A 144,179-nucleotide genomic window follows, 5' to 3' on the forward strand; every position below is an offset into this window, starting at 1 on the left:
GGTGCTCAATGTACAAATATTAAGACCTGCTCCTCCATCTATCAGGACTCGTTTTATTCGGTGTTTATGTATGAAGGCTTCAATATGTAGTGGTGCATTATGAGGCTGACTTATAGAGGCGTCGTCGGCTTCTGTAAATGTGAGGGAGTGTGGAACGGATAGGTATCCCACCATGGCTTGAAACTGGTCCACTTTCAGATCAGTAGGGACAGCAGTATCTCTCAAGGTTTTATCAAGGATAGCTTTATGTGCTGGAGATATACGTAAGAGCTCAAGAATAGAGATGAGTGCGGGTGTTTTCCCTAATTGCTCTACAAGGTCGTACTCAGGCTTGGTAGATGAAAGATTGGTATTCTTAGTAGAGGCACCTGGCAATATGATCTTACCTCGACGGGTTGTAACATGACATTCAGAGGTAGATGCGGACGAAGATCCCGCACCTTTTAGGACAATTTTAGGCCTTTGAGAAGGATTCTCAGGATTTTTGTTTTTGATAGTAATGGTAGAAATATGATTGTCCATTGAGATATGATTAATAGTGGAATCATAATTGTAAGATGCTCTGGTGTAATTGGCTTGGTCATCTGTGACTTTGCCTTTTCCCTTGTCATGTTTTGGGAATGGTTCCTTAAACACCTCATGCTCTTGGTTAGATGAATGTCCCTCAATCTCAATATCTCCTCTGTCAATGAGATCTTGTACAATGTTTTTCAATCGATGGCAATTACTTGTCTTGTGACCCTTGCTCTTATGAAATTCGCAAAATTCATCATCATTCCACCAATTCGGTTTTACCTTTGGTTCATATGGAGGAAAATCTGGGACCGTGATCACTTTGTTTGCTACAAGCTTTTTGAATACTGATTCAAGTGGTTCTCCCAATGGAGTGTACTTCCTTCATGGTTTAGCAGCTGTTTGATTATTCACTTGATTGTCGGTAGAACTTGATCCAGAAAAGACGAACTTTGGTCTTACTGTGTTGGTATCAACAACACCATCATTAACCGTGTTCTTGTTCTTGTTCCAAAATTTTGGTTTGTCCTTTCCTTTGAAGTCCTCTTTGTTTTCTTTGAATAATTTGATAACTCCTTGTTCAATCAAGACCTTTTCTGTTGCTAGGCCCTTTTCAATGACATCCTTGAATGTAGACAAACAAGCTTTTCTGAGATCATAGCCAATAGCCTTGTTAACGTTTTGTGTGAACATCTCCACCATTTGTTTTTGCGGAATTTCGCAAGAGCATCTGCTAGCTAGGTTTCTCCATCTCTGTAAGAATGTTGCGAAAGATTCTCCTTCCTTTTGTTTCGTGTTGCACAAGGTAGTAACTGAGACATCTGTTTCAATGTTGTAAGAGAAATGTTGAATGAATGCCTCTGCTAAGTCGCCCCATGACTTAATACCGGGAGGTAATTGAGAAAACCATTCCATAGCTTGGTCACCTAAGCTCTGTGGGAACAACCTCATCAAGTATGTTTCTTCTGCCGCTACCTCAATGCAAGCTGTGAAGAATTGTCTTATGTGTGCCTTGGGGTCTCCTCTCTCTCTATATTTGTTGAATTTTGGTGTTACAAAGTGCGGAGGAAACGGAGGCATTGGAATGCTCTTATCAAATGGATAAGGGCATATATCTCTCATAGTATATGTGGGTTTTGATGTGCCCATGTCTTCCACTTTCTTTTGTAGATCTCTAATTTGTTGCTCCAAATTATTTTTGGGAGGAGATGGATTTCTTGTAGCATATCCCATGTTTGAAACACCCATTTGAGGAGGAGCTTGCTGCATATATGGATGATACTGATCGTAGACATGTCCATATGGAGGTCTATATTGTTGCGACATATATGGAGCACTTGGCATAACTTCTTGTTGAGGGACCCCATATCTGTTTTGTGTGTATAAACCATAGTCAATAGGCCTTTCATTTTCCATTGTGTTGCCCCCAATTTTGACATGAGGTCTCCTTGTGTCAAAATTTTGAGGATGTCCTTGTGTATCCATTTGTCTTGGTTGACCCATATCTTGAGCATGTGTTTGAGCATAAGGCCTCCATGATGGTCTTTGAGTGTAAGTATCATACATTTGAGCTTGTGTATGTGGGATTGCTAGTTTTTGAAGCAAAACTGATGGTGACTCAGGCATCATATTATTTGGTCCTCCACTATTGGGTCTCCTTTGATCCATGTTAGGTTGAGTTTGTTGTGAAGGTCTACTTTCCATAAGTTGAGATAAGTCAAAATCATGTGGTATTTTAGCTCCACTTTGTGCCATCATGTTTAGGAAGTATTGACGGTCTCTCCTCATTATCTCTTCAACCAATCTATTGAATTGAGGATCCATTATAGATTCTTGTATGTCTGTTGATAGTATTGAAGAATTGTCCACTGTGTCATTGTGTGTAGCGTTGTGTATAGTGTTTGCGCTTTCCACATTTGGATTGTGTCTATAAACATTCATGTCTGGTAATGTAGTGTGCTCAGGATTGTAGAAGACATCATTGTCATACTCATAAGAACTCATGTTTACGGATTCTTGAGCTTCTTTAGTTATTCTCCTAGACTTTTGAAGGCGGGTTTCAACCATGAACTAGGTGTTTGACCAATATGTGAGAGACTAGACGAAAAATGACAAGAGTATGGAAGACCAAGAGTTGTATGGAGTGTAAATGAATCTTGAGGCGTACTTGCAATGTCCAAAGTGTAAGACCAAGTATGTAAGTAGTAGAGTAGGTGTGACTTCCAAAGAGAGGATAGTTTCTCTTGATGAGGTAAGCTGACCTTGACTCTAAGTAAGACCAAATGAGACCCAAAGGTAAGAAACCTTGATGAGGGACCACTTAGCAAAGTGTAGTAGTATGTAGTGTGTTGACAAAGTATGATGAGGACAAGCAAGTGACCTTTTGACTCAAGTTTAGACAAGTATGAATGTAAAATGAGATGTGAAGCAATGATGGACTATGTGAGACCTTAGAACAGGCTGAATGCTAGATGAAATCTGAAGAGACAACCTAGGAAGCTCAAGTATGTCGAAACTGATTTCTTTGTTTGCTTGACTGTTATAGTTTTTCCAATCCTGACACAGACGCCTCTGTATACTTCACAGACGCGGTTTTAAGACACAGACGCTACTCTGTTTGACGCAGACGCAGTTAAAAACACATACGCTATTCTGTACTTCATAGACGCATTTATCCGACACAGACGCGGTTTTAACAAACACAGACGCATTTCTGTAACCTTAGTGCAATTTTTCCTATCTGTGAAATTGTTTTGTAGTGACCCAATCTGATTGTTCGACTGTTTTTTGTGACAAGAGGACACAATTTGATGACTCAATGTTTGCAGACTGTTTAGACTCCAAAAAGTGTGTTGTTTGATGTAAAAAGTTTTTGCATACACTTGAAGACACAAAAGACACAATGTTTTGCTGTTTTGTCTTGAATGTTTGAGTGTTTTAGCATAAGACAAGCACAAATCTTAGGGCTGGCCAGGACAATAGTTGTTGATCCCACATGGGGTTTTACCCCCGAGGCTACGCTATTCAGAGCGGATACTTAGATGCTTGACCTCACTGGCTCCACCCTCGGCACTCACTTCTCGGGTCAGCCAAGCATCAGTCCCCATGAAAACTCCCCATGGCGAACTTTGTATCTCTACTAAGAACCGTATGTGTGTGGGCCGCTACCAGAGGTCCGACCTCCTGCCTCAACAACTAGAAGGATTTGGGCATCTAAAACAAAGAGGTGCTAGTAAGGGCATCTGCTCGTGTGGCCATACATGCGGCACTTTCAGCTCTGTAAATATAGAAGGCTCCCAGCCGGTAGGGGTTACGCCCTACAAATGATCAAATAAATTTGATCAAACGGGTTTATGGGGAGACATAGTGTCGGTATGAACTAATCAGCACACGTTATCCATAGTTTTCACCATGAATACATTTGATTATAGTGGTTTGGATGAGGTGGGTTTTCCTCGCTACCACTTGGGTCGTTCTCTTCTCACTAGTAGTCCTAATGACCACACGGGAAGACAGGCCCTCTAAAGAATAAACAAAAAGAGCCTATTGCTTAAGACACAAAAGACAATGATTCAATTTTAGTGCACCAATTGAAGTGTTTGCTAAGCTATGAAAACAAGACACACAATAAAAAAATACAAAACCCTAGAAAAGGCCCTGCAACAAAATTGTTAGTAGTTTGGGTTGTTTCAAATGATAACCCCTTCCTGCAAGCACACAAGTTAGGTAAATTTTAGAAAACCCAAAAAGACTTTGTGAAAAGGGGCCTTCAACAAAACGTTTTTGTCTTCCAAGCAAGCTGCACAAAACTAGGTTAGCTAGATCTGCAAGGGTTAGCCGAAAATAAACCAGATCTGAAACCCTAAGTACAAAACCCGAAAACCTGAATCGAAGGAACTAAAAAAAATTTGCAAAACAGAATGCACAGACGCTGTTATACCAGACACAGACGCGTCTGCCCGACTCAGACGCGGTTCTGTGAGACACAGACGTGTCACAGAACACAGACATGACTGCAGAACTCAGACACGATGATATCCGGCACAGACGCGGTTCAGAATCACAGACGCGGTTCGGAATCTCAGACGCGACTTTCGGAAACCTGCAAAAATTTTTAAAAAAAGCAGAAACACAGACGCGATTCCAGAAACCTGCAAAAAGAAATAAAATCTGGCAAAAACACAGACGTGATTTCCGGTATCACAGACGCTTCTGAAACACAAAAAACGCGACCCGAACAATCGCAAACGCGAAAGAAACCTAAAATATTGCCGAAAACTGTCCGATCTGCAACTTCAAAAATGCAAAATCTGCAACAAAAATGTTAAATGCAAAGGGACAAGAGTCCCACCGGGCGTGCCAAAATGTATATGGTGAAAATGGATAACAATAATAACAACAATATTGAAAGACTAAAATGGATTCAACCACTAAACCCTAGCCTAACAATCAACAAAGATCCACCATAACATATGAAGATAACCTAAGACAATGCAAAATAACTCAAAATCACAAAGATTATACCATCACATGTCCAATAGGGTTTTGATCTCCATTCTTCCTATCTCCATTGATCTTGTTTGATATGCTTGCTCTCAGATTTTTGTATGCACAAGAGCTCAACAAAGAACGGAATGTGGTTGCAAGTAGGATCGTAGTGTAGCCAAGTTGCATGAAAGACCATTAGCATGTGTTATTAGGCATTAGGGTTTGACAATGAAGAAAACATCTCCTTAAATAGAAGACACAATATGAAATGGAGGGTTAAGATTGAGAGGTGTAAAAAGAGAGGTCGGCTAGGATTAGAGGGTAGGTATAAGAAATACCAAAATAATGAAAGAGGTAAGTAGTGTAGGAATTAAGAGATGAATGACATGTGTCATGTGTAGAAAAAGATAATGAATTAATTAAATAAATAAAGATTTATTTAATTAATAGAAGAAGTGGGACAATTAAATAAATAAAATATTTATTTAATTTAAGAAAGGGATAATTTAAATAAATAAATGTATTTATTTAAATGAGAAATAAGGCTAGAAGAGGATAAATGAATTAATTAAATAAATAAAAATTTATTTAATTAATAGAAGAAGTAGGCTTAGATAATTAAATAAATAAAATATTTATTTAATTAGACATGACAATTTTGAGTGTCTACACTATGCAAACCAAAAGATGACAAAAACTCAAGTGTTCTAAGGATAGAAATATGACAGTGTCTCAACTCATCAGGCATGACATTACAACAAGTTCCCCAAGGACAAGTGAAAGTAGTCTTATCTTGATCCTCTGGTGCTATCTTGATCTGGTTGTATCCAAGCAATCCATGCATTAGTGAACGCCTTTGATAATGAGTGGTAAGGTCCACAATCATATTAATGTTTGGTAGGGGAAAATTATCCTTTGGACAAACCTTGTTCATATCCCTAAAGTCAGTACAATTTTTTATGCCCCTAGTTGGATCGATGATAGGTAGTAGATTGAATATCCATTATACATAATCGATGGGTCTGATGAAACCCACAAATATCAATTTTTTTAGCTTTACTGTGACCAACAAGATGACTTGAGGATGAATTTTCCTTAACTTTTGCTTTATTGGCTTAGACCTAAGAATGCGAGGTAAATGATGAAGAACTAGTTTGTGATCTAACCTTGGCATAGCATTGTAAGACCATGCAAAGTTTATTTGTCCTCTTTAAAGAACTTGATGATTTTATTTTTTTTAAAGATTTTTCTTGCATATTTTTTGTCACTCAGGTTCAATTCTTGTGTTTTTTCCACAAATAATGATGATCTTTCTTGATCAAGGGGGAGAGGGTCAAACCTTCCATCCTCCAACACCTCTAAGAGGTTTTCACTATCGAATATGCCTTTTCTTTTTATATTTTGTGGTCAGAAGGTGCCTTTTTGTTTTCACCTAAAGACCGAGTGTTTTCAATTTTATTTTCACTTTCTTGGCTAGAAGGACTTGACTATTCAAAGCAAGTGACATAGTCGAGATCTATAGGAAATCCAACTTTATGGTCCCTAGGAGGTATTCCTTCTCAAATAACCAAAAAATCAACAATTGCTTCCTCATTTTCAAACATTTCCAAATGTGGTGGATTTTGTTGGACCAAATCAATAAGGTTTCGGTACACCATACAAATGTTATCATCACGATTTGCATAGGTTACGGGAGAAACGATTAAGGTATAGGCAGTGGTGTCAAAGTAATATCTCCAGGAATTGGGATTGATTCCCATGTCTTTGAAAATTGTGTCATCATCATTAATGTCAAGGCTACAATATCATAATTTGTCAAGGGTTTGGGTGCTAAAACTACTAAGTGAGTCCCACTCGTATTCATTGGAATCAGTCTCAATGTAGCTCTCCTCTTCTGAATTGTGATTGTTAGTAGCACTGACATTTTCATTCAAAGGCAACTAAGTACTCAAGGAACCCATAACCAGTTGTCCATCCTTGGGTTCTTGATTTGTAGAGTTTTCAACTTGTTGTTGGTTCTCTTTTCCTTGATTGGAATAATTCTCAATTGATTGTCCATACCCTAGCCCTTGGTTCTTAGGTTTCCTTTTAGGGAGAACTAGTTTTACCACACCCTATCCTTGTGCATCTAATTCTCTATGACCATCATAACCATATTTTTGCAACATAGCAAACCCTTTTCTATATTGTTCTAAGGGTAATTGAACATGTACTTTTTCTCCCTCGTCTCTATAAATCTATTTGGATATATCTTCTTCAAGGGTTTCTTCATTAAGATCACCCCATCTAGTGAAGGTGGTAGGGGGTTGATATTGGATGATGACCTTCTCTCGATGTTGTATTGATTGTGGTTTCCCATAAGATCTAGGTGATATTAACAATTTACCTATATATAAAGCTTCCACACATGCGTACTCTCCAAATCCCTTATCATTGACTTGGATCTTGACCTTGGACCTACAAGTGGATGGAATGGATGATTTTAATGAGGATGAGGGGATTTGGATGCGATGAGGTAGAAAAGGAGGTTTCTCAATTAATAGGGACTTGATTTATAGTGGTTTCTCTCAAGTTATTGTAATATTGGAATGTGTTTGGATCACCTGGTATTGTGATTTTCATACCTCTACATGAGAATTTAACACACTGGTGGTATATGGATGAGACATCTTCCATGGTGTGGATCCATGGTTGGTCGAGGAGTATGTTACACCCAAGGTCAAGGTCCAAAACTCAACATATAGTATCTTGAGTAGCAAGACTAACTTTTATGGGGAGAGTGATGATCCCTTTAGAGAGGCGCTCCACATCATCATATACTTTGATGTTTATGCGCTTTGACATATCAACACTATGCGTAGAGAATCCCAAGACTTTTACTAGTTTTAAGGTGCACATATTCAAGCTAGCTCCACCATCCACCAGGACTCTTTTGATCTTATGTTTATGAATGCACACTTCAAGATGGAGGGGATCATTATGGAGAGTTTTATGTGTTGGTATGTCTTTTTTGGTGAATTTGACTTGAGGTGTGGTGGAAAGGTGAGTCACCATGGTTCGAAATTAATCAAAATTTATATCATCAGGCAGTATTGACTCTTGCAAGGCTTTGTCTATGACAACTTTATGATTCGATGATATACACAGGAACTGGAAGATGAATATCTGGGTATGAGTCTTCTTGAGATGATCCAAGAGGTTATACTAACACATGAGTAAGGTTGGTGTTGCGCCTTACATGGTTACCTTGGACTAACATGTATCTATGAAATAATCAAGACTTTTGCCTTTGACAGTTATGGTGGCAACTCTTTCATCGACATGACCAATGTGGTTAATGGTGTACTCATGAGATACATTTGCATAATTGGCCTTATTATTTTAACTTCCTGAACTATAGGCCTTAGCTTTATTGTGGTTCTAAAACAGATTCTTGAAAATAGTGTGATTAGTTTTAGAATTTTCCTTGGGATTTTCAATGGTCATCTCACATTGGTTGATTAAATCCTAAATAAGGTTCTTTAGTTTAAAAAATATTGAGGTCTTATGACCTTTAATTATGTGATAGTCACATAAGTCATTATCATTTCACCAAGTCAATTTAAAGGGTCCTAGTTCATAAGGCTTAACTTCTGGTAACATGATAACATGAGATTTGACCAAATTAAGGGCTAACTCAATCGATTCTTTGAGGGGGGTGTAATTATGCCTCATATTATTATTCCTAGGACAACGTTGTGGATTGGGTTGAGCAGCATTAACTGAATTATCATTATTGCATGGTTGATTATTATTAGGAGGTGGTGTGTTTGCATTAGTTGGGCCTTGAAGATGAATTGTGGGTTCGAACCTATTGACTACCCTTACATCAATTACTTTGCCATTCATATCATTCTTGTTCCTCGACCACAATTTTGTTTTCTCATTAGATGCATTATTCGTTTGGTTACCTTCCTTAAAGGTTTTTAGGAGACCCTGTGCGATAAGGCCTCTTTCGCATCTTAACCCTTTCTCTATTACTTGGTGGAATGCATCCAGACATTGCATTTGCAGTGGGTATTTCTTTTGTAGAACTAAGTTCTCCATAAATATATCTACTCACTCTTTCTCTAGTATGTGACACGCACTCTTTCTTGCAAGTGATTGCCAACATTGCAAGAAAATAACATTTAAAGGACTCCCCATCTTTTTGTTCAGTGGCATGTATATCCATTAGTGTTACATGGTTTTCCATGCTATGCAAGAAATATGACACAAATTTTTCTCTTTCTCGCTCCATGTGCAAATTCTAGGTGGTAGGTGAGAGAACCATTCCATAGCTTGTCCTCCTAGACTTCGAATGAAGAGACACATAGGGTAACTGTTATTTTTGCAACCTCTATGCAAGAAGTAAAAAACTCATGAATTTGATCTTGGGGGTCTCCCTTTCCCTTATATTTTTAAAATTTAGGAACTTCAAAGTTTGGGGGGAAAGGTGGCATGTACAACATTTGGTCGAAGGGGTAAGGACATAAGTCCTCCATAGTATAACTTTTCTTAGTGCCCCCGGCTTGAACGTTAGTCATTTGGTGTTGTAAGCTTTGCACTTGTTACATGAGTATATCAGTTTGTGAAAATGAAACTTGGATGTTGAGGTTCAGGTCAACGAAAGGGTTGGTATTGGTATAGACCGATGGTTGGTGGAAGGTAGAATTGTGAAAGATATGGGAATCGATTGAAGCACTTGGTGGAGTGAAGTACCTATATTGGGTACTAATTTTTTGGTGTGCTCCAACGAAGGGGTTTTGCAATTGTTGGTTGGGTGGTGGAGCATTTTGGCTACTAAATGTAGATCCCAATCAAACAAAAGTGGAGACTTGAGATGCTCCTATCATTGCTTGAGATGAGGCATTGCTATTCACTTAAGGGTTTGAGGATGACACACTTTGAGTTGAGCTCTGACTTTGGGTTTTGACATTAGAAGATATGAGAGCATGGGGTATAAGCGACATTGATTTGGCTAAGGTAGATGTGGTGCTCTGCGTAGCACTTTAGGTGGTGCTAACCAAAAGGAAGACCAGTGGGCACTTTTTGTGAACATGACCCTTGTGAGGATCCCATACTTTGTAAATTTTGGGCTCCAAGTTGCATTATTTTTGAAATGTCGAAATTAGGAGGTAATTTGGCACCATTTTCGTCCAACAATAGGAAGTATCTATTGGGGTCACAATGGAGGAGTGTGTCTATGGCTGCAAGAACTTGGGGATCTTGATGTGCTTGTTCAAGTTCCTCAATAGTTAACCCCTTTTGAATATTTTATATGGAGAATGGATCATTGAGATTGGACGTGGTAGCGTGATCCACTAAGGTAGCCCGTTTTTAGCTTATTTACATGAATATGATGCCAGGTCCATAGTACTAGTGGGTTTGCAATTCGGATCATTTGGGATTCATTGAAATTTTTACTCTTTGTGATTGGGTATAGGTAACTGAGGAATCCTAAGAATGCACTAAGGAATACAAAGATAAAGACTATGTTTTTGGTATTTTTTAGATTTTTTGTGATGACTATGCAACCCAAGGCAATCACTTGTGCAAACATATGTCCTAGGGATTTTAGGAATAATGCTTAATGACACTAAACAATTTTGAATGATTCTATCCTAGTTTTGAGATGTTTGAACCTTGATAAGGCCTGACAACCCAACCTATGAGAGATACCTAAGGTAAATGAAGAGATAATTCAAACCTTTAAGAAGGTTGATAATAGATGAATGTGATACAAGTTCTTACCCTCACTAGACTAATGTATGGAAGAGTTCAACTTGCTAATGGGGAGATAAGACAAATTTGGGAGGTCAAAATAATCTAATCCACACTATAGTATGATAATCAAAGATGGATTTCTCTGTTCCCAAAATTGGTCTCAATACTATGACAAATGACGTTATCTAAGGGAATCTAATTACTACTAAGATATGTTAGGAACTCCCTTATGGAGACTTATGCCTAATGATTACTTTAAAGGCCTTGATGATCATAGTGGTAGGTGATTTTAGATTCCAGATTTGACTTAGGAATGGTTCAGTCAGTTTGAAAATTTGATCAAGCAAATTTGTTATAGGACTAAGCAAATGCGGTACAACATCTAAGCAACTGCATGATATATTTTGGGCAAATGTGACACGAATTAAAGCACGTGTGACAGAGTATTCAAATGCATAGAAGATTAGGCGAAGGTGTGACTCTAGTTTTTATTGAGTATTATGGTTTAGTTTTGGTCAAATTTGTAGATAATTAGAAAATAAATAAAGACGTATCATTGTTAACTCAGACTTGGATTAGCGTGCATGTGTATGTTCTAGGCCAAATTCAACTCAAATTTTCATTGGTCTTAACACAATTGAAGACAATTTAAACAATCTTTACAACCTAAGAACAAGGCTTAATGCAATGAGATCGGGCCTGTAGTTGTAATGCTTTATCAACCCAAATGCATAACACCTAAAAAGGATTTTTTACAATTGTAAGTCTTTGATTGAGAAAGATAGATAAGGGGCTCCATGAATGGAAGCATGACCCAATCACCCTCTTCCTAGAATATGTAATTATCTTATACAATCTAAGAATTCCTATCTCGACTCAAGGGAGGTATATGGTAAGTAACTTCAGGGTACAATGCTACACCCTTGCACTAAAATCAATGCAATATTCGATCAATCAGAAAAGGTGGGTCTCTAAATACAAAATTGTCTAGCCATTATTCAGGAGACTTGTGTTCCTATAGTCGGTGGTAAGCCAGTTAGGGATTTAGTCAGCCCTATGTGGCTCTGAGTCCACCCCCAAATTGACACTAGCAACGTACAACACAAAGTTAGGCTCTATTTTTCACCTTTACCACTTATATAGTGGGCCAAAGGAAAAATTGCTTTGGGTTGTTCCCCTTAGAGTCTAAACACCACTCCAAAGGTAGGCCCTCTAAACACAGAGTAGATATTGTGATTTCTCTTGCAACCGAGCTCCTTGGAGGCAAGGGGAGAGGATAACTTCACAACACTTTGGGTTCTAATCTATACATAAGTGTGAATTCGTACAAAACACAACAAACAAGATTAATCCCCTTTACGAAATGAAGTATTTTGTATACTACTAGACACATGAAAATCTGAAAACAAATGAAATGAAAGGAAACTCTAGGACCCTACAATTAAATTGTTAGTAGTTTAACGATGGATTTTTGGTCCCATAATTTTCATATGCTAAAAAAAATGAATATTAGTAACACAAAACCCTATCCTATGAACATAAAATTGCAATAACTAAAAATAAAGAACCACAAAAACATAGAAAGAAAAGTACAAAAACTAGAATGTTACCTTCAATATTTCATTAGATGAATGATGTGCCAATTATAACACATGCGGTACGCAAATACGTGCTTGCAGTAAATTGTCAAATGAATGCAGTAGTTGTTATTATGTATGCATTGTTCTACATTGCAAATGCATCACTCAAATTTGTGAATGTGTTGTTGTGCAACATAGATGCATTATTTTGGGAAACATGTGCATGAAAGATTTAGAAGATGCAACATACGCTCTTCAAATGTGTAATTTGTGATCTATAACCTATACATGACCAAACTCACAACAAACAAACAACTTTTCTTCACGTTAGGTTCACCATTTATATGTACTGAAAAATTTGAGGGAAAACATTATGTAATAGACTAATTAGGTAACCACTAAAACCCAATTCTATCACAAAATTATCAATTGCAAATAAATAAAGGAATGCATAAATAAATTGATAATCCAATGATAATAACCAAATCAAACCAAACTCCATTGCCAATTCTATGCATATAGCCTCCATTGTCCTTCTTCTTGCTTTTGGTATTTTGATGATGGCTCTCAGAGTTGCATAAATACTGGTTGAGTATAAGCATAAGAATTTGAAGTTTGTGGTTATGAAGATTAAGGATTGATGTTAATTTTATAAATTTTGAGAATTTGATTCAACAGTTGAGATTGATTCGAGAATAAAGATGATCAATGGTTGGGATTTGATAAGACAAGGTGGTTGGAGACAATTCCTCATTGTAATTGACTTTGATTGATCATTTCACTCACCTGTTTGAATTAATAAGTGGATAGATGAGTTAGTCAGGAAAAAGTGATTTTGAAAAGAAGGGAAGTGAATAACTAATTAAAAAAGTGATTGTTGACTCACTAGTCAGAACTGAGTTCAACATGACAACTACGATTTTCAGCATGTGATGTAGGATTTTAAGATGAAATTTCATTTAGAGGAAATAAGGGTTTTTGAAACATCAAATTGAAATTAGAATGAGAGGTAAATGAAGTTAATTTTTACTTTGGAGGGAAATGAAATTTATTAAAAATGAGGGATAAATGAAATTAAATAAATTTATGGAGTTTATTTAATTAAAAGGACTTCATTAGATAATTAAACGATTTGAATAAACTATTTAGTTATGAGAATATAGTAGAAATTTGTTTAGTTTTTATTGCTTTAGTAGGGAAGGGGCCCTGAACCCACACAAAACAACAAAACTAGAGAGCAACAAACAATCTCAGGCATCACACAACCAGGCAACCAACAAGCAACATAAGCAATCCCTCGTAATTAATAAAAAACTAACATACGAATGTATCTATGCTTAATATGCCTACCATAATGCCTCCTACCAATTATGTAAAAACTAGCTAATAATTGATGAAAGTCAATAGTCATAGCAATGTCCATAATCAAACTAAAAACTAACATACTAAGATGGCATGCAAGCCCGGTTAACCATAAGTCCAGAGTGATAAAATAAAGCATAATTAACAAGGAAGGCATATCTTTAATACTAACCAAGCTAAAAATCAAATTTAAAAGTATCTAGGAAAATCACTGATCCATCAATAGTCTAATCATCCTTGATGAGATTCCTATTCTTGACCAGTCACTTCATCTGCTCCTGCTAGGTTTCAGGGCATGACACATCCTCCTACTATTCGTCCTCGTCCATGTTTTCTTTGCCCTTTAGTTTTTTGGCTTTCTTCTTCACATGAATCTATCTCAAAATGAACCCCATGGCCAATTTTTGCATAACCCCATTAGTGATGGTACAAAGAGAATGCAAGGCATCCCCCAGAAGCCTATAACCTTGCTTGTACTCCTCCACCTTCACCTCCAGGTTCATGACCTTGACCTGAAGGTCAATAATCTAACTTGTCAGCTATTTAGCAATGATCTCTTCAATTTCAACTGAGGAATTTTGGGAATAGGGCACCATTTCATCATCATCATAAGCCATCAAAGATAGGGAATTATGTTCAAAATTATCTTTTTCTTCCTAAGAGTCACTTAGACACTCTGAATCCTTCCTACTACCATCCACTTGTTCCTCCCCAACCTCCTGAAATTCCTCATCCTCTGAATCATCATTTGAGGAGCCATCAACTTCCTTAGGGTAAAAACCTTCGGAGGTTCAAGGGAAGCCTCTTTAGTTTCCAATTTCTCTTTTTTGTCCTTGGCAAGGAGGTGAACCGAGCACCTTTCCCTGGAGATCCCTTCATGTTTCTCCTTTTCATACAAATTTTCCACCTCTTCCTTAGAATCATGCAAGTCCAAATCAGTAGTTATATTATTTCTTGCTAGAGTCTTTCTCACTTTTCCTAGCTTGAGCTGGGCTATTTTTACAAGTCGCGACTTTTCATTTTTTAGGGGTCGTTTTCAGCAGGGCAATCTTAAGGGCTTCAAAAGTAGGCACATCTTTAGATATTTTACCCTTAGTTTTGGACAAGGTTTTTCTCATTCAATAATAAATGATTAGTTTCGATGAGCTTAGTTCAAATAGAAGAGCGAGGGGCTTCATCTCTAGACTCTGAATGCCTAGGTAAGGTTAGCAAGCAATTGTGGTGAGGACAACTGTCAAACACATACTTGTAAAGGGAATAAATAAGCCCTTGATGGAGCAAAGGAGTGACCCCTTTTAGGATACTTGAAAACACATAAGTAAATAAGTAAGAAGGTAGATTAATTCTTTCACTGTGCCTAATATGATTAAAAATAGGGAAATGATAACCATGCATAGTAGTATAACGCCCTTCTAGTGTGAAATATTTCATGACAAAGTAGCTAACCATGGAATAGGGTTTAGGAAGGATAGAGCGATCATACCCATTTTGCACCACCATCAAATTTTAACCTTTCTCAAACTATTTCGTTAGGTAGCTCTTGTAGTCTCCAGAGCTTCTCTTTTTGACCTTCTTCCCCTCATTGTTTAAGCTAGTCAACTTCATAATGAAGTTAGGCATGATCACAAAGGATATACTGCCAATAGTGACTTTCCCTTTCTACCAAGAGTTGCAAAATCTTGACGAAAGTGCTTTGTTATAGCTCTTCATGGTGAAAAAGAAAGGTGTCATCTGAGCTTTGTGAAATTGGTCCCACACTTCCTCATTTTTCTGAAGTTCCTTACAATTATTTGGCTTTGACCTTTTCAATGGTCCCCCATGTCATAAATCTGAATCACAGTAGACTGGTAATAATTCTAGAAACTCCACAAAAAATACCCACCAAACTTTTCGTTAACCCCACCAAATGAGAATCTGTAGCAAAAAAAAGAGTTTTTAAAATGTTCATTCAACCTTTTTCACATAATTGAAAGGACATATCACATCATAATTAATCCTACCAAGAAGCAAAATAAAATCGTTGCCTCTCCATCTAATAATTGCATCATACTTGGCAATAAAAACCAAGTGGCGATAAGATTGCTTCGTAATTCTCAAAATATTAATAACATTTATTTCACCCATGCCAGGTTAAGTCCTAAAAGGACTCCAACTCATCACACCTCGTAAGAGCCAGATCAACAACCAACTCACTATCCAAATTTGAATTTGAAAAAAAATGGCGCCCTTTTGCCTAATCAACAAAGCATGTTTAATTTTTTCTTTATCATTATTACCAACATAGGAGGTTGTGTCATTCAAAATGAACTTACTCCTTTTACTAGATAGAGTCTTTTTAGTCCAATAGGACTTTGCAAAAAGTTGAAGAAAAATCATTCATTATAATTTACCCCATAGTTGGCCACTTCATCGGCCGCTCTATTTCCCTCCCTAAAAATATGCTAGATTTTAATTTTAGGAAAGTAGACCACCATCCCTCTGCTCTCTTCCACTATGTTTTTTATTTCCCACGAGGTATTGACCTTATCATTTAGGTAGTCCACTATTAATTTTTAATAGCCTTCAAGAATAACACCTTCGCAATTTAGCTGACAAAGACGCTTAAGCCCTTGTCAGGTAGCAATAGCCTCCACCTTGTTATTAGAACCTCTGCCCAAATTAATACAATATCCTTCTATCAGATTCCCTCTGTAATCTTTGATAATGCCACCCACTCCAGATAACCCAGGGGTGCCTTTAGAGCAGCCATCGAAGTTGTATTTGATCGATCCTGTATGCAGGGGTACCAAGTACACACTTTCTTTAAAATGTTTTTGTTCCAATTCAAATTCATAAGATTATGTGTTATTCCCCAATATTTTTTAATTTTGAGATTTAGCGGGCTAGGTAGGACTTTGGACGAACCAAAGGGAGCAACATTCACATTCTCCTTTATTTGTTATTTTATAATATGAAATAGTGTCTTACTGTTTCTTGCCTCCTCTGTAAAGATTCCATTGTTTCGTTCCTTCCATATATTCCACGCAATAAATGGGGGAATTTGGAACCGTAAATTTCTAATAATAGAATGGGTAAAAGGGCTATGACTCCATTGTTCCATCAGACTTCTAATATTACTCGGGATGGTCCATGCTATCCCAATATCAACTAGCATCTCCTCCCAAACATCTCTAGCAAATTGACAATGTAGAAAAATGTGACTAATACTCTCAAGATCGTTGCAACATAGGATACACCTGTTAACAATATAGAAGCCTCTTTTGTTCAAGTTATCAATAGTCAGAATATTACCATGGACTGTAACCCACCAGAAACAAGCAATTTTGGGAATTAAGCCTTTTACCCAAATGAGATTCCAGTTAAAATATTTCATTGTATCAGCCTCAATAGCTCTATAAGCAGATTTAACCAAGAAGGCATCTGAGGGTTGATGTTGCCAAATCCACTCATCCTCTTTGTTGGGTGAAAGGAAGGAGTAGTCTCCCAAGATGAAGAACAATTGCTCAGCCTCCATTGCCATTTTTCTTCTTTTATAGTTTGAGATACCAACACTATTCCTCAATTGATATTTGAAATTGGTTTAGTTAAAGAGTAAATATCATTAAATTAAAGTGAATAATGAGAATTAATTAAATAATAAAATTATTTAATTAATATTAAAAGGGAATGATTAAAGATTAATTTATTGAGAATTGGAGGGAGATATGAATTATAAGTTGTGAAGTGGATGAATAATATTGATTTGGAATAATAAAGTTATATTAATTAAATAATTAAAATTATTTAATTAATGAACGATAATAATTAGTAAAATTAGAGTTTGTATGCGCAAGACAATTTCAGGTGTCTATAGTATGCATGATATTTATGCTTATTTCTATATAGTTTTTGTAATTGTTGTAAAGATCTAAAAAGTTTTTGCATATCCCTCTTCTCGAGATTAGTGATTCCACTACCTCGGTGTCCTTACAATTATACCCACCCAAATTTGGCCTTATCTGCCAAAATTCTCCAATTCAATCTTACTTATATTTACACTAATTGATGAAATCTAAAAAGATGGTGAAAATAGATCAAAGCAAAAAAATACAAGAAATGCAAGGAAATCAAATGTATACCTCAACTATCTCAATCCCCGTAGATGAGCTTGAGATAGAACACACCCTGGTTCTATTTAATTTGATTTTGGCGTTGATAAGTGGATTGCTCAATAAGCCAACAAAATCTTGCTACAATGGTGATAAGATGATCAAAATAGTAGCATACTTTTGATGGCGAGAGATTAGATGACGATGGATAACATAAAAAATTGACTAGATCATATAAGACATAGATTAGCATTTGATGAAGAATGATGACCTAAATATATAAAATCCTTAAGAGGCAAAATCAATGGCTATGATAAAGAGGTTAAATGAAATGCTAAGATTGATTAAGGATTAGGATTAGGTGCAATTCACCTAACAAGTATCACATGATGGACAAGGTTTAGGGATCAGGATAAGGTTAGGGTAACATCATTATAGGAATGTCTAAGATTAAGAGGTTTGACTTGGTACGTATGGATAGAATATAAAGTTGGGTTGACCTTTAGAAAGGTGTCTAGGTTCAATGAATGAGGACAATGATAAAGGGAAGTGGAGAATTTATGAAATATTAATTAAATAAATAATAAATTATTATTTATTTTAGGATACTAGGATACAAATGGGATTAACCAAGTACATAATAAATTTATTCATCTAATTAATGGGTCAAGGTAAGCTAAAATTAGGTGTGCTTAGGTAAGGGACGATTTTAGTGTCTACATAGTCAATTTTATGAAAGTTAAATATTTCCATCTTCCCCTCTACATTCACCTATCCACACTCTTTGAATTCCTCGTCTCCTTTCATTCTAACAATGTCATTTGTATGTGAATCAATGTTATCTTTATCATCAAAAAAATCTACCACTACAATAGTTTCTTCATTACCATCTACTACAACTTTGTCCTCTTCATTATTCTCCACTACAAACTCTTTATTTTCTTCCTCTACCTTCTCATTTCCCAAAAGACATAAAACTAATTTTATAATATCACTCTCCTCTTCAACTTCCGTTGCAACTTCTTTCATCACATGTTTCATGCCTTCCCAAATAAATGCTCCTATCGTTGCAATTTCCTCTTTTTCTTCTTCATTTTTTTGCATAAGAATTTATTCTTTGTATTATTTTGCACGTACATTATTGTTTACAAATAAATCATAATCAATATAATAATAGAACTCAATCTTACTCATATTTCTTTCTTTTCTATTTCCTTTCTTTCTCTCCCCTTTTTTTCTATTCTAATCCAATATATCTAATCACCTTGATATATCTACACACTTAGTTTTAGTCTTGGCCCAACTTTCTTCACTTCTCTCTTTTAAATAAAATAATTTTTTAAATCCCTACCCAAGGCCAAACTCATACTCTTCCTCTTTTTTGATATCTTTACAAATAATTTGGAATAACTTTAATGTCTCCCTCGACCTTTTGCAATTACAAGACTCGTTATGACACTAGCAACAAATTTATAGATCCTTTGAGACATCCTTTGTTACTCTTCAACTTGGAATCAACAAGCAAGGGAACAAAGATATTAATCAAATTTTGATTAATTCTGATGAAGAGGCAGAGGAGAATAAAAATGATGATGGGCAGGATAAGGAGGGGGAAGAGATGTCGGTTGTGGGCAACAATGAGGATTTGAACACTCAAGGTCTGCAGGATCAAGAGGACAAAAGGGGTAAATCTAGGGATTGTGTTGGAGAAAATGAGAGTATTAAGGGTTTATGTGATATCGTCAACACAATGGCGAAAGACATTAGCAGCCTAAAGAAAGATATGAATGTTGTCAAAAGAGCCACGATAGGCGACAAACATTGACTGAAAATGTTAAAGAGTTGGTAGTAGCAATTAATAATACTGAAGCCATTGAAAGCATGGTGAGTAAAACTATTGAAACTGAAAATAAGGTTAAGGAGACGGCAGAAAATAAGGAGGTGAAAGGGATGGAAATTGATATGAACAATCCGGGCAGCATAATTGACAGGATGGAACTCACTGTAAAGAAGATAGCTGAACAAAACTTCGAGATTCTCAAAGCCTCGATGAACAACATGAACATTTTGATTAACAGATTTGATAACATCAAAGAGAAAGAAGGCGACAAGGATCAACTGGACAAAAAAGGTCACGAGAAGAGGACCAGAGCCAATACCAGGAATAAGGGCGACATCAAAGGTTGAGAGCTGGATGATTTAAAGACCTCTGCAAACAACATGAAGCAGATGGTGGTCCACGTTGAAGATATCATGAAAAATATCTAGTTGTCTCAGTCTCTGTCTTTACGCTATCTTTTTTTTTTCCCTTTGCTGTCTTTTTTCTGGTTCTTCGTGTTATGTGTGTTGAGATCCCTTTTTTATTCGGATGGGATCAGTTTTTGTTTCTAAAGTGATCAGGCACGGTTTTTTCTAAGTTCTTTGACTCCCTTGCTATGTAAAAGGTTCGGGTTCCTTTCAAAAACTTGTTTTTACTTAATCAAAACACATCCCCAATGAGAAAATCTTGCTTTGATACGATTTAATGTAGACAAGATCAGGGGTCTTATTAAGCTACCAAAATTTGTAGCCTTAACATGTCATTTGATTTAAATTAACATATACAATACAAAAATTATGAAACATATATTTATTATTAAATTCACATGCACATTAATAGAACACAAATTTCTCAATAACAATTACATATAGTGAGGATTTCAACAGAAAAACAAATTTCAAAAATAATTCTTGGGTTTCTAGGAACCTCTTGCCTTCAAGTCTTAAATACTCATGCCTTCACACCTTCTTGACTTCAATATTCTTTTTGAAAATTGATCTTTACCTTCATTCTATATCTCTCTTGGATTCTATATCTTTATTACTTCATTCTTCTTCTATTCCTCTTCTCCTAGCAAGTTGATTTACTACACTCTTCTCGTGCAATCCTCTAGAGCAACTTGCAAACCCTTTCTTCAACCTTTTTGTTGTTTATTGTTTCTTATTAACACCATTAAAAAATATAATTTATAGAGGTTAAACCCCTTGTAAGGAACTAGAAACATGGCACCCAAATTTTCTCTTTTATTTCCATCAACTTGACCTCTAAAATTCTTTCAAAAAAACAAAACAAAACATAGTTTTGCTTCTAAAATGTGGCATCAATTTTTTCTGCACCTTATCCAATTCCTTTCCAATGCATATGTATTTTAAAGACAAATAAAATCATAAACCAAGTCTTTCTCAATCTCCCAAATCAAAAGAATAAGACGAAAATGAAATGCAAAATGTTACTTACCTTATTCATACTTGTCTAGGCATATAAATTGACAAAAAATATTATTTTTTCTTTATAAGTCCCCTCTGACATGACAATGGACCTCTCCAACTCTCCAAACCTTTAAATTATGCTTAATATAAATTTTGAAAATCGCATCAAACAACATGATTACCTCTAATTTTTGAAATAGAGGCCAAGTGTTGATAAATGGAGATTTTTATCCTTACATCACTCCACAATATTTTCTTGAAGCTTGAATCTACACAAAAAAATACAAAAATTAAACATGAAAAAGAAAATATTATTTTAGTGATGTAGGATTGATTGATTCTCCTACATCAAATGAAAAACATAATTTTAAAATTCACCTGGATAAAAAGGATAAACATTCCTTTTTAAAAAGAAAATGAAAAAAACAAATGTTTTTCTTTTTTTTGAATAAGTGATGGATGGCAAGTCACCCCGTTTCTATGCAGAATTAGTTATGGAAGACTGATTTGAATATTAAGCTTATCCAATAACCCTCTTTAGTGGTTTTTTTAGCACTGTCATACTTTATGTTTCTGGAATTTCTGTGTGACTAACATTTTGAGATTTTATGATATAACAGGGGGATCATCCTGGTAGGTATGATCAGTTGTGAAGTCTAGTTAAGCAGTTTGATCTCTGATCGTTTTTTCTAACATCATGTTGAAAGATGTCATGAGTATTTTGTGCAGCTTAGGGGTTAGGGCCTACTCTACTCAATCATTGCAGGTAAAAGATAGGGTTGTCGCTCACCAGAGAGAGGGTCACTCACAGAGAAGGGTAGTTTGCTGCTCAAATTATTTGTGGTGGACTTTCACATGCCCTCTTCAAGACCATCCAGGTCATGGGTCCAATGAGACTTTCATCATCTTCACTTAAATATTGTATATTTTCTGATCCATTGATGGATCTGGGCTAGACCGGAGGTTTTTTTTCCTCCATTCTTTCCTACCGGTGCCCACACTTAATGGAGGTGTAAATGTAAATGCAATTACCTTTTAATTAATAAAAATTCTTTGGCTTCGGCCTTTTATCGATCCAAAAATAAAATTAAAAAATGAAAAAATAATGAAAAAGAAAAAATACTTATTTGAAAAGAGGAATGAAAAATATATCTAAGGAGGGCTTGGAAAAATGTTTGATATTCCATTGTTCGTTATCAAAATTTATTTCCTTGAAATATTTAACTTTGTTCATCTTCCATGCATAGAACAAGAACCCTAAGGTGAGAATGGTTTTGAGGATGAAAACCCTCTTAGTGATTTGAGAGTGATTTCATCCAAAAGTCACATATGTGCTAAAGATATTGGGTTGGGGATGAAACCGTCAAAATTCATTAGCAAAATTTCATACAAAGTTTGCTAGTGTGTTGAATGTTATGAGATTCGAGGAGATTACATTGAATAATCAAGACATTGAAGTATTATTCTAAGTTTTGAATATTGGTGGTATTATTTGGCGTAGTATCATAAATTGCAACCCCTTACAATTTCACACTCCTCTCTAGGCCCTCGCTTCAACATACCTTCTCTTGTGTCATTTAAAGTTTATTTAGAGTTTTATCTTATATTAATTTTCAAGGCACTTTATTCTACACTTAGATGTCATAATCCAAATTTTAATTTCAATTCCAGTATTAGGACCCTATTATATTGCTTTCCTAGAAACAAGGGCCTATTTTGTTGGGTCACTATGGCTTAGCCACGATGACCAACACTTTTTTGTCAAAATTTTGGGAGAGTGATGTGTTGACCTTAACATTGTCGAATATGTTCTTGAAATTTGGGTACGACTATTGCAAGTCGACAAAAATACCTTAAGAACTATATAAAACATAATCTCTAATAAATTTTATCATCTAGCAAATTCATTCCAGGAGAAACTATTTCTTCATTCAAGAGCATATTTGAGTACAAGGAGCATCAAGCTACTATGAGTTGTCTTCAAGTATGCTTGTATGATGGGTTTTGCTATGATTTATCGTGTTATCGCATCAACGCTTGGGAGGACTTATCTAAAGAGCATTGCATCATCAATCAAAGGAACAACCATTTCATTTAAGCATTTCAATTCAACATTTCTTTTCAATTTTAGCGGCTTCCCTACAAGGGAAAGGTATCTTTCTAATCATTATTGTTGTAGTGGAGGTTAACACCTACTCAAGGTTTGACTTGGAAAAACCCCCTATAAGGGGGTGTTGGAGTAATTAGGACATTTTTCTTATTAATTCTATAATTAGGTCCTTGTTAAGTTAAGATAAAGTTAAGTTCTTTTTACCCTTTATTAGATTAAGCTGATAATATATTAAGTTGTTTCATTCATTGTGATTATGACACTTGGCACTAGCTAATTTAATAATACTTTAGGGTTTGCATCTTCTATTTCATTCATCCTTTGATTCATTTGTATTTATTTTTAAGATATATTGTGTGCATTGATATACAATTCTTAGATTGTTCAACAAATTATTCTTGCTTGATCTCCATTTGTGATAGGTGTTGTGCTTGTAGGTGTTTCATGGGCTTGTGGGGTTGAACAAATAACTCCAACATGGTTGAAGGTGAAACACAAGCATATTGATCGATATGATCAACCCAATTACTAACATTGATAACATTACCATTTTGTGTAGTACTAGCCATGACAAAGGATATGTGTTCGTATTTTGGTGTGGTTTTGTCATCGATGTCAACACCTACTAAAACACTAGCACTTTGGAGATCCAGCAGCATTCACCGGCAAGCAAGTAACTATTGTATAGTTACTGGTTTATGGTTCATCGGCAGGATATAATGATCACTGCCACTTGGAATGATATGGAAGACACCTGGTAATGTCGAAGACATCATGTGGACACTTTGTTTTGAAGAATTAATCATTGGTATATTCATATTTGCATATTTGCTTTTACCGACAAATAGGTCTAGGGTTACCTAGGGTTACACCGACAGGTTTATCTTTTCCAAATTAGCATGACATGCTATGGAGATGACTAATTATTGTTGTAAATGCATTAAGCCGACATGTTTAATCGTTTATTGCATCGGATATTATATTGTTTGTAAAATGTTTTTATTGTAATATCTTGTAGAGCCGACCTACTAAAATTGGTCTTAGGTTATGGTATAAGTGTAAGATCTTATTTGTAAGATCGAGTGTGGAATGCGAAAAAGAATTGTGTGAAGGTATATGTGAGATTAAGCAGAGCTATACACGAAGACATCATTTGAAGGTGAATCTAGGTTTTTGTGAAAGCATATTAGCATTACACCGGTATTGAATCCAGCATACGAAGATGCTATCTTGTGCAGTACATTCTTATTGGATTTAACCATCCAACTGTAGTAAGTGTGACTCCCTTTTTGTGATTGAGAAGTGAGCTCTAGGCCGTTGGCCTTTCTGCATGTGCAGACCCCATTTATGTACGCTTACTATCTGTAGTAGTATCATCTGATCGTGGGTAAGGTTTCCCACTATGGTTTTTTCCCTTGCAGGGTTTCCATGTACAAATATTGGTGTTATGTGTTGTGGATGACTTTGCATTTATGTTTCATGCATTAATCTTTACCGGTATAGCAATTAACTGTTAACACTGTCTACCGACATACTTAACTGGTTTACCGGTATTAAGCATTAAGTTGATTAAGTTGTTTTTGCTTTGAATTTATTTGACAACTGATTCACCCCCCCCTCCCAGTTGTCTCCGGGACCTAACAATATGTAGGTAGGAACATTGGATATTGTTGTAGGCATAGGTATTGGTATCTCAACATGGATTGAATGGCTGGAATGTCCAATCACTTATGTACAACTAGCTAACTTCATAGTGATTTCATCCAATATGTGAGCTATACCATGCACAACTTCCAAACCATGTTTATAACTTTGAATCAACTTCCTTCTACACTCTTAATTAAGGGGTCTGCCTCTACAACCAAGTGTTCTTAACTCACAAATTGTTGAATATTTTCTAATTGTTTGTCTATATTTGCAAATTGTTCACTAGAAACTTGTGTTAAAGGGTTGTCCTCATCATGAGAAGCATGAGGGGAAGGATTCATAACAATGTTAGGCAAGGTAGGTGCTAGACTAAGAGAAGACCATTCACCCAAATTCTTAGGTGAGAATAAGTTAACACTCAAGTTGGGCTCAATACTGTTATAATTAAAACCATTGGAAGCCATGAGTCTATAAATTCTTCTCACTGGGATATCGAATTTAGAACAAAAGGTTATGAAACTCATAAACAATTACAAGCTTCAACAACATATAATTTTTCCTAGTTAATAAAAAACGAAAGCTAGAGGCACATGGAAAATAATTGTTTTATGCTTTCAATGCCTTTAATGCAACTGCAAATAATGATAATGCAACTAATTAACAAAGGACATGCAATTATAGTAATGATGCAACTGATTAAACAAGAGATTAAACTATGTGATATAACAATGAAATGAGCAATTAACCACTTATTTAAGCAATATGATATAACCAAATGATGACTAAACAATGAATGCAAGCACATAAAAGTTTAATTTTAATAATTAATGTCTCTAAATTTGAAATTTTTATCAAGTGAAACTCATATATGAACATCCAAGTCAGAAAAAATGCAAGCTATGTCGGTTCACCGAAATGAAATGGGTTGAAAATGGTTGTCTTTAGCTTGAGAATGCAAACTATGAACTATTTTCAAATCTTTCATTGGGTAACATCAATTAGGCTCAACTTAAATCCTATAGGAGAGTTGAGTATTGTGATCAATTATTCCCTTTCTCTGTGATTGGATATGATTAGGTACAACTGAGTTAAAGATGCAAGAACAATGTAAAATAATGCAAAATTAACAAGATTCAACATAAACATACACATACAAAACAAAAAGTCAACACAAAAGTATAGATCTAGAAATAAGATACAAAGAGGAGCCTATCACTAAAATTTGGAGTTGAAAGTGCTAGTCAAGTGTGTTATGCATCCTAGATCTGGAGGTGCTTCTATCAACTAAATTTTCAAATTTCATATCAAGATGCTATGCAGATTATTCTCTCTAAAATTTAGCCAAAAATCATTGGTCACATGTATAAATCAGAATAGACCTAGGGTCTTTACCTGTTCAAAATTTGGAACTGTATGTCTTAGTCTGCTTTGTGCAATTTTGTAACTTTTAGCTATCAAATATGTAACTTGCATATATAAAAGAAGGGAAAATGTTGTGTTGTATATAGTGGCTTGCCTAAGTCAACCCCTAGGTAAGTATTTTCACTCCCACAATAGCTACGATGGATGAAAGGGAGCTTACACTTGGTAGGGAAGAGGTTGAAAACCTTAATGAAATACTTAATTGACAAATACTACCTTGACATGCAACTCCTTTCCTTGAAGCCTCACAAAAAGCTTGATGTTGCTTGGTAGGTGTTTATGCATTGCCTTTAGTCATGGAGGAACACATGACTTGATCATGATTGTTGAACTTGAATGCTTGACTTCAAATTTATCCTTAATTGCATTGAAGATGCCTAACTAAAATGCTCAATTGGAGTGATAGGAAAATGATTGCTTAGAGATAGATGTTTAAATGAGGGAGGGGGTTGTATTTATACATAACTTACACCTTTTTAGGTTGAAATTTTGAAGAAGGCCAATATGAGGGAGCACTTTCTTGCTCCTTATTTTTTCAATTGTTAAGAGTTCAAATTTGGGCCCAAAATAACTGGACCATGATGCTAGACTCCATAATCCTGGATTTTTGAGTTGGGATAAAGGCTAGCGAGCATGGAATTTCGACGAACTTCAAAAAATGGCCATGGATTGAGCACAATCAAACATGAATCAGGGGCATGAGGTGCAACCACTAAAGTGAGTCCAAAATGTGCGTGAAATTGTAGGGGTACAATTTACGATACTAAAGTAATGTACCTAGATATATCCAGTATTATAGTGTTCTAAGTAGTATTAAATAAATATTATAGTAATCAATAAGAGCGTGGGTGCATATACTTTACAAAGCCATCACATTAATTAATGGGGAGAAAAGTATTAATCTTGCATGTATGGAATAGTAGTAGTCATTAACATGACTTTATTTGTTGCAAGGTCTTACCAAATGCAAACCATCAATCTCGAGTATTGTAATTGAAGATTATGTTTTATATGAAGTTTATCCACTCAAATTGACTATTGCATGGTGTTTCCCTATCCAAGGGATTTGATCATTTATGAGTATATTGCAATATTCTTCTTATTTTATGTGAGATTCATAACATCTTTGTCTAGAGTGTATTTTTGTCATTTCAATAAATTATCTTGTAAGATCAAGAGGGCGCTCTTCCACTCGTGGAGTTTAAGTTATAGAAGATATGTATCCTCTTGCCATTTGGTCTAGATTACTTTTAATTTGATTATAAAGTTTTGTTAATTATTTAACTAGACATATTTCTTGGGTTTAAGCTTTTAGTGTGTATTCTTAAAAAAAGAAGAAGAAATAATTAGGAGCACTAATGGGTGCACACTGGTTTTGAGTTAATGAAACTAAATAACCATTGAAGACAACCCAAAAATATGCAATGATGTCTAAATTTTGATGTAACTAGATGATACTTTATGATGTGCTCTTTGCATGATGACGCAATTTGGAAGCAAGATCTATTGAATTTTCTAAATGCTTAAATGCATAATAATGAATTAGGGTTTATCCTCAAATTCTACACCTTAGCACACAAGTTAATTTTTTTTGGGCTTTGGTTATCTCATAATAGTTAGTTGAAATAATTATGAAAGATAAAAATTAAATTTAAATTTAAAAAGTATTTGGGCCATTTTTACACTCGCAAAACAAACTACTCCATCACCCACATATTTGACATTAAGATTACAAATGAATATTATAAGTATCAAGAACAATCCACAAAGATATTTGTGAATGAAATCAAACCAAATTTAAGTTACTTACCAACTTCCATACTAAAACATTATATTTGTCTTCTCAACTAATATAATTTTTTTTTTATATTTGTAATACAATTATCATACCTCTTGATTACTATGATGATTTAAACATAATTATTCTATTTTCTCTATGAATTTATCTCTTGACCACAAAAATTTAATCATGATATTTGATAACATCATTATCCACTCAAACTACTCACAAAAAGTTTGTTTCCCCTTTCTTATTTGTTTCCTAATCTCTAGAACTAGACTCCACTTTTGTAGTTTTCTATATATGTTTTTGACCTTGCCTTTGTTTTAGGATGTGTTGTGGGTATTCCTCTTAAATCTTTCTTTTTATAATATAAAAAAAAAATAAAAAAATAAAATTATTCTTGATCTTTCAATTTTTTAAACTTTTTTTTCTTTCTATTCTTAGAAGTAGGTGAAGGCTAATTTTGCGTAAATATATATGTATATATATATATATTCATCGCTCCCAAATGGACCAGTTAAAGTAAGTGGAGGAACGAAGTGGAAAAAATGCAAGTTAACATCGTATTAATAAAAAAAAAATTAACCCCCTAAAATTGATTTAAACACGGCAATTATAATAAAACTTTTTGCTTAATTCTGATTCATTTATCTTCCACGGCTTCCATTTTTTCCCACGAAACCCTCGACGCTTCTGTGCGTCAATCTTCAATGTCTTCGTTTTAACCTAATTATATTCTACGAGGTCGCTGGGTCCAGTTTCGAAGCACCTCATCTGATCTCAAAATATCGTTTTTGCTCCCCGATTTCGCAGTTTTGAGTCCCGAAACCATGTGGCATGAAGCCAGGAGATCAGAAAGAAAAGTCCATGACATGATGGACGCTGCCCGCAGGCGCGCGCAGCGCCGCGCGGTTTTTCTGGCGAAACGGCGAGGAGACCCCCAGCAAAGCCTCCAAATCACAGGCAGCCGCTGCCGTCTGCATCACGACGCGGCTCTCTACCAGGCCGCTCAAGATCAGCAGGGCCTGTAAGATTTTTTCACTTCAATTCTTGTAATTTTTATATTTTAAGACTTGTTTCAGCAGGTAGTATTTCTTCACTTCAATTGTTTTAGTTTTTTCTTAAAACAATACTTTCAGCAGCTCCTGTAAGCTTTTGCACTTTAGTTCTTTTAATTTTTGTTTTAAGATTGATTTCAGGTCGGGTCTGTAATATTTATTCACTTCAAATTTTTTAAAATTTTTATTTTTAGACCAGTTTTGAGCATTTTTTATACAAAATATCACGTAATAAAAACTCAAAATTTATAAATTACAATAAATTTTTATTTGATTCCATCCTTTTAATCTGCTGAAAAACAATTGCGTTGTATGTAAATTTGTGTTTTTGATTAAATGCCATTTTGTATGGAGAATAGCCACTGCCCAATATTTCTTCACATTGATTTTCTAAGTTTTTTTGAAAGAGTAGTTTTGAGCAGGGCCTGCAATATGTCTTCACTTCAATTCATGTAATTTCAACGTAGTTTGTTTTCGCACTGTTCTTCTCGAAACAACTGCGTAGATTTTTTAGGATCAATCGTGTACGTTATTTAGGTTTGCAATGTTGATTTCTAGTGTTTATGATTTAATTTTTTGTGTCCTATTTGCCTTACAGTTAATTTTGTAATTTAGTTGTGTCAAAATCCCCTGGAGTGGAAGGATATTTATTTTTTAGACTTCCAGTGTTGATTTCTAGCATTTTTTAATTTTACTTATGCATCATATTTGACGCAATTTAACAGTTTAGTTAACGTTAGGTTTTTAATTTGTGTGTGTCAAAGTCTAATAAAGCTTGCCTAGATTATCTGCTTAGATATGCCTTGAGGATGGAGGATTTTTTTTTTCTTTTCTGAGGTCTGCAAGATTTTTATTTTATTTTTGCCTGCAAGACATTCTTTTCTTTTTCCATTCTTTCAGTTTTATATTTTAATGGTAGAGACACTTACAATGTTGCTCTGGGTTATCTGTGGGAGTTGTTTAGATTCATTGTGTTTGGGTTGCATCATTTATAATTGTACTTTTGTGTTCCATTTGATGCAGTTTTAGCAGTTTATTTTATTTGGATGTATCAAAATTTGATAACTTTTTCCTAGAGATCTTCTGTTTAGACGCTACTAGGATGGAGGGATATCTATTCTTAAACTAAGTCTTTCTTTTCATTATTTTCACACACTTTTAGCCATTTGACATTAAGTTTTTTTTAAAAAGATTTTCTGCATAAAACTGTGCAAAACTATTTTTGTATCAATGTTTTGGATCATACCCCATTATCGCTCAATAGGATAAGAAATGAGTAATGTTGGAAAAACGGAAAGATTTAGCAAGTATATCGCAACATCTTTTCAGTAAACCTAAATCTGCAATTTTCCTTGACATGTTATGTTTGTCATTTAGGTGTGCTAAAATCTGGTAAGTTCAATTTCCTCCTTGCATAGAAATTTTTTATTGAGATGCTTTCAGGATGGAGGGGTATCTATTCATTATTTCAATTTTTTATCTATTTAATTTGGTGCAAATATTTAACTTCCTCCCTGTATGGGATTTGTTGTTAATAGGACGTAGGGATACCTTTCTATCATTTTCCCCTTCCATTTCATGTAAATTTTACAGTCTCATATGTCATTATTTATTTTAATATTTTGAATAGAATGGAATTAATGAATCTGGAGAGAGGTGGAAGCTAGAATCAACTACTATACTTTGCATTACAATTTGCACTATATTCAAGTGCTTCTCCTCATTTTTCCAACAATCTGGGTGTGATGGGCACCCATGGGGTTTGAACCTGGAACTTCATTCTTATGGACAGCATTTACCACTGCATTCCAGGTCCAAAATACATTATATTTGTTATTTACGTGTATTGAAATCTATTGTTTTGGTTTGATAAACTCAATTTCCTAGTGTAGAAATATTTCACTTAGATGCCATCAAAAGGGAGAAATATCCATGCATATGCGTCAACTAAAAAAAAACTAGTCCGAGCAATGTTATCAGTTTCTTGCATTATGCTTGTCATTTAGGTGTATCAAAAACCATAATTCTTTGTATGGTAAATTTAATTTTCTCCTTCCATTGAAATCTTCTGCTTAGATGATGTGTAAATTAAGATAGACGTTCTAAGAATTTAAGTACTGAAGCATTTTAAGGATTCAAACAAGCAACTGAACATGAATGAACAAAAGTAAGCAAATAAAAGAATGGAAGACACAAGGAGTAATTCTGGAGAAACCTAGATTCCGAGAGGAAAACTTCTAGTAAGAGCAAGGTCCGTTGGCCTCCTTGTCTGCTATCTGTAAACAATTATAACTTAGGTTCTTTGGGCATATAACTAGCAATAAATTTCAGTGTACTACTCTTAAGATCAGATATTGATTCTCACACTTCCCATCGATTTCCCCTTCATGGGAAATATGACACGCCCCTTTGAGACATGTTCTGGGCTTGAATTGGAAGCCTAACTGATGAGAATTTGAAGACAAAATGCTTTCCTGTCACTTCCTCTTCTTGCATGTTTAAACCGGATGAAACTGCCTTTTTAATCAGATTGGCAGTTGTGAAACCACCCTGTCGATTATAAAATCACACCCTGATGAAACCAGTGTTTGTGAAATGCTATTCTTGTCCTCCATCTTCCAAAAGCCATAACTTTTGCATATAGACTTAACATGAGGTGCTGTCTTTTTGAAAGTGCATATCTTTTTGAGAGGAACCTGACTATGTAAATATATTCAACTTTGGGTGCCATTAAAGTACAGATTTTAACCCTGTAAGACAATTGCATTTATGAGGTCAAAACTGTGTCCATCCAAAACAGTCACTGAATTCGAACAACTGACCTTGGTGATGAAACAGATTCATTTTTGGATCATTAGATGCTAATATGATGGAGAAACTTGATATGGTTTCTTTAATTAAAAACTTTTTTAATTGTATAACTCACAATTTTAGTAGTTTACTTTTGAGGTGTACAGTGTACCAATAGGTTTGTGTTCTTTGGAGAAATTAATAATCTTCTTGCATAGAAGTCTTTTGTTGACTTGCCACTTGCATTGAGATACATTGATTTTGTCAAAATCATCGAGGAATTGCAACTAGCCTTGGTTTAGACAGGTATGCATTCAAGATTTGGATGGATATCACTTGAATGCTCATCTCTCCTTGAAGCTCGTGGGACTTTAGATGCTCAAACGGTATGTCAAGATTCTCAAAAGGCGAAGTCAATTGATGTTCATGCACAGCCATTGGGAGAGAGCTAACTAGCCTTGGTTTAGACACGTATGCATCTTCAAGATTTGGATGGATATCAATTGAATGCTCTCGTGGGACCTGAGATGCTCAAATGGTATGTCAAGATTCTCAAAATGAGAAGTCATTAATGTTCATGCACAGCCATTGGAAGAGAGCTCAAACAGTAGGGTTGACAACTTATCTCTCGATATTGGAATGACATTTATGCAGTTGACCTTAGGTTCAGAAGTCCTTTCCCTATTGGGAGAAGTCTAGTGGTCTTATGTTTTTCTTGTCTTCCTCTCCTTGCACTTTTGGATGAGAGCCTCAATCTACTAAACCTATCTTTTGTTTACCTAAATGTTCTTGGCCGAGCACCTAAAGGGCATAACATCAAACAAGTACCCAAACAACCACTTTTGTCAAGAGAGGGAAGTCCTTGATCAATTGACTAAGGTCCCCAATCTCCTTATAATGGCACAAGGGCCCAAAAGCATTTGATTGATAGCTTGAGGGAAATTGTCTCTCTTTGGTTGGGTGGTTTGCTATGCTCAACCACGCTCTTTGAACGTTGCAAACTCTTCTCCTTCAATGGTGTAAATTAATCAACTGAATGCTGTCGCCTTGATTCTTGCTTGCGAAAATATTATCTCCCTTGTTTGTTGAGCACCTTTTAATTGAAGGAGAGAAAGTCAAAGAGGTCAAGGGGGTAAGAAACCTTAAATTGGTTGAAGCCATATAGCTGAGTGTTTTTTGGACCCTCATCTCCTTTCCTTATAGGAAAAGGTATATGATTCCATTTTCCAGGTGTGTATATCTTTCGAGAGTTTGAACATGGGTCTTTGCTATGAAAGCCCCATTGTTAGACCCTGATCGTTGGTTGAAATGTCCCCTTTTAAGAGATTGAGACTGTAGGCATGCATGGAGGTATGCCTCCATTTGACTTGGATATGCTATATTACTCAATTCATATATGAGCATAGTTTTGGGGATTTTAAGCAGCACCATCAGTGTGAAGGTCCCATTGGCTTACCTCCATTTGAGCCCATCCCATTGAATTGATTTGTCAAACCATATTTTCATTTGAAATGTTGATGTCGTTTTTTACATCTAGTAAAATTATCCATTGTGGTTAACAATGGGCTTAGTGGCAACCATGACCAAGTATTGTGTATGCTGTCAAATTCTCTTAGGAATTGAAACTGGCCTAGTTTGTTTTCTACACATGAATGCATTTTATGAAGATTTAAACCTGCGGCCCTGCAATGAAAGCCCCATTGTTTTACCGCTTGAGCCTATCTCATTTACTTGCCAAAGCAGTGTTTTGATTTTAAAGTTTTCAGTGGTGTGATTTTTAGATAAAATATGCAGGAAGACATTTGCCAAAGCTTTTTGATAAAATACTTTTACAGGAAGACATTTGCCAAAGCTTTTCTGGATATAATGCACATGGAAGCTTTTGTCTGAGGTTGCGAAGAAGTCTTATTGTACATGAGGGTAGTGTTACAAAGTTGAATTTGAGGTCTTCTTGGGTTTCCTCAATGGAATAGTATTTCTATTTAGGAATATCAGCGGTTTAGACTGTTGATTGTTGGTTTAAATGGTCCCTCTTAGAGATTCATGTTATCAGGGTGTGAAGGACAGATTTCATAATTTAGATTCAGTCTATTTTGGTTACTGGACTGCAACATGGGCTACTACTCAGTCTGTCAAAACTTAAAATAGCTTATCTAAGTGAAGTATAGTTGGTAGAACAAATGAGATTTTCAAGTAGTCTTCAGTAGACAATAGAACAAATAACCAATAATTATAACTAAATTACTAAAATAAACTACGGATTTTGCTCTCACTTGCCTCATTTTCTACACAAAGGAAATATTATTAGCTTGCATGAGGATGCCATTAAAATTACCACTAGTTAACTTCTGCACTGCAGAGCTGTAACAATCACATTTAATTCCTTAAAAGTCAAATGTGAGATGCATATAAAGGACACAGAATCTACAACTTGTACTTAAAGATAAAGTGCCTCCCATAGGCTGTTAACTATAGGTGTTTTAAGTTGGCGAGGTGCACATACCAAATGCAAGCCTGAGCTTATTATGCACTAGAGTTTGAAGCTTAGCTGCAGAGAGATTTTACAACAGAGGACACATGCTTCTTGCTAGAAGCTAAGTGGACTAGCTGACCCAATGACGGCACCTAATTGTAGGAGGAAATGGTAAAAGTCCAACTTTGTCACCTCTGCATACCTTGCAAATGGTATGCCCTTTCTGATTGAGTCAGCGCATATAAAAAATTAAAGTAGCTTGGAGGATGAATAAATAATCTGTAGTTAGTGTGGAAAGTCCACTAGATAATACACAAAAAAAGAAGCCTTGTTCAACCTTAATATATATTGACTAGATAGAGTTGCTGTTCTATATGTGGATAATGGAAAGATAGCCCGTATGTGTTAAGTCTAATGTTGTTACGTGCAATTTAACAATGAAAGGAAGCATGTACTAACAATCAAAGAGCATAAAACACACATGAGAATGAAAAAGATGACATGACATGACTTGGAGAAACCCAAAATGGGAGAAAATTCCAGAAGTGTGAGGGATTTTCCTGCAATGCTGTTATCTTATGAGCTGTTACAATGGTATACTGCCTTATAGAGGCCTTCATGGACTTACCTTGTCCAACCAGCAATGTTGAAATGCCAAGCAAGCCTTGCTATCATTCTCACACTTTCTTAATCACACAATCACTTCTCTAAGATTCATAGGCCAAAAGCAACAAAGCTCAACTTGATCAATTTGGTAAGTAACATCAAGAGAGATCTTATTATTGTTTACAATGACATCTTTTGCAGGTAAATATTGAACAAGAGTAGCAAGGTAGTGTTGGAGGGGAGCTCAAAGGTCATTTATAACTGAAGCCGAGGAATTTGATGTGTTTCAGCTTCTCAAACCGTGTAGGTTCTCTCTTTTTGTTCCGTCTGCGACAGTTTTGATCAGGGCCAAATCCGTCTCTGATGACTGCCTCTGCACAGGATGAGTTTTACTGGGGTTGGTCTTGTTGGATGTATTGTTTGAAGTCAATTCTGTGACCAATTCTGGGTATCTGTGTGATTTCAGTACCCTGAGTATCTGGATCACTCAGTGCACCTCTATCTTTGTTATGCCAGGATTAATTGTCTCTGTAACTCTGTTCAATCACGTTTCTTGAGAACAAGTTAGTAAGAGTGTGAAGTGCAAGGAAAGTCTTCATGATAACATTAATGGACCAAGTTAACCAATTTCGCTAACCTAACTGATCCAGTTTTGGATCAGTAAATGAATTTTATAAAACTGTAACCTATTGTAAGTTTGAATAACACAAAGAGACTAATTTTCCCCACTTTCTCACGAAATAATCTATTAGCTGAAGTTGTGTTTAAACAGTATATAGAAAGCTGTGACATTTGGGTAAAGATAAGGCTGCTTTGCATAATCATTTTAATATGAGCTACTTTTGAAAAATTTATCAAACCAAAATTAAACTTCTTATATTAGAATCACAAGAAATTTTCTTAATTTATTTTGCAACTTGCAAGTTGTGTTAATATATTATGTGAAAATTTGACATTATGTTTAAGATAAGATGTTTCAGTTAATCTATCAGATATATTCGTCTCTGTTGTTAGATTTTGAAGTTTGCACAACCTTCATTTTCCACCTGTGACATTAATATAATGCTTGGAGATTAGTCCATGTGTCCAAACTGGCATTTTTCAAAGATGAGCATCGTTATATATTTGTATCCTGCACTTGACTCTAATAGGTTGGTACTTTGTGTATTTTGGTATTTACTTTTTTGTGCCTTTGTTTGGCCAATGTATATGTGGCTTATTATTATCTGTTGAGTGATGATTGTGTCTTCTTCTTGATGGTGATGATTGACTTTTAGGATAGATAATTGCTTCTCTTTATTTCAATATCAATTAACAAATTCTTGTTCTTGCAGGATTCCATGGAATGGAAAACAGAATATTCTAATTGACAGGTAACTGTTGGATGATGTTGGCCACTTTAAGTCTCTGAAGTATCATTTAGTATCGCTTCATGAGAAGATACTTCTGCTAATGTGTTATTTGCTGTATTGTAGATTTGATGGTCGAGCACTCCTAGATTTTATCCGTGAGCATGACCCCAAACTGTATCGGTCTCGAGAGAAAACCGAGGATGAAGAAGAACTTGAGGAGTTTGTGAATTTTGAGCGTTATCGGGATTTAATTAAGCATCGACATAGAGGATGTCGGTAGTTTTTGATTCATCCACTATTTTTGTCATCATTGCCTTTTGCGCTGAACTTCTCGGTCAATGTTTTCATGTCCGCACTATATGAGATTATCTATTTTTCAGTGTAAAACTATGGGTAGTAATTGGTTCATGCTGTAGCTTTTGTCAGCATGAATTTTCATCTGTGGCTTTTCTCATGCTCATGCCTCATAGTATTTCTTCCAGTCAATGATGAAGAGGGATTGGAGAGTGTTGATCAGGAGCTAGAGGCAAAAGCTGTTGCACCTCTTGCATTAGATAGGTTAGTGCTTATCTTTTTGTTATTTTTCATTTTGGTCATGTTGGAATAATGTGAAGGTGTTTCCACTTTGTTTTGTTTCAAAATTCTAAATGATCTGCTGCTGATTCACAAAATAATGGCTGATAGTAATTGTGAAAAAATACTACCCATTATTTTTCAATTGATGTACAAAATAATGTTTTACATTAGGTGAAAAAAATGATTTAAAGGTTTCATGAAACATTGATGTTACACTTATCTGCTTACTTGAGTACAACCAAATTTAATTTCCAATTTCATTGTCAAAATTATCTTTTTTGGAAATTCCTTGGAATAATTGATGTTATGCTCGTCTTCTTACTTTAGTGGCTGTCAAGCTTTCAAGATTGTGATATTTCACTAATGCACCTCCATGGCACTCTCCAGTCTACAATTTAACTAAGTTTCTCTCAATCTGTGGAAGGGTGTTCGATTTTATTTTCTGACCATTTTACACATTTCTAGCAAGGTTCCATGGGATGCATCTCCTACTTGGAAACCATTTTCCCTGTCCCCAGTGATATTTCTAAGAATGGGAGGAGACATCCCTTGGCAAAAACCATAATATTGAGAAATCGTAGAATGTCCCTGGGATGTTGCAGAAATCTGCAAAATGCCTGCAGGGCATTTGGCTATCCCTGGAGCGGCCAGGGATGTCTGGCCAGGGATGTTTGAGACATCCCTGATGTCCCAGGGACATGCAGTTGTCCTTGGCAGAAAAAATATTCATCTGTCATACTCTAATTTTTTCCTGCTATAATCACGATATATTTAAATGTTGGGTAAAATGACAAAATTTCTATTCTATTTTAATTTTTTATTGCTGGTATACCGCTATAAAGCCTATCACTGATATATTCAGCCATGTCTATTACATTTTGAATCTTTTATTTAGTTTTTGTTTTTGATCAGTAAAGTGTGGATAAGGGCTCACTTCCATTTTTATAAATTTCAAAATTGAATGAAATAATTATGCTTTAGACCCAAAAACTGGGTGCAAACAAGTTACAAGACAGAAGTGGACTCGACCAGATGTTGTGGAGCTGATGAAGAGAAACCAAGTTATGAAGTGATTTCATGAGGCTGATGAAGAGACTGCAAGATGCTGACAAAGATGCTAGAGACTGCAGAAGTGACTGCAAGTGGTTGATGAAGAGAAAACAAGTTGCTGCAGAAGATACTGCTTAAGGATGCTAAGCTTTAATTGAATTCAATAGGTTATATAAATGTCTAAACTTAAATTTTAATGTCGTTATAGTTAAACTTGTAGAAATTTGATTATATATTTATTTATTTTCTCCTAATATATGCTACCGTTGCCCCTTGCCATTCCCCAAAATGGCCCCCTTGCCTGTGAAATGTGTCCCACCATTCTCATCCCTGAAATGCTATGGAACATTAGTTGATATCCAATATGCTATTGTCCTGTGTACGTATTCTTTTCAGATTAAAAAAATGTAGTAAAAAGTTTCTTATACTGAACTCTAAATATATTAAATAACAACTCAATACCACTTTTTCGTAGCAATAAAAAGAAATTTTTTAATCTATGGTCTGTGAGCAGCATGATTTTTCTATAGTGTCTAGGTATTTTAGAAAGAAATAAATAAAGAGAGAAATTATACTAATGTCCATGGATAACCTAAATAGGTCTGTGGGACTCTAGTACAGCAGTTTATGTTAGAAATTTCTAGGAAAGAAGCCTACAAAGGCCTCACAAAGGGGAAGAACAAATCAAAAGCAAAGGCATAGAAATATGAAACAACAAAGAACCGCCCACACAAGTGGTTAAGAAACTAGAAAATATAGCCAATAAAGGGCAACAAGAGCCCCAAAAAGCAAACACTTAGGAAAATTGGAGATTATCAAGCACCAACGTCTATACTAGAAATGGTGAAGTCAATGGTGCCATCATTGACCGGTATGAAGGGATTGATGCAAGATTTGATAATGCTCATCGGGGATTGCAATGGGTTGGTAGGGTCAAGCAAGGTACTTCCGGAGGAGCCCATCTAACATCCAAAGCCAGAGTAACCTTTGTATTAGGGAAAAAGCATGTAATGTGTAACCGCCCCTGCAGTTGGGTGGGTGAGTGTGGCTAGAGAAAGGAACAAGCTGAATGGTGTTGTGAGGAAGAAACAATACCATAAAGCCGGGGAGGAAAATGTTGAGGAATTAGACCCGAGAAACACTATCTCATATGTCTGAGTTGATAAGAGAAATAGTGGTATACAAAGGTTGTTTAGATCTACTAGTCTCCGGGATGTGTTGGAAGGAGGAGGTGATCAATGTGGGGGTTCTAGAATCCCGAGAGATCTCATATAAGGATTTGTGTCAAAGGCTAATGTCCTCCCAAAGATAAGGGGCCAAACATCCTTGGTTTGGATATTTGAAGTTACAAGCACTTGGATTGTTGGTCACCATACTTGGCTTGTGGTTTGTGCTTGTGTAACCACACTACTGTACTGATTAATTTTTGTAAGATAAACCAGATTATTTATCAAGTTTTATAATTTGGGGATTGTTTTCCTGTTGTTGGAACTGGAGTTAAAGTTCTAGGCAGCTTGGGAGATGACAACAAGTTTTGTGAGTCCATTGGGCTCTTGTCGTGCTTGCAAGGTAAATGCTTTTATTGAGTGAATAGGAATGCTTTTAAATTTTAGAGATTTAAGATTTCCAATGAAAACATTTTTTTTTCAAAACTTTTATCTTGAAATGCTTTTGTTAATTCCCTTTTTTCAAAATCTGCAGTATGAAAGTGGGGTCTATAAGTCAGACACAAATGCCGAAAAAGAATAAAAAGGGAGTTTACCTGTGTTTGGATAAATTAACCAAAGTAGGAATGCTTCCATTTCAAGCTAAATGTTGTTTGCAGATTTTAATATCTTCTCTCATGATTTTTCATAATTTTCATGATTCACGACTTCCATATCTCCTAACCTTTGGAATCTTGCAGCTTTTTTCACCTTGTTAATCTTTCTATCTAATGAATTCATAATTCAAAAACCTTTTCTGCTCTCCCTTAAGACCTTTCATATCTCATGTCCTTACATAACTTACACCTTTTAGTATCTTGAGGCAAGCATATGCCAAGAGGTTGCACAAATAATAAATAAAAAATCATACAAGGAGATTAATATGCTTATCATCAAATACATAACGTATCTCAAGTGTTAAATGGGCATGTCCTCGGACCTCTTGGCGGCATTTGGCACCAATCTAGATGTTCTCTGCATTTCATAGACCTGGGGAAGAGGACAAAGCATCCTTGACTACCTATCCATTGACATTGACACCCTGCTTTTAAGACTTTTAGGGATATCTAGCCATCCCTCAATCCTCCAAGTGATGACTAAACATCGAGATAGAAACATAAATAATCAGAAATCAAAAGAAATGCAAATTAGTATTTTATATTCTCTTAGATATGGTTGTTATATTTACTGATTTCATTTTTGTTAGTCTTTTCCTATGTTACTGGGTTCTTCTAAATCTCCCCTGTGCTTGTGTGGGTACAGAATCTGGGGTGCTTGAGATCGACCCTGGGTGAACTTGGGCTGAATCCGGGTGAACCAAAGGGCTGCCCAAAAAAAACAGAAAAAAAGATATTTTTTAGAACTTTTTATAAACAAAAAAATGCCTGCATACAAAATTTCGCCCTTAAGTGATAAAATTGTGAAAATGGCATGCATCATGAAGGTTTGTCACATAAGAAACTTGATCATCCTTGAAATATGTACCCATTCAACTGATGTTCAATTGGAAAATTCTATGCCTGATATTTGTGTCTTAAATGGAAAACTGGCTGTACGTCTGACAATGAATGACAGGTCCAAGTTTACTGTACATCAAGTGGCCATATGGCCGGTTTCTATATATTGTATGTCTGTTGCTGCTGAGTTCAGTCTTACTAGTTGTTGCTGTAGTTTTTTAATGCTGATGTTGGCCATAGGGTGGAGGTTGTTATTACTTATGCTGGCATAGGTTGGGTTGTGTGCATCCTTTTGTTATTGTAAATTTTTGGCTGGTGATTTTTTCTGCAAGTCTTTGCCATACATGTTGTCATATATATATATATATATACCCAATGAAATTTTAAAGCGTACTGCTGAACCAGTTTCCAGTACCCGTACACCTACCCGCGCCCTTACTGGAACTCAATTTTCAATTATACTCCTTGACATTCAAGAATAGAATAGAATATTTATAATGTCCACAAGGCCAAATATAGCCTATGAGACAGTAGACCCTGCTATTTTCGCTTTGTGAAATGCTGATCTTCTGCCGTTTGAAGTTGCTGCTAAATTACTTTTTGACCTGGACGTCTTTGTAAATTTTACAATCCAAAATAAAGTGTTTTTTTTGTTTAAACTGTCCCATTTGTGCAAAAGATACATACCCTCTCTTCCCATATCTCTTTTGGCCTTTTCCATTTACTAGTTTCACACTGAAGATGAACTGTCAATGTTTCATCTCCAACGGATATTGTTTAAATTATGTTTATTTATGAAAACAGAACCTTAGAAGCAATGGAAATTTGCATATAATTTCTTGTACTTTTTAATTATATGTTCTTCCCTACTTCATATGTCTCTTCCTGAATTCCAGCTACATCTGTTGTACAAAACCATCCCTTTATATATTATATCAACATAGCTTATATCAACTAAATATTATGCAAAAGTAAATTTTACTTCCAATAATTTTTTTTTATTAATAACGCCCTTTTCCACTAGTCTCCACTCTCCTTTGCCTTCCCGATAGTCACTAACTCAGCTTCTTCCCTCATCTTCCTTTTCCCTTTTCCTTTCAAATCACCTCTCTTTGTGCCCAGCATTTTTACTACTCGTTGAAAAATAAATTGAATGAATGATTCAATAATTGGATAATTACATTGAACGATATACACACGTATATATAGAGGTTACAAGACGATGTTCTATAATTAGAACATAACGTTAAAGTAAAAAACTAAAGAGCTAAATGCTAAATTAAGCATGAAAGCTAAATTAAGCTTGAAAGCTAAATTAAGCTTAAAAGCTAATTACATAAAAAAATGTAAATGACCATTAACCAAGGAACTAAAAATAGGTGACTAACATAGAATTAAATATTCTAATACCCTCCCTTAATGGTCATGCTATCTATCCCACCAAGCTGCCCTCTAAATTTGAGAAACTTTGTCGGGCTCAAGGACTTGGTGAGGATATCTGCAGTCTGATCTTCTGTAGGATTGTACTGCAGTATCACTGATCCATCTTCAACATGCTGGCGGATGAAATGACAATGAAGCTCCACATGCTTTGTCCGCTCTTGAGAGACTCACGCCCCCCAAATTTTAAATTTTTTTTATTTTAATAATAAAAAAAAAATTCTTTTCGGCTAGCCAAGGAGGGGAAATTTTCTCTCCGAAGAAAACGGTGTTCGATCTGAACGAATGAATAGGCGATCATGGGGTTTTTGGAAGTTCTGAGTCCAATGGTGATGTCGGTTTGATCCCAAAGTGCTCCGAATGTTGGAAATCACAAATATCTCCTAAAAAGGCGAACAGGGTCTTTAGATCTGAGCTCTGATACCATGAAAAATAAATTGAATGAATGATTCAATAATCGGATAATTACATTGAACGATATACACACGCATATATAGAGGTTACAAGACGATGTTCTATAATTAGAACATAACGTTAAAGTAAAAAACTAAAGAGCTAAATGCTAAATTAAGCGTGAAAGCTACATTAAGCTTAAAAGCTAATTACATAAAAAAATGTAAACGACCATTAACCAAGAACTAAAAATAGGTCACTAACATAGAATTAAATATTCTAATACTCGTGCCTTCCTTTTTCCTTACCTCCCTTAACCTTTCCTTTTAACCTATATTACTATTGCTTCTCCATTTCAACTTATGTTCAAATCTTGAAGAAGGGAAGTGTATGTGCAATTAATAGTCTAAACACCCTCAGGTGCATGGGTCGTCTCTTGAACCTTAAGCCACTCTACACATGATAAATGGTGAAAAATATTTTTACAGATTCTAAAAGGGGAAAAATATTTCTACACATGCTAAAAGGTGAAAAGTGTTTTTATAATAGTGCAGTTTAGTTTTTGTAGCGTCGTAAATTGTACGCACTTGCTAGGGTGGTACAATTTCACACCTAGTTTAGCACCCGCCTTGGCGCATTTTGCATTTTGCATTGCATTTCCCCTTTAGCACTTAATTAATTAAATTAATTAGATCTAAGGTCCTATTTTATCATCTCCCATATCATAAAGTTGGGCCCTTTCATTAAAGTGTGCCCCTTTCATTTTATTCTTCCAATACATCATTTAATCAAAAACCCTAATTAGGTCCTATTTTGAACTTGGGGGCTTGGTTTCGGGGGTCAAAACATCTCGAAATCACCTGTAACTTCGGGATTCTCTCTAAAATCATCATATCTGACGGCCCTGAAAATTTGGTGAAAAGTTGTCGGGACCATGGCGCCCGTGCAACATGGTCCCGGACATTTTTCCCGAAATTTTGGGAGCACGATCCAATCATAAAATAAAGCTTAACCCCAAGAAATTGGCGGGATATTCAATCTCTAGGTCGGCCAAAATACGAATTTACAACCTAGGGTTTCATACATAAGAGCTCTCTTTTTTCATTTGGAAGGATCGGATTTTTGTTTCCAGGAACTTCATATGCAGCGAAAGAGCAAATCTTTGAGGACTTCAACAACATTCAACATCATTCTATCAAGCATCTATCAAATTCATTCATCCACTTAGGGCTTGGAAGACATTGAAGAACAATAGGAGATTACCGACTGAAGATTGGCTTGTACTCCTCCCTTGAGGGTTGGGTATGATTTCGTATTGTTTTCATGTCTTTGCATAAGCTTTGATACATCATTTATTCATGCTTTAGATCACATTGCATCTTGATTTAGAGCATTTACATTATCATTTACAAGCAATTAGGGTTTACTTTCTAGGTTGCTCTAGTTTGCTTTCTTGCATTTTGGACCTTGCACACACACTAGGTTTGCACACACAATACATTTTACAAAACAACTTGGCTATTCGTGGAGGTGGAAATCACCAAAGCGGGGGTTTGACTAAGGCAAAACCCTATATAGCCGCCCTTCCCCTTTTCAGATATTATTGCAGGTTTCGGGACTCGGATGACGCCGCAGGTTGCAGATCCGGAAGAAGCAGACTAAGACCGGCCTTCCCACCAAATTTCAGAACAAAAGACCAGGACAGGGGCGTGGGGCGCCCTGGTCCTGCCAGGACAGGGGCGCTGGGCGCCCTGGTCCGACAGCATTTTCAGCATTTTTGACAGCTTTTTCCAAAGTGCAAAAACAACAGTTTCCGGAGCAGTTTCAGGGGCAGAATCAGGACAGTGGCGCCTGCGCCCCCGTCCCGAACATTTTCAGTCAGATTTTAACTCCGGGTACGCATTTTCATTCTTGTCTTATCCTTGTGTTTACAGCTTTCCATCATTTAAGTTCAATTCTGCAATCTTGTCATTAGTTCCTACTTGCATTTTGAGGTTAGGGATTGAACTTGCATCATTTTATCTTTCAATTTCAACAAGGGAATAGAAATCCTAATAGATATCCCGTGGCTCTCTCTTTCACAAAAAGAAGTAGCCAATTGTGCGATATCTCTAGGCTCTTTCGTATTCCGTAATGTGTGTCAAAAGGTAGGATTAGGGCATGTTAACCTAGTCTCGCTTTTTCCCCTACACAGTTTTATCTTTTTATCTTTTATGCTAAAACGTGAAAAATATTTTAAAATTTTTTCCTTGTTTGAGATTCTTATATTTTTTTAGACACATCAAGGCATTAATCATTTATCAAATTTTCTTTTCCAGCCTTATAAGGCATAGATGGGTTAGGCAAGATTGTTGGTGTAAAAACCAAAATCAAAACTATATGCATACTAGACAAAGCATACCTAGAAATATTCCTGCAACAAATTGTTTTTTATATTTTTTCTGGATTTGATTCAAATTCACAAAGCATTGAACTACATACTGATACAACTCACTGGGTGTGCCCAGCATGCAAATCTGATCTGAAAACCTAAATGATTCTGGACGTTATCAAGCTTGCAAATCTGAATTCTTGATGGCTAATCTCACCTCACACCATGAACTGCTTTCTATGGTTTCTGTTCGCAAGAAATCAGATTGACAGGCTCGAAGGGTTTCATCCCAAACACCACCAGCTGCTGTGGCAGCATCACAAGCTTTGTAATTTTAAGAAGTATCATTTTCTTTTCCTCCGAAGGCTATGTATATACTCTATGCTTCCTCATAGGAATGCAGTTTGAGATCAATTATAGTCTTACTAACAAGATTCTTGCATTGACAAATCCAATCTTATTTAACTGATCAAGCTTATTTCTTTATTTAATTGACACTAATTGACTCATCCACCTTATTTCATGATTCATTGACCCTAATTATTCCTATGTTATTGAAATGATATTTCATTATATATTGATTGAGTGATTACAAATAGAGACGAAGTCTCCTTATATAGAGAAATAACGAAGAAAGAAAACAGAAACATTCTAAAACAACTAATTGGGAAATTTAGAAACTATCCAAAAGACTAAATATTCTTAAATGACATAAATGACCATTATAAGGTAAATAATCTAATATTATTCTAATACCTCCCATAATGGTCAATTAATTAACTAACTCCCGTACACAAGACAAAATCTTTAAAACACAAAGAAGGCCGACTCCTCCTTAGAATGGTTTGCAACATGAGCTTGCTGCTGAGATTCTCCCTAGCTAGTCTATTGATCAGCCAACCGCTTTCTGTAGAACCTCTCAATATGACCAAGCTTCCCACAATAGTGATAGGTGAAATTCTTCTTCGAGCTGTTCTTAGATGTGCGCTGTCCTTTCTGCTGAGTGGACTCGTCTTTGCTTTTATCTTTGGCAGTAAATGCCCGTTCCCTACTGACCATGTCATTGTTGCTACCAAACTGTTGTCTCCACTGTTCTTGCTGCAATAGCTTAGTGCACAACTTTTCAAACTTAAAGTTGACATTAGTGGAGGTAATGTTGAGCGTCTCAATAAAGTGTTCGTAGGAGCGTGGTAGACTCTTTGACGTAATCACTACCATGTCCTCCTCTTCCATCTTGCGACCAATGGCCACCAGTTGATTGCATATATCCTTGATCTTCATAAGATGCTCCTGCAGATACATCTTCTCATTCATCATCATTGAAAATAGCATGTTCTTAGTTTAGAAAGAATGCTTGCCTCTTGTTTGACATCTCATGGAGATCTTTCAGATGTGTCCATATCTCTGCAATTGTCTTGCTAGTTGGCACGTATGGAAGCCTTTCGTCGGTGATTGATAGTTTTAGCAACATAACCGCTTTTCGGATACGTTCGTCAAACTTGTTCTGGTCTTTGCCTACCATTGTGGGATGAGTATACGTACCCAAAACAATTTGATTGAGACACCGGTACTCAAAAATCAAGAGCATCCTTTGCTTCTAGGTATTGTAGTTCTTGCTGTTGAACCACTGATTGGCCCCCAACATTATGTTGGTCAACGATGCCATCCCTCCCGTTTTCTTATGCACAAAAAACGAGGTCAAACACAAACTTAAAAATTCTGATTTTGTTTTGTCAAACATCAATCAAAAACCTTCAACAAGTGGCTGGCACAAATCTCAAGGCATTGCTCAAAAATTCAAAAACTCCTGGTTTTAGTGCAAAAAATTAGTCAAAAACTAGAAAACCCTTGCATAAATTTTTTTGGAAAATTTTTAAACCCTTGCATTAGTTTTTTTTTTTTGTGGAAATTTTTTTAAAACCCTTTACAAAAACTCCAAAGTCTGATGGAAACCCTCGATTTTTTGGAAAATGGAAAAACCTAGGCCATCACAAACCCTAGACATCACCATTGAAAGTAGGTCTTTCCATGCATTTCAAAGAAGATAGATGATGCCAAGAAAAGATGAGATACTTGAAAACACCAACCGACAACAGTGCCAACCAAAAACTTCCATGAGTTGAAGAGCCTACATGGGACTGAGAAGCTCGTCGCGTAGGGAGAAACCCTCGTTGCCACCCTCGTGGAAAAAGAAATAGTGCGGGCCGAAAATATAGTCGTACGGGTGAAGAAATAACCCTTGCACACAGTCGCAAACCCTTCACACACGAGCAGAGTTCTAAAAAAAAAAACATGGCTAGAAAAATGTGTAAGAAGCCCGCAACAAAAGTTGCAAAGGTAAAAAAAATCGCGTGCAGAAAACATTGAGCCAGAAAATAAATGGCACACGATTCTCTACACCAAGATTTACTCGAACCAGACATGAACCAAATGTGGGAAGGAAAGAAACTTGACAATGCAAACCCGAACTTGGAGAAAAAAGACAAAGGAAATAATTTTTACACAAAAAACTCACTGCCGATTTAGTGCTCAAAATCTGCCCACCATAGCCATGATACGTGAAAAAAACCTTCTCCGCAAATACCCTTGAAAAAATTGCAACAAAAAAATTCATGATTTTTTGAAAATCCGCAGGGTTTCTTAGCCATGATAAAAAAGCCTAGAAAAAATTGTCACGTTTTTTCATTAAAAAATGATCCAAAAAACTTTTGGAAAATATACAGTTAAAGAGCACGAATTTAAAAAATTCACTAAAGGATCGTTTTGCCCTAATACCATGAAACGATATTTCATTATATATTGATTGAGTGATTACAAATAGAGACGAAGTCTCCTTGTATAGAGAAACAACGAAGAAAGAAAACAAAAACATTCTAAAACAACTAATTGGGAAATTTAGAAACTATCCAAAAGACTAAATATTCGTAAATAACATAAATGACCATTATAAGGTAAATAATCTAATATTATTCTAATAGCTATCAGTTTACTCACTCAATGCTACTATTGTGTTGCATATTAAAAAACATGACATTACAAATCCTTGTCCTTAGTTTACTTGCCCCTTTCTACCACACTTCAACTACTCTACATTGTACAACTCATGGTTGCAACATAAGCTCAATTCAACTGAACTCCTCAGAAAAAGTTACAATGGACTCTTTTGGAGGCATTATATATGAAAATTTTATGGAAAACATCAGATGGGATCTTGGGACTCTTCAACAACCAAAATTTTTGAGTACAGAACACTTTAGCTGCTTCATCCTCTAGGTTCTATTTCCATCTTGATATTAATATTCAGAGTGTCTGTCTCACTCAAATGATTTTGTCTTTGTTCTACTCTGACAACTAGACTTATGCAATTCTATTCATCTGCATTTGTTGCATGACGAGTCTTGAAGAGTGTCTAGTACATGAGAGAGACTTGATGAGAATATCTTAGCGACTAAGTTATCCGATTTCACTAATTGAATTGATCTAGTTCGAAACATACTTTCCTCATTGGGATGCTTTTGGTACTTAAAAATTGGAAACTTACTTGATAAGGAAACAATGTCCCCACCTTTTTCTTGGCATACCACTTTGTCTTAGACAAATTTGTCTCTTCGTATCATGTTGTAATGCCCCTTGAAACCAATGGCACAACGCTTAGTTTTGCTTTTAACCGTAGTTAGTAGATAAATTAGAATAATTCTCATAGTCAACACTTCTTGAATCTTTCAAAAGAAGTTAAGAACAATTTTTTTGCTTGATATGCACTTACCAAGGAGATCTTTGATTTGCCTTAATAAGGAAGGATTGTGAGTATGAGTCTTTTTGCAAATGGAATCTTCTAGAATGTCTACTGTGAGTGAGAGTCTTCATGAGAACATCTTAGTGACTTGGTTAGCTGATTTCACTTTGCCTCTTTAGATGAACCTTCCATGTTTAGTACTAGTTTATGCCACCACCCTTCCATTTGCTTCTGATATTGGTTAGTAGATGAACTAGAAGAAGTCTCACATTCAACACTGATTGAATCAAGAACTGACATTGTTGAACTTCTTTGTTTGATGTGCACTTATCAAGAAGATCTTCAATTTTCTTTTGTAAGCAGCAATAGGATGATGAATATGAGTCTTTCTTGCAAAATGAATCTTCAAGAGTGTCAAGTCAAGGTAGCGTCTTTATGAACACGTCTTAGTGACTTAGCTGATTTTACTAACTCAATTGTAAAAAAAATTAAAAAAATAGGAGGGTTTTGGTCTCAAAAAATCTTGGAATCTCACTAGATGGATGAAATTCCCCAACTTCTTATCTAGATGCAACATGGTCTTGCACAACTTTGCCTCATTAGATCAATCTTTCATGTTCATTGGAATTGATGCCACCACCCTTATATTTTCTTTTGATCTTTGTTAGTAGATGAACTAGAAGAATTCTCACATTCAACACTCTTTTAATCTTTTGAAAGAAGAGAAGAAATTTTGTCACTTATGTTGAAGAGCTTTGCTTGATGTGCATTTATCAAGGATATCTTCAATTTTCTTTTGTAATCGTGACTGATGAAGTTCTATCTATCCTTAAGCAACCTGACTACTTGTTGTTTCTGTAGACGTATAGACATTGTGAGATAGAGAACCATGGGACCCTCCTTGGGAAGCTGAGTAATACTACGTTACTCCATAGCTTGCACCAAGAAGTCTTGTGTGTGTGTGTGGACTAGTATTCTAACATATTTTCACATATTAAGTTTTATTCGCCCACTTTTCCTGCATACATTTTCTCCTACAATAATAGTAATGCTACCCCACATACATCAAGATGTATCATATTATAGTAACTAGACACCAAACTATATTGTGCATTGTTTTGTGATAAACAATTCTAGTCCTTGTTTTAGCCAACCCAATTCATAGATTTGGGATGTTGATATGTCTTCAACCCAAGTTTTTCTTACTCCATAAAAATCAAATTAGCTTAAGAATCAAAGAGAGCATTTACTTTTGTGTTCTTGATTTAAATTTGAGATGAAAATGTTTAGCATGACCATGCTCCTCATGCCCTTCGTTGCTACCTAAGCATACCTTTTGGAAAGGGAGGTGCAAACAAGTTTCTCATCCACATTGGAACTACAATCGACTTCTTGGAATTTGAAGGCAATCATGAGTTTCTTCTTATCACTCTTGCCTTTGAAACTCGTGTTGGACCCTGACAAGGTTTCCACAACCATATTGGTTTTCGACAAGTTTCCACAACCCCTTCAAGTCTTGACAAATTTGCCTTGGTTTCATTTGCCATGTATTTTAAAGTGGGCTACCGAGCCACCTTTTCTCTGCAAGTCCTTAGTCTTGTCGGGTAAAATTGATGTTTTCAAAACTTTTGTCAGGTCCTAACAAGGTTTCCAAAACTCCTTCAGCCCCCAACAAGGTTCTCAAAACCTTTCTATCTCCACAAAGTTTCTTTTCTTCAAAGGTGCACGTTTTACCTATGGTTTTGACTTTCTTCATCGGTTTCAAAACCTTTGTCAGGTCTCGACATGGTTTTCTCAAACTCATTGGCCCTTGATAAGGTTCACAAAACCTTCTAAGTCTTGACAAAGCCCCTTGTTTCAAATCTTCAAAGCCTTTTCTTTCTTTTGTGTTGGTCTTTGGGCTTGGTTTTGAAACCATTTTTGGGTCTTGACAAGGTTTTCACAACTATGTCAGGGCCCGACACCAAACTCATAACTTTGAAATGGGTCCAACTTTGAAAATAGAGTTTTCAAAAGGCTCACAAGTTTGATCTGTGACAAGTTAAGGAGGTTTGAAAATTGGTATCAGAGGTCAATAGGGTTCACAAAACCTATGCAAGTGTTGATCAATTGCATCAAGCTGTTTTTATTCAAAAGAGTGTTCCACATGGCAGGTTTGTTCACGTTTCCAAAGGAGAGACAAAGGGACCCAACCCCATTTGTGAGTGCACAAAATTATGACCAGTGCCATTCTTGACACCTTGGCGAGCTTCCATTGGCCAAAAACAAAGGCATAGACTTTTCAACTAGGACTTTCATGATAAATTATTGACTGTTGATCAAAGTGCATCAACGATCATGTTTTAAAGTTGTATTATGACTGATATGGAGCCCTCCACTCTGTCTGATAGCCCATTAGTAGATTTGATTAACAATCAACATTTAAACATTACCAATTGCTATGGTGGTACATGTTGTTTGTTGTAGAGGCCAAGTGAGAAGACAAATTTATAGCTCCTAGCGCCCCCAACCTTCCTTTTCTTGTGCCTGATGTTGCAGAATGATGCCATTACTCATTCCCCATGCCTTCCAGAGAAGATCTACTTGTGGTCTTGTAATAGTGCCATTCAATAGTTGGGGAATTAAGTATTGCCATCCTCTTGTACATATTGTACTATTGTAAGTATTGGGGGAAAAAATGGATTCCTCATTGTGTTCAATTGCACGCTTTGGCCTTGTAATATTGCCACTCAATGGACTTGTGTAACATGCCAATTGTTCTACCATTTAATTTACTAAGTTTTAACTCGCATGTGAAAGAAATAAATTACCAAAATACAAGTAATAAAAATGTTCTCTTTCCATTTCATAAACAAGATGCATATTTGAAATAAATCCCATTTCAATTTTTTCATTGCATCATAATTCATATACAATATTATATTTATAAACATATGAAAGCGTTTACATTTCCATTTAGGAATGTTTGAGTACATACAAAGCTTCTATGAGCTTAATGAAACAGAAGAAAAACGAATGGTCCAGATGGCCTTGTTGGCATATATCTTCAAATTCCGATCGCTAACTACATGACGAAGAGCATCACTCAAGTGCTTTTGCACCCAACCAAGACTTTACACTCCCCTGTGCCTCTTCTAATTGAAGCGGCCCGACCCTTCAACGAAGAGATTGGTTTGGTGACCTCGTAATAATAGCCTTATGAGCTTAGTGTTGTGTCCTACATAGTTAGAGCTACAATACATTGGCTACAACCTACATGTATGACGTTCCTTGTCTAGTATGTAAATCTGGATCACAATGAACCGATAGTGGCAACATACACTACTTTGGCCAAAAAATTCATCAGCCAATATTTCAAGTGTGAGTCGTATGTCCACCCACTTCATTGTTCAATTTGGTTTACTGACCATTTATTCTATCCGCAATTCATTACCATAAAGTTAATAACAGGATGACTAACTAGGTTACTCCCATCCACGAATTATCCTAACCCCAGGATTAACCAAATCAATCATTTTCACACACTAAATATACACACCATTACACTAATTCTAATATAGCTATTATATACTTATACATATATCCAATCATAAAGGATAACAACAAGTTTCTATCAAGTTCATGTATGCGTATTCTACAAGTAAACATAAATCCAATCATTACTTCGCTTAAGCTTTTACAACATCTTTCCCTAAAATAATTGCATTCAAATATGTTTCAATATAAAAGAAGAGATAGAATCCTCATGCCTGGATTATAGCTTTCACACAGATTATGACTCCTAATCACAATCACATTGGCTTCACAACTTATCCACCATCATAGAATCTCACAAGCTCACAAAGATAACAACTATCCTACTTCCTCACAAAACTTGAACTATCCTCTTCCTCTTCCAAATGAAGAATAATGAATAAGCAATGAGCAATTTTGCAAGGTAGGAAAAAGATGTTTCAAGAAGAAAGAGAGCTCCTCTATATATACACGAATTTGAGACACTTAATGCTATAATTAACTTCTCAAATTCGCCACCACTCTCTCTTCGTATGCCACCACCACGACTATGTGGCTCCCATTCAACTACAAAGTTGACACATATAAAGTCCAACGTAATTCTACTATGAATCACTCATAATTTACTAAGTCAAATTATGATTAGTCATACTTATCACTTACCTAAACAAATAGGTTTCTAACTCTTATTAACACATGCTTATTGACTAAGTCCACCTTTTATTAGGTTTAATTTATAACTAAATTACCATGCTATGTAATAGGGTGCGCTTACACATAGGTGCTTGCCCTATTAAATGGGTTGATGCTTGGTCAAGGCATTATACTTATCCCTTTTTAAAGCGAGGGTGAGATAACACTTAGCGCTTATCGTATTCTAAGCACTCCCCTTATACCACGCCTCACCATGGTCAGTGCTTCCACCTTTGACATGGGTCACGCTAAATACTTTATGTGCCTGCTATAATATGGGGTCAACTAAACAAGGGACACATGCACTTTTACTCCGGCATTGCGAATGGTATTAATCTCCATACTCCCTTGGGAGTAGGGTGCGCTCCAAGCAAGGTGGTAATCCTTGGTTCCTTTAATCACCACTACGTGGTGTTATTAAGATGATAACATGCTTTCAAAACAGCTCGATACCTTTAATAAATAAATGTAATTACTAGCATTACTACTATGTGGTATGCTATCGAACCATATACAGTCCGATTCATATATATATATATATCAATTAAATATTGTATTAAATCTAAACATTTAAACAAACAAACACACACACACACACACACACATATATATATATATGCGTGTGTGTGTATTATTACTATATATATATATATATATGCGTGTGTATATATATATGTATATATCAATATTTCAAATAACTAATCAATCAAATTAATAATACACACACACACACATGTTTATATATATATATATATATATATATATATATATATATATATATATATATAAACATACTTTTATTTATATATACATGGATCATATATATATATATATGTCAAACATATATTCATATATAGATATGATCACAGAGATTTAAACCTATCACAAAGATTCAATCTAACATTTCAAAACAAGGACATTCAAACCATAACATTACAAAACATCACCAACTTGACAGAAGGCAACTTACCATTCCCAACTTGACTCATCTTGACCAACTAGGATGTGAGTATGTGTGATAGCTCAAATAGGCACATATTAAATATTACCGAACCAAGTTCTTCTCCTATGTGATACTCTTTCTCCCTTCCAGAGGCTTGATCATTTCCTGCATCCAACTTAGCACATCACAACAATAGTTAGCTGTTATCAAAACATTATAGATTTCATCTTCAAATACTCAAAATATCATAGTGAATGCACATTCATTCATCAGATTTTCAATCAAGATAAATATATTCAAGACATATTCATGCGTTAAAGTATTTTAACTATACAACGTAACAGTAAATAAGTAATATCACAATGGGGTGTAACATTATGCTCTTTATGGCATGCAAAAAAAATGCTTTCTGATTAGTCTCTTAAATTCATCTCAGGAACAAATAGGTGCTATTTTTTAAAAGCCAAAGAATGAGGCTAGCATAGAATGAGCTATGCTACTGGCTTGCTCAGGAAAACCTCCTGATCCGTGTCCAGTTTGAATCCAGTTCAGGTTGTAGTTTGGATCCCTTTACAGTGCTCTCTAGGTTCGGCAAAATCAGTCAAGACTTGGTTGCTGCAGAGCAAACCCTGGCGAATCTGGGTTGGTTTTACAGGGCTTGGGTGCAGATTTAAGAAACAAAGTCATATGATAATATCTTTCTCAATACACTTTGTTGAGTTTTTTTTAATCTGCTTGTATCTTGTTTGAAATTTTCCGAAAGGAGGTCTTTTTTACTACTCTTGAAGAGCAGAAAACACTTGACGGCTGACTGATCTCCACCACATATCTGTGCAAGATCATCATGAAAAGGCAGTAAGCCTTTGGTTTATGTTTTTGAATGCAATATGTTTTGAGAGGCGCTCAAAGTAATGAAGAATAGAGTGGTGTGAAGGGATTTCAAAGGATGGGGGCACCATTATCTTCTTAAGCATTGTTTACTTCTTTTACTATACACAAGAAGTCCTCACATGTTGCAAAGAAGGTGTGAAAATATTATCGATGGCAGATAAGTATGTCCATAAAATTGTTATTGTTTTGTAGTTGGTGTTATTATTGTAGGCGCTGCTGCTGTTGCAGAATTCATATGCTGCTCTTTGTTGTATTTAAGGTCTTGGTTATACTAGTGTCATGTTATTAAAAACATTGCATGCTTACTTTTTAGTGCTTTTAAAAGTTTTCAACACATTAGCATCCTACACAAAGGTGGTTAAGCTTTTAATATCATCTTAAATTTTTTTTAAGGTTTTGTTACCAAATGAATATTATGTTCTTATATTTTTTATTTTTAATATTTTTTTTGCTGTAGTGGCATACCCATATCCCCAAACCCGTTCCGGTAAATTGGCTTCAAACCGAGAAATTGTGTGTTATTACTTATGTTAATCTAGCATAGGATATTTGCAGGTCTGCACTATTATGATGCATATATGTCAAGCTGTGCCAACTGATGTCAAGCTTTTCATCACGTACCTATCCTTGGTAAGGAACAATTTCTTTATTTGTCCAGGCTTTGAGTAGGGTGTTGTTAGATGACTTCATTTACAGTGGGACTAGCTACTCCTTGGTTTTAGGATTCTTGAAAGATTCCCCATTTTTTCTCTGACTGCCTCTGTGATGCTTCGTAGCCTTCACATATAGCAAGAAATGCTTGCCATGGTGTCTTCTAAATTGAGAAATTTTTCTTCTCCATGTAGGGGCTAGTCATGTGCCATGGCTTTATACTTTTTCTTATTGAATCTCTGGCTTATATTTCTTGCTGCAAACAATTACCTCTACCTTCCTGCTTGTATTAGCTGATCTAGTAACATGTACAAATCTGAAAAACTGATCACAAAGATAAACAACCACAAAATCCAACCAAACTTGCTCAGATACCAATCTTAATTAGGGTGGGTAATCTACCACATAATTTGTCACATGAATCTTCCTACTCCTTAATGTGCTTTGGTTGACTAAGGTGCATTCCCTTATACAAAATGCAGAAAAACCAGTCCCTTTGTCGTAAATGTAATGTAATTAAGTGCAAGTAAGGTAAAAGGAAGAATACATAAGCAATACGTGAGAACAAGAATAATTACAAATAGGCATTGGCGATTGACTTAGAGAAACCCAAGATGGGAGAAAACTCTAGAAGAGTGAGGGATCTTCTTTCCCAGCCTTTATCAGCTTTGACAAAGGTTCTTTCTTGAGGCCTTCATGGACATCTCTTGCACATACAACGTCCAAATGTCTGTCTTATTTTCATTTTATCCAACTTTTGAAAGCTCTTCTCCATACTTCACTTGTGAAGTCTATAGCTTCTCTTCTTTCATTCAAGATCTTTTAAGAAGATTGTGTTTTCAATTTTTTGTAGATTTTCTATCAGTTGTCGAAGTTTGGCTTTTGATTTTCTAAATCTTTGGTTTCAGGTTTCTCTTGATTAAGAGTGGTGTCCTCCATGTTGGTATGTTTCATCGATTCATGTAGTTAAGTGATCGAAGGATTCAAGTTAGAAAGAGCTTTTGGTCTTATAATCTTTTTATCTATTTTTCATTGTCTATTCCATGCTTTGCTTGTGGAATCTTTACCCTTTCTTTCTTTATCATGTTTACTCACTGTATTCCATTTGGTAGAACAGCTTAATATTGGACTTGGAAGGACTGATAAGAACTTTCCTACTTCTTTTCTTGCTGTAGAGAAATTTCCGTCTCAAGAAAATCTTAAGTAACTTCCTCAATCGTAGATAGATCTGTTTTAGCCCCTCGAGAGTATAGATGTTCTTCTTCAACAACTCCAATGTATCAGATTATGTTGTTCAATTCCTTTATTTGTGGAATGATTTGGGCTCTTTAATCTCATTTTTGCTGATATTGTCACGTAACATAGCAATTGTAGATCAGTATTTGGTCATATGAAGTAGAGATTTGTATAAAGTGTTTTTCCACTGCAACCAATGCTTTCTTAGGCTGCTTTTGTAGGTTTTAAACCTAATGGGGTTTGGGTTAGCCACAAATGGTTTTTTCAAATTGATTGATCAAGTCTTCTCTTGGTTCTGTTCCCACCAACAATAAGCTTACTAGTAAAATTGGTTTGAAGTTGTTATTATCAGTTGAAAGTAAACAACCGGTGTACTGTTTGTCATTTGGTGTTATGGATGCCGCAAATAATGAACAACATCCCTACTGTTTTATTTCTATGTTATTTCAGCCTCTCATAAAAGCGTAGATAACATGATTAATTGTATCTAACGAACATATGACAACAGCTCAGTACTATTTCTTTCTATGATTTAAAGAATAGAATAATGTTCTAAATAATGATGGGGGCGTCAATAAGTAGTGGGCTTCTCTTATGCAAATAAGCATTCAGACATGGAATCATATCAAATGATCAACAAAATTAACTTGGATACCCTTGTTGTATCAAAACATTGTTCAGAATACATACCCTTATGCTTTCATTCTACGTTGCATGTTCGGATTTAGTTTTGTTGGCTGGAGTGTTTATTATTGGGTTTGGTACAGTTGGGTTAGGCTGTACAAAATAATATAACATTAAAAAATATATAAAAATATATAAAAATAATCACAATAACTGTATAATTGTAACATATATTAAAAAATGAATACAGATATGTAATTTTTTGCTTATAGTACTTGGGTAAGGGACCCGAGGCCTGAAAAATAAAAAAATAGAAGATGACCATTATAGAAGATATTAATATTATTTTAACACCCTCCCTAATGGTCATCATACTCAATACCCTACAGAAGACACTGCAGGTGTTATGATCACAAATGCAAAGACCATCTGCTGCTACGGAGACCCTCCCAGGATCTGCAGAATGTAAATGACCAAGAGTACCAAAAGCCATCCAAGCGAATGTAGCCTTCACACACGAATTAGAGATTTGGCACACACGAATTACTGAAGCCTGAAACAATGATTTTGAGGAAAAAATCACGAATTAGAGATTTGGCACACATGAATTACTGAAGCCTGAAACAATGATTTTGAGGAAAAAATCAGCAAACCTTTTTGCAGAAGAGTACCAACTCCAAAACTGATTGCAAGATGCCACGGTTGCAAATGTTCGCCCTGGCAAGTGCGACCCAAACTAACTGCAACAAAGCACGATTTTGAGGAAAAAACCGTCAAACCTTGAAATAAGAATCCTCGAAAAGAGAATTTACGATTTTGAGGAGAAAATCGAAAAACCTAGAAATCTGAGGTTACAAATGATTGTTTTTGTGCAAAAAAAAATGGTAAAACCTAGATAATTAAAATCTTACGCGAATATCGCGGATTACAGATGAGATAATTTTTAAGAGAATTATAAACCTTGCAAACAATTTTTGAGGAAAAAATCGTGAAAACCCTCCCATGATTTTTTGTGGAAAAAATCAGAAAACCGACAGACAATTTTTTAGGAAAAAATCATGAAAACCTTGGGACCTGTAAGACGAGGTTTGGCCTAAATCAATCTGATAAAGGCAGCGATATTCAGATATCGTGAACATGCACTGTTTCCAGGTGTTGTGGCAGCTATTGAACTTTTGACTGTGTTACAACATGATGTTGGTCAAAGATGCAATCACAAAGATGGAGGTTGAACGAGGTCAACCTAGTGAAAGCATGAGACAAGAATCTGATTCAAAAATCAGAATAGAAGCAGCTGCACAAAAAATCTGAAACCCTGGAGGAGAATTCTGGCACGAATTCTAAGGCGTGAATTTCGAGGTTTGGAAGAAACCCAAAAATTAAAATTTTCTGCAAACTTAAAACCTGAAATTTTTCCTGAAAATAATCAGAAAAAATAATAACTTGCAGAAAAAAAAAATACCTCAAAATATTGACGATTTTTTTTCTAAAAAAAAACACAAAAAAAAAGAGGGGCAGAAACCCTAGTTCGGATGTACAACATAAACGGTGCTCAGAAGACACCAAAATTCCCGACGTCCAAAGAAATAGCAGAAATCGTGGATTGTTTTTAAATTCCTAAAGGCAAATTTGCTGGCACAAAAATCAAGGCATGGAAAACGAGGCAACTAGAAAAATTTGAGATCAACCCAAAAAAGCTCTCGAAAAACCCACCCAAGAATCTAAAATCAGAATACAGATCTGATGGCTCAAAATTTGAGGCACGGAAAACGATGCACCCAGAAAAATTTGACGACGACCCAGTTGAGGTCTCAAAATACCCACCAAGAATTTGCAAGCAAAATAAAATTTTGACTTGAACTAAGGGTCAAAACCCTAGTCCAAATTTGCAGAAACCCTAGGAAAATTTTCAATCTGCAAAAAAAACATGAACTGTTGCCCAGCACAAAGAAATTCGTCCACGAACCAAAAACCCTCGAAACCCTCAAAAAGCCTTCAAAAAAGCAAAATCGTTTTTTAATAAAAAAAACAAATAAAAAAAATCTGGAAAATATTCCAGAAAGAAGGCCATGAATTTTTATTAAAAAATTCGCCAAACTTTAAAGAATCCCATCGACCCGCTTTGATACCATGAAAATAAATTGAATGAATGATTCAATAATCGGATAATGTATTCAACAATATACAAGTCTATATATAGAGATTACAAGACGACGTTCTAAATTAAGAACAAGTCGTTTAAGGTGAACTACTAAAAAGCTAAATGACCATTAAACAAGGAACTAAATATAGGTGACTAAAATATAATTAAATATTCTAATAAGGCCCACAAGAAAAATCGCATTTAGGGCTATATTCAAATAATCCATGGTCACCAGGAGATGGGGGTACTTGAGATGCTAGAGATTGGTACCGGTACCGGTGCGACTAATCTTCAAAAATAGGAGACAGGGGTACTTGGAGATCCAGAGATTGGTACCAGTACCGGTAAGACTAATTTTCAAAAATAGGAGACGGGGGTACTTGGAGATGCAATTTTTTTAATATAATTTAATAATTTCCAAAAATATCATGACATAGAATTGTGAAAACAAGAGCGGAAAATCAGTCAGACAAGAACAATAAATAGTAAAGGCAATTTCTTTTTAGACCATTACAATGACAGGAAATCAGTCATACAACTGTTTATGTTCCTCTCAAAAACTCTACACGGTCAGTATGTCTGACTACTATAACTTTGCATGGATTTTTGTATCATCCAAAATATCAACGTGAAACATTATGCAGACTTATTTTATTTATTTGCCCTTAACGCGTTTTGCCCTGAGTCTTCTTGAGGAAGACTTTAATTTCTGGTCAGGAGACTTTGAAGACAGTGGCCAAAAGCACCCTGTGCATTGGGATGGTTCTGGGGATGTCTCCGGTACTGGAGACACGTTTCTGTCTGTCTTCTAGATGTGTCTCAGGGGGTGGGAGACACATCTCCTGGTTACCATGAAATAACCTCATGACTAATTTAAATCTAAAGAAGATATCACCACCCTAAAGACAAGATATCTCCTGGTTACTATGAAATAACCTCATGACTAATTTAAATCTAAAGAAGATATCACCACCCTAAAGACAAACCCAGCAAGTCAATAATTTGGTAGCCTTCCTCATATTCTTCGACGATCTAAGAGTCATCAGATGTGTGACTTCCTCAACAAGTTTTCATTTTTTTCTACCTCTACTCACTCATGCTTAGGGGAATGTGTGGAGTGCAACCCCAAATCTAGCAAATCTATAGTAGTAGCATTGTGTCTCGGTATACACTTCTGAAGTAATAGAAGAGTTTTTTTGAAAGATTGTGATGGAACTTGATTGAAAACTTATTGTGTGGCATCAATAAATGGTACAAAATTCAAAGTCTCACCCTTCACCTCCTTATTTGAGGAAGCGCTCAGGTCCTCCTAATGGTAAAAAACCTGCCTTACATCTTCATAAATTTTTTTTCTTTTTGACTTGCTAGAGGGAGACAATAATTCTTAATCCTTTGTTTGGAGGAGCCAACCATGTTATTGATCAACCCTCTGCCACCAGGTGGGCTTTAGAAGAGGGTTTCTGTTACAATTCTGAAGAGTGGAATTGTCCTTTTTTTTTGCTTTTTGAGGTAAAATGCTAATAATAGTGACACACTTGACATCTGAAAGGAATGTTAATGTAGTCTATAATTTGAGTCCAAAATTTTCTAATTTGTGAGAAATCAAGTGTGCCGGGGTCTCTTTCAAAAAAATCCTAGAGAGTTACCATTTTCTCTTAAGCCAAATTCACTATAATAATATCGAAAATTGAAGTATGGAAGCCACACCCATACAGAAGTAGAAGAAAGTCTGTCCAAGGGACATAAGAAGGAAACCATGACCCCAAACTCAAAGTGTAATCAACCCAAAACCATAGACCAGATTTAAGAAGCATTTGTCTGTCTTCTGGTGACTTACACAGAATATTGAAGAAGCTTCGAGTACGAGAAGCAAATTTGACACCCTCTTGGACCAGCCACTCCATTGACAAATCAATCTTTTTTCCACAGCCACTTCATTGACTAAATCATTTTTTTTCCACATCACCCACTTCATCGACTGAATCAAATTCCACTGTGGGCGAAGTGTTTTCACGGTTGAGAACTTCCTTTTCAAAAATTGTTTTTGTCCCCTTTTGCATGGTTGATCAATGGCTTTCATCTATCTTGTTGCCATGGAGGGAATCAATTTTCTGCTTTGTACTTGTTGATGTGAATTTTGTACACGACCAAACACAGAATAAAATACCTAAAGGGTACCTTATCCTCTCTTGAGTAAAGCCTCTGAATGCTGAAGATATCACAAAAAGGATCAATCAGGGTGACTTCAAGGTTCTTTGTTGTAGGATCTCTACGTGTGGATAAGCACCAATGGTATGATGTGATTTGCTGGAATCACAAGGGGACTTACACTTGATGACTGAACGTCTGATTTGTTGGAATCACAAGTCCTACTAACTAACTGGAAGACAAACAAATGGCAAAAGATGCAAGGATCAGGAAGTCTACTTTACTACCTAGAATGCGAGAAGATGGATGAATGACTAGGTGGATTCCTACTGGGCTGGGTCTCACCATCAGGCTGAACAATTCAACACCAACTCAGTGCGATCTTCTGAGGGATGCTTCCAATATGTTTAAATCGTACACCATCTGACAATGATCACCATTCAAGAAAATGCATGAAACAATAGACGTGTAACGACTTATGATTAAGCTCATTTCATTCCAGTTGACCACACAAGGCGTCCTTACAATCAGTAAGAGGCTAGTGGTATGGATTAAACGGATTCCACACAGGTGCATTCAACAATTTCCTTCATTCGATCTAATTATCTACCATCTAGAATTGAAGATTCAACAAGAAACCATGCATATTGCAAGAAACGACACACTTCACCATTACTTCAATGAAAATGGAGTTTGTTTACAATCAATGGCAACAATTTCTTGCCTTGTCCTCCTACTCTACTCTAATTGCTATTCTATCAACTGACTATCCACTATTAGCTAACTATTCCTCTTCTAACTACTCTCTATTCTATCTTCCTTCCTATTAGCCTTTACAAATGAAGAGCCGGGGCTTATATAGTGCCCACAATACAATTCGATGGCTCAGATGAATTTGAGATCAATGGCCAAGATTCAACAATGAAAACCCTAATTAGGGTTTGTTACAACCATTACATAACATTTAATGCTTGACCAATGATAAAATTACATTTTAAGGACACATGTCTTCTCTGGAAAATTCGACCAATGGATAGCTGGAGTAGGTGCATCGAAGTTTGTGCCACCTCCCATGAGTTAGGTACATTGAATATGGACACACTGAGGTGGACCAATCTAATTGGAGGAGTGATGACTAGGATGTCAACTCGTCTGACACTTGGTTGATGCCAATTTGATGTTGCTGAGAAGCTAGCTTTAATTAACTCTTCTGAAACTATCTGCTTCTTCAACGAACCCTTGCTCTAACTCCTTTTGTCTTTGATGTGCAGGATGATCATGTACCTCGCCTTGGAATGCTAGATTGGAAGAAGTTATTCCTGATGATGCTGGACCGAAGAAGGCCGTCCTTGTCTTGCTAGATTGGAGGAGGTTGCCCTTATCCTTGCTTGATCGTCTCTGATGAGAACCTGCCGACTTGTAGATCCTCCGGGCTTTGGAGTCGCCATCTTGATACCTACACAACATTTCAAAATTAGTAATATACCTTGAAGTCTAGAAATTAAACTTAAAAGGAAGATTTAAGATTTTAATTAGGAAACTTCATGATAAATCTTGAGTTATCATTTCCTAATTAACCCTGCAATACATAGATTTTCCAAAACAAATGTCCAAAAATCAAACCTTGAACAAGGGTGTCAAGATGATTTTGCCATACCTCCTCTTGAGTATTAAACTCTAAGAAATGATGTAAAAAATGGATTTTGCTAGGCAAAATTTAAATCAAAATTCTCCCTTGGATGAATTGCGCCTCCTCTAGCTTCAAAAAGAATATACTCCACCCTCTTTGATCTTCAACACTTAGTAGAAATTCGCTCCACTCTAGCCAGATTTCGCTCCTCCAATTTGCACTTCAACTTTGCACTTGAAAAAGGATGAATGAATGATTTGAAATATGAAACAAACCCCTCCAATATATAGAGCGCTCACCTCTCTTCTCTCCAAGGCCGACTTGCCAAAAGGGAAATGAAAATGAAATAAAATCCTCCTCAAAAGAAGGCCGACTTGCTTGTAAAAGCAAATAAATGTATTTGAGCGCTCAACTTGTAAATTTTTTAATTTATTTAAATTAATTTTAATACCTCTAAGATGCTTATTTTGATTATTTCAAGGTACAAAATTAATTTATTAAATTAAAATGCCTTTAATTTAATGCGAATTTGATTTAATCTTTCCAAAGGCTTCAAAGTGAGCAATTTTGAGGATTTTAAGGAATATCAACGCTCAATAATGTAAAAATGAAGGATATCACCAATTTCGCCCTGGACCTTCGGTGAAGGTTAGGAGCGATTTTTCAATCTTGCTCTTAATCCTTCATCTTTTGGATTCCAAATTGCTTCCAAGACATAAAATATCATCTCTTCTTCCTATCCACACAAGATTTGGTCTCAATTCCTCAAACAAAGGAGAGGATCCTGAAAAATCGCTATGGGCCCTCTCTAAGGGTCAGGAGCGACTTTTTGATTTTAAGCTTGATTATCGATCATTTTTCATTGAAACTTCATTCATCACTTGGAAATGTTCTTCCTTCATCCATCTCATCCAAACTCGCTTTGTTGTTGCAAGGTAAAATGAGGATTTTCAATAATTTCACTCTGGGCCCTCTCTGAGGGTCAGCGATTTTTCGCTGTGGGCCCTCTCTGAGGGTCAGGAGCGATTTGTCATTTTCTGACCAAAATCATCAAGTTTCAAAGGCAAAACAATATTCATCATGTTTTTGGAGGTCTCTTCTCCTTATCCTAACCTTGCCTTAGCACCATTTTGAAGAAAACATGCATTTTTTGAAAATCTCGCTCTGGACCTTCAGTGAGGGTCAGGAGCAACTTTTTGGTTTTAGGCAAATTCCTTCATCTTTTAATCTTCAAATCACCTCCAAGGCATAACACATCACGTTCTCCTCCTGTCCAAGCAAGATTTTATCTCAATTGTTCAAACAAAGGAGAGAAACTTGGAAAATCGCTATGGGCCCTCTCTGAGGGTCCGGAGCGATTTTTGTAATTGCCTTCAAAATTTTGATTCTCAACGATTTCTTTTCACTTCAAGGCTTTTCAAACATCGTTTCAAACCCATGTCTAACCTTAGCTTTCCTCAAACTTGGATGAAAAGTTCCCATATTAGGTTTCTCGCTGTGGGCCCTCTCTGAGGGTCAGGAGCGATTTTTCGCTGTGGGCCCTCTCTGAGGGTCAGGAGCAATTTTCCGCTGTGGGCCCTCTCTGAGGGTCAGGAGCGATTTTTGAATTTTAGGTTGATTTCATCTTGTGTTGATCCTCCAAATTATATTCAACGGATAGAACATGCTTTCCTTCATCCCTTCCAATCATAAAACATACTTTGATCTTGTAAGAATAGTGCATTTTTGAAAATCTCGCTTTGGACCCTCTCTGAGGGTCAGGAGCGATTTTTGCTACCTGGACCAAAATGCTTCACTTTTCACCTAAAAATCACTTTGCCAAGGAAGATGTCATCTTGTTCTTTGCTATGAATAAAAATTCATGTCCAAGAAAGGTCCAAAAATGTGCACACAAAGAAAATCGCCGTGGGCCCTCTCTGAGGGTCAGGAGCGATTTTACCTTTCCTGGGCAAAACTCCTTCAATTCATCATCTTTGATCAAGTCTGGATACTTCATTGTGCTCATTTCATCCATCCCCATGCCTTTGACATCTTAAGTCGACCAAATAAGGCTAGCAATGACCCCTATAAGATTTCTCACTGTGGGCCCTCTCTGAGGGTCAGGAGCGATTTTTGTAATTTCCACAAGGTCCTTCATTATTTCAAGTCAAAACTTCTTCAGGCGGGTGGAGAAAGTCATTTATTTCCCCTTCATGATCAAAACTTGGTCTCTTTTTATTGCAAAATGAAGGAAATCAAAATCTTGCCTTGGGCCCTCTCTGAGGGTCAGGGGTGATTTTTCCTTTAGTCTCCAAAATTCATCAATTTTCATGCCTTCAAATCTTCAATTGCATCAAGTGACGTCCAATCTTCCTTCTGGGAGACCCTGCACAAAACAAGTTAGCCAAAATTAGTGAAAAATAAGCTCCAATAAGATTTTCGCTCTGGACCCTCAGCAAGGGTCAGGAGCGACTTTTACAGTCTAGGCTAAATTGCTCAATCTTTTAGTTTCAAACTACTTCACAGGGCGAGGTAAGATCATTTTCAAGGCCAGGAACAAGGTTTCAAGCTCAAACAAGGTGGCAAATGAAGTTTATAATGAATTTCGCTCTGGACCCTCAGCAAGGGTCAGGAGCGAGATTCGCTTTGGACCTCCTGAGAGGGTCAGGAGTGACTTTTGACCTTTTGAACTCTCCGTCAGGATAATTTTATGGAATATAACATTTAAGTACAAGAAAGAAGAAAGTACTTTAAGTTATATTCCATATATACTTTCAGGATGTTTGAGAGTGGTTTCAGACCTCTAGGAGTTATATTGCAAAATCTAGTTTTTGGAGGTTTTTCAGTTTCCAGACTTAGCCAAATTTCAGGATTAGGACTTTCAGACTTAGCCAAATTTCAGGATCAAGACTTTCAAACTTCATCACTAACCAATTTGACCTAACTCAAGCAGAACTTGCTATCCAAGTGATCCCCTTGGCGACACTCGAAAGCTAAAGGCTAACAGACAAAACCCTAAAAGACCTAAAAAGACAAACCCTAGAAAGCAAAAAGCAGGGGTCCCCATTTGCAATGGGGCGATGTGTGAAATGGTCACAACAGTACCCAAATCCCTATCCATAGTCACACTGCCTCAATTTGACAAAGATTAATTAGAAGAATTATATTTTGGGGCCTCCATAAATGAGCCAGGAATAATATTTGAAGAATTGACAATGGTAGAGGAAGATAGGCACCTAAATGGATCTTTAAAGAAAGATCCATTCCCATCTTGGTTTCTGACCATAGGGGGATGATTTCCTTTACTCAACCCAATAGATTTATGCTCGAGTGTAGAAAAATGATGAATACAATCATAGGGTGTGGAGGTAATAATCTATGATTTCTGTAATTATGCACAACAGCAACAGAAGTCATATTTGAAAGATTAACAAATTGTTTAGGCATTCAAACAAACAGTTCCATGCATAGCAGTAGATTGCGGGAAAAACTTGCAAGGTCCCATAACTCACATTTGAGACTAAATTTTTCTTGTAAAAAATGCACCTTTTTTTAAATATATTGTTGACTGCAATTTGATTGGCTTCTTCCCATTTTTTTGGCATTATGACTGATTTTTTATGGTTCATCTGACATTATCTGATTTGAGTTTTTTTTTTTTAAAACATTATAATCCAAGATCTAGGGAAGATTTCACTACCTCTATAGGGACTTGAGCAGCGATCTATCTTTTTTCTTGAAATATTTTGTACAGCAGTGCCTGTTTCTTTTCATTCCCAAACCTGCCACCCTCGCTAAAAGGGGTTATCGAGGCAAGAGACCTCTTGTTGATCACCTTTCTTTTCGGCGTACCTAGTTAATGGGCAACACAAAATGGCACTTAGATGCTAGTACTTCAGCTTTTTTATTACATTTAGGGTTCTTATTTTAAGTTAAATGTATTATTTATTTACTGTTTTATTTTAAATTTTGATAATAATAATAGATAATAAATTCATATTTCAAAATAATAAAAATAATCCATATTCTAATATTCTTTGTGTACGCTCTCATTTACTCTTCTATGTAATCAGGACAACTTAAATACAAAAAAACACAAGTTATTTCTCTCTCTCTTTTTTTTAAAGTTGTGTACTTTTTTTGGTTCTCAATATTATTTTGAGAAATTGAGATGTATTTCTCTTTTGGTTTGTTTAGATATTCTCAAGAAAGATATTTTCTTCTATGTTTTCTGTTATCACAAAAGCTTGCACCCTTGCTGAGCTATCAACTCAGCAACCTCGTGAAACATGGAAACAACCCTGAAGTGTGGGACCTTGCTCAAGGGGGTTGAATCTCCAGAGAAGGCCGACTTCCTTCTCAATCCAAGTGCAGGTGTTGAACCAACTCAACACTTCAAAACTTACTCCTAAGCCTATCCTAACAACTTGCAGAGGAAAAGGGAAGAGGGAAATGCTTAAAATGAAAGGAGGTGATGCACCAAGATAAGAGATTGTTTCTCTCCCTACCTGAAATGACACAAAGAATCAACTAAAATACCCAGGAGATGCACAAACTTCAATTCACTGAATGTCAAGAGGGGAGAAGGATTCCCACAAGTCACACTTAGAAATAAATTAACACAACATATATGAGAGAAGAGCCACAAAACATACACCTATGATGAAGGTAAGGAAACATACATAGCATACATAAGTTGAAGAAAGGCAAGAATAGCAATTTCAATTCATTCAAAGGCCAATGGCCAAACTTATAGTTGCAAAATGCGGAATAAATACAAGAGAAGTGGAAGAGCATAGAATAGCTCAAGCCACAAGGGAGAGAACCCTTTACAATGAGGCTTAACAACCTTTATATAGAAAATTGGTTACAAGAGTGATCATGACCCTTGTGTGTGTAGGGAAATGTCAGTCTGGGAGTGCAGGGAAGTGCATGCACCTGACTTTCTGTACATGCAAGCAACCTAGCCATACCCTGAAAATGCAACCCTGAGAAGGGTGGATTGATTGACCTTCCAAAGTCAGAGCATGTAGACATGACATAAGTTACCACAACAAGCATGGCCCTGTATCTCTCTTGATGGAAATCTTGCCAAAATCATTAAATGGACCCCTGTAGCTCCACAAAAGGAGGTCCACAAGTCACAAAAGTCGTTAGAGCATTTAAAGCTTTGAGTGTTGATCACGCCATCCGGAAGTGCTGCAAGTTGGAAGGAAGTCCAAGGACTTCGGAAACTCGGGTTCTTGAAGTTCTGGAGAACTGGAACAAGGCTAAGGAAGGAACCTCAAAACCTCGGGGTTTCGGAGTTCTGGAGAAGAGGGAAAGGCAACAAGGAAGGGACTTCAGAACCTCGGGGTTTTGGAGTTCCGGGAAAAGAAAGGGGCTAAGAGAAAGGAACTTCGGAACCTCGGGGTTCCGGAGTTCCGCAAAGGAGAAAGGAGAGGTTCCGGAGTTCCGCAAAGGAGAAAGGAGAGGCAGCAAAGGGAAGGGACTTCGGAACCTTGGGGTTCTGGAGTTCCGGGGAAGGGAAGAAGACGAGGAGAGAACTTCGGAACCTCGGGGTTCCGGAGAAGAGGGAAAGAAGAGAAGGCAAAGAGAAGGAACTTCGGAACCTCGGGGTTCCGGAGTTCAGGGGAACATGAAAGAAAAGGGAAGCAAAGGGAAGGGACTTCCTCCAAACGAGACAACACTTCACAATTCCTAATTCTTATGCTTTTCTCCTTGATCAACTGGAGCAGCACTGGTCCATGGATCATATCTCTGATCGGTTCTTATTGATGGACCAAGGGTGTCATAAAATGACAACAGTTTCATTTAGAAACCATGGCTCAATTCTTCTTGAGTCAAGGCAATCTGCCTTCATATGGTGAGTTGAACGAAGGATCCCCAAAGAGATAAGCTCAGATTTGATCATCAGTTTGAATAGTTGTGGCCATTTGGAAAAATGAATGAATACACCGATCAAATGCAACATTAATTTTAATTTAGTGGATGTGACAAATGGAGGCATGTTAGATCTGGATCAGAAACCCACAGACATTTACAAAAGAAAAGTTACAGAGTTGAATGCGCTAGGAAATCCATTTTATTCTTTTTTATGAAATTAAGTATATTAATGTTTGCCTGCTTTTTTGTTTGGGTTCTGCTCTATGAACCTTGGGTGTATCTAGGCAGGGCCCAGGCTTTTTAAACGCCTAGACTTCCTTAGGTACATTTTAGATCTTGATCAACACATGTACTTTATATTCTGCCGCTATATGTGATTCTATATGTCAGTTCCCAATTCATGTCTTAGCATTCCTTGCTATTAAATTTGCTATTATTTTGGATCAAACTGTAAGTGCGGGCAAAGTCTTCCTTAATAGTTGGATGGATTTCTTGCTTTTGTTTTTGAAAGAGGATGTAACTTACTGTGTGGGGTTTCATGAAATTAAACTTATCTAGGAAGCTATTGCCATGGTTGTATATTGTGGATCAGGCATTAAGGTACACCACTATTACTTGAATATATTCTTGTTCGCAGAATAATTTTTGTTGATGTATCTTTTTTTCAAATTGTTTGGGGGTTATCTATGGTCACATTAGTAAATGGGGATTGTTTCTGTGTAGATTCTTGTCTGTACCAGTTGTCAGGTTGTGTTCTATTTAGAGGCTTGAAGTGTGTGAGCTTTTACAAGTATGATATTTGCTTACACTGAACAAGGTGCAAATAGACAAACCTAGTTCCATGAAGGAGTTTTACACATGCTAGGATCTTGAATGTTTGTACCTAACTTTAACCTAAAATCTTGAATGTTTGTACTTTACTTTAAACTAAAATCTTGAATGGTCGTACCTTACTTTAATCTAAAATATTGAATGAATGCTAAAAGCCCACACTTTACATGATATAAACGCCAATATCTGATTGCAAAAGTGTAATCATAAGAAAATAGTATTAGTAACTTGATAAAGAGAACATCTTGGGTCATCTCAATGGCACTTTCAGGCACCCCAACAAATGGGGCTATTAAAATAAATAACTCCAACAAACATTTTCAGTTTTCTAATAAGTTTGTCTTTGTTAGTAGCTGAATTTAAAGCATGTAGGTAGAGTAGGAGACATGAGTTCTCCTATAGAGTTTGCCTATTTTGTATACACGTTTAGTTCATCCATCCAATAATCTTCAATCTTGTGTTTGATTTTGTACAATTGCTGCTTATAATAACTTAAAATTTTCAATTTGTGTGTTGCCCCTTGTATTGCCATCTTAATTCATATCAGCAGTAGCAAAGCTTATTTGCTCTTCTATGTACCATTGAATACAGCTAGGATATCAAGAACTTCGTTTGAAGACAAGAGATCTGTTAAGTTACTGTCCTAATATGTGTAAGCAATCTTAGATGGATACCAAGGAGCAAATTGCTGAGCATTGGATTCCTTTAAAGTGTTGATTGAATCAACATGAGAAATACATTGGGCAAAAATGATGAGTCAGCTTGAATAGTGTTGTACTTGTACGATTTTGTTTTTTGAGTCAAATTCTAAGCATAAAATGTGGTGCGTTTAAGCTGTTTTCGAGTCTTTGTTGTGAGCAGTTGTCAATGTTGTCATTGCCAATTCTAGACAAGTGGGACCCACAAGAGAAGGCATTTAAGCATGTTGAGCAAGGTGGACGAGTTGTCTAGGGCAGTGATGAAAAACTCTGCGCTTTTTTAAAAGACTCGCAAGCCCTAGTTGGCCGTGAGCCACTCGCTATTAAACTCGGTCGAGTAGAACCTCAGAAAATCGCCAAAAATCGCAAAAACTCACGAGAAAAATCGGCGCTAAAAAGTAATGAAGGTTACGAAAAGTCTAAAACTGTCGAGAACCTAATTTTGATTTCATATTTTGTCTTTTGTCGCGATGAGGAAAGGATTTTCACTGTCGCCAATGCGAATAGGGCACGACAACGGGAATAGGGCACGACAATAGGATTTGCACCGTCGCTGATGCGAATAGTTTTAATCGATTTCCAATAGATTTCAAACAAATTATTATTGATCTATATTAAAAGTTAAACTCTTTCCCACTGTAAAATTTCAGTTAGTATCCATCAGCGCTTTAGGATTTGTAGATTTCATAGCTTTCGCATATTACTTGCTACATGTTTAACAAAAATGCACGGTTTATGGGCTCATCGTTTTGTGTACATTTCAGATTTGTATATGTTATTTTAGGCTAAATTCACAAAATACCGAGAAGGAAAAATTTCTATAGGCGATATTAACAAGTTTCATTTTCAGACACATTGCGATATCAAATACAATTATACAATAATCTATATTCTTTTTAATAATAGTTATAGAACAATGTAAATGTTTTTTTTAATAAATTGTTGTATTTTACATTTATATATAAAGAACAATCTATTAAAAAGAATAGAGATTAAATTATAAGAACAATTTATATAAAAAAAACGTAGATTAATTTAAATATATATATTGTAGAAATATTAAGAATTTAAGATAATCCTGATTCCTAATAATGCAGCATTTAGAAATGTAAGGAAATTAGTAATATAGCTAGGAATTGTTTAAACTTTAGGGTGTAACTGTAAATGTGTTTTCTAAGAATATTTAAAAAAAAAATGTATTTTCAAATGTTCGATAAAGTTGCCGAGTTATTGCCGAGTTTTTCTCTGAGTTTTGGCGAGTCCCGAGTTTTAAAAAAAAATTGAGCTTGCTGAGTCGTTGTCGAGTCCGAGTTTTTCAACTTTGGTCTAGGGTATAAACAAATGCAGCAACTGCAGAAGTAGGCAAATGAACGACAAAGCGACCAAGAATATTTTGATGATCAAAGGTTTCTAGGGACAATTTCAAGCTAGGGAAGCGCATATGGTGGTCCAAAATCTGTCAAAGGAAAAGAAAGCGATGCTTGAGGGCCAAAATCATGTGAAAATGACTGCAAACATCTTGGGTGTGCCCCAAGGGGGTTCATTGTCATGTTGCAAGGCAAAAAATCACTAAAGTCATAAATGCTTGCACTTTTCAATGTTAATGAGGAAATAGATCGCTTAGGTGACTCAAAAAGCATTTTTTTCTACTTATGTGGTAAATGTCAATGAAAGTTTTTGAACAAAAACTTTATGAATGGAAAAGTGACTTATTGACACTTAAGAAAGATGCTCAGGATGGCTTAAATGTCAAAGTGAAAACATGAAAAAGTGCTCCCAAGTGTTCAAGTGTGCTCCTAGGAGGTTAGATGACAAAAATGAGAAAAAACAAGCTGAGAATTTGTCTTGGAGGCCCAAAAATTGCGCTTGGAAAGGCAAAATCATGTTTTCCATTCCTAAAGCTGAACCACATGTTGAACTATGTTTGGGGGCTAGCTTGCTAGTGAAGGGGAAGTCTAGGGAAGTCAACTTGATGATGTGATGGAGGAGAATCCCATCCAAGGTGATTTCATGGAGGGCATCAAGGAAGTGTTTTTTTTTTGGAGGATACATATGAAGAAAAGCACTAATGGGAACTATTGCAATAGAAAGGCTAATTCATACAAGAACACATCTATCATTTCGATGCATTGCAAAACTTGACATTAAGGACTTTGAGAAACATTGAGTCGCCAAGTAACATAAGGGCATTCATTACTACATATAGGCAAAATGGCATTTTTAAACATTTAAATCTTTGGGGCTACTTACACTTTCTTATGCAGTGAAATTTATAGAGATATTCTCATGTCCAAAGATATGAAACTCTTTTGCAAGTGCCAAGCCATAGGGAGACAATGATAGGAGGCATGTGTTAAAGTGACAAAGCAAGGATGCTTTGTTATAGAAGAAATGATTGAAGAAGATTGGCAAGAAGGCCCAAAAAGCCACAACCATGTAGTGTGAGACAAACAAGAGCTATGTCATCATGGCTACAATTATCACATCAAGAAGCCTCGCTTCACAACTGTTGGTCATAGTTTTTCATTGTTACCTACAATTCCATTTGAGTAAATAGAAGTGGATCATATATTGAATTGGATCCACAGGCTATTTCTTGTCAACAAAGGATGAGGAAAGCCAATTCTACTCATAATTGTGGATGAATGGGAAGGTTCTTCATTTCATTGCAGATTGGGGAAGTTAGAAAAATGTTATATTTGCAGAGATAGTCAAGATGTTGAATATGTAGATGCCTCACCTACATCTATACACAATGGGAAAGTGATTAGGGTAGAAAAAATTGTGTTAGTTGATAGTGATGTCTATCCTATTCTATCGAACCCTTCAAAGATAAGATGGTTGTGATGTTACACCCCTAGATGTTTGTGATTTGTTGGGGCAACCTCAGATATTTGTTAATTAGGGTGAACCTTGGAGTGCTATTGTTATAGTTAGTGATAGTAAATATCGGATACCAGAGAGGCTCCAATAGAGGTAGTCTCCTTGACAAACGTGAAATATTGTTGACAAGCCATTGCTCAAATTGGGACATTTTCCCTTTTACATAATTAGATTTGAAGAACCAAAGGTGGCAAGAATGCATGTGCTCAAACACCAACATCAATGGCACAAAAAATACCGATGGACTAGACATTCTCATCATACAAAGTTGTTTTCATTTCGTTTAGAGTGTGCCTTTGCATTTTTAGGTTAAGCATTCAATTGATCTCTTGTTTGGTACATCATTGTCAAATGGGCCACTATATAGACGATCAATTCTAGAGAACGATGAGATCAAGTGTTAGATTTGGGGGCTGCTACAAAATGTACTCAGTTCTTTCACAAAGTGTTATATTGTCGTCTACTTGGACAATGTCCTCATCACCGAGAAGACATTGAAGAATACTTGCAACATGTTCAATAGGTTCTTTTTGCCTTTCATTGGCATAACTCTATGCCAATTTAGAGAAGTGGTCTTTTGGCATGGAGAGACCAAAACTTTGGCTACATTATTGTCAAGGACGTTGTATGTATTGACCTAAAGAAGATTGAATTCATTAGAAATTTAGAAATTGGGTAGCACCCAGTGTTTTTATAGAAAACAGTAGTGTCTTGGGTCTTGCCAATCTAATTGTACAAGATTTTTTTGTTCAGATTCTCTTACATTGCATGACATATAAATTAGGCAACAAAAGTGGGGCCAAAATAAAGTTTATATAGATGGGGGCACAATGATGGATTTTACATGCACTTCAATTGGAGGCTTTGTTTGACACTATTGCTTATTCTACTTGATTTGCGTTAATCATTTGAGATCAAAATAGATGTCACAACATATGCAACTTGAAGCAATTGTCACTTGACATGGCCATTCAATCACTTACCATGCCGAGACGTCTTTTTCACATAGTGTGTAGGTAACCGACATAGGACAAAGAGAATTAGACTATTATTTAGGCCTACAAGTTGTGGAAACACTATATATTGTGTAAGGAGACAATCATCTGTATTAATCAGATGACTCTCCAATTCATGTAGGTTCAAGTTATGTTGTAGGATAATCATAATCAAAGGTGGTCCATGTATTTACAACAATTTTATGTAGATGTCAAACATAAGGAAGGGAATACCAACAAGGTTGTTGATTGCTTGAGTTGACCTCCAATTGCAATCTTAAAAAATAGTCCTTGACTTGTGTGGGATTAGAATGTAAGAATTGCTTGAATTGAACTTGAGAGATCTTGAGTTCTTTAATGTATACAAAAAATTGGTAGCTAGGTAGGATGTTCTTTATCTCTACCTAGAAAATTGGCTCTTATGTTATAAGGGACACATTTGTGTTCCCATTAATTAGTGACAAAAGACAATTTGGGAAGCTCACTATAGTTGGATGGCTCCTCTTAACCAAAAGTGATGCTCTTCTTTCAATTCTTGTCAAGCTTGGGTGGTCTATTTCCATGTATTTCATGTCAGGGCTTCTCATGACCAAGTAATGTCATGATTATGTATATGTTGTGGTGGAAAGGTCCTCAAAGACGATAATTTTGATACCCTACAAGAAAGTGTTCTTTGCAAATTAAGCTTCCAAGATCATCCTTACGAATAGGTACAGCAATTGCCTTGGTATATTTTGGTTGACACTATGCTATGGTCAATGATGGACACAAACTCACAAAGTCCACAACATTCTGTACATAAATTAATGGACCGACATATAGGTCACAAATTGAATGAATGTGTAAATTCTTCAAATGCACCACTCGAAGTGTCCTCACAAATGGGATGAAAGTTTACAATATGTCAAATATAGATACAATTGAGCTCGTTATGGCTTAATGTAGCATGTTATATTTAAAGGTTGCCTTGGGTTCCAACCTTTGGTACTTGTTCGTGTAGCACTATTGTCACGTTAGAAGAAGCAACAACCACACAAAAACTGAAAAAAGAAACTGGATGAAGTGACTAAATTTGTTAAAAGGATTACGCATTAATGAGATTTTGCAATGGACTGATGAATAGTACGATAGATACAATTGAGCTCGTTATGGCTTAATGTAGCATGTTGTATTTAAAGGTTGCCTTGGGTTCCAACCTTTGGTACTTGTTCGTGTAGCACTATTGTCACGTTAGAAGAAGCAACAACCACACAAAAACTGAAAAAAGAAACTGGATGAAGTGACTAAATTTGTTAAAAGGATTACGCATTAATGAGATTTTGCAATGGACTGATGAATAGTACGATTAATATAATGTCTTGAATCAGTTTTATGTGGGAAATAAATTTTCACCTTAAGAAAGAGAGGATTCAAGGCTTAGATAGGAAGTTTAAACCTTTTTGGTATGGGCTGTACGTTGTATTAAGCAGATGGGTGATAATTAGTGTTCTATGAAGTTTCAAAATGGGGGGTCAAGGGGATGGATTTTAGGGATGAACCAAATTCATATACCTTGGTTAAGTACCCAAGAGCTGCAAAAAAGAGCATTTCATGCCAAGATTCTGGTAGCATACAATTCACTAGATCCATGGTTGCTAGGAGATCAGTATTGGTATTTGTATGAGAGATCGGTATTGGTACCGATACGTCTATTTTTGAAAAAATAGGAGATGGGGGTACTCGGAGATGCTATTATTTTTAATATAATTTTATATTTTATGGTTAATTTTGTGATTTTTTAAAATCTCAACTTAAGTATAATGGATACTTATATAGCTTAATTTAATAATTTTGTAATCCAAAATTATTGTAGTAGATCTATGATTCTATACAGATATGAGATATCTGATAAGTTAAAAGTGATAACAAACTTGTTCTACTGAAATTAGAATAATAAAAAAGACAAACGCAGACTGTTAATTTATGATAAAGTGGCCTCTGATTTGTGCTTGTAAATGTTGCAAGTTTGCACAAGTCAGCCATGTGACCAGTGACAAGTTGCCTAAGGGTTATAGTTCATACCATCGCCTCCAAAATTAATAAACTGACCATAAAAAATGGCGTTGACCAAGGGTTAAACGAATACTTATAAGTTGTGCCTTCCTCCTGCGATGTCATGTATTCAGAAAATTGACAAAAAAACCCTCGCACGGTGATATCTTCCTCTCCCATCATGTTTCTGACATGCTTTTTTCCTTTTATGAAGTTTGTGTTTTAGGTTTGTTAAACTTTTTTTGGCGGAAACTCGTGGAAATGTCCTGCCGCCATATCAACAACAAGAGATGCTTCTGCTCGTATTTTTGAGATGGGAGACATGTCCCATTCCTCGAGATGCATCCTAGGGGGTTGGAGACACGTCTCCCTACAATCTAGACCAGATCAAATCTCAAAAAAGTAGATTATCTTGCCATTGTACTCCATGCAAAACACCCACGAACAAGACTACATAATTAAAACAACTTACTATATACATATTCAAGCTTTTTACAATTAATACTCCTGCCAAAAATTGAGGACACTTGACATAATATGAACAACATGTGTTTTAACAGTCTACCATCACCTTCTCCTTAAAACACACAGGATAGAATCTTGATTACAACAGAACCGAGCATATACAATACTGCATTTAACTATACAACTGAACAGATGGAGACTTAAACATGTGATGTCATAGACTGTTGTTACCTTGCAGTGTTGACCTTGTCAAGATCGTCTTCCCTATAGTATTTAACATCCTCCTTTTAAACTTAAATAGGAAATTGCACCTTTAGAGCATTACCCAACAATTTCAAGCATTTAAGGAGTTCGCCTTAATTATTCATGATAGTATGAAGATGCTTTGTCATATAGTTTAAATGAACCCTTGTGTGTTTCTTGAGTTCATCAGAATCTTTGTTCAACATAAAGGTTCCTTTTGTGATAGATAACACAGTAGCATTGGAGAGGGATTGAATGATGATGAAGACATTCCTCTTGCCAATAGATTGGCTTAGGTCCAATATCATCTTTAGTATGGCTTCTTTTATTGCAACACAATCCTTTTTGCCAATTTCTTTTGCTAGGCCCTAGGGCTGGAGTATCCATAATTGCAACTCAGGGTTTGTTAGCTCTTTAGTGATGCAATCCACAAATCTCTTAGACACCTTGTCAATGCTCGTCTGCTACAGTTTCCACGTCTGCTCGCGACTTTTTTCCTTTGCCTCTATCTGCCCTTCCATGTGTTGTAGAGCTCAACTCCATTGTTGAAGTCTTTGTTCGAAAATTTCATAGACAACTAACACACACAATGGGCTATTAAAGGAAATGAATGAATTATGCCTCAACTTGTGTCCAAATACAGAGTCTCTACTGTCAACCCACTCCCATTTATAAAAAATGAAGTGTAAATGAGATCCCTTCATATACTTCATATGTTGAAGACATAATGACATTGATGTGATCTGAGCTCCTCTTGTCCTTTGCCATCTGCTTTTGTCCTCTTGTACCGTTAGTGGCATGATTATGTAATGCTTTAATTGACAATTGTATTGATATGTGTGTGTGCGTGTGCGCATGTGTGGATCTATTAAGTGGCTTGGCATGATCATGTAATGCTCTAATTGACAATTGTATTGACAAGAGTGTGTGTGTGTGTATGTGTGTGTTGAGTGCATGTGTGTGTGTGCGTGCATGTGTGTGTGTGTTCGCGTGCATGTGTGTGTTCATGTGCGTGTGTGTGGATCTATCAAGTGGCCCGTATGTGCGTGTGTGTGGATCTATCAAGTGGCCTGTATGTGCGTGTGGCCTGACATGATTATGTAATGCTCTAATTGACAATTGTATTGACAAGAGTGTGTGTGTGTGCGTATGTGTGTGTCCGCGTGTGCGTGTGTGCATGCTTGTGTGTTCATGCATGTGCGTGCACGCGCGTGCTTGTGTGCGCATCCATGTGCGTGCATGCGTGTGTGGATCTATTAAGTGGCCCATATGTGCATGTGCGTGTGGCTTTAGATGATTATGTAATGCTCTTATTGACAAGAGTGTGTGCATAATTGTGTGCGCGTGCACGTGTGCATGTGCGTGCATGCTTGTGTGTTCATGCATGTGCGTGTGCGCGCGTGTGCTTCTGTGTGCATGCATGTGCATGTGCACGCATGCTTGTGTGTGCATGCATGTGCGTGTGCACGCATGCTTGTGTGTGCATGTGTGTCGTGAAATATAAGTATTAATTACTTCAATTGGAGAAATTAATTCTCTCACACAAATTTTACAGAGCCTTAACTGTGGTCTCTCCAATTAAAAATGGAAATAAATTTTTATACTTGCAGATTTTAAATGATATTCAAAATCAGGGTTATATGGGTTGAAAAAAGTTTCTTTAGAGCAGGTCCCCTGGTGGCCTAGGGATGGTAGGGCATCCCCAAATGTCCCCAACAAAGAGAGGTTTCCCAAGGGAGATGCCCTGCAATGTAGGGCTGTGCTAGAGACAGGTGTTTTTACGTGTGTTGCTTGTTGGATGGTGGGGGGTTGAAATGCACCTGGTAGAACACTTGCGACAATGCATTTGAACTCAATTTGCCATGCTATCTTGACTTGCATCTTGTTTTAATGTAGAATTACTTTATACATGGTTTCCACCACCATTGCAGACATCAATTGTTGGTGAGCAATTGCAAAGCACAAAATAGAACTATTTCTGTCTAGTTCCTGTTAATAAGATAATTGATATGTTGGTCAAATAGATGATGAATCAGCAGATCCTGTTCTGTTGGGTGGAGAAGGCGAAGTTGATTTAACATAAGGGAAAGTTATTAGTTTCCTCATTTGTTGTAGAAACTAGAAGCAATAGGTTTACCAACATAAATATCTCCAATAAATATTTGCAGTTTTCTAATGGATCACTACCAAGTGGCAATTCTTCTATTTTTATCAAGAATCATAATTTACATTTTTTTGTTTTTTTGTTTTTTTTGAAACCTATATTTTAGTTGAGTTTGAAACATATAAGTGGAGTAGAAGACTTGCGTATTCCTGTGTTCCACGGGGATGCATCCCCTGGCATTTTTGTCTCGTACCCGTACCGGGGACGAAATGGGGATGTGGGGATGGGATTTTGACATTTCCTGGTGTCCCATTTTTTGCAAAATCGCAGGGGACATTTCCGGAATGGGTTTTGGGCTGCAGGGGACAGCAAGAAGTCCCTGGGACAGCCAGGTGTCCCCCGACCATCCCGGGGACTTCTTGCTGTCCCCTATGGCCCAGATTTTTTTAGTGCCCAAACTAAAAAAAATACACTTTTTTAATTAAAAAATAGAGGTCTGGCTAGCCCCACCAAGACCCTAAATAAAATTAAAATATAACAAACCCTAATCTAATGCATAAAACAAAGAAAAGGAAGAAAAAGACACTCATTTTGACATTTGCAAAATAGGAAAAGAGCAGTAAGAAGAGAAGGAGTAGCTGGTTAAGGAGTGAACTCAGACAGAGACTAGCTCTGATCTTGATTTAGACTCTTAGTCTTAGACCTACCATGTGCTGATTATGGACAGCCATATATTTTCTTAGTTTATCTTGACATTATGATGGACAGCTGATTATGGACTTCTATGTTTTTACTTTTCTATTTACAGTTCATGTCATTTCATAGTTATGGATGTTTAATATTTATCATTTTATGTCTATTATGGATGTTAATGACATGTTTGTTGGCAATGATTAATGAGAGCATTTGAATTTTGGTAAAATGTTTGTCAATTCTCTTGTGAAATCTTAATTCAAGTCTAATGCAATGCATTAATGTTTATGATGAATTCTTTACAATTGTTATGATATGCATATTTGAAATTTAAAATTTCTCTATGTTTGTAAATGCCCCCCCCTCACCCCCTTTTTTTTTAACAGTCGTCCCCCCAAATGACCCAAAAGTACCCCCGTACCTGAAACACATCCCGGTGTCCCCTGCCGTCCAATCCCCGAAACTCAGTGGAACATAGGCATATCCTTTTTGTCTACCCTTGTTGAAATAAAGAATGTTCTTGTTCAGCTCTTCACTGATTGTTAATTCAATGAATTTTGTTCAGGTGCTAGTTATAATGTATTAAGTTTCTTAACTAGTGTATTGCCCCCCTGAATTACCAGTCTAATACAGATTCATAACTTTATAAGAAACAATTTTGAATCGGAGTTCAATTTGCTTGATTGTTGATTTAGATGGCTGCTGCCATAACTCCAGAATTGTTTGGAAATTGTTGGCAACTTAAGGTGTTTTTTACATCTTGCAAATACCATTCTTTACGATATTTATGAGAGTATTCGTGCATCATGCATGTGTTCTGTTTTGTTCTATGCAGTCGAAGTGGTTAGCCATTATCACTACTGGCTCATAGTTTTAGATTAGATAACTAAGTGCTATACAGTGATGATACTGCCAGATATCATTTTTTAAGGTGGATTCACACATGGTTGAAAGGGTCTCTTTTTTTGCATTCATCTTGTAACAGATCTTCTTTTGCATGACCAGGTCAAATTCCTCACAACAAATGTCATTAAACAAAGGCACCTACTCTCAAGTTGGATTTGCTTATGAAGGAGATGGAAAAGAAGACTCCCAGTTTATAGAGAGTGACGAAGAAGAGGATGATGAAGATGAGAAGGACAGCAGCACTGATGACAGTGAAGATGATGAAATTGAAGCAATTGCAAAGGAATATGGAGTGAAAAGATTCAATTGGCTTGTTTATATGGACCGGAAAGCAAAGGAAGAAGAGAAACGGCAGAAGGAGGTGGCCAAAGGTGATCCTGCCATGGTAGGGACCATGATTAACCTGTTCATATATTTTAAAGCCAGTTAAGTTTTAGTGACTTACAAATATTAAATATAAACTCACTGATTATATCTCTTCAGCGGAAACTCAGTCGTAAGGAGAGAAGAAAAGCTTCTCAACAGGAAAGAGAGAGAGAGAAAGAGGCTGCTCGCATGGCGGGGAGTCGTCTCTCTTATCATGATCCTTATAGGTATGAAACCAGATTCCTAACATATAACACATTCTATAAAGGTTGATTTCTATATTTGTTTATTGAATTGCTTTGTCTGGTTTTTGATTTAGTCATTTAAAGTTAATTTACTTGCTGATTAGACTAACACTAATGCTTCCTATAGGGAGCCTCGGCGAAGTCCAACCTATGAAGCCTATTCTCGGTCAAGGATGTATGCAGAACAACATTTTCTATTTTTTCTGAGCTACACCTCACTTTATCTATTTAAACTAAATTGCCATCAGTGTATATTTAGTCATGATAAAAAGTGGTTTCATTGATACAGATCAAGATCCAGGTCACGGTCTATTTCACCATACTCTAGGCGTCATGATCGAGGACGAGATGACCACTCGCGAGAGTCGAGACGGCGGAGCAAGGGACGTGATTCAACTTCAAAGATTGAGTATATTACAGAGTTTGGGGGCACGACAGACACACACGATTTCAAGTTGGAAGGCGTCGCTCCACCACCATCACCTCCATCTCAAGCTGATTTACTGAACCGGTCGGAGCACTGGACCTTTAAGACCTGCAACGATAACTTGGCCTCAATTTTGCTCTGCTGCAGCTTTTTCTAAAAACTGCCCATTAGCCCCTTAAGGCAGAAATTTGGATGATATTGATGTAGGTTGGGCATAGGGCCCAAAATCTCATAGCAGCAGGCTCTCTTTCGAGTCACACGAGCTGAATAAACTTGTCCTTATGTGATATTATTAGATGCCTGCTAAATTGCTTTATATTGAAGATCTTTTGGGATTGATATTTTCATTATGATTGCTAAAATTGTCAACTCAACCCACAAGTTTCGATGTATTTAGGCTTGGGCTTTCTAACATTCTTGCTTTTATTGCAGGCCTTCGTCAGGTCGTATTCTTGAGGCTCTTCATATGGATCCAGCCGTGTCTGTTGCTCCTGACTGGGAAAGAAATCAGAAAGATTCTAAACCATCAGTCAGGTACTTAGCATTCTATAAAGTTGTTTTTCTTTTTTGTGTTGGTTTTGCATTCGCATTCTATATAGAAGAATATTGTTTTTTTTTTTGGTAAAATGCTTAAGGCGTATATATAAATAATAGATTAATATTAAAACTAATACATAGATGATAGTATTTCTAAAACTGCAACAAGGAGTCCAATTTTAGGAGAGCATTGCTCAATCCAAGAATTAGACAGACATCAACAAGTGATTTGCAAAAAGATCCTAGATACATCTTTGCAGACCAAATATACTGAAGCCTGCAAGACAGGGGAGGCATGCTCAACCCACTTGTACTACTGACTGAAAACAGGGGAGCATTGCTCAACCCCCCTGGAGATTTGAAATAACCCAACATTCTCAAATAACCAGCCAACTAAACTAAAATCTGAGGAGAAGTATAGAAGAATATTGTTGTTAGTTCAAAATCTATATATTTCTGATTTAGATTTGAATTTTGGAAATTTTTTAGAATAATCAAATAGCTTTCTGCACAGCTTGCCTATCTAATTTTCTGTTTGTTCTATGGTCGCTTCTTTGTCAGTTTATTGGAATTTCAGCAGACAAAGAAGGGTCTCCTATGTGCTTGCATACTTTTCTATTCTTTGACTCTCTACAAATTCGAACTCTTAAATGTAGTACTTGTCTTATTTAACTTTACATTATTGGTAGTGTCTCTAACTCTCAAGATGATGTGACACTACAAATTCTACTACAATAATTTGGTTGAAGTGGGACTTTGGAAGTCTGGCACATATTTCCAATTTTGTTTTGAGGCATCAAAATAGGTTTGATAATATTTCCTATCAAAATTCTTGCTAGCTTGATAGAAATTCTCACCGTAGAGGATAAATGTTGTAGGAGCACTACTTGAGTCAAACTGATCTTGGTTAGGTTGTTGATTCGCTGTGCTCTTTAAAACACTGTTTATATGCTTCCCTGTAAAGCTGTTCTTCGTAAAGACCCTTATCCATAATCATGGAGATCCTGGTGGCGAAGTGTTTGACAAAGACCACCTTCTGTGATGGATGATGATGTTAAGATAGCAGATATGTTTTTGTAGGTGTACTCTTTTGGTACATCAAGTTTAGATCAACAGAGTCGGTTGATGTTTTCTAATTGTTGCATATAAAATATACAAGCAGCTCAAATGAGGCATTCTCTGATGTCTATAAATTTAGCAATAGTTAAAATATAGCAATCTTTCATGTTCATATTGATTTAATATGTTGGTGTTGATTGAACATGGCAATTTTTGCCACAGTGCTTCATCAGCACTTACAAAGTTGAATAAGGCTTCAAGCACTACTGGGGCACCATCAAAGCAACAACAGAGTGAGAAAAAAGAAACCCCACAAGAACGTCTCAAGAGGATAATGAGCAAGCAGCTGAACAAACAAAGTATGTTTTGAAAAGGGTTTTAATGCATGCCCCAGCTCTTTGTATTTTCATTTTTGCCCTTGTTTCTTCTTCTTCAAGAGAAGCTACACATAGTCTACAAAATATATCTCTATTCTAATTGGAAGCATTTCATTACCTTAAAATTACTGTTAATGACATTTTAAAATACTTACAATGACATTTTAAAATACTTACATTTTAAATTACTGTTAATGATTTGTTACAATTGCAGTTAAGAAGGATACCGTTGTTGAAATGACAAAAAAGCGTGAGCAAGAGAGACAGAGGCAGGAGAAACTGGCTGAGACAAATAGAATTGCCAGGTATAAACGCCGCAGCCGTAGTCACAGCCGCAGCCGCAGTTACAGCCGAAGTTGCAGTCGCTCACCTGTAAGGTATGAAGCAGTTGGAGCCAAAATGTGTGAACTTAAGTAGTTTTTGGTTGTAGAATTATCATTCATGCAATGCTGTATGAAATTCCTAGGATGTACAGATGTGAGGAGGTGTCTTTGAGATGACTAGATAATTGTAGGGAACTACCAGAGCGGTGGCAGGGGAACATCTCTATAGAAAGCAAATGTTCTGGTAGATGAAAAACTTCAGAAGAAAAGTTTGCAAGAATTTGCCCTCTTCTCCAAAAAAACTGGGAAGAAATCACTTTTTTTTTTTCCAGTAATGATTGATTTAGTCAAACTTGAAAAAGTCAAAAGCCTATTTAACCAGTAACTTAAAGTAGTTTGGAATTCTGATTACCATTTCACTGAGCCAACTCACTGAGAATTTGTTCTAGAGTATGCTTAATCCCCTGTCATCTCTATATGAGATTCTCGAAAACTTTCTAACTGATTATGACTTGCATATTATGATAAAGCTTGCAAGCTTTTTTACGGGTTACCGTTATGTAATTGAATGATCTTTACATGCCACAGGCATCCCCGAAGCAGAAGCAGGAGCCCAAGAAGACGTTATGGTCGCTCTCGGTCACCAAGGTAGGTATTTTCTTTGTGGAAGATGCTGGATATTCCAGTTTATCTTGGGAAATATTTTGTAGCGAATGCATCTGCCACAATGGCTGATATCTATTTTGGCTTTTCAGGGTTTGGAGTCGATCCAGGCACTAATTTTATATTATTAAATCCTTGTCATTACAAGTTGCTATCATTTTCGCAAAAGGGATGTTGTGTTTATATATTTGTAATATTTGACTCCTCTTTTTGTAGTAGTTCGTCGATTTTGTATTCTTCCTATCTGGGAAGATTATTGTATTCTTTGTTATGTTCCAACTTTCGTGAAGTAAATGGAGAATTTGTCTTTACTGTGAGCTTTTCTTGTAAGTAATATATTTGGATTTTGCTTCGTGGAATTTTTGTATTCAAACATCTACTAGCTCCTCAAGTGTATTTAAACACCTACTTTGTTGTATACTTTATTTGGTATTTGGCATTGAGGGAGAGGAGCCAATAGTGTGTTAGATCCAATTATTGTTATGGTATTTGAAAACAAAGAATACTATAAGATGTGACTTTCGAGACTGGAATTCAAATAAAATGGGTACTTATAAAATGCCATTTCACATCATTGATATAAATCATTCAAATGAAAGCTTTGGCAGATATTATTAGCCCTACAACAGAAAAATGGTTTCTTGATGTGGCTCTAATAAACAGTTAATTTGTAATTACTTGTTGCCAAATTATTTTCTCGTCTACCACATTCAATGTGTATCACGACTGCATTTACATGTTATTTAGGTTGATTAATTCACGATAATTATGTAGTGTGCCATGAACACATGAAGTGAAATTCTTTTATATTTTGGATTTACTTCTAATTTTGATGTGCATTTCAGTATTCTTAATTTTTTTTTTAACTGTAACATACATATACATGATGAGATAATCTTTTACTTACTAAAATTCAACAACCACAGTAAAGCAAGCACAGAAGATCTAACATCTAGGAAATACATGATCTATGTGGAAACCTTCTCAGGAGAAAGCCACAAAGGACTGTTTGGATTTACTGTCCAAATCCAGCCACAAAAATAATTTTCTCTTTCAAATTTTTTGTAGGTGCCAATCTATTGGGATCACCAATTCCCACTACTAAGCACCAAATTAACAAGAGACAGTAATCTTTTCTATTGAAAGACACCAATTCCCACTACTAAGCACTAACTTAGCAAGAGACAACAATCTCTTCTATTGAGAGACACTAACCTCCAAATGAGCAAAATTCTCCCTTTCTTGAATATTGTTTCGTCAATGGATGATGATCCTTTTAGTCTCCTCCATAAAATCTGCTTGCAACTTCACATATTTTGTCTTAAAAAATGTTGCTTGAATTGGAATGATATTATATTAATTGTTTACTTTTTTTGGCCTGATTTGAGTGATAAATTTATTTTGATCTCCGGAAGAGGGGTCAATATTGGAAGAGGGGTCACTTTTGGAAGAGGGTAGACTCATTTCAAAGAGAACTTAAATAATATCAAATTAAATTCTTAAGGAGGGTCCAGCTTATTTGAGTCATAAATGAGGGTTGGTCACCTCTTTTGATGTGATTCGTGGCCTTTGACCTTCATACTTTTAAACCCCCATTTCTACATATTAGGTAACAATTTCGTTCTTTGACACTGATTATGTTTTACTCTCCTTTGACATCAATGACAACAATATTTTCAACAATCTTGATGCTAACCTTGCAAAGAAATAATCTGTGCATGCAACAAGAACATGGGTTTACCTTGTTTATTAACACATCTTTTTGTAACCCTCCCCTTCTGACATCAATAGCAAAGACTTCACAAAGGTGAAGTGTGGTGCAATGATTAGTTCTCCTTGAATTCATGCTTAAGAATTTAGTGACTAAATGTGAGAGAGATTCCAATTTCTGCTTGAGATACTCACAAGTCTCTTTAAAAAGGGGCCTTGTAAAAATATCTACAACCTTCTTTCTAGTCAGTGTACTCTAATTTGACATGTTGATTTGCTTCTTATTCTCTTAGGAAATGATACTTATAGGATTTTTTTTTTCTTTTCTAGAGTGCATAACGAGATTTTTGGAGATATTTCTTGCACTAATGTTGTGACAAAGTATTAAAATTGGATGATCATATTTTACCTTAATGCTCCTCAATCTCTGTTTCATCCAAAGAACTTGAATGCAATATGATGTTGTTGCTATGTATTTGGCTTCTGTTGTGGATAAATAAATTAATGATTATTTCTTGCTTAACATGATGTTGTCAAGAAAGAATGCTCCTCCACTAGTACTTTTTCATAACATCAACATTTTCTATCCAATTTGTATTTCTATATGTTAGTGAAACCTTCACTTTTTGGATACCAGAAACCAAAGTCTTAAGGTTTCCTTTAGATATTTAAATATTATTTTAATTGATCCTACATGAGTTTCTTTTGGCGTTGCTTGAAAACATTCCACCATGTTTACTACTTGCATAATATCTAGCCTTGATACTATCACACATAGTAGGCTCTCAATAATTGACTTGTGTAGTGTTTGATTTTCTTTAGGAGATTTGTCATCCTTGCTTAATTTATAGCCTATGATCATGAGTGTTAACTAGTTTGCAATTTCCCATTTTATATTTATTCAACATTTTCTTGATGTACTTGGTTTGTGAGATAAATATGCCTTTGTTGGATTGAAAAATTTATCAAATAAGAAAGAATGATAATTCACTAAGCATAGACATTTCAAACTCATTTTGCATTTTCTTTGAAGCTCTTACACATTTTGTTACTACCGCTTCCAAAAATGTTTTCATCTACATAGACCACAACAATCATCCGATTCTCACCTTCAATCTTGATGCAAATGTTACTTTAAACAATTCCTCTTTTGAAGTTTTCTTGTTGATAAAATTTATCAAGCTTTGAATACAAAGTTTTTGAGGTTTGTTTTAGCCCATAAGGTGCTTTCTTCAACTTGCACACATAATCCTTATTTTTTGGTAATAGGAACCCTTTGGGTTGTTGAATGTATATCTCTTGCTTTAGATTGCCACTGAAAAAGGTTTACTTAACATCCATTTGATAGACTTTTAAGTTATTGAAACAAACAAATGGTAAAAACACTCTTAAGAGCTTCTAGTCTTGCAACATGAGCAAAAGTTTCTTTAGAGTCAATACCTTCAATTTGAGCTTAATTTTTATAAATTAACCTTGCTTTGCTTCTTATTACTTGGTCATTTTCATTCAACTTATTTTTGAAAACCCACTTGGTACCAACCACATTCTTATCCTTCGGATTTGGAATGATTTCTAAGTGCCATTCTTTTCAATTTGAGTATAATTAAACTCAAATTTCAACTCAATTTTAACTCAATCAAACATTTAGTATAATTAACTTCTTGAAACATGAACCTTAAAACATTAATGCAACTCTTATTAATCTTCTTAATGATTTAGTAACAAAACAACACATGAAAACACATCCACAAAAATAACACTTGGTATACATTTTAACATAAGATGGACAAAACAACGGTAGGAATAGCTTCTTGGATCTACTTTCCCAAATCCAGATTCATAAAAATAATGAATCACTTACAACATGAAGTAGGTACCAATCTATAGGAGACACCAATCCCCAATTATATTTGCAGGCACCAATCCCCAACATAAAGATGTAAGCACCAACTCAGTTGGTAAGACACTAGTCCTACCAGAATACAAGGATATAATATGCAGGCCTTCAAGACTGAAAACTCAACTTGCACTCGATATGATCAACCTTCAGACACTCCCAAATTGCCTATGATCTTCTAATGAAACCACACAATGATTGGAATGCAACTTGGCATATCTAACACATCAAATAATTACATTGAAGCCCTAATTATATGCTTTCAACATTCCAGGATAGATCCTAGATCACTATATACGTGTATTAAAATTATAGCTACATTCATATGTTGGCCTAAAACATATTTAATCTAAGTTCCTTAATCAAACATGTCCAAACGTGTAAATGGCTAGGTCCAATAGCCCACACACTACTCTAGAAGATTTAGCACGCCACACAGTTCCCAATGTAGTCCTAACTAGTCACAACAATCATCCACACACTACCTCTAGTGAGCACACATACAAGTCTCTGTCGCAATGAACCAAAACAATAAACCACCTGATAAACTCACATAGTGACCCTTTTGAAGCTCTGAAATATGATGGAACATGTGTAGACATACTCTAGTTTGAGATTGTAGGGCATAACTCATAGCCATGAATATGTAGATCATAACAAGTTACCAGAATAAGCTCGTTGTGTGGGTAACATACCTCAAACATTCATAATCAATTCCACCGACATGAACAAATGCAATATGATACTACATATATTCTTCAATTGTTCCCAAGTACATTTAAAACTCCTCTAACATCACATACAACACTCCTTTGATATCAATGACAACATATGCTCAACAATTCTCCCTTTTTCATTGATGACAAACAACAAAATTTTGCTGGCACATCAACTAAACTATTATGTTAGGATCAAGAACTCCCTTTATTTGAAACAACTGAAGCACTTGGAATTTCACTCTCTCCCTTTAGCAAAATTGAGCATTTTGAGATCCATTCTCCCCCTTTGACATTAATGGGAAAGGTCAACTGCTCATTACAGAATCCAAAAACCTTTCTCATAGATAGACTCTCCCTGAGTCCATAATTATCAATCCTTTTGATCTCTTTGTTTCTGCACAACCATGTTCTAAAATACTCAAAAGTCGCCTTAGGAAGGATTTTTGTGAAAATATCTACAATCTGTTCATTAGTCTCAACATACTCCAACTTCACCTCTTTGTTTACAACCTTTTCTCTTAGAAAATGATACTTGATTGCAGTATGTTTTATCCTTGAATGCATTACCTTACTCCTTGAAATGTTTATAACACATGTTATAAAAAAGAATTGAAATAGGCTCATCAAATTCTACCTTCATCTCCTTCAAATTTTGCTTCATCCATAACACCTTAGTGCAACAAGAAATTGTTGTAAGGTATTATGCTTTTGCAGTAAACAAAGACACTAAATCCTGATTTCTACTCAACCATGACAAAAGACTGTCACCAAGAAAGAATGCTCTTCCACTTGTACTCTTCCGATCATCTATACATTTGAGCCAATCGACATCAGTGTATGCAACAAATTGAACTTTTGACTCATGGGATACCATAAACCAAAGTTTACTATTGATTTCAAGTATTCTTGCTTTTCTACCTTGACATGAGTTTCCTTTGGTGCTGTTTGAAACTAGAAGATATTCCAACCGCCAACATGATATCCGATCTAGTATGCGACAACAGACTACCAAACATGGACTTGTACAAGGTTTGATTTGGTAGAGCATAATTATCATCCTTACTCAACTTAAACCTAGTAACCTATTGGGTGAATATATTGTAATCTAGCTATTGATTACAAAATGGTAGTTTCAACCATAGCTATGGTGAGATTGTATCCCTCCTCACAAAGGGGAGGCTTCCTTCTTGTGGTACTTCAACAACTAGTATCTAAAATACATTATATTCACTAACCTATTTAATTGGCAATACACTCACCTTACCCTCTTTCTTCATGATAGGGGTGTTGGATATTGCTGTTGCTAGGATATGTTGTTGTCATTGATGTGAAGATATTCCTATGTTCCTGTGTTGCACAGAGTTGTTTTGATGTTCTGGTGATTTCAGTGAGTTGATTTGGTTTGTATATCTGTTTGATATGCTGAATCAACTAGAGATACTTTATTCCATATTGATTTCTTGATGATGTGTAGTGATTTGATTGAGTTGTGGATTTTGGTATAAGATTTGATTTTTTAGTGTTCAGTGTTGCAGTGTTTTGGTATTGGATCCGTTGTGCTCTGGAATTATTATATCTTGAGTTTTGGATTTGGGAGAATGTTTGGGATGTTCGTGTGTATATTCAATTCAGATGGTTCGTGATTTGGTGCTCCACAAGTTATCTTTCTTGTCCCAGTTGCTGCTGTTGAGTGTTCTTGAGTATCAACGTGTTGATCAATGAAGATTTGATCAAGTGGTGTTGGTGCAGCTATTGCGGATTATTCTAATGTTCTTGGTGTTTCCTAATTGTGTCCTATTTGTTTTGGTGGTCCGCATTGATCATTGTGCGCGTTGTTCAAGATCTTATGGGTCCGGTGATATTCTTTGTGTTATGCGATATTTTCGATGGTGTAGCGTGTTGCGGTTGATCTTGGCGAGATTTTTGGTGGTGTTGCGTGTTTGGTAGATTTGATTTGGGTCCATGCTATGTCGTCTTGGTATCGGACTGGTCCAGTGGTTGATTTATGTATCATGTGATGTAATTTTGTAATTAAGTGTTAAGGGTTGAGCTGACCTTGTAGTCAAGGTTCATGATTTGTATAAATGGGTGTCATATTCATGTAATTGATGTGTGGGTGTTGTGTCTGCATTATCAGAGAGTGGTGTATGTGCAAACAAATGAATTTATCTTTCAATGTGAAGTGTAGAGCAGAGTGTGTTGTAGGGTAGACAATTGTGCTTAACCGGAACTGTCATCAGGCATTAGTAGATGCTATTCTTTCAGTTCATCTTAACCGGATTGTAGTCCAAATGCTATTGTAAGGTAGCGAACCTTCCTTGAGGGTTGTTGCCTTCCGAGTCATTATATTTTGAGCAGTGAGCTCTAGGCAGTGTGCTTGAATGCATGTGCATTCCCCATTGTAATATTTACACATACTACTGCAGAGTATGATCTTATTGTGGATAGGTTCCCAGTGTGGTTTTTCCCTTAATCGGGTTTTCCACGTCAAAAATATTGGTGTTATGTGTGTTGTTGTTATTGTTCTTATCTTTATTGTTGGTGCAGTTGATCAAATTTGAGATTGTGCTTAATTTGTTTAATTCGGTGAAAATTGATTGACCCCCCCCTCTCTGTTTTCCTTCATTGTTGTTGCCAACAAGGTGTTCTTTCTGTTCTTCTATTTCAGAATAGACTTTCTCTTTGTTACAACTTGATACTAATTTGGGCCACAATAACTGAAATCCAATATAGTTAGACGTAAGCATAATTGAAAAGTGTACCAACAAATCCTAATAACTAAGAGCAAGAAACTAACACAAGTTGAAAGTCTTCTATTATTTCCACTAGTTGATCAAACTAACAATATGGTGGTGTATGTGCAATATAAAGTCTTACACACACAACCCAATTTAACTACTCTAATTTGATAATAGAAAATAACACAATGTCTTCAACTATTATCAATTGCATAACAATACGTCCAATCATAATAGTGTAGCACAAAGTCTACAATATTAGATTTTGACTTTGTTCAAATAAATACCTTCACCATGATGCACAATTCAATCTATATAAGATGATAACACAAGAAAGACATAATAACAATCTCACTTCATCCACACATTGAATCCAAAACAAAGGTTGGATGCCAACTTACTTTCTATATTGATTGCAAATTTTGATTTATAGCTTAAGCTCAAAGTCTCAAATTGCTCCTCAAACCAGCAGAGTTTCGATGCATAAATTAAAGATGATTATTTACAATGAAGCCCACCATATTTATAGAGGAGAGCTTATGAGCAAAAAGAGGAAAAGTTGTAACTAACTTTGACATATTCAACAATAGAGTCCTATTTGACTTTGACTTGTGTTTTTGTTTAATTATAATTTTATAAATTACATGTAAAATGTCATAAACAAATTACGTAATGCATAACTGGCAACATGAAAATAAACTAAGTGTTCAGAGACACATCTTCATTATCATCATCCTTCTTAAAAAAGTCTTCATATCTTTGCAAGGTAGCTGTGCTTTAGAGTCATCAGATCCCAGTGTGTAGGAGTAGGCATTTGTAATTGAATTATAGTCCTGAATTGAAGAATCCCCAGAGTTAAAAAAATTCTGGCTTTTGGATAAAAAATTACAAATCGGGTTTTAAAACCTGATTTGCACCAAGGTAAGTCAAAACATGAAAATCGGGTTTCAAAACCCAATTTGCACTTAAAACTGGATTATACATGCAAGTCAGGTTTTGAAACTCAATTTTTACATTAGATGGACTTATGGTGCAAACATGTTCATCGAAATTTAAAACCCGACGAACAATTTGCATGTAATGTTTACAGTATAGGTTGGAGTTTGAAACTCGACCTTTACTATAGGTAGATCAAGTGCTGGTCAGGCTTCAAAATGTGACCTACACAAATAGGTTGAAATGATTTTGAAGGTTGCACATCGAGTTTGGAAACTTGATGTGCATGTGTGATGCAGAGTTAAGGTGCACATTGCATTTTAAAACCTAAAGTGCTATTGACAAATTGTGGACTCAGGATATGTACTTCAGGTTTTAAATCCGAAGTGCATGTTCATTGGTGATGAATGTGTATTTTGGGTTTTAAAACCTGAAACACATACAATGAGATGTACATTTCAGGTTTTAAAACCAGAAATGCATGAAGGCTAAATGACATGATGTATTTTGGGTTTTGATGGAAGGATGTGCATTTTGGATTTTAAAACTTGAAATGCATAAATTTATGACAAAGGTGAGATGTATTTTGGATTTTAAAACCTGAAATACATATGCAAATAGTGAAAAGTGCATTTCGGGTTTTAAAACCCGAAATGCATGAAGAGGAAAAAGACTAACTCTGAAAAATAAACTTTTAGCAATTTTTTAGAAGACAAATTAAGGGATCCAAACAAGACAATTTATTGACGAACCTAACTATGCACGAGGGGGTTTGACAAGTGCCTTGACATGCATGCTTAGAAGATGTGAGCTATAAAACAAACAAATTTCGTAGGGGTTATCCTACAATTTGAGTGAGCTAAAATCGAGGATAACATAGGCATTGGTCTACTCATTTGTTTGCATTATTTCATCTTGAACTTGCTCAACATATCCTTTATGTACTTAGCTTGATAAACAAATATACCCCTTTTTGATTGAGAATTCTGTAAGCCGAGGAAAAATGATAGCTCACCAAGCATTGAAATCTCAAACTCCATCTGTATTGCATCCCTAAACCCCTTGCACGTGACATCATTGCTTCCTCCAAAGATAATGTCATCAACATCAACCTTGACAATCAATAACTAATCACCGTCTAATTTTATATACACATTACTGTTAGAACAACTTCTCCTACAACCTTGTTGTTGCAGACACCTATCTATTATGGAATACCAATCTCTTGTAGCCTGCTTGAGGCAGTAAAGAGACTTCTTCAATCTACACACAATCTGTTTTGTTAGAGAACTGAAACCATTTTGGTTGTTCAATATAATCTATTCCTCTAGCTCTCCATTAAAAAATTCAAATTTAACATCCATTTGATAAACTTTGGAGTTATGAAATATTGACAATGCTAAAAAGATTCTAATAGCCTTTAATCTTGTGACTGAGGAAATGTCTCTTCAAAATCCACTCCTTTAGCTTGAGTGTATCCTTTGCATACTAATTTGGCCTTTTTTTGAGTCACCTTTTGTTCTTCGTTCAACTTATTTCTAAAGACCCATTTATTCCCAATAAAATTCTTGTCTTTAGGTCTTGGAACAAACTCCCAAATTTCATTTTTCTTAATCTGAGACAACTCTTCTTTCATAGCGTCTGGCCAACCTTTCTTCTTGCTAGCCTTTGCATAATTTTTTGGTTCAATTTTGATAGTAAGGCAAAATGCACCTGTTGACTTGGTTTCTTTGTTTTCTTCGAGTTTGAACACCACTATCTTTATCTCCTATGAGCTAATCTTTAAAATGATTCTTTTATACATACATTTTTGAAGTCTTATTACTTGTAATCTTTGATTCACTTCCCGAGTCTTCATAAATTCTGCGAATTGCTTCATCCTTGTTATCTTCATCCAAAACCTTGGTTTATTGCACCGTGTCATCAATACTCACATTGATACTTTCCACTACTTTCCTCAATCTTTTGTTTTAACATCTATATGCTTTACTTTTCATAGAATTACTAAGAAAAACACCATTAGATCTAGAATCAAACTTACCCAAATTTTCTTCATCTCTTTTGATGTAGCACTTGCTTCCAAAAATTGAGATACCTAATTGATGTCAGTCTCCCTTTCCATAATTCATATGGTCTCTTTGTAGTCTTTGGCCTAATGTGAGCTCTGTTAAAAACATATACTAATTTCTAACAAGCTTCTGTCTAATACAATATTGGATAATTGTGCTTGCTTCAACATGGTTCTTACCATCTCTTGAATAGTTTGGTTCTTCCTTTTTGCCACTCCATTTCGCTAAGGAGTTTGAGGAGCTGAATACTATTTTTGGATTCCAAGATTTGCATAATATTCTTCATATTTGGCTGAAGAAAATTCTCCACCTCTATCTAATTTGAAATATTTTATAGTTCTATAGCTATTAGTGTATGCTTTTGGATTTGATTGTGTGAGATTTTTTGCATTGACGTTTCGAATCACACTCTGTGATCCATCATTAGGATGATAAAGAACATAAGGAGAATACTTAAAGGCCTTGAACTTCTCAAAAGCATATGATTTCTCTTTTAGAAAAGGAATCCAATAAATTCTAGAATAACTATTAGTAAGAATTATAAAATACTCATAGGTCCACATAAATTCATATGGACCAAATCTAATGGCTTTGCGGTAGAACACTCGTTAGTAGGGAATTTGTTTTTTTTTACTTTCGCTCATGACATGGTTTTCAACTTGTAGATGAAAACTTCTTAATCTTAGGCTATCTCTTACCATTCCCTTTGAGCCAATTCTCACAAGATCATCAAAGTTAATATGTCCCAATCTTCTATGCCACAACCAACTCTCTTCCCTTTGTATAAAAAATCAATCTTTCCCATTCATCTCGCTTAGATGATTCACATCACTTCAAATCCTACTTCCTTCTACAATCAACTCTCTCATTTCCTTCTTCTTGAGTTCACATCCTTTTGCATTGACAAATGATTGTAATTATTGTCACACATCTAACTTACACTCGAAAAATTATGTTTGAATCCTTCTACATATAGGACATTATAAGTTCTTGTATTACCACCATCAATACTTAAGGTACCCTTATCGACAATGTTGGCAATAGAATTGTTACCAAGAGTAACATCTCCTCCATGAAACTTCCTAGAATTTATGAACTTACTCTTATCTCCGGTCAATTGACTTCAACATCCACTATCTATGATTAACAATTTTTTCTCCTTCTATGCATGAAGTGTAGTATGAGCCAACAAGGACTTCTCTGTCTTTGGTCTTCTATTTTCTTTATTTAAACCTTCTAGGAACCATTGTTTCAATTTACCGAATTATTTCCTTTGATTTCTAGATTAGGACTCACAAACTTGCTTCTATAGTTTCTTGCAATGTATCCAAATCTATTGCACTCATGACATATGGTATTGATATCAAATAATGGAGAAAACACATTTATATTAACAAAGATATTCCTTCTTCCCTTTCTACAATCCACAACCTTTTGACTAAAATGATTACAATTAAAATAATAACCAAAAAAAGAATTATTGAAAGTGGTATTAAATCCTCATCCTCTTGGTGCTTGCCTTCCAAATCTAGTACTCTACCTTTGCACTTGAATGAAGCCATCATCCATCGTGCTACTCTATTTAGTAGTCACCACTTGTTAAAATTTTCAATTTCTAGAACCCTTTTCTTATGGATTCTTTGCTACTATCTTCATAGACTATTCAAGCATCTTTCTCAAATGATATTTTGTAAAACCAATGCTGATTTTGATGTGTGATGACTTCTAATTTCTAATTATATGATCCAACATCTCTATATTTTTCCCAAACTTTAACTTCAATCGATTGTTTTCCTTTTCAAGATGTCTTCTCAATGCCACAATATCTTTCTCTAATTTTTCATAGTCCTTATCTTTGTTTAGTAGTCTCTTAGTAAAAACTTCTTGATTCCTCTTTGCATCTTCTATCTGAACCTTCAAATCAATGACTGCCTTTTCTGACTTTTCAAGATTTTGAGCCAATTTGTCTTTAGCCTTCACTTCTTCAATGACCCTCTTCTTCAACCTCTTTATCTCTTTGCCAACATGGAGAAATCCTTCCACAAGATCAACCTCATCATTATCATCATCTCTGGAATTCATTTCGTTATCACCAATAGGAGTCTCCATCACCATAAATAGAGCCTATTCACCATCATTCCCAAAAGTGACTCGATCTTCCTCTTCATCAGATGAACAACTATCCTCATTTACAAAGGAACGTTTTTGTGTTGAGACATGGATCAGCTAGGACTCAAACCTAGGATCTTCCATACGCTGTTGGAGTGCTCTACCACTGAGCTACTGTCCCCTCTTAGACCAGTCCATTGTCGATCCAGGTGTGGCTTATTTCCAACACCAACACCCCCCCTTAAGCCACACCTCTTGTGTGCTTGGGGCTCCTATCCTGGACGTGGCTTTGATACCATGTTGATTTTGTTACAATACTAGGATCATAAGAAGATGACCATGCACAATGATCATAGGGTGTGCTCGATTAACCATGGGAAATGATTCTCATCATTTTTGCCCTCCCAACCATAAATGATATACTGTTATCGTCTCGCCGAGCATGAAAATTTCTGATATATATATATATATATATATATATATATATATATATATATATATATATATAAAATTTGGATATGACTTTACAGTATTGCTTCACTTCTTGAAGCTATATGAACAAGTTAATTTGCCATACAAAGAACACGATCTATATGTAATAAGTTTGCTCTTCTAATGAATTCATTGTGGCTGAAGAATTAAGTCAATCTTCTATGTAAGACGATCAACAGTAGACCAAACATGAACTGTAGATGATAATGCACAGGCTAAAGGTGAAGGTGGATTTGCTTGCTATTCTAATCGATCTGCTTGTATGTCTTGGATAATTCAAACTGTCCTTAAACATTATGTCTCTTCATAAGTCAGCCCTTTCAAAACTTAACAAATATTTAATCAAGGTCCAATCGGCTATACACATACCGATTTAAATAATATTAGTTTTCTTATTAATCATGCATATAAGAATTAAACGAATAGTGTATAAAGCATGGTGACGGTAAATAATCGGTTTACCAAATATGTAAGGCCGATAGGCCATTCACATATTTGGTCTCAGTTAGTCGGCTTGTAGGATTACTACCGACACTATATATATTATCAACAATGATTAGAATCATTGCCCATGGTTAATCGAGAACACCCTATGATTACTGTGCATGGTCATCTTCTTGTGATCCTAGTATTGTAACAAAATCAACATGGTATCAGAGCAGGTTCTTGAAGAACCATTGCCACAATTAGTGCATCCCCTCTATCTTGAGGAGGAGCTTGAGCTTAATAGTGGAAAGATATGACAGGGGACATAGATTATCTAAAGTTTGAGTAGAGAGAGATTCTTGAATCGGGTTATAATTGAGGATGATGCCAAGAATAATGAGAAGGAAGTTGGGGCCACTTCTTTCCAGCTAGACTTTGATGATTCTCTTCATAGAAGTGACATTTCTATCTTAAGCCTTGGAAACTTTGTAGATTTGCATCTATCAATGGCAACTGAAAAACAAGATCAGGACCTTCATTGGATGATAGGACCAAACTGATCAGATAAGTCTTCTCCCTACTACCACATTTATTTGATAGCATATGGTGCATTGTTTATGCTCTTTTTATTTGTCTATTGTTTGTATTGGACTAATGGTTTCCGTCTTGTTCATGAGACTAGAACTACCCTTGTTTAAGGTTGAGTTCTGTAGCCCTTAGCTATGATTACATAAAATTTAAGATATCTAATTTATCATTATCAATTTTTGAGCTATATTTAACAACAGATTATTACAAGTGTATGTGCAAGTGCATGTGTGATTGCAGAGGACACCTGAAGATCTTAGTAGTTAAGGGTTGATTGCTGTTATACTACTTGCAAGGGTTGCAAGTTTATCCAAAGTCAGATAGAGCTTGGATAATGAGATTAGTATTTTTTCTTGGTTATTATCTCTTGAGTATTACATTTATTTGCTTGTTGTAGTCAGCCTCTTATTAGTATTCCTATATGTACTATAAAAGTTGCTCTTGTTCTTTTCTTTAGCCCTTGGGGATGGGTTTTGCAGAAAAAGAAGAACGATACATTTAGAATGTTGCTGAGGCATTTGTACAGGTAATGGAAAGCTATAGGATTACAAAGCAAAGTCGAGACAAGAGGGTTCTCCTAGTAAGAGGGAGCATACTTCTAAGGGTATGCTTTTGTGATAGAGGGAGCAACTAGAGGTTCTGCTTCAATTGAATTTCGAGGATCTTGGTCATATTTGTTCAGAGGGATTGGACCAGGTTGAGATGGTTTCTCTAGTGATCAATAGTCAGAGAATTCTATGATTCATGGATGGAATCCCATGTGTGTAGGGTAGAAGGTTTTATGCTGTCACCTAGGTTGTGATATTCTTGGATAGATGGATACTTGGTGAACTTGGGATTCACCAAAAGTGATGCAGATTCCAACCTTTACATAAAGGTTGTTGATGGTGAGGCATTGATTTTGGTCCTTTATGTTGATGACTTATTTCTCACTGTGGCAGAGAAGATCATCATTCAGTGTTAGAGGGAGTTAGCCTCTAAATTTGAGATGAAGGATCTTGGACTTATGTACTACTTCCTAGACTGAAGGTTTGGTAGAAGATCGCATGAGATCTTCTTGAGTCAGGGGAAGTACACTCTAAACATCCTGAAGAGATTTGGTATGATGGACTGTAAGTCCATGTCTACGTTGATGGATATAATTTTGGAGAAGTTGAGCAAGTCATCTTCCAATTCAGATCTAATTGATTCCTCTATGTATTGTCGGTTGATTAGATCATTGATGTATTTGGTCAATACCGAACCATATATCTTCTTTGCAGTGAGTACTCTCAGTTAGTTCATGTGTGAACCAAGATAGATTCATTGGGTTACAACATGTGTGGTAGCTCGTGAAGTAGTGTAGCTTTCAAATCTCCTTGCAAGATTGTTTGTACAATCATTGGAGCCTATAGCTATTCAAAGTTGTGTGAAAGCCTTCTGTCAATCTCGTGTTTCATGACAGAATGAAGCATGTGAAGATCAAGTATCACTATGTTATAGACGTGGTGGAAAGGAATGCTATTCAGTTAAGATACATTAGTATTGATGAGAAAATGACATACATTCTCACCAAGCCTCTCTCCAGAATAAAGTTTGTGTACTTTCAAGGTAAGCTTGGTATGGTAGAAAATGTAGCCCTAGCTGAGATTGAGTCTCAACAACATTGATCTATTTTAAATAGTACTAATGTATTCTTTAAGATGTTTAAAGTGTAAACTCTTATTATGCAATCTTATTAATCTGATATGGTTAATGATTAGTGTCATTCGTGTGACTCCATGACAACAATGGTTCAATGCTTGATGAGCCCCTGTGAACATTATTGTGAAGTGACGATCTCTTAATAGTGAACACTTGTACATCTGATCATTATCGTAAGGTGACGATCTTATGATATTGATTGATCATACCATTATGATGGATATGATGGGACTTGATATCTATGGATATGTCATAGTGGTTTATATCTCTAGAAGTAACATCTATGGATATAGCATTATGGTGGATATCATGAGATGTGATATCCGTGGATAAGCCATGATGGTGGATGTTACATAAAGAGATATTCATGGTGGATACTATGTGACGTAATATTTGTGGACATGCCATGAAGTAATATCCTTGAATATGCCATAATGGTGGATATCATGAGACGTGATATCCATGGATACACCATAGTGGTGGATATTACATAAAGAGATTTTCATGGTGGATTTCATGTGATGTGAAATCCGTGGACATGCCATGTAGTAATATCTTTAGATATACTATAATGGTGGATATCATGTGAAGTGATATTTATGGATAAGCCATAATGGTGGATATTACTTGAGAAAATTTCTATGGTGGATAGCATGTGAGGTGATATACATGGATAAGCCATAATGCTTGATATCACAGTGAGGTGATATCTTTCATTTCCACATATGGGAGTAGCCATTGTGGTCAAACATCACGATGAGGTGATAAGCTTCCTTTATTCACATGCATGTAGTCATCATGTTAGTCATCACGATGAGGTGATGTGACTCGTAGAGATTGAGAAGGATTTCTCCCTAGCTAAGAGGGAGTGTTGATAATATATATAGCGTCGGTAGTAATCCTACAGGCTGACTAACTGAGACCAAATATGTGAATGGCCTGTCAGCCTTACATATTTGGTAAACTGATCATTTACTGTAACCATGCTTTATATGTTGGCATTTGGTATAACTGGTGCAGATGCGGTGATGCATTTGAAGATGGATGACTGCACCAGTAAGGATAGAAGTCTATTTGTGATGAAGAGATTGATATTTTGTGATTAGATGACTTGATCAGTTATTTGTGTTGTCATTGATGGCAACTAATGTCAACTGATGTTTTTCTTTGTCATCTAAGTGATTTGGTTTACCGAAAGACAGGATTTACCGACAGAGAACTAAATTCTATGAAATAGGACTTTAACCGGTAAAGGAGAGATGTTTTGATTGGATCGGTCGATTGGTGATGATTGGTGATTTGCATTTTGGAAGGTGAGCTTGTATCATGGGAAGGAGTATCTGACCAGAACCAGAACTTGTGAGGATTACCAGAAGGCGTGTTTCAAATTTCTGATTAAGTTTTGCTAAGGTTTTAGTAGGGTTTAAGACCGGTGAAGAAATCATCAAACCGGTAATGATTTCTGTTATGACGATGATTGACAACGAGTCTACATGAAGGCGGTAACACGACACAACCCGCATGAAAATATTTAATTACTATTATTGCACGATTCAAGGAAGATTTTTTTGGGAATCAACGAAACACTTAGTAGAGTGTTTTATGGTTTTGACTTTGGTATAGATAGGATTTTTGTGATGGGTTATGATCAACCAACGGTTGATATTGCATTGTAATTTGTTGTAATGATTTGTATATCAATCTGTGATGATCTCTTATGATTTGAATTGTAAATTCATGATGTAATTCGGGTTTAGTGGCCGACCTAGTTGAGATGGCTATTTAGGATGATGCAGTTGATGTTTTTGATGTCAGTGGTCTTAGAGAATGTGTTGAGCCATCCAAGTGAAGTGTGGGATCTTCCTGAGTGTTGTTCATATCTAGATCTGATCAAGCAAGTAGATAAGTGCAAGTAATAAATCACTTATTCACTGTTGTTCCCTAATAGTTGCAACATGTTAAATCCCTTAACTGGGTAGGTCCTAACATGCCTTAAACATTTAAGTCCCCTAACAGGGAAGCTATCAAAAGAGTGTTAAATCCTCTCACAAGGTTGATCCTAACAGATCATCAAGCTCCTAACCGGGATGATAGGCAAATCCCTTAACAAGGTGATTCCTAACAGGGCGTACTTCAAAAGAGTACAAATATTTGTGGGTGCCAACTCCCACCATGGTTTTTCCCTATTTGGATTTCCACATCAAAAACTTATGGTGTTCATGTGTGGAATGCTTTTCATGTGATGTTCTTGTTTATGTTTCATTTCATGCATTATTTCTGAGACACCGATTATGATGTTTTATCAGAGGTTTATCAAAGGCTACCGGTACTAGTAAGAGTTGATAGAGAAAAGTGATTGATCTAATAAGCTAAGTTGGTAAATGATAAAATCTACATGATTGGTCAAGTGTTGAAAGAATTGATTGATGTGGTAAATGATTTGATTAATGTATTAAGCAAATCTGATAAAGAGGTTGCTAGATCTGATTAAAGAAGTTGAGATATTTGTTAAATGGTTTCAGATCTGATATAAGTTTGATTTTGGGTTTAAAGTTTCAATTGGTCTTAATACTGATTCACAACCCCCTCTCAGTATTAACCGGATCCTCATAGGATTAAAAATTGGTATCAGAGCTTTGGTCCCCTATGTGCAAAAATCCTAAACGCTTGAGGAAAAGATTCTTAGGAAGTCAAGATGATGAAGAAAGAGGGTCCTAAGTTCAACAAGGATAATTACAAGATCTGGAAAGACAAAATGAAGATCTACATCAAAGGTCTTGGTGCACAATATTGGAAGCAAGTTGAAACAACATATGTTTCTCCTACTACTACTCCCTTGACACCAGATGAACTCAGAGAGAAACAAGATAACATGCAAGCCCTAGAAGCTAATGTAAGTACCTTATCTGAATCAAAATATATTGATGTTCAAGGATTGGAAACTTCAGGTTAGGTTTGGGAAAAATTAGAGACAATCTATGGAGGAGATGAGCACGTTCAAAGAGACAAAGAGGAAAGCTTGAGAGGAAAGTTCGATGACATGAGAATGCTTGAAGGGGAAAATATTGCACAGTATGGTTAGAGAATCAAATAAGTTGTTGGCGGCATAAAGAGTGCTGGAGGTAAAATAGAAGATGAGGCAATAGTAATTAAAATTCTCAGAAATGTTCAACCTCAGTATGCTATAAGAGTATCGACAATCCAAGAACTTAGATCTATCTCAAAGGATAAGGTAACTGCTGATTCATTGATTGGTAAGCTTATAACTTTTGAGTTAAATAATTTTGACAATAGTGTGACAAAATCTACTGAATCTGCCTTTAAAGCTTTTGTTACCAGTTCATCTGCTAGAAAAGGAAAATATATATGTCAAAATCATGAGTGTAGGACAGGTCATGGAAGTAACTGGGGAAATGAAGACAATGAAAATCAAGTGATGGAACTTTAGCCACTGTTAGTAAAGATATTTCCAAGAGGCATTGGTAAGTATAAAGGAAAGATCCATTTGAAGTGTTTCTCTTGTAGTAAAATTGGTCATATTGCTGCTAACTACCCCAACACCGATAATAAATAAAAGTTTAGAAGATTCAAAGGAAAGGGCAAGAAACATTGTTATGTTGTAGTAGATGAAGGTGTGACCGATGAGGAGTTGGAAGATGAAGATGACAATGAAGAAATTATGTTTGTAGCCATGAAGGAGGAACTGTCAGATGAAAAGGCACTAGTATCTCATATGGAGAATAGTGATGAATTGATTATAAACAATGGTTGCTCACACCACATGACCAGAGACAAAGGTAAGTTCATAACCCTTAATGAATTTCATGGAGGTGTTGTTAGATTTGGAAATAAATCTCCTTGCATGGTGAAAGGTAAATGTTTAATCACTTCTAAATGGGAAGAGTAATGCTGACAATGTGTTTTGGGTTGATGGTCTAAAGTACAATCTTTTAAGTGTTGATCAGTTTAATGATAAAGGTTATTTGCTTGAGTTTAAAAGTGGAGTCTATAGAATTCTTGGAGGTAATGGTGAGCTGATTGCTACCGGGAAGCAAACTAGAGGTAACTTATTTCATTTGAATAGTAATATTAATAATTATCTAGTTGAAAGAATGGAATATAGTTGGTTGTGGCATAAAATATGTTGTCATGTTAATTTTGATAATTTGGTTAAGATAAGCAAGTCAAGTATTGTAAGAGGATTACCCCAACTTGTCAAACTGGATAGTGTGATATGCAAATGTTGTCAAATTGGTAAGATGACCTCTATTTCTTTCAAGAGAAAGAATTGTATTTCTGAGAATATTTTAGATTTGGCACATACTGATCTTTGCGGCCTATGAGAACAAAGAGTTATTATGGTGATAGGTATTTCATGATCTTCACCGATGACTATTCTAAAATGATGTGGGTGACATTTTTGAGAGAAAAATAAGAAGCATTTAGTAAATTTAAATCATTTAAAGCTCTGCTTGAGAAGGAAACCGGTAAGAACTTGAAGGTTTAAGATCAAACCGAGGTGAATTCACATCTGATGAATTTGTTAAATATTGTGATGAACATGGTATAAAGAGACAAATGTCTCCTCCAAGGACACCACAACAGTTTGACATAGTAGAAAGGATGAAAAAAACAATAGTTGAAGCTGCAAGAACCATGTTATTATAGGGCGATGTATCCAAAATGTTTTGGAGAGAAGTGGTCAATACTGATGTATACACTTTAAATTGAGTACTTTTAAAGAGAGGTAACAATAAGACACCTTATGAGCTATGGTATGGAAAAAGTCCTTGTGTAAGTAATTTTAAAATCTTTGGAAGTCAATGTTTTATTAAAAGAGATAACTACATTGAGAAATTTGATGCAAAATTTGATGAAGGAATTTTTCTTGGTTACGCTTCTAAGAGTAAATCATATAAATGTTAAAATAAGAGAACTAAGAAAATTGTTGAAAGTGCTAATGTAAAAGTTGATGATCTATCTGATAAGTATGCAGGTACAAGCAGATCAGAACTTGAAAAGGATGATAATGAGGAAAAGTTTGTGATCATTGAACCAGAGGCAAAGAATAATGAAGAACTGATAAATGCATAATTAGATGCTCAACTGGTAAGTGATGACAGTGAGGAAGAAGATGAAGAACCTAATGCAGAAGATGCATAACCGACACATGAAATACCTAGATATGTCAAATTGAATCATTCACAAGAGCAAATAATTGGTGATAAGAATGTAGGTGTGCAAACCAGAAGGAAGATCTGTGAGAACTCATGTTTAATATCCACAATTGAACCCAAGACACTTAAGGAAGCACTAAAGGATGACGATTGGGTTAATGCAATGAATGAAGAATTAGATCAAATTGAGAAGAATCAAACATGGTCACTTGTTCCTAGACCGGAGGATAAGAATGTAATTGGAACAAAATGGGTCTTTAGGAATAAATTGGATGAAGAAAGAAGAATTGTAAGAAACAAGGCAAGGTTAGTCTGCAAAGGGTATGCTCAAGAAGAATTTGAGGATTATGGTGAAACATTTACACCAGTTGCTAGATTAGGAGTAAGGATGCTGTTGGCATTTGCTGCATATAAGGGATTCAAATTTTACCAAATGGATGTCAAGTCAACCTTTCTAAATGGGATTCTAGAAGAAGAAGTATACATTGAACAACTAGATGGATTTTACTTTACTGATGATAAGGACATGGTGTGTAAATTGCATAAAACACTATATGGTCTAAAGTAGGCACCGAGAGCATGGTATGAGAGATTACATGCACATTTGATCAAAATTGGATTCCAACGTACCAGTGAGGACAACAACATTTATATGAGGACTGATGGAGACAAGATGCTGATAGCAGAAGTGTTTGTAGATGACATAACTTTTGATGGAAATGATGATATGTGTATGGACTTTGCTGATATAGTGAAAAAGGAATTTTAAATGTCTCTAATCGGTGAAATAAAGTTCTTTATTGGCTTATAGGTCCAACAATTGGATGGTGGTATTTTTATTTGTCAGACCAAGTATATCAAAGAGGTGTTGAAGACTTTTGGCATGGAAGATTGCAAACCGATAAGAACACCGACGGTGATAGGCTGTAAGTTATCAAAGCAAGATGATTTCCCTATTGTTAGTGAAAAAGAGTACAAATATATGATTGGCAAGCTACACTATGTTGTCCATAGCAGACCAAACATTGCTCATGTTGTTGGATTAGTGGATAGATTTCAAAAAGAGCCTAAGGAGAGTCACATGGTGGTTGTGAAGATAATTTTTTGATATCTCAAAGGCATAGTAGATTTGGTTTATGGTATCCCTATAAAGGAGATTTTACTTTGGATGTCTTTACTGATGATTGGGCAGGTAATATGGATGATCAAAAAAGCACAACCGGTAGAGCTTTTCTACTTGGTGGAAGATTAGTGGCATGGATGAGCAAGAAACAAACTTGTGTTTCTCAATCTACAACTGAAGCAGAGTATGTATATGTATCCATGAATTGCACATAGGCAATATGGATGAGACATGTGCTAGAAGGATTCAAGATAGATATGTCTAAACTAGTGACTATCTATTGTGATAATACAAGTGCAATAAACATTTCTAAGAATCAATTACTTCATTCTAGAACCAAGCACATTGAATTGAAGTATCATTTCCTAATGGAAGGAGTTCAAGAAAAAGAGGTGAAGATGGGATATGTGAAGAGTAAAGATCAGTTAGCTGATATCTTTACTAAGCCCTTACCAAAGGCTACCTTTGAGTTTCTTAGAGGTTAACTAGGGGTTAGATCCCTAAACCAGAAGAACTAGAATGCTGGAGATGCACCAGTCCTGTGGATTTCATGTTTATCTTTCATTAAGGATAGATTAAGGTGCATAATACTCCTTTGGGGGAGCAATTTTGATGTAAAGTTATGATTTAATGCTCTGTTATAAATTTTCTGATTTGAGTAGCAGAGATGATGGAAGAGGCAACAACAAAATTGAAGACAAGTGATGCATTTATACCTTTGGCATTGCTGTCAAAGGGGGAGAAGAAAAGAAATCATTAGATATGACAAATATGTGAGAAGAAAAGAGACCAGATTGAAAGAAGCATTGGTTAAGGGGGAGATGACAAAAGGAGGAGAAACAACTGATGATGTGATACCAACAAGCAAGTTGCAGATGATGATGTTACTTTGATTCGTGTTGCCATCAATGCCCAAGGGGGAGATTGTAGGCATTTGGCATAACTAATGCAGATGGGGTGATGCATTTGAAGATGGATGACAGCATCGGTAAAGGATAGAATTCTATTTGTGATGAAGAGATTGAGATTTTGTGATTAGATGACTTGATCAGTTATTTGTGTTGTCATTGATGGAAATTGATGTCAACTAATATTATTGATGTTCCTGATGTTTTGTTTTGTCATATAAGTGACTTGGTTTACCAAAAGACAGGGTTTACCGACATAGAACTGAAGTCTGTGAAATAGGACTTTAACCGGTAAAGCAGAGATGTTTTGATTGAATCGGTCGATCGACAATGATTGGTGATTTGTGGTTCAGAAGGTGAGCTTGTATCATGGAAAGGAGCATCTAACTGGAACCATAACTTGTGAAGATTACCGGAAGGTGTGTTTCAAATTTCTGATGAAGTTTTGCTAAGGTTTAGTAGGGTTTAAGACCGGTGAAGAAATCATCAAATTGGTAATGATTTCGGTTATGACGGTGATCGACGACGAGTCTACATGAAGGTGGTGACATGGCACAACCTGCGTGAAAAGATTTAATTACTATTTTGGTGTGATTCAAGGAAGAATTTCTTGGGAATTAGTGAAACACTTAGTAGAGTGTTTTATGGTTTTGACTTTGGTACAGATCGGATTTTCGTGATGGGTTACGATCAACCAACGATTGATATTACATTGTAATTTGTTGTAATGATCTGTATATCGATATGTGATGATATCTTATGATTTGAATTGTAAATTCATGATATAATTAGGGTTTAGTGGCCAACCTAGTTGAGATGGCTATTTAGGATGATACAATTGATGTTTTTTATGTCGGTGGTCTTAGAGAATATGTTGAGTCATACAAGTGAAGTGTGCGATCTACTTGAGAGTTGTAGAGTGTTGTGCATAACTGGATCTAATCAAGCAAGTAGAGAAGTGCAAGTAACAAATCACTTATTCACTGTTGTTCCCTAACAGTTGCAGTAGGCTAAAGGTTTAAATTTAATTTTGAGGACTTTAGAGGCTTTTAAATGCCCTAAAAAGTGGGTGTAAATAGTGTAGTGGTTTACAAGGTGATAGAGAACTTCGCGAGCTTTTCGACACTTCAAACAGTTTGTCAATTGGACATAGGGTTCTTAAGTTTTGGCCTTCTGAAGTTTTTACTCGTAAAATAGGAAATATAAAATGCATCAGACTTCTAAATGAGCTATAAAAGGGAGGGACACTTGTTGATGTGTGTTTTGACACATCATAGGGCATCTAAATAAGAGATAAGGCCAACTCCACTTTATTGGGTGGTTTTAGCGCATGGTTTTGTAATACTGTTTGGTGGTTTCTTGTATTGTATCTCCTATATATGAGTTGCGCGAGATAAAAGTTGTGAGTAAGAGTCTTATGGCTATTGAGTTACCTCCGAATCTCTAATTAGTGGTACTTCTGTGAAGAGATTACTCTAAAAGTATATTGTAATATGTTGTTGATTGCTGAATAATATATTGGGTGGATTTTGGACTGTGGGGTTTTTCTCCTGAAAGGGTTTTCCCCACGTAAATCACTGTGTTGTGGTATGCATGCTGTTGTGTCTATTTCTGTTAAGTTTTTGTAACTGTTGTAATGATCTATAAAATTTTTTGCATTACCCTCCTCTCAAGATTTGTGTAGGAAGTTGTTCCACTACTTAACTTCCTTACAATTTTTTTCATCACCTTCATAGATGTTCTAAAGTATTTCCCAAATTGACTTTGTTGATTCACAATGCATCACCTTGACAAAATTTAATTTTGACAGGCCACATGAGATAGCATTCATAGCTTTTGCATTTATCGATTGCCAAAAACTAAAGCCAGGAGCCATTAGATAAGTACACATTATTATAATCCATAACACATAATTTGTTCCATCAAACAATTGATCTCTATTTGAGGAGAAACCTTTTTGACAAGTCATGTGTGCTCCCAAGATCAACCTTCTAGCATTTACCGTATTTTTGAAAGAACCCATTTTGATACCAATTGATGAGAACATACTTATGTTGAGAGGGCGGGGGGAGTGAATCAATATAAGATAATATTTTATTAAAATCCATCAAGCACAATAAAACAATCACATAAAATGTAACAAGTAGGAAACATAGGATCTACATGAAAACCCTTTTAGGAGAAAACCACAAACAAAGACTTCTTGGATCTATTGTCCAAGTTCAATCACAAAAAATAATTTTTTCTTATAAGTCTTTGTAGGCACCAATTTACTAGAGATACAAATCCCCACTACTAAGCACCAACTTAGCAAGAGATACCAATCACTTATATTGAAAGACACACACCTCCAAATGAACAAAATTCTTATCTTCTTAAATATTTCTTCTTTAATGGATGATGATCATTTGAATCTCCATTAAATCTACCCACAATTTCTTTACATAATTTTTCCTTTTAAAATTATCACTTGAATTGGAATAATATTTACATTAATTGCTTATTTTACTTTTCCTCTCCTCAATTTTTCATAATTGTTTAATGGCTCTTCATCCAAAGAGTCAATCTTTCAAATGGGGTCAACTTGATTTGAAAATAATAAATTAATTTTAATTTCCTTTAGAGGGACGACTACACCAAGAGGATCAACCCATTTCAAAGAGATCTTAAACAATATAAAATTAAATTTTTTAGGAGCGTTTGCCTATTTGATAATTCTAATACTAGCATAAATGAAGGCCAACCATCTTTTTTTATCCTAATGATTATATTGAAGTGATGAGATTAGTTGTCTTTTGCCTTCATACTTCTAAACCCCCCTTGCTACATATTAGGTCACAATTTGTTTTATGTCAATAACTATATTCTAATCTCATTTGACATTAATGATAACAATATTTTATAGAGAAAAATCAAGTTGTAGGTTTTAGTTGTACAACCTTGCATTTAGTTGTCATTTGTGTATGAGCTCGACTTACAGGGTTTTCTAGTAGGGTGTGGAGGATGTGGAGAAACTTGAATCTTTTTTTCATACTTTGAAGTAGCTTAATGCATAGGCTTGGGTTCAACACTTAACAAATTGAAAACATCTTAATATCATGTTCAAGTCACAACATCTAACTCCCCCTCACAAGAACACCCTTAAACTATAGGTTCCAAATAGAAAATATGGTTTTCAGTGGTCACAAGATCCCAATAACTTCAAAGAGTCCTTCTAGCAACTCAATACACCATCCTTGCACCCTTGATAACCCTCAAGAATCGGGGATCTATCAACCATCATATCTTATACAGAACCAAGCCTAAAAGGCTATTAGCTCTTGATAGTAACAAATCATGTCTTAACTCTTCATGACATTCTCAACTCCTAAAAACATTTACAATTGTAGACACCCTTTTGGATCTTTGGCTACTTATAATAAACTTGGCATATTATGTTTTGATGCAAACACTCCATACAACAACTGATAATCAACAAAAGGCCTAATTGGGCATTTCAAGACGACATATATTGGTCTCCAATACCATTATTTATGAGAAATGGTTTCACAACACTCTCCAAGGTTTAAATAAACTTCTTTTAATATGGTCAACACATTCTAAGTGCTCACAAACTTTAGTGATACTCCAAACTCCTAAATCTCGGGTTTTGGCTATGATAGTTATGTTGGTATTATGGATATGTTGCATTGGTTTTGTCATTGATGTCAACACTTATCAACACTTATCCTTCTGGAGATCTTTGTTTATGTTCACCGGCAAGTTCAGTGACTTATGCACAGTCACCGATATTTGGTTCACCGACAGGTTATATTGTTCACTGGCACTGAGGATGACTTGTTATCATCTGGAGATCACTTGGTTATGTCTAAGACATGTGTTGGACACTTGGTTTTGATGATTTGGTTATTGGTCTAATTGGGTTGACATATTTGCTGTTACCAACAAATTGGTCTAGGTTATGGACCAGCATGCACTATCTATCCCAGATCAGTACGACACGTTATGGAGATGATTTAATCAATTGATATTGTTGTTGAGCCGACATGATGCATCCCATCTTGACTTGTTGTAATTGATTTTAATGTAATATTCTTAGTGAGCTGACCTACACATTTGGGCTTAGGTTTTGGTATATATGTAAGATCTCTTTTGTGAGGTTAATGTATGTAATATGGTAGGGTAAGGTTGTGATATTTGGTATATGTGAATATAAGCAGAGCTACTCACGCAGACATCATTTAAAGATTCAGGGAAGGTTTGAAGGAGACAATTAGAGCTTAACCGATACTAAATCCAACATTGAGATACTACTTTGAGCAGTACATTATCATTGGATTTAATCATCCAATTGTAGTCAGTGAGACTCCCATTTTTGTGACTGAGCAGTGAGCTCTAGGCAGTGGCCTTTCTGCATGTGCAGACCCCATTTGTACACACATACTATCTGCAGTAGTATCATATGATTATGGGTAAGATTTCCCACTGTGGTTTTCCCCCTTACAGGGTTTCCACGTACAAATCTCTGTGTTATGTGTTGTGGATGTGGTTTCTCTTTCTATTTCATGCATTAAGTTTCACCGGTATTGATATTAACTGTTAATCTACTTACCGACATTAAGTTTGGTTTATCGATATTAAGTATCAAGTTTGATTAAATTATATTTGGGTTGAAATTAATAGACAACTGATTCACCCCCCCTCTTAGTTGCCTCCAGGTCCTAACAGGTTATACCTTTACATTGACAGAGCAGTGACAATAAATGTTAGGAACCGAGAAGGACAACTAAGAGGGGGGGGGGTGAATCAGTTGTTAATAAATTGCAACCTGAAACAAATTATTCCAACTTAAAACCCAGTGCCGGTAAAACATATTAACAATTATAGTATTACTGGTACAACTTAATGCATGAAACAGAAAGAGAAACAACATCCACAACACATGACACAAAGATTTTGACATGGAAACCCTGTAAAGAGAAAAACCACGGTGGGAAAATTTACCCACAATCAAATGATACTACTGCAAATAGTAAGTGAATACAATAATGGGGTTTGCACATGCAGAAAGGCCAACTGCCTAGAGCTCACTGCCCAATCACAAAATTGTTGGCATTATAACAAACAAGGAGAGATTGTTGGCATTTCAATAAGGATATTGAGAAGGTTGTTGATGATTATGGATATAACTGATTAAGGATGTTTTACTGTCTTAATATTATTATTTTGTCATTGATGTCAAGAAATTGATTTTCTAATTCAGTATGAGGTTACCATATCTTGAGAAGTATGATTTGATGAGTATAAAGATGTCGGTAAAAGACATAGAAATAATGTGATGACTAAGGGGAGAAATAAGTTATTCAATGGGCAACTATTACCAAGTTAGACAATGATGAGATCATGATGTTTAGATTGTTTTGATATCATACATATGTTGTTGATTGTAAGGTTAATACTATACTATGTTACCGAGCAAAGAACCTAGTCGGTAAACCCTAAGGTTATCGCTATCGGTTAATGAAGATAGAAGGTCTACAGAGTGAAGTTTAGTATTTACTAAGTTGTAACCGAGCTGTAACAAAATACATTAAATGATTACATGCATTATTTAATGAAGGAAGCTGATGAGCTGGAACTGATTAGATGATTGGTATGCCGTGACTGAAGTTTGTTAAAGAATCTATGGCAAAGGAAAATTGGCAGGAAGATCTACAGCTTAGATTGAACCGCAATACCCTAGCACAAGTTCCAAGGCAAGGTAAAACATTTTCAGATCGAAGGATACATTGAACCTAGTCAAAGTTTGAAGATCTGATGGCTATGATTGATCATGGGAAATGTGATCAAGGAGATTAAGCGGTTGGCAAATTGTTTATAAATAAGGAACTGTTGATAAACATTGTATGCGGGCAAGTGTATGCATAGGGATGCTACATAGTGATTAACGAGCATAGAAGCTTGAAGACCTATTTTGAATAATAGAGTATAGAGCCCAACAGATGGACAAGATTAGATCTATGTCTAGATTGTATTGAGCAAATAAGAATCTGCTTCAACATTTTAGATGTGAAGTTGCAGATAGATTTTTATTACTGTTATTTTGTGAAAGTGACAGAAAATCTCTTAACTGAGTGGACTTAACAGTCTTATTTGTAAAACCCTCTAGCAAGGTGACATTCTAATTGAGTGTTTGAAATCCTTTAACAAGGTCGCCTCTAACAAGGTGAAGATCCTAATAGATCTGAGGGAAATCCCTTAACCGAGTCACATCTAGCAATGTGTTTGTAATCTTTAACATGATTTGCTTTTAACCGAGCATACTCTAGAAGAGTATATTTCTTAGTGGGTCCGAAATCCCACAGTGGTTTTTCCCTATTTGGGTTTCCACGTTAAATCTGGTGTTATGAGTGTTATGATGTTTATATGCTTTTGAGTTTGCATGTTTAGCAGTTTTGGTTATATTACTGAAGTATATGTTACCGAGGTTGAATTTGATGTTTTTATGGAAGATTAAGTTTGTATGATTCACCCCCCCCTCTCATCTTGTTGGTTATTGGATTTGTACTTACATTAAGTATCAGAACTATCAATTTGTATCAGAGCTTTGGACTCTGAAAGAAAAGTTTAAAGGTAGTTGAGGCAAAGATCCAAAGATGTATAAGAGGGATGCACCGAAGCTGGACAAGTCAAGTTTCTCTACATGGCAGAAAAGGATGAAGCTGCACCTATCAGGAGTTGGAGAATATGCTGTATATTATCTGGAGAATGATTTTGTTACACCCAACACCTATCCATTGACAATGGAAGAGATAAAGGCAAAGCAAGAACATATCCAAGCAATGATTGAAATAACATCTGCATTGACCGACTCAGAGTTTAATGATCTAGAAGGCTGCAATGATGCAAAGGCAATGTGGGACAAGCTCATAACTATGTATGGTGGAGATGAACATGTTCAAAGAGCAAAAGTGGATAGTCTAAGAGGACAAATTGAATCTATGAGGATGAATGAAGGTGAGAACATAACCTAGTATAGTACAAGACTAAAGGAGATTGTCAATCAAATCAAAGGAGCTGGAGGAAGCATTGAAGAAAAGGATATAACAAGTAAGTTGTTAAGAACCCTTGTACCAGCTTATGCAATTTGAGTCTCTGCAATCAATGAATTAAGGTCTGTACCCAATATGCGAGTTTCTTTAGATGCTACTATTGGTAAGCTACATGCATTTGAGTTAAGTAATTGTGATAACAGTGGGTCTTCGGTAAATAAAGTTGAATATGCATTTAGTTCTTTTCATCTTGATGAATCTAATGATTACAATGAAAGAAAGTATAAGTACTCTGAAGGAGATCACAGTGGAGCAAGTGAAAGATTTCGTAAGAACATGGAAGAAGTACACAAATTGTATGAGGAAATCAGAAAGCATGAAGAGTTTGAAGCACTATTAGCCAGAAGGTTACCGAGAGGCAAAGGTAAGTATAAAGGAAAACTACCTTTGAAAATTTTCAATTGTGATAAGATAGGACATATGGCTTCTAACTGTCCTGACAAAGAATCTACTAAAAAGAGAGATTACCGAGATGACAGACAAAAAGATAATCATTATAGAGGACACCGAGACTTCAGAAGAAGAGATAGAAAGACATGCTTAATAGCTGATGAGGAATCCATTGATGATAAATCAGATGAAACTGATACATAGGAAGTAGTTTATGTGGCTATCAAAGATGGATTAGATGAAGAAAGGTATGAAGAAAAATCCCTAATATCTCACATAAATACTAATGATTCTTGGATCATAGATAGTGGATGCTCACATCACATGATAGGTGATAAACACAAGTTTGTTATGTTAGAAGCTTATGATGGAGGCTATGTAAGATTTGGTAATGATGCACCATGTCCGATGAAAGGTAAAGGATCTATAACACTTCTTGACAATGCAAGATGCAATGATGTTTATTGGATTAAAGGTTTGAAATACAATTTGTTGAGTGTAGCACAACTAAACAACATAGGTTACTGAATAGAATTTCAGAAAGGAATTGTCAAAGTTCATGACAAGAATGGAAAGTTAGCTGCTACCAAGACACAAACAAAAGGTAATACATTTCATCTTGACTCAACTCGGAACAAGTGTCTATATGCAAAGACAGATGATACCTGGTTATGGCATAAAAGGTTTTGTCATGTAAATTTTGATAATCTGATCAAAATAAGTAAAAAGCACCGAGTAAGAGGTCTATCAAGTTTGGAAAAACCTGAGAATGCTATGTGCCGAGGATGCCAGATGGGTAAAATGACAAGATCAAGCTTTACAAGTAAGTCTTACACTTCCAAGGGAATTTTAGATCTTGTGCACACTGATCTTTGTGGTCCTATGAAAGTTCAAAGTTATTATGGTGATAAATATTTCATATTATTTGTGGATGATTACTCAAGGATGATGTCAGTTATGTTTTTAAAAGAAAAATCAGAAGATTTTCAAATGTTTAAATGGTACAAGGCAAGAGTTGAAAATGAAATAGGAAGACAACTGAAATCTCTTAGATCAGATAGAGGAGGAGAGTTCACATCTAATGAGTTCAACTTATTCTGCAATGATCATGGTATTAAAAGATAAGTCTCTACACTGAGAACTCCACAACAAAATGGAATTGTTGAGAGAAGAAACAGATCTATTGTGGATTGTGCCAGAACACTGATGATTGAAAAGAAAGTGCCACAAACATTTTGGAGAGAAGCAATAAGAACAATAGTTTACACCCTAAACCGAGTACAATTGAAGAAAGGAACTTTGAAGACACCATATGAAATCTGGTATGATAAGAAACCTAATGTAAGTTATTTCAAAATCTTTGGAAGTAGATGTTATGTACACAAAGATGATAGAAATGGAAAGTTTGATCATAAAAGTGAAGAAGGAACATTTCTAGGTTATTCTTCTAGAAGCAAAGCATTTAAATGTCTGATCAAATCATCTAACAAAACAGTAGAAAGTGCAAATGTGAAAATTGATGAATTCACAGATAGAAATGATGAAGGAAACTCCAAAGAACCAGAAGATTATGATGAATTTGTCTATGTTCAACTGACAAGTCCTACCGAGAAAACTACAGAAGGAAATGAAGAGAGTATCTAGTTATCGAGTGATGAAGAAGATCATACAGAGCCTACCGAGCCTATATTAGGCAAGTATGTCAGAAGATATCATGCATCAAGTCAAATTATAGGAGATAAGGATGATCCAATAATGACAAGGAATAAATTGAGACAAAACACATGTCTGATATCTGAATTTGAATCGAGAATAGTGAAAGAGGCATTTGATAGTGAAGATTGGATAAATGCTATGATAGAAGAGATTGATCAAATCAAGAAGAATGACACATGGACATGAATCCAAAGACCGAAGGACAAAAATGTAATCGGTACAAAGTGGATTTTTAGAAACAAGCTGAATGAAAAAGGTGAGGTCATTCGAAATAAAGCAAGACTAGTTTGCAAAGGTTATGCTCAAGAAGAGGGAATTGATTATGGTGAAACTTTTGCACCTGTGGCTAGACTTGAAGGAGTAAGAATATTGTTGGCATATGCTGCTTACAAAAATTTCAAGGTATATCAAATGGATGTCAAATCTGCATTTTTGAATGGTATATTAGAAGAAGTTTTTATTGAACAACCTGAAGGATTTGTTGAAGACAAGAGTATATGGTCTGAAACAGGCACCTAGAGCATGGTATGAAAGATTGCACTCTTATTAGATCAAGATTGTTTTTATAAGGACAAGTGAGAACAACAGTATGTACATGAAGAATGATGAAAATGGAATACTGATCTCAGCCATATTTGTTGATGATATTATATTTTGTGGAAATGACTCTTTATGCAAGAACTTTGGAAATGAAATGAGCAAAGAATTTGAGATGTCATTAATCAGTGAGATAAAGTATTTTATAGGTTTACAGATACTGCAAATGAAAAATGAATTTTTCATTACTCAATCCAAGTACATAAAGGAAATCTTGAAGAAATTTGGAATGGAGGATTCAAAACCAGTAAGTACTCCTATGACTACCAACTGTAAACTATCAAAGAATGATGAATCTGCATCTGTTGATGAGACACTTTACTGATCCATGATTGGAAAGCTATAATATGTTGTTCACAGCAGGCCAGACATAACACATGCAGTAGGTATAGTTGCAAGATTCTCTGCAGATCCTAAGGAAACACACATGTCAACAATCAAAAGAATTTTTAGATAATTGAAAGGCACTGAGGATTATGGCTTAGTATATCAGAAAGGAAATGATTTTGATTTAAATGTTTATACTGATGCTGATTGGGTAGGCAACATTGATGAAAGAAAAAGCACAAGTGGAGGAGCTTTCTTTTTAGGAGAAAGACTAGTGAGTTGGCTTAGCAAGAAACAATGATGTGTTTCATAGTCAACAACAGAAGCTAAATATGTTGCTGCATCATTGAATTGCACCAACATAGCATGGATCAAACAACTATTTTAAGGTATAAATGAGAAAGTTACCGAGCCAGTAACTATATTCTGTGACAATACTAGTGCCATTAACATTTCAAAGAATCCTGTTATGCACTCTAGGACAAAGCACATCTCTATCAAATATCATTATCTTAGAGAAGAAGCTCAAGAGAAGAAAGTGGTGTTGGAGTATGTTAGCACAAAGGAACAAATAGCAGATATCTTCACCAAGCCACTACCAAGGGACACTTTTGAGTATCTCAGAAGTAAATTAGGGGTGCTACCCCTATCTTCTATTCACTGATCGAGTTCGGTGAAAGCATCAATTCGATGACTCTATAGAATATCTTTTAGGAGTTGATGCTGATTTACACACTTTAGGAGATTTTCTAAAGGTGTACAAGAAACAATACAGGGAACAGGAATTGGAGACATAAATGCTTTGACCAAGACTAAGTTGATACATATCTATAGGAATTCACTTCATACAGGAAGAAATTATGTTTTAGTTATTTACTTTTTGGCATTGTTTTCAAAGGGGGAGAAGACTGAAGAAGACAAGAGAAGACTGAGGAAAGAGGAGAAGACTAATGTATGGGGGAGAAGACTGATGACAAGAGAGAGAATTTCAGCATTTCAAAATCACAACAATCTGAATCCAAATCAATTAGGTCAAATCAATTGGTTTTGCCATCAATGCCAAAGGGGGAGATTGTTGGCATTATAACAGACAAGGAGAGATTGTTGGTATTTCAATAAGGATATTGAGAAGGTTGTTGATGATTATGGATATAACTAATTAAGGATGTTTTACTATCTTAATATTATTATTTGTCATTGATGTCAAGAAATTGATTTTCTAATTCAGTATGATGTTGCCATATCTTGAGAAGTATGATTTGATGAGTATAAAGATGTCGGTAAAAGACACAGAAAGAATGTGATGAATAAGGGGAGAAATAAGTTATTCAATGGGCAACTATTACTGAGTTAGACAATGATGAGATCATGATGTTTAGATTGTTTTGATATCATACATATGTTGTTGATTGTAAGGTTAATACTATACTATGTTACCGAGCAAAGAACCTAGTCGGTAAACCCTAAGGAACCTAGTCGATAAACCCTAAGGTTATCGGTATCGGTTACTGAAGACAAAATGTCTACCAAGTGAAGTTTAGTATTTACCGAGTTGTAACATAATACATTAAATGATTACATGCATTATTTAATGAAGGAAGCTGATGAGCTGGAACTGATTAAATGATTGGTATGCCGTGACTAAAGTTTGGTAAAGAATCTATGGCAAAGGAAAATCGACAGGAAGATCTACAACTTAGATTGAACCGCAATACCCTAGCACAAGTTCCAAGAAATATATGCAAGATCCAAGGATGGGTAAAACATTTTCAGATCGAAGGATACATTGAACCTGGTCAAAGTTTGAAGATCTGATGGCTATGATTGATCATGGGAAATGTGATCAAGGAGATTAAGCGGTTGGCAAATTGTTTATAAATAAGGAACTATTGATAAACAATGTATGTGGGCAAGTGTATGCATAGGGATGATACATAGTGATTGCCGAGCATAGAAGCTTGAAGACCTATTTTGAATAACAGAGTATAGAGCCCAGTAGATGGACAAGATTAGTTCTATGTCTAGATTGTATTGAGAAAATAAGAATCTGCTTCAGCATTTTAGATGTGAAGTTGCAGATAGATTTTTATTACTATTATTTTGTGAAAGTGACAGAAAATCTCTTAACCGAGTGGACTTAACAGTCTTATTTGTAAAACCCTCTAGCAAGGTGACATTTTGATTGAGTGTTTGAAATCCTTTAACAAGGTCGCCTCTAACAAGGTGAAGATCCTAACATATCTGAGAAAAATCCCTTAACCGTGTCACATCTAGCAATGTGTTTGTAATCTTTAACAAGATTTTCTTTTAACCAAGCATACTCTAGAAGAGTATATTTCTTAGTGGGTCCGAAATCCCATAGTGGTTTTTCCCTATTTGGGTTTCCACGTTAAATCTAGTGTTATGAGTGTTATGATGTTTATATGCTTTTGAGTTTGCATGTTTAGCAGTTTTGGTTATATTACTGAAGTATATGTTACCGAGGTTGAATTTGATGTTTTTATGGAAGATTAAGTTTGTATGATTCAACCCCCCCCTCTCATCTTGTTGGCTATTGGATTTGTACTTACATTAAGTATCAGAACTATAAAAAATTAGGAGTCACACTGACTACACAGTTGGATAGTTAAATTTAATAATGAATGTATTGCTTCAATTTAGCATCTTCAATGCTGGATTCAGTACCGGTTTAAGCTCTATGCATGAGGACCAAACACCTTCATAACCTTTAACAACCTTCCTTCAACCTTCAGATGATATCTGCATGATTCGCACAAGGATCTACTTGGTTTCACTCTTCACAATGATCTTCCATATTCACACACACTCACACACTTCTTCCAAATAAGATCATATAATTATTTATACAAAAACTAAGACCTAATCATTAGGTCGGCTCCCAAAAGATATTACATTTAAATCAATTAAAAAATAAGTCTTGGTGCAATATAATATGTCGGCCTCAATACATTTACACATTATCCAATCAATAAATCATTTCCAAATCGTGTCGTGCTGATTTGGAACATGTTTTCCTATGCCGGTTCATAACCTGGACCTATCTGCCAGTTAAGGCAAATATATGAACCCGATCAGTCCAATATGCAAAATGCTAAATGCAAACATCCAATCCATGTCTTCGACATAACCAAATGATCTCCAGATGATAACAAGTCGTCACCAACTTCCTGAGCTACTGGTGAAACATATACCGGTAACTACGCATAAGCCAATATCCATACCGGGACCACAATGTGCCGGTTCATCAATAAACCAATATATCCAGAGTGCCAAATCAACAATGTAGACCTCTAGAAAGATAAGTGTTGACATCAATGACAAAACCAATGCAACACATGATAAAGTCATCCATAATACCAACAATCTCCCCCTTTGGAATTGATGGCAACACTAGATGGAAAAACATCTAAGTGCCAAAACAGAATGCCAACAATCTCCCCCAAATAGATCAACACAAAGTTCTGTACCAAAAACAAAAATAATATAACAAAAACCAAAATACATCTTCAAAGTACAATGTTTTTCCATAGACATCTCTCCCCCTTTGACATCAAATGCCAAAGCAGTTAAAATCCAAAACATAACATACAACTAACTACTCCCCTTGAGCAGTAGCTCTCCTTCATCAAGCCAGAAAAAGGTTTTTCTGTTAGTCCCTATCGGTTTGATGCTAATCTGCATCATTTAAGTCTTTGCCAGTGGGGTGATTACCCCAAGCTTCTCTCTAAGATATTCAAATGTTTCCTTAGGCAAAGGCTTTGTAAAAATATTTGCAATTTTCTCTTTAGTGTTCACATAAACCAATCTCACTTCATTTGCTTCAATGTTTTCTTTCAGAAAATTATACTCAATAGAAACATGCTTTGTTTTAGAGTGAAATACCGAACTCTTTGATATATCTATTGCTGCTGAGTTATCACAGTAAATAACTACCAGTTCATTGCATTTTACCTTGATATCCTTCAACATTTTCTTGATCCATAATACCTAAGTGCAATTAGTTGTTTCTACAACATATTCTGTTTCTGCTGTAGATAATGATGTGCAGGTCTGCTTCTTGCTAATCCATGAAATTAATCTTCTGCCAAGAAAGAATGCGCCGCTAGTGTTACTTTTTCTGTCATCCACATCTCCTTCCCAATTTGCATCTGTATATGCACATAACTCAAAATTGTCATTCTCAGGATACCATAAACCAAGATTTGATGTTCGTTGCAGGTACTGGAAAATCCTTTTTACTGCAGTTTCATGATTTTCTTTAGGATTGCTTTGAAATATTGAAACAATACATACAACTTTCATTAAATCAGGTCTGGTTTGTGTCAAATACAGTAACCCTCCAATCATAGATTTGTACCTTGTCGGATTTATAGGAGTTGAATCATCCTTTGATGTCAATTTATCTATTGTAGTCATAGGAGTGCTTACCGGTTTGGAGTTTTCCATTCCAAATTTCTTCAAGAGTTCCTTCAAGTATTTTATTTGACAAATGAAAATACCTTTATTTGTTTGAGAAATCTGCAAACCTAGAATTTTTTTTATCTCTCCAATCATAGACATTTCAAATTCTTCCTGCATCTTATTAGCAAAGTCTTTGCATGACTCTTCTTCTCCTCTAAAAATGATATCATCCACAAATACTTCAATAACCAAAATATCATCATTGGTAATTTTGTAATACAAATTACTGTCAACATTACCTTTTGTGTATCCAAGCTTTAAAAGATATTTATCCAGTCTGGCATACCAAGCTTTGGGAGCTTGCTTCAATCCATATAAAGCTTTACATAATCTGCAAACCATATCCATATCATCTGTTAATGAAAATACATGAGGCTTCTCAATGTAAACTTCTTCAAGATCTCCATTCAAAAATGCACATTATACATCCATCTGATAAATCTTATAGTTCTTGTGAGCTGCAAATGCAAGAAATAGTCTTACTGCTTCAATTCTGGCTACCGGTGCAAAGGTTTCATTATAATCAATTCCTTCTTTCTGAGAATAACCTTTACAAACTAATCTTTCTTTGTTTCTGATTACTTCACCGTCTTCATTAATTTTATTTTTAAATGCCCATTTAGTTCCAATTATATTTTTGTCTTTAGGCCAGGGAACTAATGTCCAAGTATTATTCTTTTCAATCTGTTCTAATTCATCTTCCATTGCTTTTATCCAATGTTTATCTTTACATGCTTCAACAACTGATGCTGGTTCAGCTTGAGAAATTAAACATACCTCTTCATTTGCCAATCTTCCTCTTGTCATAACACCTTGATTTTTTATTTCCAATTATCTAATTTTCTGAATGATTCAATCTTACACACCTGGGTTTATTCTAATTTCCATTCACAGGCTGCTATTTTTCAGTCATAGTTGAGTTTTCTGATGATGCCGGTGTGACTAGTTCTTCATTCTATTATGCGGTTTCACCTTTGATGTGAACTCTATTGAAAGTATAGACTATTGTATTTACTCCTTCTCTCCAGTACATATGAGGTAGATTTGCTTCCACCATCATGGTTCTTGTTGCATCCAGTATAGTTCTGTTCTTCTTTCCACAACTCCATCTTGCTGGGGTGTCCAAGGTGCTAATAGTTGTCTTTTGATTCCATTCTCTTCACAAAATGCATTGAATTTCCTAGATGTGAATTCTCCTCCTTGATTAGATCTCAAACATTTGATTTTCTTGCCGGTTTCATTCTCTACCATTTCCTTGTATATCTTGAATCTCCTAAAATCTTTTGATTTCTCCCTGAGAAAAGTAACCCAACACATTCTAGAATAATCATCAATTATTAGCATAAAGTATCTATCACCTTGAGGACTCCTTGTTCTTGCCAGACCACATAAATCAGTGTGAATTAAATCAAGAATATTATTGGATTTCTCAGAAATGCTCTTAAATGTTGTTCTAACTTGCTTTCCCATTTGACATTCCTTACATATCGGATTAATTATGAGGTTTCACAATCTTAGGTAAATCCCTTACTGCCTTGGTTGAGGTGATCTTTACAATGCAATCAAAATTCACATGACAAATTCTTTTATGCCATAACCAACTTTCATTAATCTGAGCAATCAAACATGTCTTATTGCTGGTATTCAAATGAAAGATATTACCTTTAGTCCGATTCCCGGTTGCATTCTCCAATCTAGTTCGGTTTATGATTTTGCATTTTCCATTCTTGAATTGTAATTGAAATCCTTTTCCCACTAACTGACCAACACTCAAAAGATTATGCTTTAAACCTTCAACATAATAAACATTGTCAGTATTGTGCTTACCATCCAAAGATATAGTGCCTCTTCCTTTGATTAAACAAGCTTTGTCATCTCCAAATCTTACTAGACCTCCATGATATTCTTGTAATGATAAGAATTTGCTTTTATCACCAGTCATATGATGCAAGCATCCACTATCAATGATCCATTCATCTTTTTCTTCAATTTTTGCTGCTAATGCCCGCTCTACTGGTTTGACAATAGGTGCCGGTTGATCTTGTTTTATTGCAACAAATGACCATCCACTATCTGTTGGATCTTCATCAAAATCATCTGTAACACCTTCATCTTCATAGTAACATGACTTATTTCTATTTTTCTTAAATTTGTATCTCTGATATTGAGGGTTAGGCTTATATGTTCTCTTTGCCTCATCTCTTAGTCTTGAATGTCTATCAGGATACCTAGACGCCATATGACCAACTTTATTGCAATTAAAACATTTTAAAGGTGCTTTACCTTCATACTTACTTCATGCTGGACCTTTAGGCATCTTCCTTGCAAATAGTGCTTCAATTTCTCCAAGTTCTTCATTTTTTCTTCTGATATCTTCAAGTTATTTTGCATAAAGTGCTTTCCAATCAGATTTGTCAGATGATGATGATGATGCTAATGCTTTGAAGGCTATATCAATCTTGACTGTAGCAACATGACCAAATTCTTCAAGCTCAAATGCTGAAAGTTTTCCAACCAAAGTATCTCTAGATACTGATGTATTAGGCATTGTTCTCAACTCATTAATAGCTATTACTTTCATTTTGTAAGCTTGTGGTAAAGCACTTAAAACTTTAGAAATAATTTCATCTTCACTTAAAGATCCTCTACAACATTGTATTCCTAAAATAATTTCATTAACTCTTTCCATAAATGCAAAAATTCTTTCATCCTCTTCCATTTTAAAATTTTTATACCTGACTCGGTAACATTCCAGTTTTGCAATTTTAACAATGGAATCTCCTTCATTCAATGTTTCCAGTTTATACCAAATAGATTTTGCTGCAGATCTGTCTGATAATCCCATGATTTGCTGATCTGATAATGCACTCATAAGTGATTCTCTTGCTTTGCAATCATTCTCCAAGTCTTTAGCTAAGGTTGGTGGATTAAGGTTATTCAGATTAGGAGCAACATATCCATTCTTTGTAACATCCCATATATCTCTTCCAATGCAATTCAGATGTGTCTCAATTTTGATATTCCATATACCATAGTTAGTTCCATCAAGTTTGGGACTGTCCTTCCTGAATATATTTGCTGCCATAGGATCTCCTCAAGCTGTTAGGCTTCCTTAAAAAGAGGACTAGGCTCTGATACCAATTGTTAGGAACCAGAGGGGGGGGGGGTTGGTGAATTAGTTGTTAATAAATTGCAACCCAAAACAAATTATTCCAACTTAAAACCCAGTGTCGGTAAAACAAATTAACAGCTATAGTATTACCGGTACAACTTAATGCATGAAACAGAAAGAGAAACAACATCCACAACACATGACACAAAGATTTTGACGTGGAAACCATGTAAGGGGAAAAACCACGATGTGAAACCTTACCCACAATCAAATGATACTATTGTAGATAGTAAGTGAATACAATAATGCCGTCTGCACATGCAGAAAGGCCAACCGCTTAGAGCTCACTGCCCAATCACAAAATTAGGAGTCACACTGACTACACAATTGGATGGTTAAATCCAATAATCAATGTACTGGTTTAAGCTCTGTGCATGAGGACCAAACACCTTCATAACCTTTAACAACCTCCCTTCAACCTTTAGATGATATCCATGTGATTCGCACAAGGATCTGCTTGTTTTCGCTCTTCACAATGATCTTCAATATTCACACACACTCACACACTTCTTCCAAATAAGATCTTACAATTATTTATACAAAACCTAAGACTTAATCATTAGGTTGGATCCCAAAAGATATTACATTTAAATCAATTACAAAATAAGTCTTGGTGCAATAAAATATGTCAACCTCAATACATTTACACATTATCCAATCAATAAATCATTTCCAAATGATGCCGTGCTGATCTGGAACATGTTTTCCTATGCTGGTTCATAACTTGGACCTATCTATCGGTTAAGGCAAATATGTGAACCTGATCAGTCCAATGTGCAAAATGCCAAATGCAAACATCCAATCCATGTCTTCGACATAACCAAATGATCTCCAAATGATAATAAGTCATCACCAACTTCTTGAGCTGCCAGTGAAACATATACCGATAACTGTGCATAAGCCAATATCCATACCGGGACCACAATGTGCCGGTTCATCAATAAACCAATATAACCAGAGTACCAAATGAATAATTTAGACCTCCAGAAAGATAAGTGTTGACATCGATGACAAAACCAATGCAACACATGACAGAGTCATCCATAATACCAACAATAAATAGACTCAAGGCTTCATTGTTTTAACCAAACAAGTAGTGAAAAAGGTTCTAAGATGTTCTTAACAACATTCCCAATCAACCCCACTCTTATTGGACCATGATTCAATAGCCAAAATACATAGAAACTTCCAGCATCCTTGTCGTTCACAGTCATCAACATAAAATACAGACCTAGGGCTTCTTTGATTCATTACAAAAACTTGTTCAAATAATTTACACCTTTGGAATAATAAAGACATTAAAATAAACCACTATACAAGGTTTTAGCCTTTTCTACCAAGTACGTTAGGAGAGACACAAATAAATTGCTCACTAGTTACCCTCATTGAGGGTTTTTAACTATTTGTGAAGAAATCAACATAAGTTTCAAATTACATTATGAAATTTAATGAAAATTGATTCAAATGAAAGATAAGCATATTTACTAAAATCCAAAATCATTCATAGACCAGTTGGGGGCCGTACAATGCCAATTTTTTTGAATGTTATAGTCACAGAGATAAAAATATATAGGAAATAACTGATTTTCATTGATTTTCTTACCAAACCTTCATATAACCCGCCTCAACTCCCTTCATTCAATCTCCTTACGCATATATATACTAAATACACCAGAACCAACCCTCAAACCAACTCTAACTGCATTTATTGAATGTTATGACCATTGGGTTTACATGTTTTTGCAAATTTTACAATTTTTGCTTGATGACAACATTGTAATTTTTTGACAAACTTGACAACATGATCCCAAAGCTTGTCCTATTGACTCCAAATCATTGATTTATCCTCTATACAACTTATATGACCTCATTACATAATCTCAAAGTATATTGGGCATTTTCACATGCTTTGACCATCTTTGACCTTTTTAGGACCTTATAGGTCACTATGAGCTTAATGGCTTTAATAACCTTATAAAATGATTTGAATTGACTTAAAATGGTCCTTAGGACCTTACATAACCTTGACAAAAAATTACAAACAAAAACAAATGCAAAATCCTTCATTCATGAGGTAGCCAGATGAGTAGATGCTCCCGCACCATAGCTCTATTTACATTTATATGCAGAAATAGTGATTTATTGTGGCATGTATTGTAGTTTTATTTTCCTTTAGCTTCCCCTAGAATCAGATTGTATTGGTAGAGCATATATAAAACTAGGTTGATTTTATAATGGGATTCACAAAGAAAAGGAAGCTTATTACATTTAAAAACTCTAAAAGGAGTTGACCTCTATAACTCAATAAATTGTTTACGTTTGAACTTGTTACTCATTTATAATTTTTTTACCTTTAATTTCATAAGGTTTGTTATAAAATCTCAATTGTATCACATAAATAAAAAAGTATTGCATCGTGCACTTCGATTTATTTTGAATTAAGATGGAAATAGTTTGTTAGTATCCATCCCTTTGTTTCACATAATGTTGGGAGGGTTGAGAAGTGTTATTTGATTTACTAATGGAGATTGATTGCGATGGTTAATATTGTTTTTAAATTTTACTATCTTGTGGCCTTTTGAGGTTTTTGATCAGAAGTAAATCCGCCTAAAAAATGTTTTGAAGGAGTGCTAACTTGTTTGTTACAAATATTAGGTTTTGTTTGGGCTTTCTAATCTTTCTCTAACCTAGAGTTTTGAAGGTTTCTTAAATCACCTTGTGTTTACAACTATCTTATGGTCTCTTTGGTTTGCTTTCTAACTTATTCTTGTAGGATTGGACCCTACCGCAATGTGTTATAATCTGGTTTGAATATTTTCTTAGTCCAACAACACTTTTGGGTCTTGAAAATATATTTTATTTGAGGTATAATTGCATGCATTTATATTTCTTTTGCAAAGATATGTTGGCAATTGACACTCAATTGGTTGGTTTCACTATGTTGTCATTGATGGCAACATTGTATCCTATTCTGGCTTCATGTTTTGGTTCAATTGTGTACCAACAAGCACTTCACAAACACTACACTGGCACCGACACCGACACCGACATGATGAAAGGAATTATTTGGTTACCGACAATGCAGGCTGACATGGTTTAGAATAAGGTTATCGGTATTGGAGGCTGACATCTCTTAAATCCAACATCGACAATTGTTTTTGATATTCATGTATTTATGTTATCTAGCCGACATGTATATTGATATTGTAATTATCTTTGTAAGCTGATATAAGGCATGATAAATTGTATAGGGTATATAGGTTAGATGGTTAGATCATTTTAAAAAAATATAGAAGAAGATGTGAATATGTATTATGAAGGAGATGTGAAATATATCGGAGAGATTATGTATGTGAGGAGACTTATATAAGGGTTATTCTGGTAAAGGGTTTAGGGTTTCAGACCGGAACAAAAAAAGCTTAACCAAAACTGTATTCTGGCATAGAAGATGCTATCTTAGCAGTTCATTCATCTCTCCGGATTGTAGTCTAGATTTATATGTAGTCAGTGAGGCTCCTTTTGTGATTGAGCAGTGTGCTCTAGGTTGTAAGCCTTCCTGCAAGTGTAGGCCCCTATATTTTGTAATATCTCTTCATATGGCCAATGGATTGATATTGTGGGTCACAAATCCCACCGTAGTTTTTATAGTTTGAGGTTTTCCACATATAATTCTCTGTGTTATGGTATTCATTTATGTGACTCGCTTATTGGTTGCTTTACTTCTTTCAATTCTTTATGTACCAGTATACCAGTTGGTGTATGCATGTTTTAATAAGGTTAAAATTGATCATACTGGTAGAACACTGATTCACCTCCCCCTCTCAGTGTTCTTGGATTCCAACAATTAGTATCAGAGCCTTGTGCCTCAGAGGAAGTTTAACAACTTGAGGAGGATCTTGAATCTAGAATCCATGAATATGGGTTTGGAAAATCAACTTGAGATGACACTTGAAGATTATGATGCTGAAAGGTTAAAGAACTTGAAGTTACAAAATGAATTGAATTCTTCTTAGGAATTCATTCTTGTCCCACAAGAGAGGCTGTCATTTGTTCAAGCTAGGAGGAAGGAACTCTTGCAAAATCAGGATGATGAAGAGAAAGATGCACTTAAGGAACAATGTCAGAAGCTGAGTTAGGAGAACATGGCTATGAAAAATGAAATGCAAGCTATAACTATGAGAATGTCTAAAGAGATTGAGGACCAAAAGAAAAAAGGAAGAAAATCTTGCTTTATCTCTGAAGAATAAATTTGAAGAATGTGGTAGGTTGGTTCATGAGAATGATATGCTGAGAACTGATTTACTACAATCCCAGAGTAATGAACAAGAGCTTGAGAGACAAATGATAATTATGAGAGATGATCTAACTATTGCAAGTGAGTATAAAGAAAAATTCAAGATTAGTTCAGCACAACTAAATGAGTTATTGAAGAGATAAAGGCAGAATGGAGATTCTAGTGGACTTGGATTTGAGCAAGGACAAAGTTCCGGTACTGCTAATGAGATCAAAACCATAAGGAACTAGTAAGGCAATTCAATGCTTATAAATTTAATGGTAGATGTTTTGTTTGCAATAAATTTGGTCACATGGCTAGGCAATGTAGAAATAGAGCAAATCAGAACCCTGATTCTACTCCCGATCAATGTTCTAAATGCAACAATTATGGTCATAAGATAGAAGATTGCAGAATGAATGTAAAATGTTATGCATGTGGAAAATTTGGACATATGGCTAATCAGTGCAAGTCAAGCAATTATACTAGTTTTAGCAAAGAAATTCAAAAGAACAATATTACATGTTATGCATGTAATGAGGTTGGACATATTGCTAAATTCTGTAGAAGCATAAATCCACTGGTTGGTAATAGAGGATCAAATGAGAAAGGGAAATAAAAGGTTAATGAAATCCGGAAAGATCATACCTAGAGATGGGCCAGGAAGACTGAAGATCAATCTACATATGGGAATGCACTGGTTACTTATCCGACAGAGGAGGTTGCTCCTGCATCGGCAGGTAGCTCATCCGGTAACTAAGGCAGATGCCTTAGGGGTAGGAAAAATTCATGAAGATGCTACATATGCCCTGGGAAGAGGTTCTGGAAGATGTTCCAGACATTGGAGATGCTTATCTGGCATGGATATATTTTGTTCGAGATCCGATATCTTTCACCGGAAGTCATTGACGTCAATGAAAGATTAGGGTTTTTCTTGGAGGATATAAGGTTGAATCTACTTCATTCTTGATAACCTTGCATTCAAAGCAATTCAGTGGGATTAAGAGTGATTACGAGTGATTAAGGGTGATTTAGTGCAATCAGATATCTTCTTGAGCGATTTCACTGGCGTTTGGAAGAAGTCTTTAGAGTTTCTCCCCAGAAGCGATTCACAAGTATTTTTATTTAATCATGGAAGATGAGATCATCATCTGTACCTATCTTTGTTGCAAAATTGACTATAGTTGAGGTCAAGGACCGTCCCAAGCCAATTTTCAAGTGGTATCCGCATGTGGTTACCCTAGAAGATTTGGTTGGATCTTTTTCCTGTGTTCCGGATGGAGTTGTGTATGTCAAAGATGTTAGGCGTACATACACTGTCACATTGAGGATTTGGGAACATCTGATATCAAGGGAATGTACATGAGTGAGGTTATGGGATATTATGGAAAGGTTAAACTTGAATACAAGCACATTGATGATCTAGGGTTTACCAACATTCTGGACATTCCAGAATTTAAAGATGAAATCATTAGGTATGTTTTGAGCAGAGTACATGGAGAGTTTATCTAGTCAGATAGACCTTATAAGATTACAAAGGAGGCCATCAGGGCAATCACTGGTTTACCACAGGTTGGGCAACGTCCAGATAAGAAGGTTTCTAATGATTATGTCAACAAGATTACTGGCGCAACATCAGATAGGCGATCTATGAGAATAAGAACTATCACCGACATAGACATTAGATTTGGTAGCATAGTCATCGGTTATAAGGTAACACAATCAAACCAACAAAATTCTGTTTCTAGCTCCTGCATTTTTGCAGCTTATAAGATGATGAGAGAGAATGAGAAGTTGGATCTATGGTGTTGGATGTTGGGTGAACTGTTGATAAACCTAGGAAAGATTAAAGGAGAAAAGAAAGGGACTTTCCGGTATGGTAACCTGATTGTCTGCTTAATGCTATTTTTCATGAATGAGACTCCTGGTTTTGGGAAGAGACAATGGGCATTTGATATCCCGGTAGGGAGGCAACTAAAATAGTCAATTGTTACATTGGGTAGTAAAAAAGATGACAAAGTATGGGGATATTTTAAGGCATTTCAAAAGGCGATGAAATCTAGAGAAAGGGTTCCTAAGCATATTTTTGAGAAATACTCAACTGAAATATACTTCATGGTGAAGAAATATGAAACACTCATGGAAGAGGTAAAACATCGGAAGATTTGGATTGAGGAAATGGGCTATGAAGTGGGTACATAGATTTTAGATGCTCATGCAAAAATGTTGATTGATGCACTCGTTGATGAAGCTGAAAAGCCTTGTGGTACTACAAAGCAAAAGACACAAGAGGTTGAAACATAGTTCAACCAGAAGAAGAGAGAGAAGCAGGAAGGAAAGATAAGAAAGTTTATGGAAAAGGTCTCACAGGACATCAAAGCATTGATTGATGCTGTCCCGGAGAAAGGCAAAAGAGAAAAGAACCAGAACTATTCATTGATTCTATTACAATGAAGTCTACATTTGAGCATGACACACCTCTGGCTTTCAAAAGGGTTATACGGAAGAAAACAGAGGAAACCAAGGTAGAGGCTAAAAAGCAACTGTTTAGGAAAGTTACATTCAAGTTACTGGCACATAAGAAAGCACCAAAAGTAACACCTTTAGCTCCATCCGGTACTGGAAGAAGGAAGAAGAAGGGAGACATTGATCTGGCAATTGAATCTAATAATTTAACTATCATTCCACCAAAAACTTATGCAGAGTTAGTTAATGAGATTACTAAGGATGGTATGTTAAAGAATGTACAATTTTATTATGAACATTTAGAGGATGATGAACAAAGAGAAATAGAGGAAGTAATATCGTTATATTTGGATATTTATAAGAAAATCTTGATAGAAATGGAAGACCGAATACCGACAGAATTGTATGATATGTTAGATGCTAGGAGACTATCAGCAATGCAAGAGGACAAACATATTAAGATACAAGAGTTTTTATCTATTTGTGTTTCTATTGCTCCAGAATAAATGGATAGGAAACTTGAGGTGACAAATAGGAAAATATTTAACAAAAAACATAGAATAGATAGTCTTATGTTAGGAAGAGTAAATAAGATAATCAAGGAGACCAAAAAGGCATGGGTTAAGTTCTTTGAAGAGAACCGTGGCTTTTATACTTCGCCAAAATCTAAGAAATATACTGAAGACATCTTGGTTGAAGGAAAAGGAAAGGATATTATGGGAACTTCACCCTCGATTTTGAAAAACGTTAAGATAGTGGAAATTAAGCCCCCGATAGATACAAATGTACAGGATGAGGTTATAGTTCCTATAGATGAACCAATAGTTACAGAGACAACACCAAGTAGTGAAGCCATCGGTGCAAGTGAGGAATCTATAAAGGATAAAACATTAGAGGAGAAGAAAGGGGAATCCTGCAGGGAACTAGTAGTAGGTCCATCATTGTTGTCAATTGACACCTCGCAAGTTGAAAAGAAAAACATAACCGAGATGAGTCCTACTAAACTCATGATGATGGCTGCTCACAAATTAATGAAGGAGGGATCTATGGATAAAGGGATTATTGATCAGTCTATCATTGTTTTGCATAGACTAGTCCCAGAGTGCAAGTTAGACAGAGAAGTGAGCCCATCCAACAAGCTTAAGATAATTACAGAGTACATTTCAAATGATTTTCAATCCTTACAGCAAATTTCAAACCGACAAGCACTGGAGAGTTTCACATAGGCAAAAAGAGCTACATTTGATCAAGTAATTGAGTTCATGAGGAAGAAGATTGATGAAAAGTTAAAATTAATAGACAATTATTTAAAGCAATGTACAAATATTTACAGGGTATGTTGTAACACAGATGTACTTACAGTTAATTTGGATAAGAAGATTAAGGAATTTTAGGAGAAAATTGCAAGTATAGCCAATTATTTTGATGGATTGAATTCATTGACTACATCCATTGATGGTCAAATTTTGGTTTTGGAAGCCCAAATTTATGTTCTTGAGAAAGAAAAAGACAAAATCATAAGAATATCCAAAAGTCTTAGAGGCTTGGTGAGTCCTCGGTTGGATTCACTCACTGTACATAAGGAGTGTATGGATATGGTTGGTAAGCCCACACCGATAGAGTTAAGTGAGAAAGAGTCATTTTATGTAGACTTCAATGGTACTATTGGCATTTTATGATTCCTAGTCAATTCCTGGAAGTTATTGTTTATACATGCATATCAAAAAGGGTTTATTCCCTTAACCAAACTAAAACCCTAAACCCTTGGCCTTTTTTGGTTTATGTTCTAACTAGTCATTGACTTGTCGATGCTTGTTCCCAATAACCTAAGTCCTATATTAAGCCCTTTCCTATTATTCATTATCAACCTTGATGTCCTGATGGATTTTTAATTTTGGTCGCACTGATTAATGTTTTATATACCCAAGTCCTTATGTCAAGCACCCATATTGTGGTCCCTACCCTATTTTGAGTTGTTGCAATATGTTTCATGTTTCTATTTTCAATACGCTCTATTGGCATAGTGTAGGATTCTTAAGTCTTACCCAATCCTAGCCAAACCGATGTGCTCTTTGGGTGAATGGTGATGTAGCACAAATTGTCAGTTTAGCATGGGTACTTTTTTTTTATAGGATACAAATTTGTATTTCCATGCTATGCAATTTTGTGTCATATTTGTCAATGGGCCATGTTTTCATCAAGATCATCTATTTAGTGCATGATGGTGTTGTTCTTGTCAAGATCCACCATATAGAAAATTTATGTACTATCATAGGCTCTTGACCTAGGTTGCGATGTTGCTATTGCACTCTTATGCCACTTGTCAACTTCATGTGCCACAATGGGAGTTAGAGAGTGGGCCAACAAGGCTCATGCTACCATGTTCTTATGACACGTGTACAACCCACTCAGAATAGATTATTCGCTTTGTGGGTGCAAAGAAATAACACATAGATTTGACGTCTGCATGACATTTTTTTATTGGGTGATAGCTCCTAAAGTGATATACTTCCTAGTTTGAATTATTTAAATCTATTCAAGCCATGTACCATCATTGATTTGGTCATGCCAAATCTTGATCAATGACCAATATTTAAACTTGATTTAGCGGCTACTCATGAGCCTTATGTTCATGGGTATGAGCTTGATAATGTAACAATAAAGAACATGAGCATCATTGACGTCTGACAACTCATCCAATCACTACCACCTCAAGTCCTAGGAGTTGCATCACCATCCCTTTCCCTTGTATGCATTCCTTCTTCCCCTTTTTACTTGAAATTAGTAGAATATGATAGAATAGGTTTATGCAATGTTGGGTTAGACTAACATTGATGCATTTAGGCTAGAAATGAGGTTGACCCTTTTCAAAATCCAACCTCACTTGCAAAGGTCCCACACCTTGAGGTTTTTCCATGTGTCATTTGGAATATTGGACCTAGTCTAGTAGGGTGAAATTTCATGTGATAACAACTTTTTGCACTCTCGGTGGGACAAGTTTGATAACACTTAGTTATCTACTAAGGAATTGGTGCTTTTATTATTATTTTATAGCCTTAAAGAAGCATGTTTCAAGCACTTGGCAAATCTAAAATCAAAATTTTGGATGATTCTGTTGGTATGTTATTAGTCCTGAAGTTGAGCATACCTGTTTTCTCTTTCAAGCATTATCGATTTATTTCTTTCAAGTGATTTGAAAATGGAGGCTTATTATGGTAATACATTATTTTCCCCTCCATTTCATGAAGATACAAGTTTTCATCCTTCCCATAAACAATATCAAACTAGGATTGCTCCTAGTTTCATCTCGATCAGCGTTGCTACAATAGGGCATAAACATTTTCCTCATTCTTTCGACACTCCCACCCTTGCTTAGACCTCTTGAAAATCTAGTTTTTCTTATTAGAAATACCAACAGGCCTATTTCAACCTAAATCAACATACTTATTCCCAAATTTGTCCCTAGAACATGAATGCCTTAGAGCATTTCAATTTAGAAGATATAATGCTATTTGTTTGAGAAGAGTTGAGGGATATTAATAGAGAGCAAGAGCATTACTTATAGTAGGAGGAATTGTCTTACCAGTCTTACTAGCACCAACAAGAAATGGAGGATCAAATACAACAAAATGAGGAGTGCCTTGTGAGAGAGGTTGCTACAAAAGAGAAAAAAATGAAGCTTATGTTTGTTCAATTAAAAATATTAGAAACCTAACAATCTCCCCAATATATTTGGCCTAGTGAAAAGAGGAAGGAGGTGCTGGGGTAGCATGAGAGGAGGAAATTAGGTAGTTAGAAGCCAAAGAGATGCAACTCATGCAAGAAGAACAATCGGCCCCTCAAGACTCTAGGTTCAAATTTCCAAGTTTCAGGTATGACATGCCTTTTGAATCTCCAAATAGGACCTTTAGATTCAAGATCTCAAGTTTTGTAGGTCCTTAGTTTTCTATCCCAAAAGAGAAGCCCAATCAAGAGAATTTCATTCTCGAAGAGATTCAACAAATCCCTTAGCCTCCCTTACAAAATATTATGATTGATCATTCCTCTTTTATTAACACATTTCACTCTTCAAAGGTGGAATAGTTGTGTGGAGAGTTGACTAGTTTAATTAGAAGAGAAAGAAGGATCCTATTGTGCATGAGTCTAAACCCTTGTGTGTTCCATAAAATCAATATTTTGACTTGTTTTGGGAGAAATTTGTAGAGGATCATCTAGAACAACTTATCATTGAGCAAGTAGGTTATGATGTGGAAGATGATTTGGTGCTCTTGCTTGATGAGATACTAATTATTTTAAAAGTTGACAAGGTTGACAAAATTTTAGACTCAAAAGATAATTGCATTTTCTTAGATGACGAAGAGTATGCATGCAACATGGAGGAACTAGTTAGATTGATTCATGAGGCCAAATATTCAAAACATAGATCATCCTATGATGAAAATTTGTGAAGAAGAAAATTACTTCTTCTTGATGTCTTACCTACTTAAATTCCATTTTTAGAAGTTGAGGTTGACATTGATGCTGCTATACGTTTGGATATTGTCGCTATTGTTGTACATGAGGAGGAGGTCACAAAAAATGAGTTTATTGCTGTAGTATTTGTGGAGGACAAATTGTTCCATGAACATGAGGTTATTGTAGCTATTCGCTAAGAGGAAATGTGAACATAGATACAGTTTGAAGATATTCAAGTCTTCCTATGAAGTATCATAATTTTAAGACTTGTGTTGATGAACTGAGTGTTAGTACATATGACTATGTTGTTGGAATTTTAATGTCCTTGAATATAATAATATTGAATATGAGGTATTAATTCAAGAAAAATATGTTCCTTTTGTCATTGGGAATAATTAAATTGAGCTTGAGTGTTTCCCTTTGGAATAACATACCAAAGTTGATGAGGTTGAGAAACAACATGTGTGTCAAGAAAGTATTTCTCTTGTTGATCAAATTGATAACATACCTAATATTTAGAGATTTTCTTTTGATATGCATGAAGATGAGATTCCTTGTGCATATCAACAATAAGATATGGTATAATTTTCATCGCCATGAGAGTTTGAGATCTTCTCTTTTTGTTTTAGCTCATGCTATGAGGAAGTCAACTGTTGTGACAATAATACACCTTTCTATGGGGAAAATGCTTTTTCCTTTGGATTTTGACTCACCCCCAAAGTATTGTACCCTTCTTGTATGTGTTTGATCCATAATTGGATGAATTTGAGGCATATATTTTATGGCTTCCATACAATTACAAGGTTTATAGTAAGGTGTCCCTTTACCACATGGATCATATACATGTGATCTTATGCATGCATGCAAGAAGATTCTATGGTTGTAGTTGAGTGGTAAATGTAGATATGGTTTGAGGGAGGTCAACTCCTTTGAAATATTTTTTTGTAATAGAGACACATATGGAAGCTTATTTTTTTGTAAATTCATGTACATATTAGTTCAATTGTGTTTCTTTCTAATAATTTTTGTCTCACATTCGACATTATCCTTAAGGAAACACATGGTCTAGGTTTTTTATTTCCTTTGAGTGCAAGCTTAAAATTTCTTCCATCTGTTTTGAGTTTTCAAGTAGGTTTTATTTGTCACAATTCTCACAAATCTGTGCCCAATAGACTGAAAAGGCTATTGGATTCCATATTTAGCAAGCAAACATCTCACAAAGGTCACCAAAATGTTGGAATTTTATGTGACCTGGTCAATTTCTAGTGCAAGAGCACCTTGTCAAGTTGAAGCCTCCATGAGTCAATTTTGGTTTCTTAGCTTAGGTTTGGTAATTTAATCATATAATAAGGTCAAAAAGACCATATTTAACTTATTTTTATTTGTTTGGAGTCTTAGAGTGTCATTTTGGTGGTCATTTGTCAAATAATGTAAAAATGGTCAATTCTTGCAAAATTGTCATGTTGTAAAAAATGCAAGAATGGGAATATGAAGAGTCAAATAATGTAAGGGAGGTTAAGAGTCAGTTGTTTTAAGTTGGGGAAGGTTTTTAATACTTTAAAAATTATTTTTGCCCATTGGTAAAGTGGTTGGAAGTTGTAATTTTCATTTTTGAATATCAAACACTAAGCTTTTGCTACATTTGTCATAGAAATATGCTTCTACAGGCTCTCGTATGGCCTGATAGAAATCATAAAATGAAATTTTACGACCTAGGATTGGTAGAGGGATGATTAAATATTATTTTGGCTTTGGTTTGAGAGTTTTTCATTAAGATTTACAAATTTTATAGAGATTTTATTAAAACTAGTCTTAAAACCCTGAATTTGAGGGTTTGAATGAATAAAATGATTGCCTGAGCCATTCCACCCTATTAGAAACATGATTTAACTTGGTGGAATAGAATAAATAGATGTAGGTTTTGTGTTTATATGGTTTCTAGGAGTAGGGAAGGCAGATTGTTAAAGTTTGAGTGGTGCCCTAGATGATTTCATTCAAGTTTTAAGTCAAGAATGGTGGCTAAGAGTTGGAATTAGAAGAAAGGTCATTGGAAATGGTTGGAAAATGGTTTTTAAAGTTTAGTAAGATCTTATTAGACTTTTTAAAATGTGTTGGGGATGCAATTTGAGGATTGGGAGTCATAGGACTAGTAAACCCTTGGTGAAATAAGCCTAATTAAGCCCCTATGCAAGCATAGTGGCAATTTTTTGAGGGTTATGTTCCAAAGAAACCCTAGGAGATTTCAATATATTATATATAAAGCACAAATGGGTATCCAAAAGTGGTCTCATATATTATATATCGGTTATGGTTTGTAAGTTATGGTCAAAATACATGAGTTGCTGCTCTAATTAGGCCTAATTGTAGTGCTAACAATCCATTTTTGAGGAAGACATTCCGAAACAACCCATGCCAATTATTAAATATGTTTTAGGAAAGACAAAAGGGTAAAAAAAAAATATTTCATATTTTGGGAATGAGGCTTTCTCTAAAAATTATTAATGACTGTCCTATTTAGGAGGGCTACAAGGAAACTAGGTTGCTAGTGAAGGAAGGGTCTTGAGGTGAAAAAATCCTAATAATTTGTGTGATCAAATATTGTAGTATATGTAATTTGAAACCCTAATTGTATAAATTGGTATCAGAGCCCAAAGATATGGGAAAGTGAAGAAGTTTTGGAGTTTTGTGTTTGTCTTTTGCAAGTTGAAGTGAGAACCTAGATGCCAAGAGACTAGGTGGTGAAGAAGAGAGGAAACCTAGGTGAGGTGTCACAAAGACAAATAGAATAAAGGTGAAAGGAGATTTCTTGAAGAGAGATGGATTTTTTAAGGAGTTATTTGTAGGTTGAGGGTTCACTAGAGAAGAAACAAAATAGGAAACAAGAGGAAAAAGAGAGAAAGAAGGAAAAAGAGAAGGCAAAGCAAGAGATTAGAGACTTGAAAAAAGCCATGGAACAAACAAGAAAAGAGATTGAGGAGTTGGAAAAAAGAATTGAACTTGAAATGAAAAGATAGAATTTACCAATAAAAAAAATCATGGCCTATTATGAAGATAATTCAGAAGAGAAGACAATTGGCAGCACCAAAACCAGATGAGAAGAAGCCTTTGTTGATGGAAGAAGACAAGGAACAAACCAAGCAAGCTAAGATGATGGTAGAAGAAGAAGAGAACACAAAGGTTGTAGCCACTCCTATACTTGGAGGTGTGAAGAAAACAAACTTTAAGAATGCTATGATTTTAAAGTGAAATGATATTGAGTTGGTGTCAAGATTTGATATGTTTTAGGTCAAGGATGACTTGATTCTTATAATTCAAAGGTGGTAGAAAAGATATGTTGATATGGTGTTTTGTTCAATGTTTTTTAGAGGATAGAATTCTTTCAATTTTTTTCACATCAGAGGTTGGAAAACTTGAGTAAGTAGCATACATAGGGACAAAATATTAGAAGGGAGAGGTGAAAACCAAAGGTGAAGAGATCACATTTACACTACAAAGGGAAAAGAATAAGGATGAAATACACTATTTTCTTGTTGTGATTGCAGTCTTAAGGAAGGGTAAACCGAGATTTAAGATGAAGAAGATTATTGAATTAGGTTCAATGATGTTTTGAAGTGAATAAGGAGCCAAGTATCATCCATCAGACAAATCTCTACAGTTGGAGCAAAACTTGGAAGCTAAATCGTTCAAAAGGACAAGGGATAATGCATGTTTTCAGTACCTAGTTCATTGGAAGGGTGTACACGATGAAGAAAGAATTTGGAAGCCAAAGAATGATGAGTTACAACATGATTTATTTTTACAACATAGTCCTCAAGGGAACTTGAGTCCCTTTTTGGCCGGGAGTATGGTGCAGGAGCACCTTGTCAAGTTCAAGCCTCCATGAGTCAATTTTGGTTTCTTAGCTTAGGTTTTGTAATTTAATAATGTAATAAGGTATAAAAGAATATATTTAACTTTTTTGTATTGGTTTTAAGTCTTAAGAGTGTCATTTTGGGGTTCATTTGTCAAATATTGTAAAATTGTCAATTCTTGCAAAATTGTCATGTTATAAAAAATGCAAGAATGGGAATATGAAGAGTCATGTAATGCCCCGCCAGGAAACCCCGAAGGGATAAGCCAAAATTACAAGAATAGAGTGCAATTTTTTTTTTTTTAAAAGTTACAACACATAAGAAGCAACAAGATAACAAAGATTCAGATTACATAGCGGAAGACTTCAACTAACACCTAAAGAGTTTCCCAACGAGATTACTTAAATACCACAATTTCCTTAACTCACACAATTAATCCAATAACTGATTATCTTAATAATGAGATAATTCTTAATCAGGAAAATTTCTTTCAAAGGACGGAAATATAAATCACAACAAGGATTCATCCATTAAGATCCATTCATAATCTTCAATCAAGCTTTCCATTTTAAAATTACAAACCATACATCTAACATTCTAATACACTAGGATTTCATCATAACATAAGAGATCTTTCCAAGCATATTTAAATTTCTTAACAACAACTGAGTATAATTCATTACTCTAAGTTACATTCTTTCATATACCAACTCATTGCATTTAAAAATTACGATTACATAATAGCATCTACGATAAGTCTCATCTAAACCACTTACGCATCCGATCAACATGGCATTCAAGAAAGAACTGGATATAAGCATTTATAGTTAATTCCAATTATCCACTTAACCATTCTAACATAAATTAATCATACATGATAAAGCTGAATAAAGGAAACATAAGAGAATACGTCACATAACACCATAATGATCTCGGAGTTCACCCCTAAAGGGCTACATCTCTGGGTCTGCTCAACTGCAAGACCCCCTCTGATAATTAATAAGGTTAAGAATACAAGAGGTTACACCATTTACAATCCAGCCATCAAGGCGATACATAAGCAATATACAAACGACCACATCGGTCAATTAATACATAAACGATCCTTGAAAAGAACAGGATCCAGCTGAACATAATCAAAGCTAAAACAAGAGTCCAGGAGAGCATCCACAAAACTGAGCCATCACCACCCAAGGTCTAACATGAAACCGACACTCCCAAGGGCAGAGACAAAAGGATGACTCACAAAGGTACTCCTAACAGGACAAAATGACAACACACAAGCGAACGTAGGGACAAGTGTCATCACACAACCTGGTATGGATACCATGGCAAGTCTTCATAGGTCCCGGTCCCATACATTGGGTTACCCTGGCAACCTAATCCGAACTTCCGGCCCATCCAAGTCTCATGTGGACCCACACATCCTCTCGTGATGACAAGGATGATGGTTTGCCATTTCAGACCTTCCCACAGCATGTCGAGTCTATGATAGCACTCATCCCATGTGTGAGGCACATTATCTTATTTAGAGATTACATTCTAATCTACTTAGGTTATCACTTATTAGACTCACTTTCGACGGGTTACCCAGCAGCCACTTTGGGCGCGGCCCCCAATCGAAAGCCACTTTCCCATACGACACTAGACTATACTCAGACGAACTCAAAACCAAGGAATACACATGGTCAGACGAACGGAGTTCCAGAAGAGAGAGACAATCATCTGGTCAAACACAACTCAAGAGTAATCACTTACTGACGGTACTCTAACTAGAGACCTGACAACTAAGGTCAACCATGAATCATCATTCGACTCACACAAAGAGGATTTGATCAAAACGACACTACCACAATACAACAGTCAACTCGGAATCGAGGACTGAAACAGGTACCCCAAGTCAATCCATACGACAGGGTCCTACTAAACAAAGCAAAACATGCCATTTCATAATTAAAGGCGAATACAGAAATTAAACTTGCAAGGCAATAATCAGAAAAGAAAAATATTCCTCAAATTGATTTAAACATTAAAATCGATCAAGTTTTCTACATGATCTAAAACAGGTTACAGTTATCTACCTCATCAAGGGATAAGTTGTTCTTGGTTTTCTAACTCCTAAGGTTCAAAGCATCGAACAGGCAAATTAAGCCATAATGAGTTTTTAAACCAAATTTATAATAATAAAACTCAGACAACCATTAATCTATTAAATAAGATATTTAATCTCCGACAAAACATCATTAACATACTAGTCTAAAACCGACCTCTACAATTTCGTATTTCAACGATCTTCCAATAACATATTATTCTCTATTATTTTTAAACAATACTACTTCAGTTAGCCAAGTGCTCTAAACAACTAGAAGGTAAGATCTAGATTTAATAATTCAAGATCGATCAGAATATAATCGACAATATTCAATTGCGAAAATCAACAGTTTTAGAACTTAATCAGAAAAAGAGCATAAGTCAAGAAATGGGATTGAATAATTAATTCACTTATAAACTCCATTATAAGGTTAATCCATATCCAATTAACATTTGCCACTATAAGCTACCTTAATCAAAATCAAAGGCTAATTAGACTTAACATTAAAAACAACCCTCATTAAAATGATATAATATCATATGCATTTTTTTTAAGTAATAAAAAAATACATTAAAAAAAACTATTTTAAAAAAAAACTTTGCTTAAAACAAAAAACGCATAAAATGCATTGTTAAAGAAGGAAAGCGAGGGAGGGGTCGTGCCCTAACCCTAGCCGAGGGAAAGGGAGGGCGGCGCTCGCGGTGGTGCCTGCAGGTGCCGCAGCGCCTGCGGCCACCGCGGCCCCTGCGGCCACCGCCGTGAGCCGCAATCACCACGACCTCACACCCAATGCGCAGAACCCGGGAAACGGGGGGGGAAAACAAGCGGGGGACGCGCGGGGGAAGGGGAGGGGAGCGGGTGGATCTCCGCTCCCCGCTCTCCCAAACCCCGACCCACAGTGAAAACACACGCCCACTTCGGTTAAAACTAAAATAACGCACAGGCCAAAAAAATAAAATAATACGTTTTAAATTTTAAATATGAACACACAGTTCGGAGACCAACACAAACGCCCAGTTCGGGTTTATTGAATTTTTCGCCCAGCTCGAATTCAAATAAAAGAAACAACGCACAAGGCAAAACAAATATATATTTTTTAAAAACAAAATACACACAGTCTGAAAATTACCACAAACGCCCAGCACAGGTAATTTGATAAAAAATTCCGATTCATTATAAATTCGAATTAAACGAACTGCGTTAGAAATCAAATTTTCTTGATGGTTTTTCATCCCTTCCAATAACAAAGGGTTTCAAACACCCAAACAACAATGAGGAAAATACCCATCTCCATTAAAATTTCCAGCCAAATTCATAATGAACAACCAAATTGATTTTCAATAACAATTTCAGGATCCTACCTTAATTCGCAATCCTGGTATGGCTAAGGGAGAGCCCACCTGTCAGATCCAGCAACATTCCTTTCCAAAACCCCCAAAATTCCTTTCCAAAATTATTTTTCCAACCAAGATTTCTCCAAAAAAGTCCATTTTCTCCAATTTCCCCAAATTTGGGTTATATGGAAGAGTTGACCCAAAAATTCCATTTTTGGAATAAATTTTTTTTTTATTTAAAAATAATTCTCCAATTTAATACTTTTCTAATTAAGACAACAAATTAACTTGCTTTCCAAATCCAAAATCGATTTTCTCCCTTAATTAAATTTAACCTTTCAATTCAAATAAGCCAACAGAACACAATTAACTCTATGGCGATAAAATATAAAACTTCCTTTTTCAACAGCATATAAAAAAATGCATTAAATATTCAAAATCAGACATTTAATCGAATTTACTCCGAATTTAAAATAAGCAATCCAATATCAACGAAAATCGCATAACGAAAATCCGATTAATCTAGCCCATTAATCTTCAATGCACAAATGCATATTTAAACAAGATAATTACTAAGGACTGATTAATCAAATTAACCAAACACACCGAGCACGCAAATCGAGAAGGTCAACCAACCAGACGACTCGCAAACCCAAACAA

The 144,179-nt window shown here is 35.7% G+C and overlaps 1 protein-coding gene across 1 annotated transcript; it reads left to right on the forward strand.

Annotated features, from left to right (window-relative positions):
• Positions 1-28,614: 28,614 nt before the first annotated feature.
• On the forward strand, positions 28,615-85,102 carry LOC131051353 (uncharacterized). Its single transcript, XM_057985833.2, has 13 exons — positions 28,615-29,014; positions 36,249-36,287; positions 36,390-36,538; positions 36,749-36,824; positions 80,780-81,065; positions 81,164-81,273; positions 81,419-81,466; positions 81,581-81,802; positions 82,151-82,252; positions 83,537-83,673; positions 83,906-84,068; positions 84,603-84,662; positions 84,770-85,102. Exons 1-13 carry the CDS (start codon positions 28,818-28,820, stop codon positions 84,792-84,794), a joined length of 1,614 nt encoding a protein of 537 aa, XP_057841816.1. The 5' UTR covers positions 28,615-28,817; the 3' UTR covers positions 84,795-85,102.
• Positions 85,103-144,179: the final 59,077 nt, after the last annotated feature.

This window comes from Cryptomeria japonica, chromosome 11 (assembly GCF_030272615.1).
Source record: "Cryptomeria japonica chromosome 11, Sugi_1.0, whole genome shotgun sequence".
Classification (NCBI taxonomy): Eukaryota; Viridiplantae; Streptophyta; class Pinopsida; order Cupressales; family Cupressaceae; genus Cryptomeria; species Cryptomeria japonica.

Bases quoted from the DNA above. Each gene is read 5' to 3' on its own strand.
- LOC131051353 (XM_057985833.2), top strand. From the start codon at position 28,818: ATGTGGCATGAAGCCAGGAGATCAGAAAGAAAAGTCCATGACATGATG. The intron at 81,803-82,150 runs GTCGGAGCACTG...CTTTTATTGCAG, and splicing joins CAAGCTGATTTACTGAACCG to GCCTTCGTCAGGTCGTATTC. The intron at 84,663-84,769 runs GTAGGTATTTTC...TTGGCTTTTCAG, and splicing joins GGTCGCTCTCGGTCACCAAG to GGTTTGGAGTCGATCCAGGC.